The 144179-nt window shown below is 47.9% G+C and overlaps 5 protein-coding genes and 4 pseudogenes across 5 annotated transcripts; 4 read left to right on the top strand and 5 right to left on the bottom strand.

Moving 5' to 3' along the window:
* The first annotated feature begins 10962 nt into the window (after nt 1–10962).
* On the top strand, nt 10963–12285 carry LOC125534534 (peroxidase 66). The gene has a single exon (XM_048697731.2). The coding sequence runs from the start codon at nt 11051–11053 to the stop codon at nt 12077–12079; it is 1029 nt and encodes a 342-aa protein (XP_048553688.1). The 5' UTR covers nt 10963–11050; the 3' UTR covers nt 12080–12285.
* A 7395-nt stretch (nt 12286–19680) lies between these two features.
* On the bottom strand, nt 19681–21001 carry LOC125540342 (peroxidase 66 pseudogene; annotated as a pseudogene).
* A 20056-nt stretch (nt 21002–41057) lies between these two features.
* Nucleotides 41058–41605, bottom strand: LOC147987928 (putative B3 domain-containing protein Os03g0621600; annotated as a pseudogene).
* A 9140-nt stretch (nt 41606–50745) lies between these two features.
* Nucleotides 50746–52085, bottom strand: LOC125540343 (cationic peroxidase SPC4). The gene has a single exon (XM_048703953.2). It carries the CDS (start codon nt 51999–52001, stop codon nt 50976–50978), a length of 1026 nt encoding a protein of 341 aa, XP_048559910.1. The 5' UTR covers nt 52002–52085; the 3' UTR covers nt 50746–50975.
* An 11471-nt stretch (nt 52086–63556) lies between these two features.
* On the top strand, nt 63557–71276 carry LOC125538407 (peroxidase 66-like). Its single transcript, XM_087545511.1, has 4 exons — nt 63557–63850; nt 63939–64124; nt 64343–64578; nt 70937–71276. Exons 1-4 carry the CDS (start codon nt 63557–63559, stop codon nt 71274–71276), a joined length of 1056 nt encoding a protein of 351 aa, XP_087401637.1.
* Nucleotides 71277–77823: 6547 nt separating this feature from the next.
* On the bottom strand, nt 77824–78435 carry LOC147987927 (uncharacterized). The gene has a single exon (XM_087540476.1). The coding sequence runs from the start codon at nt 78433–78435 to the stop codon at nt 77824–77826; it is 612 nt and encodes a 203-aa protein (XP_087396602.1).
* Nucleotides 78436–87967: 9532 nt separating this feature from the next.
* Nucleotides 87968–88106, bottom strand: LOC147987926 (small nucleolar RNA Z247; annotated as a pseudogene).
* Nucleotides 88107–89654: 1548 nt separating this feature from the next.
* Nucleotides 89655–89984, top strand: LOC147987925 (uncharacterized; annotated as a pseudogene).
* A 21754-nt stretch (nt 89985–111738) lies between these two features.
* On the top strand, nt 111739–113080 carry LOC125534535 (cationic peroxidase SPC4). Its single transcript, XM_048697732.2, has one exon. It carries the CDS (start codon nt 111818–111820, stop codon nt 112841–112843), a length of 1026 nt encoding a protein of 341 aa, XP_048553689.1. The 5' UTR covers nt 111739–111817; the 3' UTR covers nt 112844–113080.
* Nucleotides 113081–144179: the final 31099 nt, after the last annotated feature.

Below are 144179 nucleotides of genomic sequence, written 5' to 3'. Positions count from 1 at the left end.
GCCGCCAATAAGTTTCCTATAACAATTTCTACACGTACGATTTCATGAGTCAAAGACCCTGCATATTTCGGAGTTGTTAACAATAATGCAAAGAAAAATAATTCTGGAAAATATTCTCAGAATGTGCACATCTCTGATTTGGGTTCAGAAGTACTTGCTTTGCACACAACAAAGAAAATTTGCTCCAAATAATATCAAATTTCTCCAAAAGAAAATAAACCTTTTAGCAGAAATAACTGATCTCTGTAAAAAAATGTATTACTTTACATGTCAATTATGAAAATTAGTAACCGCCAATGCTAAAAGAATTGGACTATAAGTTTGACTGAAAACAAGCAGTTGCTAGCGACTATATTTGACTGAAACACAAACGCCTAGTTGAATGATTCCTGGGCACAATTAGAAATTTGAATCATGTATTGTTTGCCATCCTAGACAACCCCATACTGTGTACCATTTATGATCACCGATAAACGACATATTTTGTAACATCACGGGCACATGTTATACAAATTCGTATGTTACTGCCAATGGTCTTGAAATCTATCCAACTACTCCACAGTAAGAACAATCTGCCCCATAGAATCAAACAGTTCAATCATTCATCGACACAATTTGATATATTTAGGACGCATCTATTGCAGGGGGGGAAGGGGAGTAATTCATGCGGACAACTAGGAATGCGACAGAGAGATAGTACCTTCCCAGCCACGGAGTTGGAAGGACAGAAGTCTGGCATGGCCTTCGGAACTTCAGATTCTGCATCGCTAGCAGAAGATTTCTCTCCATCTTGGCTTGAGGAAGGAGAAGCAATGTGGAGGAACACTCGCCGCCGTCTTCCTCCTCTGGCGATCTCTGATCTGGGGCGCACTCCAAGGGTAATGAACATAAGCTGTCCACGGACACCGCACGAGAGATTGAAGGCTTTGCCTGATCTGCGTAATTTCTCATGGCCATCTCCAAAGCACTTTTTCTTCCTGATAATGAGGTGCGGCGGTCGGGTATCTTGCCAAGTCGGACCCTACATATATTTGAGATGTTAACCGTAATTGGAATGAAAACAAATATGTCTAATATAGTCAAAATGTGCTGATCACTCTGACTTTGATGCAGAAGTAGTTGTAGTGTTTCGAATATTGTATGCATATATAGATATATGTAACAACCAATGCTCCAAAATAATTAACCGTGTTGCATCAATAGGTATGCTTCTCATAAAATTGTATTAGTGCACATGCCAATGCCTAAGCCATCGACAGTATAAATGCCTGAAAAAAGGCGGCAAAATTTGACTATAAAATATACTGTAACCAAGAGCTGATTTTATGATTCCTTGACACAAATCAAAAATTGGATCATATACTGCACCCCAAATATACATGTTTATGATCGCTGATCATAACGGGAGGTCTTGTATTATCAACCGACAACTCCTGAATAACAAAAATTCTGCTCCAAAATATACAAACTTTTGATAGCAATCAACTGAACACTATCAAAAAATTTCTCCTATTCATGTCAATGTCCAAAACAACACTGGCCTAGATGTCCACGTTCATTAATCCAATCCCAAAACTAGAAAGTGAACACGTCACTGACCGTTCTAATTTTGGGCTGCCCAGAATCCTCAAATCTTCATCACGCCAACAACTTTACTGAAAAACAGGACTAGTTTACTGAAAGTTGTATTCACAGCGGGGGGATCGATTGAGTTAGTACCTTTGAGGCCACGGAGTTGGAGTGCGCTGCGATTTAGACGGGGCCTCTCTGTGACTATCGGTGTTATCAATATCTGGGACATTGAAAAAAAATCTTCCATGGCCTCATGAACTTGAGATGCAAAACTTGAGGAAGGAGAATCGGTAACACCATATTTCCCTCCATCCCCGCACTCATCGTCCTCCTCCCCTTCCTCTAGCAATGCCACGATACTAGTCGGGGTCGGACCCTACGTATATTGGAGATGTTAACTGCAATTGAAATAAAAACAATTCTGTAATATATTGTCTGAATGTGCACTGTTTAAAAAGGTTCAGAAGTAGTTGCTTTCACTGTTTAAAAACACAATGATGATTTCAGAAAAGCCGGGTTGTGTATCATCATGTGTACACGGTCGGCAAGTGTTTTGAATACTGTATATGCATCCACTTCTGAGAAAAATAGCGGCAAGTGTTTCGAATGTTGTATGCTTCCACATGGCCTCCAAAATAATTAACCTTTTAGCATCAATAACTATTAGCTCTTAATTTTATCTTACTGTACATGTCAATGCCTTCATCAATTTGACTATATAAATGCCCAAAAAGCAAGCATCAAAATCTGACACCATGTTTTACTGAAACCAAAAGCCGAGTTACATGATTCCTTGACACAATTATAAAGTTGAATAATGTACTGTTTGCAAACGACATATTTATGATCAGTGGTAAGAACGGGAGATTTTGTAACATCATTTGAGTACTGGGCAGTAACAACAATCTGGTCCAAATAATCAGACTTTTGACAGCAAATAACTGAACACCACCAAAATTTTCGTACTCCATGATAAGATTGAAACTGACCATGCTTACATAATATTGGTACAAACTATTTTTCTTACAATACGACACCAACCTAGATGGGAACATTCATGTATACAAATACTAAATACTGAACATGCCAATGACCATGGTAATTTCGAGCATACAGAGTTTGATAGACCATGGTCAAGCCAACAACTTAAATGAAAAAAACGCCTAGTTCACTGAATGTGGCGCAACTCAACGAGGGTAGAAAGAATGGAATGAATTGACGAGGACAACCAGAAGTGCGAAGTAGATAGTACTATCTGGAGTGCGTTGCGATTAGATGAGGGCTCTCTGTGGCTGTCGATGTTGTCAATATCTGGGACGTAGGAAAAATCTTGCGTGGCCTCAGGAACTCGAGATCCAGAATCGGTAACACCATGTTTCTCAACATCTTGGCTTGAGGAAGGTGAATACCTCTGGAGATTTGGAGGAATGCACTCGTCGTCCTCCTCCTCCTCTAGCATATCATCCTCCTCCTTCTCTAGCAATCCCACATCTGGGAAGCCCTCGGGAGTGAACGGCTGGGAACAGAAGCTGCACATGGACACGACAAGATGGAGATCGAAGGATTTGACGGAGAAGACTTTGCAAGAAACAGAGGAGCTTATGAGAGGAGAAACCTGAACCGGAGATCCATGTGAATAACTCTGCACCAAGATCCATTGGTCAAATCAAGAAGAAATCTGTAGATCCGGGTGCTATGTGGATGGAGGGTCGATCTGATTCCCGGCGACGAGGCTGCGTCTGCAGGAGGGGGTTCACATTTCGAATTGTGTCTCGTTCGGGCGGATGTGGCAGCTGGGTCACGGGGTATGAGCACATCGCCCCATAGGCGAGTACGCGCTAGGTGCATGCGTAGGTAGTAGGTCGCCAGATACGATGGGACTGTATTTGTTCGGTATGCAGCCGAGAAAATATAAATCGCTATATTCAGGTGAGGTCATGTGGGGCAGGCTTGCGCCGATCCACATGAGAAGCGACGGCACTGATTGGCGCTGCGCGCGCAATCAGTTAGGTCGATGCATGCGTGCTTCTAGTGTTGGATCCTGTGATATTATTGTCCGGCCCCCCAACAGCCACAAAACCTACCCAAATATTCTACAGTACCATTCGCCACGTACGCACCATCTGACCTAGAACATGGATCGTGTCCACCACGCGCACGGTGCAGAGGCCAGCCACGCCACCAAACATTTCCCGCCATTTCCGGCAGCTTGTACGTACTGTACTCAATTTACGGGTCGACAATGGTAGCAGTGGCAGTATTATTCATATTGTCCGGCTATCACTCTGGCTGCCACACGCCTCGGCGCATGCCATGATCGATGCACTACGAAGTACCTTTCTTGTCTACCCTCGTACATACGTGTGCAGTACCTGTAATTCAACATGGTATCCTATCAACACGTACGTGTCTATTGCCCGCAAAAAAAGGCGTACTGTAGGTCTATTAATGTGCCCAAATTCCCGTATACTCCCTCCGTCCCAAAATTTTTATCTAAATACATCCGTATCTATACAAATCTAATATAAAGATTTTTAGACGAAGAGGGTTTTTTTTTTATGTGCACTAGTCGTAGTGGGTGCTCTGCTTCTGCATTAACAACAACGAAGGACGGGTATTTTGTTTTTCAGTGACTAGATTTTTTTTAAAACACAATGAAGACGAACACTCACATACATTCAACCCCTAGGAATGCATGCACACACTTATTTCTATGAGCATCTTTAAGAAACTGATCCAACGGTTGTTGAGGTTGGCGAAGTCATGATAAACGGCTCGCCATCGACTAGAATGTCGTCTCCCACTGAAAAAATGTTACGCTTTTAGAAGACATACGAATGTCAAACCCGTGTTTATTCCATGGTGGGTTAGGGTACAAGCATCCTCCTAACCATCCAACCACTGGTTGGTATTCTTCTAGAGACTAGCTTTAGTATGCGAGGTTCATGACATCTATTTTTCGGTTTTCCATAGGTTGATTCCCTAAATAAAAGTTCAAGAGTTTAGCTGATCAAACTTATTAACACATACACTAGGTGGTAACTAATTTAATCTTGATCTTGCTATTTCGTGGGTACTTGAGAACTTTCTTTCTGTAAGTCAATTCTCCTGCGTGTGTATCCGAGGCCGTGATAAGGGTGAATCAGAGCCGGTGACGACACACCATACACATTGCAGGAGGGATTGAGTCAAAGGCTTCATTGTTTGAGTGCATGAGCGCGGGAGGGGGGGGGGGGTTGACTGAGACCATAGAGAGCACAGAGGCATTTCCAGAGAGGTGGAGGCGAAGGCGGCGAGGCATGCGCGCAGCCCAGTCGGGTGGAGGTGGTGGCAAGGTGGCAACAGGCGGTTAGGCCGATGTTCCATCGGAAGGAAGCAAAAAATGTGCATGTAGCTTTTGACAAGAGCAATCCGAGTCCAATTGAGGGTTATGCACGACAGATCCTACTGTTGCGAAGGAATCGACTGACGCATAGAAGTATGAAAATGGCTTGATGTAAGTCGCCTAAAAAAATTTGGGTCAATCGATTCATGCGAGTCGTTGGATGCAAGATGGATGAGCAGATCATCTTCTTCAACCTCCAACCGCCCGCTGCTGCCGCCTGCAGCAAGCGGCACTACCGCGCTAGCCACGCCACCCCGCCCTCCCCACAACAGCCATGCTACCCCCCGGCCACAATCCATTTTCCCGACGAACTGCACTCCCATCCCCACCCCCAACACCCCTAATATAGATCATGGGGCACCCTACCCCCCCCCTCCCCGCCCCCGCCCGCCTAGATAATGAGGTAGCTTCTCCGGTGAGTGGCGACTGATTCTTCCTTCCCTACGCGGCTGCCTCCTTCCTATGAAAATTGACTGACCCGAATTTTATTTTCAGGCGAGATACGTCTTTTTTTAAATGGAACACACATGCATTCCTCTTACACATCATTGCTGGACAGATCGCCAGCTACAGTCTAGTACAAACTCTGGGAGATCCCCCAGCCAAGTGACACACTCATCAGAATTTAACCTAGCACCAAACGACGCTAAGCCATGTGCCACCAGATTACATGCTCGAGGGCAATTTACAACACATACATCAGCAAACCCTACATGTAGCTGATACTTAATCTCTCTAACAATGGACCCTAGTGTAGACAAGTCATATTCTTCAGAAGCTACAGCCTTCCTTAACTGAACTGAATCTGTTTCTAGCAATACTCTGTCACAGCCCATTTGGCTCGCAATATTTATAGCATATAACATCGCCATTGCTTCAGATTGGAAGGCATCAGCCATCTGTTCAAGTTTGCCTGCACCTGCAGCTAGAGCTTCACCCTTATCATTTCTAATAACAAAGCCCCAACCTCCATCATTGGTATTGCCATGAAAAGCTCCATCTGTATTGATCTTGAGAATTCCAGCAGGTGGTCTTGTCCATTTATGTTTTGGATGTTGAGCTAGCCTCTCCCCTTCATGTGCCTTCACAGCATTCAAAAAGTGGTAGCCAATAGAAGAGCAAATCTCACTAGATGATTTTAACTCATTCCCTTTATTTGCACTGTTTCTCTCATGCCACCAGCGCCAAAGTAATAAGCAAGTTTTTAACTTAATGTCCTCTCGCAATTTAAGGATTTTTCCTAAGAAGTTCAAAGCATTATCACAGGGAACTAGTTGCATCCTGACATGCTCAAGTTGAGGCATTCTCCACACTTGTTTTACTTTCTTGCACTTTACAAAACAGTGCCCCCCATCCTCATCCAATCTAAGGAACATAGGGCACCGAGTGTCAACTTTCATACCTCTGCTTTTTAGTTTTGTCCGAAGCGGTAAGCTATTTGTAGCTAGACGCCACAGGAAATGAAGCACCTTGTTTGGGAGGGGCGTCGACCATAGTTTTCGCCAATCAAATTCATCCTCTCCTTCAGCTGCACTTGAAGTAGAGGTTAGTCCCGAGCTAGACTCCCGGGCAGCACAGTCAATTGCAACTTGGTATGCAGATTTAACTGAAAATATACCTTTTTTATCATAGTGCCATGCCATGAAGTCCTCAATATGGTCTTGGACTGGGATCTGAAGTATAACTCTTGCATATTCCGGAATGAACATCTGCTTCACTAATTCTTCGTCCCACTTGTTCGTGATTGGATTAATTAGCTCACTGACTTTAGTTACCAAGTTATTACCCTTTTGGGTGATGACCCTTCTGGTGCTGCCTCTCGGAATCCATGGGTCTGACCATATATCAATGTTCTTACCGCTACCTACTCTCCATATGATTCCCTTCTTCAGCAGTTCAACGCCTTTTAGAATGCTTCGCCATACATAGGAGATGCCGCTTCTTGGCCTTGTTTGTATTATTGAACACTCTGGGTAGTATCTTGCTGAGAGCACCTGGGCACATAATGAGGTGGGATTTTGGAGCAGCCTCCATGCTTGCTTTGCTAGCATGGCCAGATTGAATGCATGTAAGTCCCTAAACCCCAAGCCTCCACTTCTTTTTGACCTAGTTAATCTCTCCCAGCTGACCCAATGCACTTTATTTTCCTTATCCATCTGGCTCCACCAATACCTATTAATCATGGTGCTTAGTTCTTCACATATGCCTTTAGTGAGATCAAAGCACGCCATGGTGTAAACAGGAATAGCTTGTGCTACGGCCTTTATGAGTATTTCTTTCCCTGCCTTCGAAAGTAGTTTCTCCTTCCACCCTTGAATCCTTCTCCATAATCTTTCCTTCACGTATTCGAACATCTTTACTTTTTCTTTGCCCACATACGTTGGAAGACCTAAATATTTTGATGAGAGGCCTTCCGACGTAATGTTTAGACAGCTCTTCATTTCTTCCTTCTGCCAAGGCCTTGTATTTTTACTGATCAAAATGGAAGACTTGTCCTTATTTATTATTTGTCCTGAGCAGCTCCCATATATGTTAATTATGCGTTCAACTTCTTGCGCACTGCTTGCATTAGCCTCCATTAGCAGCAAAGAATCATCTGCAAAGAGAAGGTGACTTACACTAGGAGCTCTTCTGCATATTTTGATTCATCTAATTGACTCTCTCATTTCAGCATTATGCAGCATGACAGAGAACCCTTCTGCGCAAATTAGAAATAAGTATGGGGAAAGTGGGTCACCCTGTCGAAGCCCTCTTTGAGGTGTGATTATTTCCGTAACAGCCCCATTCATTTTGATTCGGTATTTGACCGTGGAGATGCACTTCATTATCAAGTTGATCCACCCTCCGTCAAAACCCAGTCTATGCATCATCTCCTTTAAAAAGGGCCACTCGACGCGATCATATGCCTTGCTCATTTCTAGTTTTATTGCTGCATAACCCACCGAGCCCTTTCTTTTCCTCTGCAAGAAATGTGTTAGCTCATATGCCAGTAGTGAATTGTCAGATATAAGGCGCCCAGGCACGAAGGCACTCTGGTTAGGGGAGATAATGTTGGGGAGAATTACTTTAAGCCTATTTGTAATTACCTTTGAGACCAGCTTGTATACCACATTACATAGGCTTATTGGTATGAGATCATTAATCTTCATTGGATTGTTGTTCTTCGGGATTAAAACAATGAATGTGTCATTCCAACCCTCTGGCATGTCTACCCCTCTTAGAATATGAAGTGCTTCCTTGACCACCTGTTCTCCAACAGTTTGCCAAAACTTTTTGAAAAAAATAGCAGGCATTTCGTCGGGACCCGGCGCCTTAAGATCGCCGATGCAATTTAGTGCTGTTTTAACCTCTTCTTCCGTGTACTCAGCACACAGCCCATTGTTCATTTGCTCTGTCACCTTTACATCTACAGCCTGCATAATTTCCTCAATGTTTCTCCATATAATCTTGGAGGAAAAGATGTTAGAAAAATAGTTTGTAACATGTTCCTTGAGTGAGTCTTCCCCTTCAGCCCAACTCCCATCATTCCTCAGTAATTTTTGGATGGTGTTTCTCCTTTTCCTTTCCGAGGCAAAAGCATGGAAGAAAGACGTATTTCTATCCCCGTCTTGTAGCCATTTGACATGGGCACGTTGTCTCCCATGAGTGTCCTGTTGGTATTCAAGGTGATCCAATTTCTCTCTAAGGAAGTGCTCTCTTGAAACTTGGTCTTGATTAATATCCCCTCTTCTTACCTCCTCCAACTCTTTCTTTAGATCTTTTATTCTTTTTTGAAGATCTCCCAACACATTGGCGTCCCAGTTTTTCAAGTCCCCTGCAACCATGCTCAGCATACCTTGAATAGTAGTCTCCCCTCTCCGCTTTGCTTTGGCCCAGGCATTGTTTACAATGGCCTCACAATCTTCCTCCTGTAGCCATCTTGCCTCAAATCTGAAGTTGTGTGCCCTTCTTCTGAATTTTTGTGCCCCAACAACTCCTTTTATATGGATAGTCACTGGCCTGTGATCTGAATGACGTGGGTCGCCGTTCACCACTTTACAGTGTGGGAACCTTGCACACCAGCTTCTCGAGCCAACCGCTCTATCTAACCTTTCCTTGATGTACCGGCTAGCATCCAGCTATGGTTGCGCCAGGTGTACTTATCCCCTATAAAACCCAAATCCTTAAGACCACAATCAACAAGAGCCAATCTGAATCCCTCCATTTGACTTTGAGCTCTAGCTGGTCCTCCTTTTTTCTCGTGATTAAACAATATTTCATTAAAGTCGCCTGCACATAGCCATGGAAGATTCAGCTGTTGCTTAAGTATGCGCATGAGCCTCCAAGTTATTTCCCTTCTATCACTAGATGGTTCCCCATAAATGCCTGTGAAAAGCCATTTGAAACCATCCTTTTCTATTACTTCCGCATCAATATGATATCTTGAGTAGTTATGCAACTCCATCCTTATCTCTTTCTTCCAAAACAGAGCCAGTCCTCCACTTTTTCCTTCACAAGCTCTTACCACCATATTACTCATTCCTAACATCCACTTGAATTTCTCCATTCTCCTTCCATCCATCTTTGTTTCTGACAAGAATAGGATGTCGGGGTCCTCCCGCTTCTGAAGATCCAGAAGCCCGCGAACTGCCGGGCCATTCCCCAATCCCCGGCAGTTCCAAGCTACTATTTTCATTTTGATTCCCCAGGCCGTCCCTGCAGCCCAGCGTTTCCTGCATTCAATCGTGTGTTTCCTTCCTTTTCCCCTTGCACAACAACCTCACCATCACCTCCAAGTCTACCTCCATCATATCTGCATTTCTCTTCTTTAGTACAGTTTCAGGGGACTGATTTTGTTGTTGCTTCTCCTTATTTCTTTCACGCCGCTTAAAAGTGCCAAGCTTCAGACTTGTACCTGACCTGATTTCCTTAATTCTTTCCTTATTATGTTCATCTTCTCTCCTTTGACCTCTCTCCTTTTCTCCTTGGGTAATCTTCGTTGAAATTGTGCTAACTTTTGGCATTTCCTTTTCATGTATCCCCACACTAGGGTCCACAGGGTGTACAGTCTGTTTACATGGGCTAGGCTCCAAACTTTTATCCATAGTCTTCTCTGACTGCTTGTTTTCTTCGAACACCAACTCCCTGCCTTTCACAGCTACATGTGTATCATCTTGAGTTTTCTTTAGGGGCCTGGTGACTTCTTTCTCTTCTCCTCTTATTCCCAATTTGTCTTCGTTCATACCCGCTTCTGGCAGGCTCTTTCTCCATGATGGACGATCACTACCTTGTTTACTGCCCTTACTACCTGCACTGTATGTGTTCCAGAAGTCCCCCCAATCGCTTGAGCTTTTCAGGCGAGATATGTCTTGCTATTGTATAGAAGTATATCTATACCCCTATATAGTGCGCGAATAAGTTTGAAAGATGGTCATTGGATGAAGCCAATCCGACGATGCAGAGATGACAAATCAGATTTTGTCACATGTACAGTCTAGAAGACTCTATGGTTGAACTTAAGCATAATGCACAAATCTCAAAACACAAGCACTTCTACTTTGTTCTAGAATCTTTCGTATTATAATTGCCCAATTTGTTTTCTAGATGAATCGTCATTATTTGTTCTTACTTTATGCTTTACAACGCACAATTTCATGAATCTTAAAATAGACAAGTTTTTTTACAAAACTAATTGATTTTGAATAAGATGAACTATAGGAATTAAATGAACATCTACATCATGCATATATGACTCAAAACTTACATGCTATAATGTGGTATTTGTTTATAATTTAATTGCCAAATCTCATGTGTGCAACGCGGCGTGTACCTTAGTAGTTGTAGTAGGGATATTGTATACAGGGATAGGACAAACTAAAACTCAGCATGTGAGAGGCTGCTGCGAGCTACAGTCGCCTTCACGTACGCATCATTTTTTTCCTCCGTGACGCTGCCTTACTATATTCGGGGCACATGGCTAGTGCGTGACTCTGGTCAGTACGATCCAAACCAGTTCCGGTTATAAATGATGCCCACTACTCGACGTGAGGAAGACACAAGCCCACCACCATTGCACTCCAAAGCTTCAGCTCAAGCTCAAGCTCCACATCAACAATGGCGAGCAGCAGCTCAATGCTGGCCGTCCTAGCCACCCTGGCCCTGCTGCTCTCCCCAGCCGCCTCAGCCCTGTCGTCCACGCTGTCCCCGGACTTCCACGCGGAGACGTGCCCGCAGCTGGACGGCATCGTGCGCGCGGCGGTGCAGGCCGCCCTCACGAGCGAAATCGCCATCGCCGCTGGCCTCGTCCGCATCTACTTCCACGACTGCTTCCCGCAGGGCTGCGACGCCTCCATCCTCCTCAACTCCACCTCCGCCCGCGAGACGGCGCTGGGCCCCAACCTCAGCATCCAGCCGCGCGCCATGCAGCTCGTCGAATCCATCCGCTCCACGGCGCACGCCGCCTGCGGGCCCGTTGTCTCCTGCGCCGACATCACCCTGCTCGCCACCCGCGCCGCCGTCGTCGCCTCCGGGGGTCCCACCTTCCCCGTGCCCCTCGGCAACCTCGACAGCCCCGCCCCGGCGTCACAGGACAAGGTGTTCGACCTCCCGTCGCCGGCCACCGCCAGCGTCGCCGCTCTGGTGCAGTCCTTCGGCACCAGGGGACTCGGCGACGTGGCCGACCTCGTGGCGCTCTCGGGCGCGCACACCATTGGTCGGTCGCAGTGTGGGTCCTTCTCCGACCGGTCTCAGCGCGCCGACGACACCTTCTCGAGGAAGCTCGCCGCCAACTGCAGCAAGAACCCGGACCGTCTGCAGAACCTGGACGTGATCACCCCGGACCTGTTCGACAACGGGTACTACAAGGCGCTGGGGTTCAACCAGGGCGTGTTCACCTCCGACATGGCGCTGGTCAAGAACAAGACCACCGCGCCCATCGTGAAGCAGTTCGCCGCGAGCAAGGACGCCTTCTTCGCGCAGTTCGCCAAGTCGATGACCAAGCTCGCCAGCGTGCCCAAGCCGGCGGGCAACGTCGGGGAGATCCGCCGCTTCAGCTGCCTGAGGACCAACGCCCAGAGCATCGTCCTCATCGACACCGCCGTCGACGCTGTCGATGAGGAGGAGGGCTTCGCTGCTTCCGCATGATCGATCGTTCCTGCAGCCGACAGGCATGCAGTACCCCGCAGACCGCGCGTGACGTTAGCGTGTAGCGCACTGCTGTACTACTAGTGTGTTGTTCGTGTGTGGGTTTGAGGGTTTGTGTTGACTGTTTTTGTTGCGTTGGAGTAGTAATAATAAGACGACGCATGCGGCGGACTCATGCATGTCATCGAGAAATGTTTGTAGATTCTCATGCCGGTCTCACTGTTGAAATCTAGTACTCCCTCCGTCCCATAACATGAGAGCGTTGCGTTTTTAAAAATGTCAAAAACGTTTTTATATTATGAAACGGAGGGAGTAGCTCTTTATTTTGTACGTATATTTCATATAGTAGTATGTATTTTCATGTGTTCATCGATGCGGGAGTGATGAGAGCAGCACGTACGGCCAGTACCGAGCTGCTCCTCGCTATTTTGTTTTTTAATTTAGCTGCAAGTCAATCAACTGACTTTCGTTTTTGGGTTGGTCGGTTTTGAGTGAAGGAAGAAGAAGGCAAGGAAGGAGAAGGAATGGCTTCCCCGGAGAGAAGGAAGGGGCTCGCCGTCATCACCCCATTGTCTATCTTAGGAATCAAGGTGTGGCGGTGATGAATGGCGGTGCTGGGGGTGGCGGTGGGGCTTTACCGGATAAAAAAAAGTGGATGCAGGCGGGGCTAGAGGATGGCCGGGGGCGGCGGCATGCACGGTGGTGGGGAGAGGTTGTAGGGAGGGCGGGGCGGCGAGGCTGGTGCGGGAGCGCCGGCGGCCTGGCCAGTGGCAGCAGGGCGGCAGGGGAAGAAGATCTGTTTTCAAGAAAAAACGGTTGGAGGTAGAAGAGATAATCTGATGCGTTCGTTTTTTATCTAACGCTTCGTGTTGATTTGACTGACCCCAAATGAAATTTGGGTCGACTGCCCTGTAGCCATTCCCTTAGTTTTTTGGTGTGCAGTAGCCGAGATCGAGCAATCTTGAGTTTATATCACGCACTCATGTATCTGACTCGTGATATTTAAACGGAAATCAATCAATGTGCAGAAGAAGATGTCCGATCACGGGGCGTGTGAACAACTTGGCGGAATCGAGGAAAATGTCCGATCGCTGTCATGCGCCCCCTGTTTTCCTCTCGTTCTATTCTTACACAGGTATTTTTTCCAAATAAAAGGAAGGAAAAAAACAGAGCCTTTGAACATCCAAAGATGCACTGAGCACAAGGTCTTGTCTGCCTGCCGCTGCATTTGCATCAATCAAGCACATGAAGTTTTTTTTTTTTTTGGAAAACACTTGAGCACGTCAAGTTGTGGAGGTGCATGGTAAGCAAAACCGCAACACCGTCCCAGGAGCTGCCCCACGAAGCGAGCATATGCATGCTTTTTTTTTGAAACAAGGCAAAAGACTTGCCATTTTCATTGATAAAGAAGAGAGTTTAAGATAAGGATCCCAGTAAAGGGCAAATAAAAGTTCATCACTCTTGCGCCATTACAACACCCAAGTTTTTTGCTCCCGCCATCACCCATAATCGAACTTCCTCCTTAATGTTGCGCACTAGCATCCTGGTGGGGGTCGCCAAGTTGCGAAAGACTCTCGTCTTGCGCTCCTTTCAAAGTTCCCAAAAGACGAGCATCAAAAGGGAGGTCATCGCAGACCGCGAAGGGGCCCTCGATTGGACGATCCAAATCCACCAATCGTTAACTGAAGTAGCTGAGCTCCACTCCATAGGGTTGACCTCCTGAAGCCCCAACCACTGAACAATGTCGCACCACACCCTCACCGAAAAATGACAGTGGCAAAGAAGATGTGTGAAAGAGTCCCCGGTTTGCTTACAGAGTAGGCAAAGACGGCAATTTGGCCAACCAAGGCGCGCAAGTCTATTAGCAGTCCAAACTTGATCTTGCATCACAAGCCAGGCGAATAATTTGCATTGAATGATCCATCTCGCCCGTGTGACTCTATTTAAGCTCAGTAGCGTGGACCAGACCAATGCATGTGCGCTGGCTCAGCTTAAACAGAGTGCATGGTTAGCCGCCGGTGCATTGGTGCACGTACCCCCTACAAAACCAATACATGTACATGGTTCTTTTCTTTGTTAGAAAAAGAATACATGTACATCACCATGACTTTTGTGCAAGTGCCCTGAACCCTACTACGACTAGGAGTAGTCGCTGTACCGTACACTCTAAATTTTAGTAGTACTAGTAGCATCATCACCATGCATGTTACTCCATTTTATAAAATGTTTGTTTGCCAAAGCTGGTCCTCGACGAGAAAAGAAACAAATGCTGTTCTTGACAAGTCCAACAAGAACATCTTTGATGCATAGGGAGTGCCACGTACTACCAAATACATCGTCGAGGGCATCGATGGTGGCCACCGCGCATGCCTGCATCTGCATGGGACCAAACATCTCACTCAATTTTTACGGCAACTTGCACCAACTTTGCGGATCGTCATGGCACATACAAGTACAATATTACTCCAGTACTGTCACTTTCGGTGATCGAGTCAAGTGGTGCCCTACCATATCGTTCATGATCAACCCACCACCTTTAATTTTCCACTTTAGCTACTTGTAGGCTGCTTGAATTTTGAATTTGGGTCAGTCGATTTTCAGGCCGTTGATTTTTACTCTGAGACTCGTACTGCATTTTTTTCCGGCATGTGATATTTGTTGTATGGGCTTATTTTTGACTGACCCCATATTTCGGTCATTCGATTTGCTACTAGGCTGAAACCCAGTCTTTGTCTCTTCCTTTATTTATTTTCTGTTTTTTTCTATTTTTATGTGTTTTTGCTTTTGCCTTTTGTTTTTCTTTGTTAGTTGGTTTTTATTTTCCTTTTATGGGTATTTTAGGGATGTTGGATGAGTGTAAATGTATTCACATAAATTCTATGCAATATCTGCGAAAATTATACTATTATAATGTTTGTAGATTCTCATGCCGGCCGGTCTCATGGATGTCATCGAGAAATGTTTGTAGATTCTCATGCCGGCCGGTCTCACTTTTGAAATCTAGTTCATCGGTGCAGGAGCGATGAGATCAGCACGTACGGCCAGTACGGGGCTGTTGCTCGCTGTTTTATTTTTTTGGTGTGCAGTAACCGATCGAGCACTCGTGTACTCAAAATATTTTGATCTATTCATCAACAGTTAAGGCAGGAAAAAAACAATAGAAGTAAAAATTACCACCAAATCTATAGACCACCTAACGACGACTACGATCACTAGAACGAGTCGAAGGCGCACCACCGTCATCGCCCCTTCATTATTGGAGCCGGACAAACCTTGTTATAGTAGACAATAGGGAGGTCGTCGTGCTAAGCCCAAAAAAACCAGCGTGCCAGAACAACAGCGTCACCGATGAAGAGAAGAATAGATCGGAAGAGTTTAACTTGAAGACATAAGAACACATAGGAACAGAGACCAGATCCAAGTGGATGCACCGAAGACAAACACCGACCGAATCCCATGAGATCCGTTGGAGAAAAATCTCCACTCGCCCTCTAAAGATGCTAGACGCACCACCGGAACGGGTCTAGGCGGGGAAAATCTTATTCCAGTTTCAAGAAGCCGCTTCTGTTTCATCTTTTTGAACAGAATACAAACCCTAGACGAAGACGGAGATCCGCTGCGTGGGTTCCTGATCGCCCTCGCGCGAGCGTACCAGGCGGAGGACATGATAGAGATCATGTTAACGGATACGCACTCATGTACCTGACAATATGATTTTAATAATATGAGCCGTATGCATCATTCTGATGCAAAGGCTGGGGTAAACCCCTTTTCGAAAAAAAAAATGTACCTGACAATAACTCTCGTGATATATAAACGGAAATCAATCAAGGTGCAGAAGAAGATGTACTGTACCTGACTCCCCGTGCATGCGCGATCATGGGGCTGTGCTTTGAGCTTGGAAACAACTTGGCGGAATCGAGGAAAATGTCCGATCGCTGTCATGCGCCCCCTGTTTTTCTCTCGTTCTAATCTTACACAGGTATTTTTTTCCAAATAAAAGGAAGGAAAAAAACAGAGCCTTTGAACATCCAAAGATGCACTGAGCACAAGGTCTCGTCTGCCTGGCGCTGCATTTGCATCAATCAATCACAAAAGCACACCAAGTTTTTTTTTCTTTTTTCTTTTTGGAAAACACTTGAGCACATCAAGTTGTGGAGGTGCATGGGAAGCAAAACCGCAACACCGTCCCAGCTGCCACAGGAAGCGAGCATATGCATGCTCATCATCACAGTGAAGGATACAGCACGCCCGCGCGACTCTACTTAAGCTCAGTAGCGTGGACCAGACCCAGCCTACCTTACCTTAAACAGAGTGCACGGTTAGCCGCCGGTACACTAGTGCACGTACCCCTTACAAAACCAATACTACATGTACATGGTTTTTCTTTTGTTTGTTTGAAAACAAGGATACATGTACATCGCCATGACTTTTGTGCAAGTGCCACGACCAGGAGTAATCACTGTACTGTACACTCTAAATTTTAGTGGTAGTACTACGTACCTAGCATCATCACCATGCATGTTACTCCATTTTATAAAATGTTTGTTTGCCAAAGCTGGTCCTCGACGAGAAAAGAAGCAAAGGCTGTTCTTGACAAGTCCAACAGGAATATCTTTGATCTTCACCCCACCGAAGAGCTGTTGATGCATAGGGAATGCCACGTACCACTAAACAGATCATCGAGGGCATCGATCATGGCCACCACCCGGATGCCTGCATCCGCATGGGACCAAACATCTCCCTCCGTTTTTCCGGCAACTTGCAACAACTTTGCGGATCGTCATGGTACATACAAGTACAATATTACTCCACTAGTGTCACTTTCGGCGCTCGAGTCAAGTGGCTGCCTCGCGTCCTACCATGTCATATTGTCATTCATGATCGACCCATGACCTTTAATTTTTCCACTTTAGCTATTTGTAAGTTGTCTGAATTTAGAATTTTTGCTCTGACATTTGTATGCATTTTTTTTAAAACAAACTCCGAAGCTTTATTGCACCGTCTCAATGTTTACAGGGACAAAATCAAGTTCATTGGACTGACCTAACCAAACATGATCATCAATCCCTAAGGATAAAGTGTGCTTGGAGAGTTTGCGAGCCTCGAAGATCGAGCTTCTAAATTCATCACAATTATTACATATATCCAAAGCAGACTTGTGCTGCATTTATTTTTCTGGCATGTGATGTTTGTTGTGCTGGGCTTATTTTTGACTGACCCCATATTTCAGTCAGTCGATTTGCTACTGGGTTGAAGCCCTTTAACTGTACGATCCAGCCCTCATCTCTCCCTTTGTTTATTTTTCTATTTTTTTTCTTTCTCTATGTGTTTGGTTTTTATTTTTCTTTTATGGGTACTTTCGAGATGTTGGATGAGTGTAATGTATTCACATAAATACTATGCAATACTGTGAAACTTATACTATTATATGATTATTCCTTGCATTATAGCATACTACAAAAAGTGTAATTTTAGAGCCAAGTTGTGTGCAAGTTTCACGAAACTTTTTTCGTCATCTTTCTTCTTAAAATGCTAATACTTTTGCTACTGATTCATTGTTTTTATTCTAAACTATCTTGTTGTTTTTTATTTCTTTTGCTGGGCGTCCGTCTCCGTCGTGGTAAGTGACCGAAGGTACACTCACTGCAGGAGATGCTCCTCCTTGTCGGGCACTGACATCACGCAGCGGCGGCGGGCGGACTGCGCAGCCACGTCGGACGCGCCCCCGGCGGAACAGGCACTAGAACACACCGCTGCCCGCGCGGAGCCCGATGTGGAGGAGGCCGTCGGGCCGGCAACACCGATTGAGCTGCCCTCACAGATCCGCGTGCGGGGCTGGAAGGACCGGCACCGACGTCGTCGCTGTGGCGATGGGCGACAGGCAGCATTGCACTTGAACTGAAGCTGTTGCCCACATCAACCCGCGAGCGCTCCAGTGCGATATGGAGCGCCATCTCGTCCTCGTCTCTGAAGCTGCCGTCAGAGTGGCTGCCAATGCTGGACATGGTCGCCGACGCTTGGGGTTTGACGGATTGGACAAGAGAAGGGAGCGGAGTGAAATGAGCCTAGTGTTTGCTCCGGAGAGGGATTTTGTGGGTTCAGGGTGAGCCAGAGGTGGGCCAGGCAGACGCGCCCGGACGCACCCGGGCCGCGTCATATCCGTCCTAGATTTGGGCTGAATATCAGGGGTGCCGGTCAAGTCGGGCTTCGAGAGTGGTTTGGGGCGTCTGGTTGGATCTTTTTTTGCGGCTCATCAGCAAACAGATGTTTTGCGCGGGTGTTTGAGACGGATTTGAGAGATACGGCCGTCGATGCTCTTGGACAAGAACAAATGGTGTAACATGCATCGCTCAAATTTGTTCGTGAGTAACAACTTGACACGGAATTCGCAAAAAAAAAAAAAACAACTTGACACGAAGGTGCATGCATATCAGCATATGTATGCGTCGAGATCCTTGATATTATTCTGCTGTCGCCCAGCAGCTACGGAACCTAGTTATTACAGGTACTGTAGGCTGGGTCCTCTGCCCTCCCATGGACCCATCACCCTAGAAAAAGGACAAATATATCCATATCTAGCCTCCTGTTGTTGACAAGTCCAACGAAAACATCTTTGATCTCCATTCCATGCACCACAGCACACGATCGAGCTGATGATCCAGCCATCCAGGCAAGAGCTGGGCTGCAGATCAGTCCTCCTTACACGTGCCACCCACATAGTACTGATTTATCGATTATCCAGGACATAGATCGTGGTCGTGGGCATGAATGGCCACGACGCGCACGGTGGTTATGCAGCAAATTTGACAATTTTAATCTGTGAATGAAATCATTTCATAAAATGAACTGTCTTTAATTTTTTTTCACTCAAATGACCTTTTTAAGTGGCGTCCGACACGAAGGCGTCACACTACACTGTGTAGCGCCTGACTGATAGACGTTGCACACCTAACCAGCGTCGCACCCGTATTATTCAAAAAAATTATAGTGCAACCACTAGTGCAACGCCTAAAAGCTAGGCGCTATACTGTATAGTGTGGCGCCTAGCTCTTAGACTCTGCACATTGACTTAGTAATTTTTATGCAGTCCGGGGTGCGACGCTGATCAGGTGTGTAACGTCGGTCAGTTAGATGTTGCACGATATACTGTGACGCCTTAGTTTCGGGCGCCATTCAAAAAGTCAGTTCATTTTATGAAATGATTTCATCTATGGGTCAAAATTGTCAAATTTGTTATGCATGCATGCATCTCCCCCGGTTTCCGCCAACTTGCATCGTACTTTGCGGGTCTAGCTACGTTGGAGTTGGACCAGTACTAGCATCACTTTCAGCGATCGAGTCTGATACCCTGATCAAGTGGCTGCCTCACGCCCCTATCTATCAATCTCTGTCACGATCGACCCACCACCTTTGCTTTTCTTGTGTTTACCCTCACACACACGTACTAGTACCATTATCGCTATCAATACGTACATAGGTATCCAGATTAGTTGACGAAACAGATCGGGGTTCCAAAGTCTCCAAGCACGCAAGAGGATCCTTTGGTGCCCAAGAAGCAGAAAACACGTATGACATAGTTCATCAAGATGAGATGCAACGACGATCGAAACCTCTGTCTCTTTATTGCTACACACACCAACACTGCTGCACGCAAGAAAACGAAGCATGCCGAGAACTCAAACACGATTGGCGCTACGGCCTACGGCCATGCCGTGCATGCACGCTAACACAACGCACTGGTAGCTAGCCTGCCTGCCGACGACCATCTTACTCACGGTAGTACTTGACCGAACCATCAGATCAAGCGGAGGCGGAGAAGCCCTCCTCCTCCTCCTCACCGGCGGCGTCGACGGCAGCGTCGGCACGCTGGGCGTTGCTCCTGAAGCAGCTGAAGCGCCGGATCTCGCCCACGTTGCCGGCCGGCTTGGGCACCCTGGCGAGCTTCTCCATGGACCTGGCGAACTGCCCGAAGAAGGCGTCCTTGCTCTCGGCGAACCGCTTCACGATGGCCGCCGTCGTCTTGTTCTTGACCAGCGCCATGTCGGAGGTGAACACGCCCTGGTTGAACCCGAGCGCCTTGTAGTACGCGTTGTCGAACAGGTCCGGGGTGATCACGTCCAGGTTCTGCAGCCGCTCCGGGTGCTTGCTGCAGTTGGCCGCCAGCTTCCTTGAGAAGGTGTCGTCGGCGCGCTGGGACCGGTCTTCGAAGCTGCCGCACTGCGACCGGCCGATGGTGTGCGCGCCGGAGAGCGCCACGAGGTCGGCGACGTCGCCGAGGCCCCTGGTGGCGAAGGACTCCACCAGCGTCGCCACGCTGGCCGTTTTGGGCGCCGGGAGGTCGAACACCTTCTCCTGTGCCGCAGGGGCGAGGCTGTCGAGGTTCCCCTGCGGCACGTTGAACCAGGGCCCGCCGGAGATGACGATGATGTCGCGGGTGGCGAGCAGGGTGATGTCGGCGCAGGAGACGACGGGCCCGCAGACGGCGTGCGCCCGGGCGCGGATGGACTCGATGAGCTGCATGGCGCGCGGCTGGATGGTGAGGTTGGGGCCCAGCGCCGTCTCGCGGGCGGCGGTGTTGTTGAGGAGGATGGAGGCGTCGCAGCCCTGCGGGAAGCAGTCGTGGAAGTAGAGGCGGAGCAGGCCCGCCGCCACCGCCACCTCCTGCCGCAGCGCCGCCTCCACGGACGACCACACGATGCCGTCCAGCTGCGGGCACGACGCGGCGTGGAAGCCCGGGGAGGCGTCGCCGGTGAAGACGGGCAGGGATGTGGCCGGGGAGAGCAGCAGCGCGGCCACGGTGGCCACGGCGGCCAGTACTACTAGTGAGCTGCTCGCCATTTTTGGGGCTGAAGTGAAGCTCGAGCTTGAGGTGAAGCTAGCTTGAGTGGGGCTTGTGGCTTCCTCACGTCAAGCAGTGGGCGTCATTTATAACGGGAAGCAATCAACAAAACCGGGTGAGACGCAGAGCGCAGAAACAGCGGCACCAATCCGGCTTAGATCACGCACCAACCACACTCCATTGACCCCTTCCAACCATGTGTCTTGGTGTAATATAGAAATGGAAAGTTTTTCTAGAGAGAGCAAAAAAGATGAAGGCGGCTAAGCAGCAGCCTCTGGCTCACATGCACGGCGGCACATGCATGCACGGGCGATCACGTGGCGACCAACTGAGCATTGAATTCTCCTATCCCACTACACGTACCGTTATTTATTGCATCAAATTGGTGTATCCTTAGGCTTGATCAAGTGATTTCATGAAGCTAGTAAACTGAGTGAAAAAGGAAAACATCTCAGTTCCAATGTGGTCAGTACAGAAGCAGAGCGCGCCTACTGCTTCGAGGTCTTTGGAAAATTGGCCACATCAAGACATCAAACCATTAACAGTGCATCTCGCCATGACGCCATCGATCCCTTGTCTTCGTCAATTAATTTGGAGACGCACGTCTTGACGGCTATAACAGGTTGAACAGTACTACTCTCTCCGTTTCAAATTACTCGTTGCAGAACTGAATGTATCAAGAACAGAAAGTACCTTCGTTCCCAAATATAAGTTTCTTTTATAGATTTAAATACATATTATATATGAAGTAAAATTAGTGAATCTACGCTCTAAAATGCATTTATATACATCCGTACGTTCATATTGAAATCTCTAGAGTGTCTTATATTTAAAACCAGATGAAGTACAACCAGTGCGTGCATGTGAGGGTAAACGAGAAAGGTGCTGCGTCGATCATGACATGTGTATGGGCGTGAGGAAGGAAAGTGACAGTGCAACAATATTGTACTGCTAGCCGGGAAATGTTTGGTACAATGCATGCATGCGTTCGCATGGCTGCCCTACACAGCATGCGTGAGGCAGCCACGATCCATGTCCTACGTTTTAATTTATTTGACTTGTCAACAAAGAGGCTGATATTTTAAGGGTGCGAACATGGCACGTATAAGGAGGAGTCAAGGTGATGGGATGAAAGCGAACCAACCAATGGTTAAAATGTTTAGAAATGAGATGACATGTATCTCAAATCTTATGAGTAGGAATAGAAAACGAGATGTCATTTGATTGATACCAAAGGACTTTTTCTATTGAGTTTAGGCTCATTTTTATTTTCCTATGAAATGTGGAGGATAGGAACCAATCCTATATAGGAATAGAAATCTATTCCTATGAATCAAAGGGCTCTAAAAAAAATCCTATAAAAATCCTATCCTAAAATTCTTATGAAATTCCTCCAAACCAAAGGAAGCCTTAGTGGTACAGTGGTATTCCAGTTTATCAGGATTTAAATCCTAGACATGATATTGGTGTTTACATTATTTTATGTTTTATGTCAGTCTTTTAACGACGTTCGTTTCGTAGAAGAAAATGTTTCCGTCAACTGCGAGGCATCTGTGGTGCAATCCATCCGCTACAAGATGTTGAAGCGGCAAAAAAATGAGTTGAAGGCCAGCGGCGGAGCCAGGGGGGAGCAGGGGCCTGCCCCCCCCCCCCCCCCTAATAGTCGAACGATGCTATGTAATTAGTGATACGAACGCTCGTATTCCTTAGACTTATACGTTTCTGGCCCCCCCTATGTCACAGCGTGAATTTATAAAAAAGAGAAAAGGCCCATGTGAAGCCCACACTAGCGGCCAGGTTTCGCTCTAGTCCCATAGTCTCTCTGGGCTTTGCGTTCTCGCGTGATTAGCCTGTATGTAGATTAGGCTTATAAGAAAAACCTGTACGTGGCTTCGTCGCTGCCGTTCCGTGCCCTCGCCCGCCTGGCCACCTCTTTTCCCTGCCCTACTACTCCCAACTCTATTCATACGGCATAACTGCGACGGCTCAATGCAGGCTTGATTCCAACCAACGGAAACTAGCAAAGGACCCAAGGTTTAGCACATCAGCACATCAGGCCATTCATCTACAAATCTCAATTCTCATCTTGTATCATTGTTGAATATATACATCAGATTTTACTAGTTTACATGTTTTGGTAGTCTGATTTGTAATGCTATTATTCTATGAAGAATTCCTATCCTGTACATGTCCTAAAAATTAGTGTGACCGTGATGCAAATTATTTTGTATGAGTAATTATTTGTGTGCAAACTTTCCCCATGTCAAATCTATCCAATATAGCTAATTGTTATACGGCAAAGCAGCTATGAAGAGAAAAGCGGTGTCAAACACTGTTAACATTGATTCATTTTTTTAAGCTAGTTGCTTCAAGTTCTCTACTGAAATTGTTAATGAGGCTGATGTGCAAGTCACAAATCCGGTCCAATTGACACTCATGATCAGGATATGCCGGACATCGTGAAACTGGAGGCTTACTTGGGTTATGCATGATCACAAACGATGATTCTTTTTACAAAGCGTAAGTTCTCTTTCAGTGAAATTATTAATTTTTTGTCATCTTATTGCCAATTGTAAAGGCAAATTTGAACTCATACAACTGTATCAATGTTTTGTAGCGCGTAGCATATATTACAGTATGATGATTGTTATTTTTTGGTCTAGAAAAGTTTAGAAACTTGACTTGGCCCCCCTATACCAAAATCCTGGCTCCGTCCCTGTTGAAGGCGACGAACATGGAAGAGATGAAGGGGTTTAGGGTGCTCGGCTGTGGGACGCTCTTACTGCTTCCGTGAGAAAAGTCTTTGAAAACTTTGTCACATCAACATCAGGCCATTGAACGGTGCATCTCCCCATCTAGCCGTTAATTTCGTCGATTAATTAGGACACGTAGGACGTCTTGACAGCAAGGACAGGTCGAGTAGTACTAGTACTGCGTATGTGTGAGGCTAGTCAAGAAAGGTGGTGCGTCGATCGTGGCATGGGTAGAGACTTTTTATGGTACATGATGGGTAGTATTTAGTTGATCAAAGGGTCAATATGGGCCGACTCCGGATTTGACTCAAGGACAGATTGGTAATTCTTTGTTACGGGGATTAGTCATCTATATGCGTTTTGATATGCAAAGCTCCATCTCTTCCACGCCCGCGCTGCCCCCAGGTCCTCCGGCATCCAGACGCCGCCTACCCGCCTCAACTGGCAGTCGCCCACTCCTCGGCCGAATGCCCTCGCCTCCCGTGGTGCCCAAGGACGGGCACCCTGGACCAACTTCCCTGCCACAACCGGCAGCGCCCTCTATCTTCATTGACGTGTACATCAGAGCTCCGCAGGTTCTCCATCCCGTCTTCGCGTCTTGCTGCCCTCTGCTCCTCAACAATGCTAGCTAGCTGGTGTACGTAGGGGTGGACTAACGAGTAGCTCGGCTCGTTAAGATCGTACTCGTTAAGCTCATGCTCGTTAAGGCTCGGCTTGTTAAGCTTGTTAAGATTAACATGCAGAAAACCCTGCTCAGCTCGGATCATTTGAAGCTCGTTAAGCTCGTGAGCGCCCGCGAGCGCTCGTTAACATATTATAATGTGTTATGATATACAAGATGATTATGTAGTTGTGTTTTCAAGATGAAATATGGTGACTACAAAAAGAAATGCATTGATTTGTTGCCTCATACGTCGATTAGATTGAATTGATGGGCTGAGGTGCTACAAAAAGTTTGTCACATAAGATGAAATATGTATTTTACTAACAAGCTAAACGAGCTACTCCTGAAACTCGTTAACTCGTTCGTTAAGCTCGTTAATCTTAACGAGCTGAAATCAATGATTAGCTCTGTTCATTAAGAAGCGAGCTCCAAGCTTAACGAGCCAAACTATCGAACGCTCACTAAACTCGCGAGCTACGAGCTTTTGGTCCAGCCCTAGATGTACGCGCGTGTGTCTTCCTGCAGAATATATCCAGCAACTAGCTTTGGTGCACAGTCCAAGAGCACCAGCCAAGAGACGCATCAGACAAGCGACGTTGTGTGGAAGAGCTCGTCTGGCGAGCATCGTACATTCGAGACCAAGGCCAACAAGCACCTCCCGGCGGCCTGAGAACATGCATGGGGCGCGCGCCGGTGAAAGCGCGTACGGGCTGCCATTGGGAGGGGGGGCGTCCGGTGGATCATAGGTTGCGAGAATGATAGTATAAAAGAACGACATACGAGATCTGAATGCGGGATTAATATGACCGAACTATCCCAAAATACCCTTTATACCTTAATATACTGCCCAAATTCTGCAGTAGTATTGTGACATCTGAGCCATTAAATCATAGAAATAAAGGGTCTAAATTAATCTGATGTACCGTAAAAGGTCTTCATGGGTATGGGCATGAGGCAGCCAAAGTGATGGCAGAGAGTACTCCCTCCGTATAATAGTATATGATTGTTTTTGACACTTCACTAAGAATAGTATCAAGCAGCTACAATCATACTGTTACGTGCACGTTGCCGGAAATGGCGGGAAATGTTTGGTGCCATGCATGCGCGTGGCTGGTCACGATCCATGCATGCCCTACATGATCAATTCGTGCGTAGTGTACATGGCACCTGCAAGGAGATGAGATGAAAGATGGTTTGGGATGGATTTAGAAACCAGATTGTTCAAGTAAGGATGATGCGGCGGTGGCGGCATTCTTGTGGTGGACCTGTGTCCTCGGGTTACGCCGTTGCGACGGCGTTTGCTCTAGCACCGGCGTGGAGCTTTGAAGGTAGTGCTGGAGCGGATACAGATTGTGGTCTGCATCGATAACATTTGGAAGATGGTGGATCTGGGTTCGTGGTTCGTGGCAGGCATGTATGATTTCCTCCTCCAACGTCTTAGTTGAGTGGGGATGTCATATCTACAGTTCGACGGCGTGTCCGCGGTGCTGCCCCGGTCTGACTCGTTCAACGGCAATGGCCTCGCCTTTATTGGCCAGCCACCTTGGAGATCCGCAAAGCTGCATATCAGCGATGCAGCCGTGTTGAGCTTGGATGTGGAGGTGATCCGTCATTTTCTCCTTTGGTGGCTGCTATGGTGGTGTCAGAGGCAGGTGACAGGCGTTGGTGTCAAGCTCAGAAGATACTTCAGTCTTATTTGTAATTTTACTTCTTGACTGATGTTTCTGTGTGTAAAGGCTAGCGTTTTATCGTCTTTTTAGTTTTGTCAGGTCGGTATGTACATGGCTCATACTATGATCTTTATGATATAAATAAGACGGCAGTAGTACGTCTTTGATACTTGGACACATCAATCAAGCCACTAAACAGTGCATCTCGCCATCGATCCGTTAATTTCTTCATTTAACTTGGACACGTAGTACGTCTTGACAGCGATGAGTTATGAAAGGTAGTCAAGAAATGGTAAGGTTATCGCCGATGACAGGTTCAAATAGTACTACTACCGCGTATGTCTGAGGCTAGTCAAGAAAGGTAGTGCGTCGATCATGGCATGGGTATGGGCGTGAGGCAGCCAAAGTGACGAGGGACAATATTGTACTCCCTCCCTAAATATAAGTCTTTTTAATAAGGATTTCAATATAGACTACATGTGGAGTAAAAACGACAAAATATGTACTATGTATATAGTCCGTATTAAAATCTTTAAACATAATTATACTCCCTCCGTTTTTAAATATAAGTCTTTGTAGAGATTTCACTATGGGCTACATACGAAATAAAATGAATGAATCTACACTCTAACATGTATATATATATACACACACACACACACATCGGTACGTGGTTTATATTTGAATCTCTACAAGAACTTATGTACTCCCTCCATTTCTTTTTAGTTTGCATATAAGATTTGGCCAAAGTCAAGCTTTGTAAAATTTGATTAACTTTATTAAAAAAATTCAACATTTACAATATGAAATCAATATTTTCGATTGCAGCATGAAAAGTATTTTCATACTATATAGTTTTCATATTGTAGATTTTTATATTTTTTTAATATAAATTTAGTCAAATTTTGTGTAGTTTGACTTTGACCAAAACTTATACGCGGAGTATAAAGAAACGGAGGGAGTGTTTAGGAACGGAGGTAGTAGTATCTACAGTAGCAGCTAGAATCGTACCGCTACGTGCACGTTGCCGGAAATGGCGGGAAATGTTTGGTGCCATGCACGCGCGTACGTGGCTGGTCTGGAAACCGTGGAACGTGCACGCGGCGTGGCGGCCACGATCCATGCATGTCATAGTGTACGTGGCACCTGCAAGAAGCAGATCAGATGAAAGATGCTTTAATTTCTGCTACAACAAAGGATATGTCAAGAACAGGACAGATACCTATTTCTTTTCCCGGTGATCGGCCCGTCCATGTGAGGGCTACAGCGACGTACCCCGCCCACTGGTTTTGCTGGGCCCCGGGTACTTGACGCTAGAGCATCTACAACCGCGGACAACGAATCCGATTTCTCAAACAACCACGAATTTTGCTTCTTTGCATCCGAATTTATACTAGAAACCTTAGATTCATGTAAAAACATGTAAATAATAAAATTCACGTAGATCAAATAACTTATACTACTATTCTAATCCTCGTTTCGTTTTCAAAAAAAAAATTCCTCATCGAAGATGTCCACTATTTCTGTGCCTGGCTCCGGGTACATGGACCGCGACCACATCCCTGGCTCCAGCGGCTCCTCCGCGTGCATCTCCGCTTTGACCTCGCCGAAGTGCCCGTCAGTCGCCGCCTGTTCCTCCCGAATGAGCTGCGGTTTGCCTCCACATAGGCTCATCTCGGATGGACTCCAGGATGGTCTGCTGCTCCGCCATCTCGACCGCTTAGGCAATCATGAACTCCGCCTTCATGTCCTCCATGTTGAATCCCGGAGCTGGAGCCGGCATCAGCTACTATTCCTTCGGATCCGCCACCTCCATCGGAGCCGGCTGCTGCTCCTCTTCCTCCTCCGCCTCCTCCTGCTCCAATCCGGCGACTCCGGTGGCAAGCCGACCACGATGTGTGTGGCGCGCCTCGCCAGATCTCCTGCTTAATCTGGAACCGGCGCTTCGACGTGAGCATAGCATAGGTGGTCTTGTTTTGTTGAACCATGGCGAGGCCAGACGGTGTGGGAAGAGCGGCGGAGCGGAAGAGAGCTGTTGGATGGGTTCGGGCTGGCGGCGCAGAGTGGGAGGATGTGGATGTGGCTAAGGTTGGGGGACGCAGGCCGGCTTAAATAGCCGGATTTGGCCACAGGCGATGAGCCGGAGCAGCGCCACACGGCGTTGACACCTCCCAGGGGAGGAGACGTCCGTCAGACCGCCGGGTTTCCGAGCGATTCCGTGTGTGACCCAATCGTCAGTCCAGCATGACGGCGCGTCCGAACGCCCTCGTATCCGTTCCATGTTTGGGTTGAATATGAGGGGTGTCGGTCATCCCGGATGTCTGATGCCCGTTTAAAAAGTCTGTCTATATCGCATTTTTGTGACCGGTCAGTCACGGGTCGTCCGCCCGGGCGCGTGGAACGGGTTCAAGGTGACCAACTGTAGATTGTCTTATGCAGTTGTTGACTTGTTGGGCCACTGGCAATGACATCTCAGATCTCGACGCATGCATGCACCTTCACTCTTCTTTTTAGGAAAAACGGCACCTTCTCTCATTGAAAGCTAGTCGCTCGCAACTTTGATCGGTACCACATGGATGTCAATACTCATTTTTTTTAAATCACAACATTGCATGCTAATTGGCGAAACTAAAAGTTCCCATGTCGCTGGTGCAAGATCGTACTGGAAGAGACCTGCTACTTCCTGACGGTCAAAAAAGTCTCTGAAAAATAGGTCCATTATAAAGTGCATCTCCCCATCGATCCGTTTCCTCCAAATTTTTTTTACAAATCCGTTTCTTTTTTTTGACAAATCCGTTTCGTCAATTAATGTACCGAGAGCAATAACACGTTGAGTAGTAGTGTTTTTGCAGGGGACGTTGAGTAGTACTGTTGCGCATCAGCGTACGTGTGAGGATAAACCCAAGAAAAGTGAAGGTGGCGCGCCGATCATGACACAAGCGTGAGGCAGCCACTCGACTCATTCGCCGAAAGTGATCATGCACTAATATTATACTCTATCTGTAGCTGGAATAATATTTCTACTATGTAGCAGGTGCAAGTTGCCGGAGATGGAGGGAGATGTTGGAACGGGACGTGGTGCACCCGTGGTGGGCACACGACCAATCGATGTCCTGGATCAGCCGGTACGTACGTGGCACGTGCGAGGAGGAGGACTAAAGTTGCAGCAGCTCAGCTCACTGCGTCAAGCTTGTACTATGTGGTGGAGTGGGTACGAATGATAATATTTTTTAAAGATATGTTTTTATTGGACCTGTGAAAACAGTTTTAGGGCCAGTGTACGTACGCTACGCGCCCACAGTTTCAGTTTTGCAACTGCTTCCAAGTTAATTGCGAGTAGTAGCTTCTGCGCGTTAAGCCGTTAAGACAGCGTGCAAACATGCATGCATGTGAGTGCACGTATAACTTTCGCCGTACGACCAGCCATATGTAGATAACCATGCACGAATCCTATCTTCTCTTGCGGATCGGTCTTGCAAATGCAAATGGAGCCATGGAATGCACTTCGTGCCGGATGGGGCACAACACTGTACTGTAGAGTATGAAAAGCTGCACGAATCCGGGCTTAGATCACGCACTCATAATCACCAACCACTCCCTTGCTAACCATGTGTGTGTCGCCATTCGCCAATATAGAAGTGGAAAGATTGAGAAAAGAGGTGACTCCTGCACGGGTGATCACGTGCTGGACTCCTTTTGTGTGTTTGTCGTATGCCCATGTACCGTAGTTCTCGGAATTGCTCCCAGTGCTGTGGTTTTTTTTTTTAAATACACGATCAACCTTTTTTCATACACATTGTGTATTTTTTTATACATCAGAAACATTTTTCTATAAATACTTAACATTTGAAATGGTTCATTAAAAACTTTAAATGGTTGATTCACATTTTTAAATCCATGATCAATAGTTTTTTTCATACACATTGCATATTTCTTGTATACATGAACTTTTTCTATACAAATTTATTATTTTCAAATACTTTATTAACATTTTTAAACACATGATCAAAATTTTCATACACACTATATATATTTTATATACATGAGAAACCTTTTTTCTATACGAAGTGAACATTTTTCAAAAACAATGTAGAGTATTTTTGTAAGGAAAAACTTTGTTTTTGCCACACTAGTTTTTGTCAACTTTGCTTATGCCACTCTAGAATTTGACATCTCACTTTTGCCACCCTTAGCTTTTGACAATACATCACAAATGCCATTCCATGGCAAAAACGATAATTTTTTATTTCACTTTTGCCACTCTTAACTTTTGACATGTATCATAATTGCCACTCTAAAATTATCGTTTTTGCCACAGAATGGCAAAAGTGATATATTGTCAAAAGCTAAGAGTGGCAAAAGTGAAATGTCAAATTCTAGAGTGGCATAAGCAAAGTTGGCAAAAACTAGAGTGGCAAAAACAAAGTTTTCCCTTTTTGTAATATATATTTATAATACTAGAAGTATAAAAACAAGTAAAAACATAAAGCAAGAAATGAAAACCAAAAACATGCAAAAGAAAATGACGAGGCTATGGCCTCCAGCATGCTAAGCCGACCAAGTCTCGCGCTCACTCAGGGGAGGTTGCCCTACGTCTCGCTGTAAGCGACACATGGCAGACTCCCTATTGCTCTTTGTTTATGTTTTCTTGGCGTGGGCTGCGTTACCTCATTGAACTAGATAATGCCCGCGCGTTGCTGCTGGAACCATGTTAAAATAAATGCTTAAAAACAATTAAAACTGTTTAAAATACAATTGTAAAAGTGATCTTAGTTTAAATTTTAAAAAGATAAAAGATACAAAGTATGTGATTAGACGATGTATAAAAAGAGAAAACATTTTGAATTGAACATAATGTGACACTATCTTTTAACCAAAAAGTGGAACACAAACCATATAATTTTGCTTCAACCGCCAACATATATACCATTCATATCCACACAAAAATTAATGCAAAAAATTGAATTATGACTCACATGCATGACTTGATTCCCTGAAAAAAAACATGCATGATTTAATGAGATGGCATGGTTTGTATGGGTAGGTTAGTGCAAGAGTGTAACTTATAAGTACATGCATGACTTCTAATGTCACACGATTTTGATCGGACGGCGACAAATAATTCAGGTGATGTGGAAGCACGCATGTTAAGAGAAATCGACTAGTGGGGGCTAGCTAGATATAGTAGATAAGCTGGCTATAGGGTTGCGTTCTCGAGGAGTAGAAAACTACTCCCTCCATTCCTATATACAAGTCTTTTTAGACATTTCAAAATGGACTACAACATACGGATGTATGTAGATATATTTTAGAGTGTAGATTTACGCATTTTGCTCCGTATGTAGTCACTTGTTGGAATCTCTAAAAAGACTTATATTTAGGAACAGAGAGAGTAGAAAGCAACTAACTAAGAGCTATCCCTTGCCGCGTAGGGGGGGGGGGTCCTGCAAGGGTCACATTTGTGGCTTGGGTGGCTTGGGAGCGCATCAAGTGATGCGTCCAACCATTGTCATGTGTTGCATGCTGGGCACTCCCTCTGCGTTTAGTTTTTTTTTATTTTTTGCATGCATATTCCATATTTATATGTTTTTTTGTCTTTTTGATTTTCACAGGGTTTTTCTTAAGTTTTGAAGTTTTTCTGCGAAGCATAACCATGCTTCTCGAAAAATAATAATTTATTTTGCTATCACAAGAAACATATATTTGCTTCCGGTGAAAACACAGATTTGTGCTACCAAGAGAAAGCCAGACTCCCCCGGCGTCGCCTCGTATGTCGCCCACATCTGTCCTGCCCGCTACACCGCACTCCGAGAGGGATGCCACGCTGAGGACATTACCAGCCTCCCGCGCTGCGCCAAGCCAGCCCCTGCTCAAGCTATGCCCGTCTCCCATGCCGCCGTTGCTAGTCTCCCCAGCCAAGCTCCTTGAGTTTGAGTGCTCGCCCACGCCGCCTCTATTGGCCTCTGGACCCTGAAGGAAATATGCCCTAGAGGCAATAATAAAGTTATTATTTATTTTCTTATTTCATGATAAATGTTTATTATTCATGCTAGAATTGTATTATCCGGAAACATAATACTTGTGTGAATACATATACAAACTAAACGTCACTAGTATGCCTCTACTTGACTAGCTCATTAATCAAAGATGGTTATGTTTTCTAACCATAGACATGTGTTGTCATTTGATTAACGGGGTCACATTATTAGGAGAATGATGTGATTGACATGACCAATTCCATTAGCTTAGCACCCGATCGTTTAGTATGTTGCTATTGCTTTCTTCATGACTTATACATGTTCCTATGACTATGAGATTATGCAACTCCCGTTTGCTGGAGGAACACTTTGTGTGCTACCAAACGTCACAATGTAACTGGGTGATTATAAAGGAGCTCTACAGGTGTCTCCAAATGTACATATTGGGTTGGCGTATTTCGAGAGTAGGATTTGTCACTCCGATTGTCGGAGAGGTATCTCTGGACCCTCTCGGTAATGCACATCACATAAGCCTTGCAAGCATTGCAACTAATGAGTTAGTTGCGAGATGATGTATTATGAAACGAGTAAAGAGACTTTCCGGTAACGAGATTGAACTAGGTATTGAGATACCGACGATCAAATCTCGAGCAAGTAACATACCGATAACAAAGGGAACAACGTATGTTGTTATGCGGTCTGACCGATAAAGATCTTCGTAGAATATGTGGGAGCCAATATGAGCATCCAGGTTCCGCTATTGGTTATTGACCGGAGACGTGTCTCGATCATGTCTACATTGTTCTCGAACCCGTAGGGTCCGCACGCTTAAGGTTTCGATGACAGTTATATTATGAGTTTATGAGTTTTGATGTACCGAAGGAGTTCGGAGTCCCGGATGAGATCGGGGACATGACGAGGAGTCTCAAAATGGTCGAGACGTAAAGATCGATATATTGGACGATTATATTCGGACATCGAAAAGGTTCCGAGTGATTCGGGTATTTTCGGAGGTACCGGGGAGTTACGGGAATACGAGGAAGAAGCAATGGGCCTTAATGGGCCTTAGTGGGAAGGACCAGGAGGTGGCGCGCGCCCCTCCCAAGCCCAGTCCGAATTGGAAAAGGGGTTTGGGGCGCGGCCCCTCTCTCCCTTCCTTCCCCTCTTCCCCCCTTTCCCCCCTTCTCCTAGTTGGACTAGGAAAGGAGGAAACCTACTCCAACTAGGAGTAGGAATCCTACTCCCTGGCGCGCCTCCTCCTGGCCGGCCGCACCTCCCCCTGTTCCTTTATATACAGGGGCAGGGGGCACCCCTAGACACAAGTTGATCCACGTGATCATATTCTTAGCGGTGTGTGGTGCCCCCTTCCACCATAATCCTTGATAATATTGTAGCGGTGCTTAGGCGAAGCCCTGCGACGGTAGTACATCAAGATCGTCACCACGCCGTCGTGCTGACGGAACTCTTCCCCGACACTTTGCTGGATCGGAGTCCGGGGATCGTCATCGAGCTGAACGTGTGCTAGAACTCGGAGGTGCCGTAGTTTTGGTGCTTGATCGGTCGGGCCGTGAAGACGTACGACTACATCAACCGAGTTGTGCTAACGCTTCCGCTGTCGGTCTACAAGGGTACGTAGATCACACTCTCCCCTCTCGTTGCTATGCATCACCATGATCTTGCGTGTGCGTAGGAAATTTTTTGGAATTACTACGTTCCCCAACAGTGGCATCCGAGCCTAGATTTTATGTGTTGATGTTATTTGCACGAGTAGAACACAAGTGAGTTGTGGGCGATATAAGTCATACTGCTTACCAACATGTCATACTTTGGTTCGGCGGTATTGTTGGACGAAGCGGCCCGGACCGACACTACGCGTACGCTTACGCGAGACCAGTTCTCCCGACGTGCTTTGCACAAAGGTGGCTAGCGGGTGACAGTTTCTCCAACTTTAGTTGAACCGAGTGTGGCTACGCCCGGTCCTTGTGAAGGTTAAAACAACACCAACTTGACAAACTATCGTTGTGGTTTTGACGCGTAGGTAAGATTGGTTCTTGCTTAAGCCCGTAGCAGCCACGTAAAACTTGCAACAACAAAGTAGAGGACGTCTAACTTGTTTTTGCAGGGCATGTTGTGATGTGATATGGTCAAGACATGATGCTAAATTTTATTATATGAGATGATCATGTTTTGTAACCAAGTTATCGGCAACTGGCAGGAGCCATATGGTTGTCGCTTTATTGTATGCAATGCAATTGCACGATAATGCTTTACTTTATCACTAAGCGGTAGCGATAGTCGTGGAAGCATAAGATTGGCGAGACGACAACAATGCTACGATGGTGATCAAGGTGTCGCGCCGGTGACGATGGTGATCACGACGGTGCTTCGAAGATGGAGATCACAAGCACAAGATGATGATGGCCATATCATATCACTTATATTGATTGCATGTGATGTTTATCTTTTATGCATCTTATCTTGCTTTGATTGACGGTAGCATTTTAAGATGATCTCTCACTAATTATCAAGAAGTGTTCTCCTTGAGTATGCACCGTTGCGAAAGTTCTTCGTGCTGAGACACCACGTGATGATCGGGTGTGATAGGCTCTACGTTCAAATACAACGGGTGCAAAACAGTTGCACACGCGAAATACTCAGGTTATACTTGATGAGCCAAGCATATACAGACATGGCCTCGGAACACGAAGACCGAAAGGTCGAGCGTGAATCATATAGTAGATATGATCAACATAGTGATGTTCACCAATGAAACTACTCCATCTCACGTGATGATCGGACATGGTTTAGTTGATTTGGATCACGTGATCACTTAGAGGATTAGAGGGATGTCTATCTAAGTGGGAGTTCTTAAGTAATATGATTAATTGAACTTAAATTTATCATGAACTTAGTCATGGTAGTATTTTTGTAAATCATGTTGTAGATCAATAGCTCGCGTTGTTGCTTCCCTGTGTTTATTTTGATATGTTCCTAGAGAAAATTGTATTGAAAGATGTTAGTAGCAATGATGCGGATTGGATCCCCGATCTGAGGTTTATCCTCATTGCTGCACAGAAGAATTATGTCCTTGATGCACCGCTAGATGACAGACCTATTGCAGGAGCAGATGCAGACGTTATGAACATATGGCTAGCTCAATATGATGACTACTTGATAGTTTAGTGCACCATGCTTAATGGCTTAGAATCGGGACTTCAAAGACGTTTTGAACGTCATGGACCATATGAGATGTTCCAGGAGTTGAAGATAATATTTCAAGCAAATACCCGAGTTGAGAGATATGAAGTCTCCAACAAGTTCTATAGCTAAAAGATGGAGGAGAATCGCTCAACTAGTGAGCATGTGCTCAGATTGTCTGGGTACTACAATCGCTTGAATCAAGTGGGAGTTAATCTTCCAGATAAGATAGTGATTGACAGAATTCTCTAGTCACCATCACCAAGTTAGTAGAACTTTGTGATGAACTATAGTATGCAAGGGATGACGAAAATGACTCCCGAGCTTTTCATGATGATGAAATCGATGAAGGTAGAAATCAAGAAAAACATCAAGTGTTGATGGTTGACAAGACCACTAGTTTCAAGAAAAGGGCAAAGGGAAGAAGGGGAACTTCAAGAAGAACAGCAAGCAAGTTGCTGCTCAAGTGAAGAAGCCCAAGTCTAGTCCTAAGCCTGAGACTAAGTGTTTCTACTGCAAAGGGACTGGTCACTAGAAGCAGAACTACCCCAAGTGATTGGCGGATAAGAAGGATGGCAAAGTGAACATAAGTATATTTGATATACATGTTATTGATGTGTACTTTACTAGTGTTTATAGAAACCCCTCAGTATTAGATACTAGTTCAGTTGCTAAGATTAGTAACTCGAAACGGGAGTTGCAGAATAAACAGAGACTAGTTAAGGGTGAAGTGACAATGTGTGTTGGAAGTAGTTCCAAGATTGATATGATCATCATCGCACACTCCCTATACTTTCGGGATTAGTGTTCAACCTAAATAAGTGTTATTTGGTGTTTGCGTTGAGCATGAACATGATTTGATCATTTTTATTGTAATACAGTTATTCATTTAGGTAAGAGAATAAATTGTTGTTTTGCTTACATGAATAAAACCTTATCTGGTTACACACCCAATGAAAATGGTTCATTGGATCTCGATCGTAGTGATACACATATTCATAATATTGAAACCAAAAGATGCAAAGTTAATAATGATAGTGCAACTTATTTGTGGCACTGCTGTTTAGGTCATATTGGTGCAAAGCGCATGAAGAAACTCCATGCTGATGGGATTTTGGAATCACTTAATTATGAATCACTTGGTGTTTGCGAACCATGCCTTATGGGCAAGATGACTAAAGACTCCGTTCTCCGGAATAATGGAGCGAGCAACATATTTGTTGGAAATCATACATACTGATGTATGTAGTCCGATGAATATTAAAGCTCGCGACAAGTATCATTATTTTCTGACCTTCACAGATGATTTAAGCAGATATGAGTATATCTACTTGATGAAACATAAGTCTGAAAAGTTCAAAGTATTTCAGAGTGAAGTAGAAAATCATCATGACAAGAAAATAAAGTTTCTACGATCTGATCGCAGAGACGAATATTTGAGTTACGAGTTTAGTCTTCAATTAAAACAATGTGGAATAGTTTCACAAACTCATGCCACCTGGAACACCACAGCATAATGGTGTGTCCGAACGTCATAACCGTACTTTATTGGATATAGTACAATCTATGATGTTTCTTACCGATTTACCAATATCGTTTTGGGATCATGCATTAGAGACAGCTGCATTCACGTTAAAAAAAAGGGGCACCATCTAAGTCCGTTGAGACGACACAATCTGAACTATGGTTTGGCAAGAAACCAAAGTTGTCGTTTCTTAAAGTATGGGATTGTGATGCTTATATGAAAAAGTTTCATCTAGATAAGCTCAAACCCAAATCGGAGAAATATGTCTTCATAGGATACCCAAAGGAGACTGTTGGGTACACCTTCTATCACAGATCCGACGGCAAGACATTCGTTGCTAAGAATGGATCCTTCCTAGAGAAGGAGTTTCTCTTGAAAGAAGTGAGTGGAAGGAAAGTAGAAAACTTGATAAGGTAATTGTACCTTCTCCCTTATTGGAAAGTAGTTCATCACAGAAATCTGTTCTTGTGACTACTACACCAATTAGTGAGGAAGCTAATGATGATGATCATGTAACTTCAGATCAAGTTACTACCAAATCTCGTAGGTAAACTAGAGTGAGATCCGCACCAGAGTGGTACGGTAATCTTGTTTTGGAAGTCATGTTACTAGACCATGACGAACTTGCGAACTATGAGGAAGCGATGATGAGCCCAGATTCCGCAAAATGGCTTGAAGCCATGAAATCTGAGATGGGATCCATGTATGAGAACAAAGTATGGACTTTGGTTGACTTGCCCAATGATTGGCAAGCAATTGAGAATAAATGGATCTTCAAGAAGAAGACTGACGCTGACGGTAATATTACTGTCTACAAAGCTAGACTTGTCGAAAAATGTTTTTGACAAAGTTCAAGGTGTTGACTACGATGAAATTTTCTCACTCGTAGCGATGCTTAAGTCTGTCCAAATCATGTTAGCAATTGCCGCAATTTTATGAAATCTGGCAAATGGATAAACAAAAAACTACATTCCTTAATGGATTTAAAGAAGAGTTGTATATGATACAACCAGAAGGTTTTGTCAATTCTAAAGGTGCTAACAAAATATGCAAGCTCCAGCGATCCATCTATGGACTGGTGAAAGCATCTCGGAGTTGGAATATACGCTTTGATAAGTTGATCAAAGCATATAGTTTTATACAGACTTGCGGTGAAGCCTGTATTTACAAGAAAGTGAGTGGGAGCACTACAACATTTCTGATAAGTATATGTGTATGACATATTGTTGATTGGAAATAATGTAGAATTATTCTGCAAAGCATAAAGGAGTGTTTGAAAGGATTTTTTCAAAGAAAACCTCGGTGAAGCTGCTTACATATTGAGCATCAAGATCTATAGAGATAGATCAAGATGCTTGATAAGTTTTTTCAATGAGTACATACCTTGACAAGATTTTGAAGTAGTTCAAAATGGAACAGTCAAAGAAAGAATTCTTGCCTGTGTTACAAGGTGTGAAGTTGAGTAAAACTCAAAGCCCGACCATGACAGAAAATAGAATGAGAATGAAAGTCATTCATTATGCCTCGGCCATAGGTTCTATAAAGTATGCCATGCTGTGTACCAGACCTATTGTATACCCTACACTAATTTTGGCAAGGGAGTACAATAGTGATCTAGGAGTAGATCACTTGACAGCGGTCAAAATTATCCTTAGTGGAATAAGGATATGTTTCTCGATTATGGAGGTGACAAAAGGTTCGTCGTAAAAGGGTTACGTCGATACAAGTTTTGGCACTGATCCGAATGACTCTTAGTCTCAATCTGGATGCATATTGAAAATGGGAGCAATTAGCTAGAGTAGCTCCGTGTAGAGCATTGTTGACATAGAAATTTGCAAAATACATACGGATCTGAATATGGCAGACCCGTTGACTAAACTTCTCCCACAGGCAAAACATGATCACACCTTAGTACTCTTTGGGTGTTAATCACATAGCGATGTGAACTAGATTATTGACTCTAGTAACCCTTTGAGTGTTGGTCACATAATGATGTGAACTATTGGTGTTAAATCACATAGCAATGTGAACTAGATTATTGACTCTAGTGCAAGTGGGAGACTAAAGGAAATATGCCCTAGAGGCAATAATAAAGTTATTATTTATTTCCTTATTTCATGATAAATGTTTATTATTCATGCTAGAATTGTATTATCCGGAAACATAATACTTGTGTGAATACATAGACAAACTAAATGTCACTAGTATGCCTCTACTTGACTAGCTCATTAATCAAAGATGATTATGTTTCCTAACCATAGACATGTGTTGTCATTTGATTAACGGGATCACATTATTAGGAGAATGATGTGATTGACATGACCCATTCCATTAGCTTAGCACCCGATCGTTTAGTATGTTGCTATTGCTTTCTTCATGACTTATACATGTTCCTATGACTATGAGATTATGCAACTCCCGTTTGCTGGAGGAACACTTTGTGTGCTACCAAACGTCACAACGTAACTGGGTGATTATAAAGGAGCTCTACAGGTGTCTCCAAAGGTACATGTTGGGTTGGCGTATTTCGAGATTAGGATTTGTCACTCCGATTGTCGGAGAGGTATCTCTGGGCCCTCTCGGTAATGCACATCACATAAGCCTTGCAAGCATTGCAACTAATGAGTTAGTTGCGAGATGATGTATTATGAAACAAGTAAAGAGACTTGCCGGTAACGAGATTGAACTAGGTATTGAGATACCGACGATCGAATCTCGGGCAAGTAACATACCGATGACAAAGGGAACAACGTATGTTGTTATGCGGTCTGACCGATAAAGATCTTCGTAGAATATGTGGGAGCCAATATGAGCATCCAGGTTCCGCTATTGGTTATTGACCGGAGACGTGTCTCGATCATGTCTACATTGTTCTCGAACCCGTAGGGTCCGCACGCTTAAGGTTTCGATGACAGTTATATTATGAGTTTATGAGTTTTGATGTACCGAAGGAGTTCGGAGTCCCGGATGAGATTGGGGACATGACGAGGAGTCTCGAAATGGTCGAGACGTAAAGATCGATATATTGGACGATTATATTCGGACATCGGAAAGGTTCCGAGTGATTCGGGTATTTTCGGAGGTACCGGGGAGTTACGGGAATACGAGGAAGAAGCAATGGGCCTTAATGGGCCTTAGTGGGAAGGACCAGGAGGTGGCGCGCGCCCCTCCCAAGCCCAGTCCGAATTGGACAAGGGGTTTGGGGCGCGGCCCCTCTCTCCCTTCCTTCCCCTCTTCCCCCCTTTCCCCCTTCTCCTAGTTGGACTAGGAAAGGAGGAAACCTACTCCAACTAGGAGTAGGAATCCTACTCCCTGGCGCGCCTCCTCCTGGCCGGCCACACCTCCCCCCGTTCCTTTATATACGGGGGCAGGGGGCACCCCTAGACACAAGTTGATCCACGTGATCATATTCTTAGCCATGTGCGGTGCCCCCTTCCACCATAATCCTCGATAATATTGTAGTGGTGCTTAAGCGAAGCCCTGCGACGGTAGTACATCAAGATCGTCACCACGCCGTCGTGCTGACGGAACTCTTCCCCGACACTTTGCTGGATCGGAGTCCGGGGATCGTCATCGAGCTGAACGTGTGCTAGAACTCGGAGGTGCCGTAGTTTCGGTGCTTGATCGGTCGGGCCGTGAAGACGTACAACTACATCAACCGCGTTGTGCTAACGCTTCCGCTGTCGGTCTACAAGGGTACGTAGATCACACTCTCCCCTCTCGTTGCTATGCATCACCATGATCTTGCATGTGTGTAGGAATTTTTTTGAAATTACTACGTTCCCCAACAGACCCTTGCATCAAGCTCCTTCCTCGGGCCTCCGAGCTGCTGTTTCGGAGCCGCTGTTCGAGCCGCTCCAGCAGACACTTCTCCCATCGTCGGCATCGCCCCCCTCCCCCCAAGGCGGTCTGCTGGTTGCTACAAAACATTACGGGCGTGTTTGGTTGCCGTGTGCAACAGTGCATGCATCGCATACACTTCTGTACTCAGCCTGGTTATGCAAATGCAACCTCAAATTCACCATATGCATGTTGTTTGGTTGCCTGCATGCCCTCTTACCTGCATGGGTTGAACCACACTGCCTGGTGTTTGGTTGCCTGCATGTTAGTCCACAAACCCAAGGCATGGTGTTTGGTTGTATGCAAGGCCTGATGTGTGGTAACCTCTTTGGCTAGTTGGTGAGGTTACCACCACACTTCGGCAGCACACATCATAAGCACAACAGAGTATAAACAGAGCATCAACTAGCAAAATTCAGATATAAGCAGTACCACAGATATAACAGTTCAACGCATAAACCATCAACTAGCATAATTCAATAGTACGCTCGAAAGAGGTGGCCCGGCCCTACTCCTTGGCGGCGAAGGCGTCGTCGTGCTTCCTGCACTTGTTGACGACCTCAATGCCATCGTCGTCGAAGATGATGACCTTGAGATTGTCGGGAGTGAGGAGCTTGAACGTCGCCATGTAGCCGATCGTGATTTGATGAACGGCTGCGTAGGTGGCCCAACCCTGATTCAGGGTCACCCTGCCGTTCATCAGCTTGACCGTCACCTTCCAGCAGCAGTCGGTGTTGTTCCTGAGCTTGAACTCCGTCGGCACCGCGACGAAGTGCTTGGTGAAGTCCAGGGGCATGGGGATGCACTCAAACTTCGGTGCAAGGATGACCTTGCAGAAGTGAGTTGGGCCATCCTGCTGATGGTAGTGGCTGTAGTTGCGGCGCTTGTTGCTCGGGGCTCCTCCATGCCCTCGTTGTCGCCACCCTCAGGTGTCTTCGGGTCCTCCTCGGCGGTGGGCGGCAGCTCAACCTCGTCGGGCATTGGGTGAAGGGGCTGCTTGCCCTTGCTGTCAACAGCAGGGAGCACCTCTGTGCCCATCTCATTGTTATCCTCGATCTGCACACAAGTTATGGAGTCAGACATTGCACAGAGTTCATGGCTAATTCAAGAGCTTGTAGTTAAAACGGCATGACTGTCACTCTTCTCCTCCTCTCCATCCCCCTATATTTACTCACCCTGCCCTCCACTATTTACCCGCCCCCTCTCTTCTCTCACTGTCAACCTTCCTCCTCCCCATTGCCATGATCTCTAGCTCCAGCTCCAACGCCAACCCCTTCCCTTCGGGTATTGGCTGGAGGGCCTTCTTCCTCGGGTGGACGGCTGGTGACCGGACCAAGTTCGAGAACACCATAGAGGTGTGCTCGAACATTGGCTCCATGGCGGACATGCAGAGCCGTGGTTATGAAGGCCACTAAAGAAGAGCTGAAGACGCTGATTCCTGACCCAGCGAAGAGCGCGATGGCAGTTGACATCATTCGCTGGGCCATGAATCAGGTCGTCTCCGACGACCCTAAACGGAGGAACAAGTGGTGCAAGTACAAGACCTACTGGGCTCCTAATGACCGTCGTGCCGTAGTGTACTGGGAGACGACTATTGCGCCGCCGGCGGTCATCGGCGGGGAGCCTAAGGAGGAGGAAGAAGAGGCGGTGCACATGCCAGCTAGGGCGCCGGAGCCAGTCCGTCCTACCTGGCAGATCAACCTCGACTCCGCTGAGGACGACGCGGACGACCCGCCGGCCCGCACGGCGATGAAGAAGACGAAGGCCAGCGGCTCGACCAGCCGCTCCGCACGCCGGTGACGGCCGCCGCGGTCAACCGGTGTACGTTGTGTACCCCTTTCCCCCTATTCCCCTATCCCCCAATCCCGAAATCTACCTTATGCATTCTGATCTTGCATGTATGTACTCGTATGAACTGCTATGAACTAGTATGAACTACCCCTATGCTTATCTACCTCTATTCCCCATTCCCCTCCGCCGTGGATCGAATCTATCGTCGAGGATCGAATCTAGCGTGCATGTCGAAGAGAGAGGAGTGCTTACCGCCATTGATGGAGTCCGGTGGTCTTCTTCCTCTGCTCCGATCCGCCCCCGCCGGTGATGAAGTCCGGTGGTTTTCTTCCTCTGCTCTGATCCGCCGCCGCCGGTGAGAGTTGGGAGAGTGGGGAAGCGTGGGGAGAGGGAGCGGTGAGGGGCGGTGAGGCTAATAACTGCCGGTGCTTCAAGAAGCAACGCGACTTCTCGAGGGTGGCCGCACGCATGCAGCCGCACCCGCCCACGTGCACTGCTCGGGCCTGGCCCTGAAGAAACTGCCGATTCATGCGTTTCCAATGAGGCAGGCCCAGAGCTGCTTTAAACATTGTGCTATGCAGGCCCAATAATAAAACTAGGCAACCAAACAGCCCACACGCATCCCGTGCGCTCGATGCGGACAACCAAACTTGCCCTACATGAATACATGTTGTTGACCAGTACGGACGCACAACACACATACCACACACACGTATGGGGAGAGTGTGCGAGATGAGACACCCGTGACTGATCCTAGGGATCGATCTTAGGCGGGCCGGGTGGCCATTGCCAACCCCAATCATGGAGCGACGACTCATCCTCTTTTTGGCGGGGTTGTTTTCTGTTGTAACACGGGGCTGTTGAGTGCCACATGGTACGTGTCCGAACCCCGGCCAGCCCTCAAATATGATGGTTTCACTTACTACATGTCGAAATACGGCTAGATGTTCGTTTCTTTTTTGAGTGATCCCTCATCTAGTCATCCACGTGATGAGATACGAGGGGAGCGAGGACGTGAGACCATAGGCCATGTTTGGTTCATAAGTTTTAGGATTTTTTTAAGTCCCAACTTATAAGTCTCAAGTCCCTAAAAAGTCCATATCTGTTTTGTTTCTGGGACTTAACATGGACTAAAAGACCACATTACAACTATAAGTCCCTATAAGTCCCTCCTTGAGAGTCTTATTTCATAAGTCCCAAATCCCTACTGTAAGTCCCTATAAGTCCCTCTTGTTTGATTTAGAGGGTGCTTGGATACGTTTTAGTCCCATGACTAAAAGTAGTGGGACTAAAACTTGCTAGCCTCACCCATGCTTGGATCCAAATACTAAAGAGACTAAAATCAAATTATTGAGCATTTATTATCCTCCAAACCATCCAATCCAGAACTCGCATGTGTTAAAGTAGAGGAATTAAATGAGGAGAGAGAGGGCTAATACATATTTTAGTAGGTTTCCTATGACTAAAAGTTTTTAGCCTCAAGACTAGTCCTAGCCTCTTTTTAGTCAGGGGTGCTTGGAACTTTAGCCTCTAAAAGAGACTATTTTTAGTCAGACTAAAAATAGTCCCTTGGATCCAAGCACCCTTTTAGATGGGACTTATAGAGACTTTTTGAAGGCCCTAAACTAATAAGTCCATGGAAACAAACACCTTCATAATTTTGCTAGTGGACAATGTAGTATTGTACTGTAACAGTGTTACTATTGGTGCTGGGTTGGTAGCCGTTGCCTGTTGGGCGTTAATTTGGGCCATGATATAAGTGCTTGCATTTGCATGGACCATCAACTTTTGGTCGCAAGTCACAACTTATCTTTGGGCTGTGACGGGCGAAGTAGAAAGCAATTGCTATCCAGCGAGTCATGCATCAAGATTCATAGCTTCAAAAGTGCTACCGCCCACGGACCACGGTGTAACGTAGGAAGTACGTTGTGCACATGGCATGGGCAGAAAGCAAGGACCAAAGTTACTCGGTCGGGCTGCACGCGCTCGATGCTGTGGAAATAAATTCATCGCACGCATCATGAGTTAGCCGCAGTTCTGTGAAAATAACTTGTCTAAGGAGTTGGCCGCTCAGTTAATTTCCACGTGAAGCCCGCAGTGTCCGTTGCAGCTAGTCCAAGTGCTAGCTAATTAACCGCCGACCCACTCCGCACAAAAAAAAAAAACCGCCGACCCGCCTTTCATCAGTTTGAAGGGAGAAAAAAGGGGAGCATATGCTGGTCTGGGTGCTGTCGCCAAGTATATCTGCACGTGTAGATTCCTTGATGCGTGTACCTACGTTGGGCAATCAGTCCATCGAACCTCGACATGCATAGCCATCCGCCTCGTGCCATCCTACACATCATGACTCATATCACACACACACCCATGTGCTCATGCATGTTAGGCCAACTCCACCGCATGACCTTATTTTGTCCGGCCCCGTCCATTCAGAATAAAAAGAACAAATAAGGCGGCCCAGCGCGCGACGGCCCGGACCCATCTTCTCTGTTTTGTGTCTGGGCCGATCCATTTCGAGCGCAAACATGCGCTGGGTTTGGGTCGCGGCGGACAGCAAACGGACGTTTCGAACGTCCGCGTCGGAACCGCGTGGCAGGTGGCCACCTACCTCCCACCCGTCAACATCAATGCGCACGGGCGGGTGGCCCCACCTGTCATCTGCCCAGCAAAGGGTCGTCGTCCTTCTTAAATGGGAAGCTGTGGACCGGTCGTCGTCCACACTTCCCACTCCGGCCCCTATCCGCCCCCTCGAAAACCGACACCCTCGAAACCCTAGCCACTCCCCGTCCTCGACCTCGCCGGCCGACCGCAACCATGGAGCTTTGGAACTACGACCGCAAGGGGAAGCACGACCGGGAGGCCAGTCCTCCTCGGGACGCCGCCGCGGCTCCACCAAGAAGGAGGAGGCCGCATCACCGCCGCACTCCTCCAGTCGAGGCCCCGCGCCTGGCCCCTTCACCATTGCCTCTAGGGCCGCCGGCGAGCGTGACCGGCGGTACCTGGCCGTGGACGTGTGCTGACGGTACTAGGAGACGAGGACGCCGGTCCCGTGGAGCGACGTGCACCTCCCCAACAACTGGCACCTCTCCACGGACCGGGTCCCCATCCCGCCGGTGCCGGCGAGCGGCCGCGCGCGGCGCGATGAGATCGAGCGCCGCCGCCTCCTCCTCCCCGACGACCTCTACTACGACGAGAGGTACGCCCCCGACTCCGTCACGTGGGACATGTGGCTCCAGGACGAGCACGACGTGCGGCGCGCGTCCTACTTCGCCGGCACGGTGTCGGGGCCGCGGCGGCCACGTCAGGAGGTGCGCGGGGGTACACGGGTGCGCGGCCTCACGCCCACACCGTCGCTCCCCCGTCTCCGTCACCACCTCCACCTCCTCGCACGACAACAAAGGAGGAGGCCCGTCTCATGGCGCGTGTCATGGAGAACTCCATGCGCACGCACGACGAGCGCCAATTGGAGGGCCTGGAGGAGATGACGACCCTCTCTGCGGCCGGCGACGTCGCCATCCCCGAGTTGAAGATGGTGCCGAAGGAGGAGGTGGTGGAGGAGCCGCCGGTGGCCGCCTTCCACCTGGGCCTGGTGGGCCAGGGGTGGAGCTGGTCGTGCATGGCGGAGCAGATGGCGGTCGCCGTGGGGGGCAACTGGTGCCCCACGCCGCCACGGTCGCCAGAGCGGGACGCCTCGCTGCGGGAGAAGGTGGTGTAGGCACCGGCCACCTTCCAGCCCACCGCCCCGTGCACCGCGGACCGTAGGCCCACCTGTGGACGCCGCCGGACTACGTCGACCTCGTCAGCGACGACGACGACACCGGCGGCCACTGAAGACGGTGGCGGCGATGGCCACGGCATGGACGGGCGCGGCACGATTCTGCGGGCGGCATTTTTTTTATTTTGTTTTTATGTCAATTATGAAACTGGGCCGTTTAAGTGCGGCATGAAACTGGGCCGTTTTGTGGTCATAACCCAAAATATGATTTAAGTTTTTTTAACTGCGTTTATTTACCATTTTAGGTATTTTATTTAAGTTTTTTTGTTTTTTTATCATGTCCATCCCAGACATGATTTGGGGTGCGGCCGCGCATTGGGCGCACCCATGACCCAACGAATAGAGATGGACATGGGCGAACCCACTGCCGTCCCAAAGGGACAAAATCCGGCCCAACCGAACGTCCGTTTGAGGTCGTGCGGTGGAGTTGGCCTTACTCCCTCCATTTTTAAATACGTATAAGTCTTTTTAAACATTTTAAATGGACTACAACATATGAATATATGTAGACATATTTTAGAGTGTAGATTCATTCATTTTGCTCTGTATATAGTCCCTTATTGAAATCTTTAAAATAATAATTATACTTCATATTTAGAAACGGAGGGAGTACTATACAATAAAATGGATATCTTTCTTGCATTTCCATTTACTCGGCCTGTCGTTTCGTGTAGATAGATCTATCTATTGGACGGAGCAGCTTTGCTCTGTCACTATCGTATTATTCCCTCCGCCCATGAATAGTTGTATATATATAAAAATCTAGAATAGATTATAAAGTGGAGTAAAAAATATATTGAAAAGATGTAAGCCATCCTCTCTTGTCTATTTAATTACCGCACTCCCAATGAATTAAGTGCATGTAGTAAGTGAGAAAACCATGTACTGAACGTTATTGGTCTTGATTAGAGCATCTCCAACAGGCGCCGGTCGCGCTGCGCGCAAAAAACACATATGCCGCGCGTACATTGATTGGTTTGGCGCGGCGCGCGGCGCTGGCTCCAACGGCCGCGTTAAAATGCAGCGCGCGCGCGTCGCTCCAGCAGCGCGCCAAAATGCAGCGCGCGTGACTCGCTAGTGCATTGCATATGGCATTTTTCAACACAAAATAATGAACATTTTCAACACAATAGAAATTTCACACAAACAAGTTGATGAAGTTCATGCCCACAAGTTTAAAATCATGCTCACAAGTTCATCCAACCAAGTTCAAAATGCAAATCAAGTTCAATACACAAAGGAAAGACACATCATTCCTCGTCCTCGTCCTCGTCTTCGTCTTCGTCCTCGTCCTCTTCTTCGGAAGACGATTCTTCCGCCTCCGAAGATGAATCTTCCTCACTCTCCTCATCGCGCACCGCATCACATGAAGCTCCGACGGTGTTGGCAAGATTTTCAACGGCATCTTCATGGGAATGTGTGCGAGGAGGCTCATCGAAAGACATTCCGCCCATGGCGGCCGGAGGTGCATCCATGCCTCCCATGAGAGAAGCAAAACTCATGCCTCCCATCGTGGCCATAGCGTCGGGGGGTGCTCCAAAGCCAGCCATGCCTCCCATTGCACCTAAACCGCCCACGGTACCTCCGAAGCCACCCATGGCACCCATGGCGCCGAGGCCACCGCCACCCATGGCGCCGATGCCACCGCCACCCATGGCGTCGAGGCACCGCCACCCATTGCGCCGAGGCCACCGCCACCCATTGCGCCGAGGCCACCGCCACCCATTGCACGAACCATGGCTCTTTTTTGGATCAAGACTTCTTGTTGGGCAAGATTAACATACTCCTTTTGCGCCGCATTGAGATTAGTTGTGTCCAAGAAGAACAAGTGCTTCTCCCATTCCAACAATCTAGTTCCCTCCTCATTGCTCACCTTCCTCTCCTCCAAAGCCACCTTCCTCTCCTCGGCCGCCAACCTTCTCTCCTCGGCCGCGGCATCTTGGGTCCTTGCCATTTTTCTCCTCGTTGACTTCTTTTCTTGCCTTCACAATAGATTCCATAGCATTTTTGAGCTCATCATCTCCTTTCCTCTTCTTCTTTTCGGTTTTGTCTTTCTTGCACCCATTCGGCCGCTTTGGCTTCGAGTATGAAACCGAGTTGGGTGTGGGGCTTCTCTTGCCGTCATCACTTGATGCATCATCATCATCCAACTTAATTGTTCGCTTTCGTTTGTCGCTCAAATGAAAAACATCCAAATCTTCATGCTTTTTCCATTTCTCATCATCCTTCAACACTTCATAGCAATGAGGCAAAGTAAATACCCTTCCTTTCTTGATCTTCCCCTTCTTGGTTTTCCTCTCCGCTTCTTTGAACAAGTTTTGCGCAATGTTGTACTACATGAAAACAAAGCAAGTTAGCACCAACAACAAGCAAAACAAAGCAAGTTTAGCACCAACATGTAAGATGAAATGGCACTTACTCTATCATCCTCATTTGTGCCACTTGGGTTCAACTTGTCAACCGCCTTTTGACAGGCCGCCCACCTTTGACAATCCAAGTTGATTGTCGACCATCGGGACCTAAGTGATCGGTTGGAGCGGTCAATTCCACTCACGTTGCGAGCATCAAAGTGTTCCTTCATCCGGTTCCAATAAGCATCTCTACTTTGATCAGCTCCAACGGATGGATCCCTCGACACTTGCAACCAAGTATTGCATAGTAAGATGTCGTCGGTGTTGGTGTAATTGCCCGCTCTTCCTTTCGGTGCGTCGACAATGCCCTCACCCTCCTCGTCCACCTCGAACTCATGGTCTTCAAAATGCATGTCATTGGTTTGAGACCAATGCGAATTGTTGGAGTCAACACCCATCGTTGACATGTATGCATCATCATTGAGACTACAAATTTTTTTGCAGAATGCAAATAAGCTATCTATATGTGACGAATGCATTCAAAAAATAACCAAAAAATGAAAAGTTAGAATTTTTTACCTTGGAGGCATTTCGTCGAACATGTTGTGCGCGCCGGCCGCCGGCTCAACGAGTGAGCATGCCGGCGCTTCGGCAGCCGCCGGGCCCGTCGCACGCCCCGCAAGCTTCTTCCTCTTCGCCTTGGAGGTGCCGGAGCCGTCCGCCGCCTTGTTTTTCTTCGCCGATGTCTTGCCCTTGTTTGGCCGCGCCGCATTGGGGAGCTTTGAGGAGGAGGGGGCGGCGGCTCTGGCCGGCGCCGGCGCAACGCCACCCGCCGCCGAGGTCATCCGCGGCGGCATGAAGAGGCCGCGCGCGAGGCCGCTCGTCGGAGGAGCTCCGGCGGAGGCGAGGCCAACGCCACCCGGCCTAAGGTTTGTGGCGGCGGCGGCGGCGGGGGGAGGGGGGGTCGCGGCTATAGGACGGGGTGAGCGGGGTGCCGGCGCGTGCGTCCATGGGTACGGGTCGCCGGCGCCGGCGCACGCGAGGCTTTGGAGGGGGAGAAGAAGAGCGCAGCGCGAGCGTCGTGTGTGTCGCGCGCGGAAGCGGGCGTGGCAAATACACCGCGCGAGGTACTGCTTCCTAGCGCGCGCCCAACTGCTTATACCACGCACGCGGTTATTGCGCGCCCGCTGGAGCCATCCGCCGGGTTGCGCGCGCGCTAAAACAGGGGATTTTGCGGCGCGGCGCCTGTTTAGCGCGCCTGTTGGAGATGCTCTTACTACTTTCTCCGTTCCAAATTACTTATCGCAGAAATGGATGTATTTAAAACTAAAATAAATCTAGATACATTCATACCTTCGACAAGTAATTCGGAATGAAGGGAGTATCTGATTAGAGAAAAGCATTTTTTACTTTAAAATGCATTGAGAAGGTATAGGTTCATTTTTTATGGATAAATTTTGAATACCAAAGTATACTTATTTGTGGACGGAGGGAGTATGTATCTCAATTGCATGGTTTCTTGGGATGTTAGGACTCCATGCGCGCACTTAATTAATTATCGCTAAAGAAATCGAAAATTGTTTTTGGAGGCCGAGCTACATGAATGTCTACATTTGCAGTTTTCAAAATTCATCAAAATTTATATTTTCACTTTTCAAAAATTCTGGAAAATATAGAAATACATGGAGGCATAATGAACATGTGTGTAAATTTTCATGACGAAATACGTTGAAATGATGATTGTGCAAAAAAAAAAACTGAAACTTTTCAGCACGTGATACTATTCGTCTTCAAAGTCATAGACTTTGGTTTTTTTGTACTGGTGGTATTTCAACATATTTTTCATCCTAAATTTTTACACACATATACGTTTCATCCTTGTATTATCGCAAAAAGATTTTCAGATTTTGTTGAAATCGGGAAGTTTTATTTTTGTTTTTTTTAATTCTGGGCTCCGTGGAGCCTGGTCACCAAAACGCTTCACTCTAAAGAAGTTCTTTTCACTACCGCAATTAATATAGTTGTGGTACAATTAAGTTTAGTCTAAGTGGACTTTTGTAGAAAAAACACAAGTATCTACCTAAGAACCCAGAGAGCGTAATCTTTTCACCGGGGTTTACAATTTCAGTTAAGAAAAACTCTCGGACCTCGTCGAAATATGCCAACAATTGTTTCAGATTTTCATCTATTTAAATCCATTTATTTTTTTAATGAATGTTGTCCTAATTTAATTGGTTCGAAACTAGTTTGAATCTGGTCCCAAAATTCAAGGTTACAAATATTTCGGTACCCGCCGGGTGAAATTTCATTGAAATGTTGAACCTTGAGCAAGCAAGCACTCAGTGACTCCCTGATGAAGTCTCTTATTACACTACAGACTATCGAGCCAAAGCAGGCACACACACACGGGAGCAGAAATTAACAGCTGACATACACGAAGCCATGCACGTGCATGCTATCTAGCGCACGACTAGCAGGAAACGTACACAGGCTAATCAGTCGATCGACATCACGCAGAAGCCGCGAATCCCTCCTCCTCGACGGCGTCGACGACGGTGTCGATGGCGCGCCGGGCGTTGGGGCTGAAGCAGCTGCGGCGGATCTCGCCCACGTTCCCGCCGGGCCTCGGCGCGGTGGCGAGCTTGGCCATGGACTTGGCGAACTGCGCGAAGAAGGCGTCCTTGCTCTGCGCGAACTGCCTCACGATGGGCGCCGTGGTGCTGTCCTTGATGAGCGCCATGTCGGAGGTGAACACGCCCTGGCTGTTCACCAGCGCCTTGTAGTAGCCGTTGTCGAACAGGTCGGGGGTCACCACGTCCAGGTTCTGCAGCCGGGTCGGGGCCGCGCTGCAGTTCGCCGCCAGCCTCCGGGAGAAGGTGTCGTCCATGCGCTGAGCCCGGTCGCGGAAGAAGGGGCAGCCCGTCCTCCCGACGGTGTGGGCGCCGGAGAGCGCCACCAGGTCGGCAAGGTCGCGGAGGCCCTTGGCGCTGAAGGCGCGCGCGAGGGCGGAGACGCTGGCGGTGGCCGGCGACGGGAGGGCGTTGACGGCGTTCTGTGACGCCGGGGCGAGGCTGTCGAACTGGCCCTGCGGCACGGTGTAGTTGGGCCCGCCGGAGAGCACGACGGCGTCGCGGGTGGCCAGCGCCGAGATGTCGGCACAGGACACGGTGGCGCCGCAGGCCGCGTGCACCTTGGCGCGGATGTCCTCCACCAGCTGCAGCGCCCGCGGCTGCAGCGTGGTGTTGGGCCCCATGGCCTGCTCCGTGCCGCTGCCCTTGAGGTAGACGGACGCGTCGCAGCCCTGCGGGAAGCAGTCGTGGAAGAAGATGCGGAGGAGGCCGGCGGCGAGCGCCACCTCGCGCTGGAGCGCCGCCTGCACGGAGGACAGCACGATGCTCTCCAGCTGCGGGCACGTCGCCGAGTGGAAGCCGGCGCTGTCCAGAGGGGCGGACAGCGCCGGGGAGAGCAGAACGGCGACGGTAAGGAAGGCCAGAACCAGTGCGCCTGCGCCGCCGCTGCTGCTCGCCATCGCCATAGTTGGTGCGGTGCGGTGGGTGTGGACTGTGGAGTAAGCTAGCTAGCTAAGGCTAGGCGTGTGGCTTGCTCAAGTCTAGCGAAACGGCCGTTATTTATAAGCTAAACGGGACACAACCAAGTGGAGATATTTGTCCAATTAATCCTAGCATGGATCACACCAAGAATACTCAAAGGAAGTTAAAGATAAGCATGACAGTGAGATGTAGGACATAGTTGGGCTTCATTTCTTTAAGATGGCTCTGCTCTAGTATGTTGAAGATTCAAATTTGTTAGTACATGCAAACCATTCAGAAAAAGAAAAATCGTGTTTGTAGCATACATTTTGCTAGCTGTCGGCAATGTCGAAAAGCGACGTTGAATATTGCGATGGTGCAATTATTAAGTTTGTTTTTCATTTCAAAACAATTTATATGAGCCAATGCGTATATGGTACTGAAACGTGGGGTGGTACGTGTCCATCAAGAAGGTTTATCCAGATGGTTGCTAAGCTCTTTCTTCTTCAAAGACAATATTGCCCACGCTATACTAAAATCTAAACTCTCTCTGCTTGACAAGTTGATAGAGCCGACACCTAACATGTCAATATATTCGTTGTGGTAATCTATAGTGGCACGCGTTTCGCAAGAAGGTTGCTAAAGTCCTTTGTTCAATGATAATATTCTCCACCGATCTGTACTGAAATCACATGATATACAATAGTAGTTTTTATCCCAAACCGTAGGCATGTATGTACGCTGGTCAAAGTACAGTCATTGCATTGCAAGTGGGAAAGGGCACGCCTCCACACTTTTTTTTTTGAAAAGGAGAATGTACCCTCGACCTCTGCATCTGGATGAAGCATGCAGTCATATTATTAATTATTCACAAAAACCATACAAGACGATACATCAATAAGCCCAACACCGTTGCTACTCCTATCCCTTGATGAAGGCGTGTCTAATGTTCGGGCCTAATACCAAATAGACATCGCACCAAAGTCTAACACCTAAAGCCGGGCTCCCATCTAAGCCACTACCTGTATTGGGTCCCACACCGGTCTGGCACACTTCCAGTGAGCACCGCACGCTGTAAGGGCCGTCACCTCCATCTTCCCTCGGTCCATCCTCAGAGCAGAACGGATGCACCGACCTTGCCAGGCCTCTCTGTCATCAACGCCACCATGACGCCAAACAACTTCCTCCTATGCGAGTCCATCTCCGCGCATCAGACGCCGAGTCTCCACAACGCCACACCACCGAGAACCGCCACCATCAATGTGGAAGACGAAGCACCGCTCCACCAGAGACACCATCCTTCGATCCCTCGAGCCCGTGTGCACCTCCAAGAATGACGCCCCCAAGGGGGGAAACGACACCAGATAGCCGCCGTCATCCAATCTACTGATTTTGGGTTCCCCCGGAGGTAGCAGAGAGTGAACTTGAACTTCTCCACGGCGATGCCTTCAGAAAGGGAACGACGTAGACAGCATCGCCATCACAGACCTTGGCAATAGCCAATAGCAGGTTTTCACCCATAATCAGATCGAAGACCTCCATCTCTCATGCACGTGTCGTCGCCATCCCTGCCGGGATCTCACCAGCACACCCCAACACCAACCCCCCTACGGTCCAAGGACTGCGCCTTCAGGAAGGGGAACGACACCGTAGCGCCGCCGTCGTCCCCAAGCAGGACCAAGGGTTTCCCCTAGATGCAGGGAAGGGTGGGTGGGGGTTGAGAAACCTCAACGAAGACTCCAAGGAGTGGATCGGCGCCGTGGCATCATCGTCGTTGTGGCCGCCATTGCCGGCCAAGGGTTTCCCCCGGTCCCAAGAGCCCTACCATCCAATCACGGCCCACCACCCGGATCCGTCGAGCAAGGCCACACCGAAGCCCAGATCAAGCCGGATAAGGTGAAGGAGATGAAGCTGGCGCTGGTCGATCCAGATCTGGAGACCGGACGACGGAAATCACGACCGCCATGAGCTCCCACAACCGGGTCCTCGCCGCCCTCGCAAGCCGAGGAAGACCGGCCACACACCCGCAGCCACCCTCCGTCGCATGGAAGGTGCCACCCACCTTGACCGGGGCCGCCACCCCGACACACCAGGCTCTCCTGCGCGAGGCAGCAGGAACCGGCCCCACCGCCACCTTCCTCGACGCCGCGCGGGCTTGACAGCAGCTATCTCTTGTGGTGGCGAGATCTGGAGGGAGGGGAAAGGGGGCTGGCGGCGCTCTAGGGTTGGGGCCGCCGCGGGGGCGGGGAAGGGCACGCCTCCACACTGGTTTAGAGAAAAGAAAAAATTATGAGCCACGTACGAATCGATCTGATTGAACAAATTGGCGAATATGCCATGATTCCGGCCCGGGTTCTTGGGCTATGTATCAATCTCTGGGCGGGTATCATATATTGTGTGCTAGTAACGTGTTCCATGTCTTCCTGAATAATTAAGGGCAATGCATGCTTTGTGATCCTGCATTGCATCGGTGTACTTTTCTGTTAGCTTGTGCTGATCAAGTGGGTGAGTTCTAATACGGGATCGGTCGGTCGGTCTTAAGTAGTATTGTTAATATATAACTGCTTGACTAAACCATGTATAGGTCTTCCCCTCTCGAACTGCAAGTAGGTGCCATATGCCAGGCAGCTTCTGAAGAGAAAAGATAGCAATTGTCTTACACCCTCGGATCCATATATCAATTGTCACTAATTTAGTGCAATGTTATATTAAATCAGCGATAATTAATATAGATCGGAGAGAGTAATAAATAAATAGTTTAAATCCAGCATCCGTTTCGTTTGACAGGAAAAAAAGGAGAAAACAGGCATGCAGTAGTAGCGTGGAACAAAGTGCTGGCATTGTTTTAACGTCCCACATTTTTTCAGATTTTTTCGAAACTTTAAAACATGATTTCCACAAAGTCTTTTGGATGTTGGTTTTTGTATGATAATCTCCCAAACTATACTGAGCGTGGTACTATACTAAAGTAGGAAGCACGTGTAAAAAGATACCCCCTCCATTTCTAAATATGAACTCTTTTAGAGGTTTCAATATAGATTTTACATGAAGCAAAATGAGTGAATCTGCACTCTAAATCTCTCTATACATTCATATATAGTTCGTATTGAAATCTCACAAAGGTCATATATTTAAAATGAAGGGAGTACCCTCAAGGAGACGATAGATCGGTGAGGAGTGAGGAGACCACACGACACAAGAGGTGGCCGGCCATGGCTGGCTAGCTCGATGGTGAAAGTAGGAGTATCTTGTCATACATGTATGGAAAGTGAGTGCATGCATGCTGGGATCAAGGAAACGTGCATAAAGTCACGTACGGACGCACGTTGCACCCCCAGACTTTTTCGTGCATGACTAGCAGCGTGCCCGTGCCTATAAAGCTGACAAGCCGACACTCACAAATGGGTTGAAATACATCGGTCTGATGCCGCCTCAACTTTGGGGCGCGGCCCTAGGCTTGTCGTACCGCGGCGCAATGACAAGGAGGTAAGAGCGTCTACAATTGGACTATAAATCCGACCTCTCAAACACTTATAATTATCGGTCATGCCTCAAACAATACATTCAACATTCAGATATCTTAAATTAGAAATTTCAAATTCGTATTATTACATGCAACGTAAAAGCGATCTTTAAATGTAGCTCATCTGACTCTGCCGTGCCCATGTCCGGCGGCCGGCTCCACTCCCCAGAGTGTTGGTCTGGTCGCCGGCTAGGTAGAGTAGGCCATGGGGCACGAGCCGGCTCACGAGACTTAAGGTGCCGCCGTCTCCCATGCTATACTCTTTCCCGTCAGAGCCCGGAACCCGTTGGGTGTCGATGGACGTCAGATCGATGATGAATCCGTCCTGCAAATGAGCCGGCCACATTACCACGACACGGTTGTGGTGCCTGAACTGCTGCACTATACGAGGCGCCGAAGAGTGCGACTCCGCCTTGCCGCCGTCCACTGCCGCGAGATCTGCCGCTGCCCCCCGCGTCCGCGGCCTCGCACGGCGGGCCGCCGTGCCATGTTTTCGTCGGATGACGGCCATGGTGCGTCCATGGCCTTGGAGCGCCAACGGAGGGGTTGAGCGTTCACCACTGCGTTTGGACGCCACACGGACCGGTGAGACAGCGACGTCACACCTAGCGTCATATCCATGCGCCATTTGGGTGGACGCAATGAATTCCTGAAGGAAGGAGTCCGAGCACTGCCGTGCACGGGCCTCCTCCTGGGAGCTGCGGAGCGCAAGACGAACGGCCATGTCCTCCTCGGGGTCATGTGGTATGATCGCTGGTTTTTTGAGTCGAGGACGGATCGCTAGTTTGTGTGGTCATCCTAACTATGCTGAATTTGTATTTTTTTTGCTTCCCAGTTTATATTGATTCTAAAATGTGCCGATATTTGATATAGGAATATTTATATTTTAAGCATTTTACAAATATCCACTGTGTGTTGGGAAATTGGTTGTCTTATGTTTTAAAGATGTTTACCATGTATTAAAAAAATCCTTCCTACATAAAAAAAATCCTTCCTATATAAAAAAAATCCTTCCTTTAGTTAAAAAAATGTTCATCATATAACTTAAGAAATATTACGATGTATGAAAAAGTTTTCATCATGTATTAGAAAATAGTGAGCCCTATGTTTAAAAAAATGTTTATAGTGTATTTTGCAAATATTCATCTTGTACAAAAATTATTATCTTGTAATTATAAAAATGTTCATTGTGTGTTTAAAAATATACATATTTTATTGTAAAAACTATTATGTATTAAAAAACCATGTGTATCATAAAACATTCATCATCTGTTTAAGGAAAGTTCGTTTTTATTGAAAACAAATGTGCATATATATTGGAAAAAATGATATTGTGTTTATAAAATGTTAATCATGTATCAAACAAATGTTTTTCATGTATTAAAAATGTTTGTATAGTTTGGAAGAAATGATTATATCTATCTAAGAAATAAACTTGGAAAAAAGGAAGGTTGTAAAATACAGGGACGAAGACAAAAACCAAAACAAAAAGAGGAAAGGAACAGAAAAAGCCTAAGAAAAAACACCCAAAATGAAAAACCGTAGCCAAAATGTAAAAGGAAAACAAAGTAAAAATCGCATAAAATAATCCAAAGAAATTTGCCCCGTTACTCCCTTACTAGGCCGGCACACTTAGGGCTGCGCTGAGGCGAGCACTGACTGTAACTCACAATAAGTGAGGTGTAGCTTTTGTGGTTTCAACTGAGTGCTCCTTCTACATATAGAGACTATTAACAGGGGTTTTTAGTTCAAATAGAGAATAGCTACTAAAACGCCCAAACAGGGTCCTACAGGAAAAAACAGTTGCGCAAAAATATATTCAAATATTATTAAAAATGTTGATAAGTTTTTGTAAAAATATAAAATATTAAAAAATGTCTTAGAAACGTTGAAACTTTTATATAAACGTTCACATATTTCAAAAATATTCATGGATTTATAAAATGTGTCCATGAATAATAAAAAAAATGTCAGGCAAATACTGCTTGTGTGTTATAAAATAGTTAATACTTAAAAAACTGGAAAATGAAAAACAAAAAAAGAAGGAAAGGAACAAAAAAAGGAAAATAGGAAACCAGCAATAAAAGTTCAGAAGAAAACCGGTAGAAACGTGCGCCCGAATTTGAGCTAGGTCCATATTCACCAAATGACTTCATCTCAACTCGTCTTTCCACCGGCCGTAGTTGTTGCAATACAACTACCAAATGACTGCATCTCACCTTCAACCTTCCAGCTGGCAGCTATAGTTGCTCCTTTTAGCTGGAGCCGTTGGAGCTGCAACAGTGAAAATTGCAGTCCAAACAAACACGACCTAATTAAATATTTGGTTGAGTTGAGGTGCTTCTTTTGCTATTGGAAGCATCTACAGCCGGACTCCTCAAACGTCCCTATACGTCCGGGGGGACGGCCTAGTCGGTGAACGGTCAAGAAATCACGACTTAGCCACACCACTCATATCGGTCCTATATGTCCGCTCAAACCGGCACTCCTCTTATCGTGCCCATATCTAGGGTTGATATGGGGAGGCCCACAGGCGCTCGGGTTTGCCCTCCATGTCGGATCCGGACCAAGCCCTAGAGAGTCCACTCCACTCCTCCCCCAAGCTCCTGCCTGGCAATCTTTGGCCTTCTTCGACATGGCAGGCAGTGGATCCGACTTCGAAATCTCCTGATCTATAGATTGGGACCTCATCCCTTGCGGCGACGAGGAGGAGTTCGTTGTCGGGTTGGCACTCCGCCGTTCTCGGGAGGAAATGCTAACTCCATAGTTGGAGTCGCTCCGACGCGAATCCATTGTATATTTGCAAATGGCGCTTGGATCTAGCGGCACTGATGGCTCAAGCCGCATGAACGCGGCCTCACCTTGACGCGACAAACCCTTCCGTGGCGCCTTGTCGCTGTGGTTTCGGGGTCCGACTTAGATATCAATGCAGCAAGCGCTACGGCCCAATTGGTTTGGAGGACCAGTGTGCCCACTGTACGAGGAACAAGGCGCAACAGCCCTAGAGGCTGAGGCCGGGGAGGCGGAGTCGCATGCGCCTTCGGCAACAACAAGGAAGCCCTCCGTGCTCGCATCCTCGAGAAGCGGCACAGGATGACAACACGTGCCATTCAGCCAGTCCTGAGATTTTCTAGGCCCTGGGCAAAAATATTTTTCAGGCAAGGGGGCCCCTAATACAAGAGCCAAAATAGTAAACAATATTTGAATGGCAATATGGTGGGATGTCAAACCTTCAGGCAAGCCCGTAACAACATTTTTTGCAGAGTGCATGTGTACGCACCAAGGTTCAATGTGAATTATCCAGGGCGTGTATGAGCCTTAGCGCATAACTAAATTGTCCACGAGTTCGCTACAAAAGAGCGATCTGACCGTATCGTTCGCGTGGGCTGCATGTAACTGCTACTACGACTCGGCCTTTGGATGGTTGATGAATAGGCATCACAGGCCTACCTTGGGGGCCTCCCGGGGTGCCCCCCCCCCCTCCCCCCCTCCCCGTCCCCTTCAGTGCCGGGCCTGGCGTCATTGCAAGGGAGCAAAGTCGGGCAGGCTGTGCCATGGTTGAAAAGGCACCCAAAGAGGAGAAGGAAGAAGCTGGTGACAGATCGGGCAACTTTGGTGGTGAGCAAATCCGATTCGATCCACTTTGCGTCTTTGAAGGCTACTTCCATGACAAAGACGACAAGGCCAAGAACAAGGGCAAGGACAAGGACATGCAGGAAAATATATGGTGCACCGAAGTTTGTGGTGCTACCGATACACCGAACTCACGTTGTGCTTTTAAAATGTTCAAGAAATTCTGAAAATAAAATTTAGCACACTCACACAACATTAATGTAGATAGTCACAAAATTTCAAGTCAAAATTCGAAGCATAACTCTAAAAACAAAAATGACAAATTCAACACTGAATAGTACTACATACCATAACTTGGGCTTTTGATTGCCCACTATCACACTGATATTAAATTTGTCATTTTTGTATTTCAAAACATATTTCAAAATTTTATACGAAATATTAGAAAATTATATGTTGATATTGTGTTAACATGTTAGATTTTTTAATATATTTTTTTAAATATTGTATGGTATCCAGTGCCTTGGATATATTCCCAAGATCTGTGGGTCAGTCAAAGCTAATATACGGAGCAGATAAAAACAAACTAAACTATATTATTGTTAAATGAAGCTGCTGATGGTAGCTTTGCCTAGCCCTGCCATGTGTCCCGTCTGCATGCACGTTTTCCCATGCATGCACCTACCCAAATATTCCACCGAAAATGCTAGACCTATGAAAGAGGATACGTAAGGTTACGAGACGTTCCAAACTAATCTTAAACATCTCCCCCTGATTTTTAGGGGGTGGGCCCCTCATCCCCTAAACGCCAATCTAATTCTGCCACGTTGACTGGTACGGAAACTTAAGTAGATCTTTTATGTAGGTGTAGCATTGCTCATATTCCACCCACCGACAGACTTGCATGCAAGCCTGCATGTAAAACAATGGAGATGGCCATATATGGGGCAATGTGCATGGACGCCGTACGCAGCTCCATGTTCGGTCCGGCCACGTACACATGTTGATAATTGGCGCCAGCATCTGTAGCAGTACTAGCGGGGTGCGGCGTAGATTTACTAGTATTGATGGCACTATCAAAACGTCTATTGGAATTGATAGGTCACCCGCACAACGTTTACGAGTTGGAAGATCTTGAGGAAGCTCACTATTCTTATATTAGTAAGATGTCAACGAATGTAAGAAGAGTGTACAAGATCGACTTCTCATTATGGAATATGAAGAAGTATACTCTTCAGAAAGTTGTGTTAAGCTATGTAGATGGGTTGAGTAGCATGGAAGAAGCGCTGATCGGAATGTTGTTAAACAACCCCTTTTACTATCAGGATAAAGGGTGGGATGCGTCATGGGAGTATGTCCCAGAGATAGGAGAAATCTCTCGGGTGCTATTTCACGTTTACTTGAGGGCGCAATTTGACTCGAAGATATGGAAGGCATATCCAGGAGTTAGTTACTCACGGTTGGGTAGCGAAGTGATTATAGTAATCAAGGATGAAACATATATCGATCTGGAATCATTGTTAGAAGATGTAGGTATTCCTGGGAAAATCGACTATCTCGATGAGGAGAATAGTACAACCCCTTGTCTGGTTTGTACCCCACATGAAAGAAAAGTCATCGTTTTAGCGGATGGGTGTATTGAAGTGGAGAACAACGAGGATTATCTGTGATAGAAGGCTTCGTTACAATCCTAGCTATGCCATAGGGGTAAATAGCAATGTCGCACGTGTTTTTGCTGTTGTTAGATCCACGACATAGATCTAAAAGATGGCTCCACATGCACAGAGGGTGGTATACCACTTCGTAAATAGAAGAAAGAATGGGAAGATTTGAGACGAACCACATTTCCAAGAGATTGATGTCTACTCCGTGTCCTGTAACCTCGAATCTAGTGGAAAAAGAAAAAGCTTGTTCCACTTCAACGCTGTTATCTGCATCGGGCGATACTCCTTCAACGAGAGTGAGTCGCTTAACACGGAACCACTTTCAGAAGCTTTATTGAGTTCGAGTTTTGATAGTTGCGAAGATCCGAGTTCGGCTACTTACGAAGAAGGGGAGACTACCCTATTCCTACCCCCACAGACAGACTAGCTAAGCGTGGTAGTTGAGTGAACAGGCTATCAAGAGATTTATGCCCTCTATCTGATAGTGGTAAATAGAAGCCGTAGGAATTTCCCCATCTATATACATTCGAACCGCTCTTCGTCATATTTCACTCTTCTAGAGGATAAAATACAACGATTTACTCACCCTATTCAAACAGTACCTAAACATGGAAGAGAGAGTCGACGATGCCTTCCCGTCAACATCCTGCAGCAATCGGCATAACGTCAAACAAGTGTTGTCGATTTGGCAGCGCTCGCTCGTAGGAAGCAAAAACGATCGCGTGCCTCATCCTTTGTCATGACTCTATTCCTAGGTCAAGGGCAAAACGAACCCTATGAGGACATAAGCACAAACCGACTTACCTGGGAGTGTATAAAACCGGGCCCCCGTTTTACACCATAACTCGAGTACCCGATAAATGGAAGGGATAACCTTCCTATGTCAGATGGAGTGTATAGATGACGAATATTGAACATCATAACCACGAATAGGAATGAAACGGCAATAGCTCCTATATGAACTACTGGGGAGATCATAGCGGAGAAGTCGAGACCTAACAAAATAAGTAAACCAGAAGTGTCGCAAAAGACTAGGATGGGAAACAAAACGGAATGTACCGGATTTTTAGCACGTACAACCATCAAACCAGAGACCAAAGCAGGGCTCGACAAAACAGAAAGTATCATGGTACGTCGTCCTCCCTTGAAATGGAACTTGAATGCTGGAGCAAGAAGACGCATTCAAGTCGATCTATTACAACCAGAGCGGTTGTTCGTATTTCATTTTCTTCTTCCAAGCCGACGCTCTTCTTATAAAAGAAAGCACTCATTGAATTACTTACTGAATCTCGTCTTTCTCTCGGCGCCGAGAATTTTTTACGTGTCCGGGTCGATCAGAGGTTCGGCTTGCTTCTCCCCCACCCTCGCCTATGAAATGGATAATCCTTGCTGCCATAGCAGCAGGATTTTAAGGGCTTCTGTTGAAGCGGAATAGGAGGAAGCCATGCATTCTTTCAAGAATCTCCAACCCCCCCCCCCCCCTTTACCTTCTCTTTCTATTCTATAAAAAGGCGAACATCTAATCTAGGCCCGGTCGCCTTTCTATGAAGGCAAGCAGCCCAGCCCCCTTGTTGAAATTTGGATATTAAGGAAGCCGTATTTCGCAATAGCAGCTCCGAGAAGCTGGGCTTAGGGTGCGCCTCCTGCGGTCGTTTCAGTGACTCAATTGGCTGGCTTCCCTCAGCTCAGACTGGTGTCGCCACCTCTCCCAGGACCGGAATGATTATCCCCGCCCGATGGGTCTACATTCATCCCTGAATGTCGTCGGGTACTCTTCACTTCCCCGCCATTCTTGTAACCGTCACCTGTAATCCGCGCAGGTGTGTCCGCACCCCCTAGAGTGGACGAGAAAGGAAGGATTTTTTCTCGGAGCAACCACCCCAGGTTCCAGACCCAGGAGTTCACTTTCCCGTATGAGCATTCAGTACATATATAAGTCAGTGGAAGAGTCAAAGGGTCACCACTACTGAGGATCTCCCCCCTTATCTTAGAAGGGTCGTCTGAGGGTTCGCCGCGGTTCATTGCTGTGCTTACACACTAGGCTACCCTTCTCCGAAAGCTCCGCGGGACCACCTATCACTAGTCTTCGGCCGGAGGGGTTTATTGCACAAAAAGGCCGGGACGCGGGCTCCCGCAGAGGAAAGCCCAACGAATGTCAGATGCAAAGCCCCGCACCTCATTAAGATCATATTGGCATACTCTCCTAAAAAAAAAGAGCAGACCCCATTGAAGACGGGAGTGAGGTACAACAAGGCCATTTCCGTCCACCTTCTCACGGAGCCGTACGTGGACGTTACCGCTCATACAGCTCCCAGCCAGCAAGCAGTTAGCTTTCCTCTAGAAGTCATGGAAGTGTGGATAAATCGACAGAAGGTTTTTATTTCTTAAAAAATCGCCCTAACCGTCCTAAATATGGACGGAGAGCGGTCTCGAGTTTTTCGGGGTCCTCGAGATCGCATTTTAGGTCGAGTAGAGACGCTAGGGAGTCTGTGGGCTTCCCTTGGCATTTCAAGATGGCCTCTATCGTCTTTTCGAGAGCCTCCCGTTTGCCCGTCAAGGGGCATTTGACATCCAGAGACAAAAGCAGTCCCACACGAAACTGGGAATTTTCCCCAATGGAAACACAATGGTAGGACATCCTAAGGTAATTTTTGAAATGGGACATCCTAAGGTAGTGAAGGACTGAAGGTGGTAGTTCACTCAGCTATAAATAACGGCCGGCGTCTCCGTGGAGAAGCACTCACACTCCATCACTCACAACATAAACAAGTCACAGAGCTAGCTAGGGTAAAGGAACGTAATGGCATGGAAGGCATCGATGTTGGCCATGCTGGGCTTGGTTGCCGCGCTGCTGTCGTATCCGACAGCCCTGTCCATGGCGGAGGCGTCGTTGATCTCCATGCCAACGGAAGATGTTCACCGTGGTCATGCTCCGGTAGTGTTCCTAGCAGAAAGCCTCACCCCGGACTACTACGCCGACTCTTGCCCGGATGTGCGGGGCCTTGTGCGCTCCGCCGTGGGCGAAGCGCTCCAGAAGGATATCGCCCTCGCCGCCGGGCTCATCCGCCTCTTCTACCACGACTGCTTCCCTCAGGTGCACATACATACGTATATCTCAGCAAGTAATTAATGATATCTTGAACGAACAAGTTACAAGTATGTGTCCTGAGACGGATTCACAGGGCTGCGATGCGTCCATCCTTCTGGCGGGAGCAGAGAGTGAGCTACAGATGTGGCCGAACAGGTTTCTGCAGCGGGCTGCCGTGCAGCTCATCGAGGACATCCGCATCAAGGTGCACCATGCCTGCGGGCCCGTTGTCTCTTGCGCCGATATCATGGCGCTCGCAACCCATGATGCCGTACTCAAGGTAAACTGCACGATTTAACCATGTAAATACCATTATACATCGATATCATAATAGTATTTTTTTGGTGTAGTTGGCTACCATAAAACATCCTACATTTTCTTACAGAGCAAGTAGTAAAAATGATTAGAAAAGTATCTATATCTATTTAACTATTTTGATGTCGAGTGAGCTACGGTCTATCTGAATAACTATCTGCATGCATGCATGTATGTACGTAGTCCGGGGGCCAATCCTACCTCGTACCGCTCGGTCGCCTCGACAGCCTGGAACCCGCCCCACTGAGCACCGTCAGTGAGCTCCCGCTCCCCACCTTCAACATCTCCCAGCTCATCGAGGCCTTCGAGAGCCGCAGCCTCGACGTGACTGACCTCGTAGCGCTCTCCGGCGCGCACACCATCGGAGGGGCTCACTGCACCTCCTATGCCGACTGCTTTGCCGGAGAGGCCAACTCCAACTAAAATTCTGAAATTATCTTGGCCCATTCATGCACACATATGAGTGGAGTGAGTGAGGCTAAAGTTTAGTCCCACATTGAAAGTTGAGAGAGAGTTGCACCTTTTTATAAGGTGAACTCTTCTACCACTTGTATAAGCATGAGAAGAGGAGACCTACACGCGCGCTCCTCCTCCTCCACGCCTCATCACGACGCGCCGCGGGTTGCGGGATTGAGCCGAGCCGAGGACAGAGCTATGCACGTTGTCTATATTTTTGCTGCATGGGAAAATTAATGAGTCATTAATTAATAATTAACGGACACGTTAATTACTGAACCGTTTCCGATTCTTTTGGATCGTGACGACTCAGACGTGAGGTTTACTCCCACGACCTACCCGGCCCGCAATATATAGTCAGGCAGACGTCTACCCTAGCCGCCGCTTCGTATGATTTCTCATCACCATTCCAGATCATTGCGCCGTCAAGCTAGTCTTCTCCATCCCTCCTTTCGGTGTGCACCGCGAGAAGGGACATCAGGCCTCCGGAACCCCGCCTCTCGTTATCCTGTACGGGAGAGGGGCGATCAGGTTTTTGGGGAGCGCACTCGCGCGACTGCTAGCAGCGACGACTTCGCGAATGACGACTTCTTCCCCGACCTTGGAAACCTCATCCTCAACGACATGGGCGACAACATCAACGCCGGCGGTGCTGCACCCGCTGCACCGTATGTGATTCTATCCTTCCTGTTCGAGATCGTGGTAGAATTCATGTTTCTAGTATGTGCCCTAGATGTGATATGTTCATCTGCTATGCTAGTTCGCATGATTAGTTTAATCTCTGCTGCTGTGGTCATGATTTATATTCTGTTTATTCGGATTAAATCTCGTAGTAATTTGCTCATATTTCCAACAATCCAAAAACCTGATTATAGGCAATTTACTCCGAGTGGTTTTGCTGCGCATCTGAAACCGCCTGCCTTTAAGGGGGCGCAATATAAGAGGTGGCGCACGAGAGCAGTCCACTGGTTTCAGACCATGGGCTGCTATGATGCCACCAAGGGCAAGCCTGAGGGCGATCTTAATCCAGCACAGCTGGAAGCTTTTGAGAAAATCGATACCGTCTTTAAAGGCGCTCTTCTGAGTGTTCTTGATGACTCCATTGTGGATTCGTATATGTCGTTTGACAACGGCAAGGACATGTGGGCTGCGCTCGAGGCCAAGTTTGGTGCCTCGGACGCCAGCAGCGAGTTGTACGTCATGGAGCAATTCTATGACTACAAGATGACTGATGAGTGCCCTGTTGTACAGCAGGCTCATGAGATACAGTCGCTCGCAAAAGAATTTGAGTACTTCAAGTGTGTGTTACCGGACAAATTTGTTGCCGGAGGCATCATTGCCAAGCTTCCACCTTCGTGGAACAATTTTGCTACTTCACTGAAACACAAGAGACAGGAGTTTTCCGTTGCGGATCTCATTGGTACTCTTGATGTTAAAGAGAAGGCGAGAGCAAAGGACACACGTGCTCGAGTTGCTGAGGGAGGTTCTAGTGCCCACATGGTACAGAAGAAGAACTCCCAGCCCAACAAGCACAAAAACAATAAGAACAAAACTCAGGGCAAAGGCAAGTTTGATACAAAGAACAAGCCATCACATTCTACCAATTTCAAGAAGAATTCTCATAAGAAGGGGAAGGGACTTTGCCATGTCTGCGGTGATCCTAATCACTGGGCTCCAAAGTGTCCTAACCGCTTTGAGGAGCGCGAACATGAGAAGAGCGGCAAGTCCGCTAATGTTGTCATCGGTGATACTGATATGAAGGAATCAGGGTACGGTATTTTTCCTATCATCCTTTCAGTATTTTAATCCCCTGATTGATTAATTGACACCGGTGCCAATGTACATGTTTGTGCTGACGCCTCCATGTTTTCTTCTTACCAGGCAACAGGGACTTCACCCGTGCTGATGGGGAACGGGTCACATGCCATCGTTCAAGGTGTTGGTACGGTCGATCTGAAGTTTACTTCGGGGAAGACTGTGCGTCTGAAGAACGTTCATCATGTGTCGTCCATCAATAAAAATCTCGTTAGCGGTTCCCGTTTATGTTGAGATGGTTTTAAGTTGGTTTTCGAATCCAATAAAGTTGTAATTTCTAAGTGTGGACAATTTGTTGGAAAAGTCTATGAGTGCGGAGGCTTGTTCCGCCTATCTTTGTCAGATATTTGCACTAAAGTTATTAATAATGTTTGCCACAATAATGAGTCTGATATTTGGCATTCACGACTCTGTCATATTAACTTTGGTTGCAAGACGCGGTTAGCCAATAGGAATTTAATTCCGAAAATCTCTACTGTCAAAGGCTTCAAGTGCCAAGTATGTGTGCAAGCTAAGCAACCTCGCAAGTCCCATAAGACTGCAGAGGCAAGAGACTTGGCGCCACTAGAGCTTATACATTCTGATCTTTGTGAGATGAATGGCGTGTTGACAAAAGATGGAAAGAGATACTTCATGACGTTGATTGATGACTCCACTAGATATTGTTATGTGTATCTTCTGAAATCAAAAGATGAGGCTTTGTTTCTTTAAAAACTATAAAGCTGAAGCAGAGAACCAACTTGATCGAAAAATTAAACGGCTTAGGTCCGATCGTGGTGGAGAGTATTTTTCCAATGAATTTGATCTGTTTTGTGCGGAACATGGTATAATCCATGAGAGGACGCCTCCCTACTTACCCTAGTCAAATGGGGTAGCCGAAAGAAAGAACCGAACTCTAACTGATATGGTTAACACCATGTTAGACACTTCGGGTCTATCCAAGGAATGGTGGGGGGAGGCACTAATGACTGCGTGTCATGTCCTAAACCGAGTTCCCACAAAGCATAAGACCATGACTCCATTTGAGGAATGGGAAAGGAAAAGGTTGAAACTCTCTTACCTACGTACTTGGGGTTGTTTGGCGAAAGTCAATATACCAATTTTCAAGAAGCGCAAGCTTGGACCAAAAACCGTGGATTGTGTTCTTCTGGGCTATGCTTTTCATAGCATCGGCTATAGATTTCTGATAATAAAATCTAAGGTATCCGACATGCATGTTGGTACAATTATGGAATCAAATGATGCAACTTTCTTTGAGGACATATTTCCTATGAAGGATATGTCGAGTTTATCAAATCAGGAGATACCTACTCCATCTAGTGAGAAATTCACTGTAATTCCTGAACCCACCACTGCGATGGAACACGTTGAGAATCCTGTTAAGGGTAACAATGGAACTCCAGAGAGGAGTAAGAGACAGAGGACTGCAAAGTCTTTTGGTGATGATTTCATTGTGTACCTCGTGGATGACACACCCAGGACTATTTCAGAAGCCTATGTATCTCCTGATGCTGACTACTGGAAGGAAGCTGTACGTAGCGAGATGGATTCCATCTTAGCTAACGGTACCTGGGAGATCACTGACCGTCCATATGGGTGCAAACCTGTAGGATGTAAGTGGGTGTTCAAGAAGAAGCTTAGACCTGATGGTACGATTGAAAAGTATAAGGCAAGCTTGTGGCCAAGGGTTATACCCAGAAAGAAGGTGAAGACTTCTTTGATACTTACTCACCCGTGGCTAGACTGACCACAATTCGGGTGCTACTATCACTGGCTGCCTCACATGGTCTTCTCGTTCATCAAATGGACGTTAAGACGGCTTTCCTTAATGGAGAGTTGAAGGAGGAAATTTACATGGATCAGCCAGATGGTTTTGTAGTACCTGATCAGGAAGGAAAGGTGTGCAAGTTATTAAAGTCTTTATATGGCCTTAAACAAGCTCCTAAGGAGTGGCATGAGAAGTTCGAAAGAACATTAACTGCTGCCGGCTTTGTAGTAAACGATGGTGACAAGTGTGTGTACTATCGCTATGGTGGGGGCGAAGGAGTTATTCTTTATCTGTATGTCGATGACATATTGATCTTTGGAACCAAACTTGATTTAATCAAGGAGGTTAAGGATTTCTTATCTCGCTGTTTTGAGATGAAGGATCTAGGAATAGCTGATGTTATCTTAAACATCAAGCTGTTGAGAGATGAGAATGGTGGGATCACACTGCTTCAGTCTCATTATGTGGAAAAGGTCTTGAGTCGTTTTGGGTATAGCGACTGCACGCCTTCTCCAACTCCATATGATGCTCGTGTGTTGCTTCGAAAGAATCGACGGATTGCTAGAGATCAACTGAGGTATTCTCAGATTATTGGCTCGCTTACGTATTTGACGAGTGCCACGAGGCCTGACATCTCTTTTGCTGTGAGCAAATTGATTCGGTTTGTGTCAAAACCGGGAGATGATCATTGGCATGCGTTTGAGAGAGTTATGCGCTATTTGAAAGGCATCGCGAGCTATGGGATTCACTACACCGGGTATCCAAGGGTACTGGATGGTTATAGTGACTCAAACTGGATATCTGATGCTGACGAGATTAAGGCCACAAGTGGTTATGTTTTTACACTTGGTGGTGGCGCTGTTTCCTGGAAGTCTTGCAAGCAGACCATCTTAACGAGGTCAACTATGGAAGCAGAACTCACAGCATTAGACACTGCCACTGTTGAAGCAGAGTGGCTTCGTGAACTCTTGATGGACTTACCTATGGTTGAAAAACCAATACCCCATATCCTGATAAACTGTAATAATCAAACTGTGATCGTCAAGATAAACAGTTCTACAATATGAAGTCCTCAAGGCATGTGAAGAGGAGACTAAAATCTGTCAGAAAATTGAGGAACTCCGGAGTTATTACGTTGGATTATATTCAAACATCGAAAAACTTGGCAGATCCCTTCACAAAAGGTCTATCACGTAATGTGATAGATAATGCATCGATGGAGATGGGTTTGAGACCCACCGCATGAGTTGTCCATAGTGGTAACCCACTCTATGTGATCAGAGATCCCGTGAAGTAGAAGTGGGAGACAAGCTGTTGGTCAGCTGGGAGGAGAGTATCCCTATATTAATTATCCCACTCCGTAAAGATGCAATACTCTCCTGATCTGCATGGCAGGTTGATAATTATCTTAATGTGTTCCAAGTGGCTTATTCGGGTAAGCAGAGATGTTGTCCTGCAGAACATCTTCTGAGAAACACACCTATATGAATTTGACTGTCAACGTCGCAGTATGTGAGAATTGGGTGTTCTCTAATAAATTCATGAAAGGCTCTGGAGTATGACGTATACGCTCCACCCGCGGGGAAGCCTTGCGGCAGCCCAGTATCGGTCAAGAATTTGTGTGAAACTAGTTTCACAGAAAACTTGTAGTTCAAGGCATAGTCCACTATTCAAGTTGTGATTTAGTGTAGCATAAATTTTTAAGTGGAAGTTCAACTTCACAGACTCCACTAAGCACCGATATATAAAACAATGTTTTGGAACTAAATGATGAGATGTGCCAATGAGACTTTGTGGGGGATTGTTGAAATTTTGCTAGTAGGCCTTTGGCCCAAAGCCGAACTAAAATTCTAAAATTCTCTTGGCCCATTCATGCACACATGTGAGTGGAGTGAGTGAGGCTAAAGTTTAGTCCCATATTGGAAGTTGAGAGAGAGTTGCACCTCTTTATAAGGTGAGCTCTTCTACCACTTGTATGAGCATGAGAAGAGGGGACCTACACGCGCGCTCCTCCTCCTCGCTCGCCTCGCCACGCCATGCCTCGTCACGACGTGACGCGACGCGACGCGGGATTGAGCCGAGCCGAGGACAGAGCTATGCACGTTGTCTATATTTTTGCTGCATGGGAAAATTAATGAGTCATTAATTAATAATTAACGGACGCGTTAATTACTGAACCGTTTCCGATTCTTTTGGATCGTGACGACTCGGACGTGGGGTTTACTCCCACGACCTACCCGGCCCGCAATATATAGTCAGGCAGACGTCTACCCTAGCTGCCGCTTCGTATGGTTTCTCATCACCGTTCCAGATCATTGCGCCGCCAAGCTAGCCTTCTCCATCCCTCCTTTCGGCGTGCATCGCGAAAAGGGACAGCAGGCCTCCGGAACCCCGCCTCTCGTGATCCTGTACGGGAGAGGGGCGATCAGGTTTTTGGGGAGCGCACTCGCGCGACTGCTGGCAGCGACGATTTCGCGAACGACGACTTCTTCCCCGACCTCGGCAACCTCATCCTCGACGACATGGGCGACAACATCAACGCCGGTGGTGCTGCACCCGCTGCACCGTATGTGATTCTATCCTTTCTGTTCGAGATCGTGGTAGAATTCATGTTTCTAGTATGTGCCCTAGATGTGATATGTTCATCTGCTATGCTAGTTCGCATGATTAGTTTAATCTCTGTTGTTGTGGTCATGATTTATATTCTGTTTATTTGAATTAAATCTCATAGTAATTTGCTCATATTTCCAACAGCTCCTGCACAACTGCACCACTGGCGACATAAGAGACAAGCAGGACCTCGACGTGACAACCCCGAACAAGTTCGACGACAAGTACTTTGGCAACCTGGAAGCGGGGAAGGGGGTGCTCAAGTCCGACATGCAGCTCCTCCATCACCCCCGCGCCATGGAGCTCGTCAAAGGCATCGCGGAAAACCAGTGGTGGTTCTGGAACCAGTTCGACACCTCCATCAGGAAGCTGGGGAAGCTGCAGGGGCCCCAAGGAAACGCCGGTGAGGTCCGCACCATCAGCTGCTCCGTGCCTAACCACAAGAGCAGAAACGTCGGTGAGGTCTGACCAGCTTGCGAGTTGGTCTAGATTATACTATCATATAGATGCATCGATCGTACGTTCACCGAAAGTTGTTTGTGTAATAAGGTCTAGCTTGTTGCTAGCTACGTACAGTACTACTATACTACTATGTACTATGTATGTACGTACGTACATTGTATCCATGTTGTTTACTATCATTGTTCGTATGCGTACTTGGTTATTTCCATCGTCTGATAAGATGCATGGATCTAATAATAACGGGTGTTTATTCTATCCAGACTCTTTTTTTTTCTTGAAAATTATTATATCAAGACTTTGTTGTGTGCAACAAGACATGAAGCTGACACCGCAGGCATTGCAGAGCATGATCAAAACACAAGATGTGGCAATTTCATGTCAAAACACATAATACGCAAGAAAATATTTGCTAAGTCATAGAACATATGTAAGGTATAATAATTAAGATCACCGTGTCATATAGCTGATATGGGTTTCTATTGTTCTCATATCTCTTTTCTCCTCCACAAGAAAAGCTTTTCTCATCCCGTCGGCGCCGCTGCCGGTCCGCCCCATCTCCCATGGTCTCTAGGCCATGGAGGTGTGGAGGATCTCGGCCCCTCGCTGGCAGGAGGGACCCTGGTCTCGTTCTTGTTAGGTTCAACATCTTGGTAGGGACTGTGTGGTGGTGGCGATATCCCTTAGTAGGAATAATGCCTCCTGCGTTTTATCCCCGTTCCGATGGTGCGCCTAGTATCGTCGGAGTGCGTGTGGACGTGTGTCTTTGTCGAATCTCGCAGAATTCGGCCGGTGCTGGTCTTCGATGGATCTGGTTGGATCCGGTGTTCGTTCGTCTTCGCTTGGGTGTTTACAGCTTTGATCCTTCTTATCTACGAATTTCTTCACGACGATGGATGCTACTCTGGTGCGCTGGTCCTATGGGGCCTTAGCACGACGACTTCCTGACTATGTACTACAAAAAGGTTTGCCCAGCTCCGGTGAGGGAGGGGCGATGACGGCAGCTTGCTCCAGTTCTTGTAGTCGTTGCTAGGTGGTCCATGGACATGATTGTAATTTCTATTACCTCTGTTGTTCTTTATACTGTCATGATTGAAGATGAATAGATTGGAAGTTTCTCGCAAAAAAAAGACTACAGTGTCATAATAGTTACACATGCCACCAATAATGCTATAGCATAAGAAGCTGATGGATGTTCAACAACTCCATTATCTAATTTTCTTTTTAAAAGGCATTATATTGTCTGCTATTTGCTTATTTTCCCATTGCTATCAACTAGAAATCTGTAATGTATCAAAATTTGTATGAGTTAAACAATGTTGGTTTATTATTGTCGGTGAGGACAATTAGCCACAAAGCCTCCGCTTTGCTCTCACAAGGGCGACTCAGGCAGCGTCTTGAAACCTAGCCGCCACCACCCCTCATCCTGGCCCATCTCCCCCTCGCCGCCGCTGGGTGAATGTGCAACCGACGCTGGCGGTGGGGCCCTGCTCGTGGTGGAGAGGCTCTAGGTAGGTGCAGTGGTGTCCATATACAACTGCGGCGCTGGATTGACGGAGTTGGGGTTGCGATGAATGGCCGATGTTGACTCTGGGATTCCTCGCACAGTGCCACCCAGATTTGGTGCCCATGGTGGCTCGGGTTGGCTAGAGCTCCTGTGTGCTCTTGACGATGAGGGCATGGAAAATGACCGCTTGAATGTACTCCTTCGTTTCAAAATATAGTGCGCTAACACTTCTCGAGGTTCAACTTTGATCATAAATTTAACCAACGAGACCGACCGCGGTGGAAGCAAAAATTATATAATTGAAAACTTTTTTCGAATATGAATTCACTGGTATAATTTTTGCTCCCGCCGCAGTCTGTCTCGTTGGTTAAATTTATGGTCAAAGTTGAAGCGCGGAAACTGAGGATGCACTATACTTTGAAACGGAGGGAGAACAAAACAGAGGACATCGTGTCAATGTATTTCACGCCGGTGCCCCATGGGTATCATTTACTTCTCGAAGGCGTTGTCGGAAAGTTTTTCTCCCCTATCATGTATCTCTTTGGCCCTCGGTCAGTGGCTTGCGCTTGGTGGTGGAGTCTAGTTTCGTTTAGGGGTTGCTTGTGTTTGTCATTGGGTTTTTGGCATGGTTGTCCTCTATTCAACCTTTCTGGTTTTTCGGTCTAGTCTCCTTATAAACTAGATCTCTCTCTTGTCCTTAATGAAATTGCAGAAGCACCCAACCCTCTAATAGGGATCTGTAAAGGAAAATTTCAAATTTCAGAAACTAGAAATGTTTTCACTTTAGCTATACTTTAGTTGCCTGAAAAAACAACTAGAGTCAGTCAATTGCTTTCCCCCAAACTGTGCACACATGTACAATACGACATGCATGCAACATGCAGCCAGCATGTGCAGGACGGGTGACGGGCTGCCGAGATAATTAGTGACGTGTTAGTCGAGAGTAGTTGAGATCAATCCAGCAAGCTCGTTTTAGTTTGAATTTAAAGACATTTTGATGAATTTTCTCTATCGTATCAATGTAGGAATGCGTTTCTACGGCTACTTTATTTTTTCTTCTCTATTTCTGTTTTTCTTTGTGTGTGTGTGTGTGCGCACGCGCGCGCGTGCACGCACGCGCACATGCGTGTTGAGGGAGATGACACCACCAATATAAGATGCAATTTATTTTTATATGTTGAGAGAGAATTAATCTCTAACTTTGCTGTTTTTTATTTTAACATGGAGTATAACTCGCATGTATTCATAGAAAATATTTTGGTGTTAGGTGAGAGTAAATTTATACGTATGAGTATAATATAATATATGTGTAAATTATACTAGAGTATGAAGATTTCACTATTATATGTACATTTTTTCATACTATAAAATTTGTTATTCCTATGCAAATTGTGTGCAACTTTTTGTATTTATTTTTATTTTCTTTCTTTACAAGGTAACCCCTAATTACCAATCCTTCTTAGAAAGTGCCTTTAAAAAAATCCTCCTAAATATACATGCAAATACTATATAATATATGTGTATATTATATTAGAGTCCGAAAATTGCACTATTATATGCTTATTCTTATATTACAATTTACAAAAGGTGTGATTTCAATGCAAAGTTGTGTGCAAGTTTGTTAAGTTTTTTTTATTTTATTTCAATCTATAAGTTAAAACCAATGCCACTATTTCATTTCTTACTTAGAAAACATCATTTTTTACTAAGTTTTAGTTTTTATTTCATTTCATCTTAAAATATCTTTTTTTGCAAAAAATCAATATTGCATGTTTATTCTTGCATAATATAAATAAATACAATTTGTGTGCAATTATTGTCATTATTTGTTTTAGTTTCATTTTTCTTTCCTTTTAAAGGGTAATAACAATGCCATTAATTTGTTTTTTCTTAGCAAACTTCATTATTTTGATTTTGTTTGGTTTTTATTTTATTTTATTTATTCTTTAACTCATATCGGTGGCATTAATTTGTTCATTCTTGAGAAACTTCTATTTGTGCAAAACAAGTCACTATTATATACTAATTCTGGCATATTATAAAAAAACACAATTTCTGTATAAATTGCGTGCAAATTGTGTCTTTATTTATTTAAAAAAAATATTTTTTTTCTTAAAAGGTAATACTGTGGCCACTAATTCATTCTTCATTAGAAAACTTCTTTATTTTCATTTTGTTCTAGTTTTTCATTATCTTTGTTTGGCATGGTTAATACCAATGCCACTAATTCATCCATTTTTTTAGAATACTTAAGTTTTGCAAAAATTTCTCTATTATATGCTTGTTCATGCATATTGTAATAAATTGTAATTTCTGTGTATATTGTGCGCAAATTTATCATAATTTTGTTTTTACTATGTTCTTTCTTCTTTAAGGATAATATCATTCCAGTAATTCATTCTTCCTTAGAAAACTTAATTTTTTATTTTTAGTTTTTTTATCATTAGTGCTCGTCTAAAATACGTCTGAGCCAAAATTTAGTGCAAGTCAATTTTGATTTTGCTGCACATTCATTTTTCCGTTGGATAGTGAGAAATCAACTTACACAGAATCAAAATCCAGGCAACTTATATGTATTTCATAAAAAAATCCTTCATATCTTTTTTTTGTTGCTTAGTCAAATTTTTATTAAATTTAAATATAATTTCATTTTATTCTTAATATGGATCGAAGTTTCAGATTAAAAATATTTCGGTAAACCACCAAAATTTCATTAAAATCTATTACGGATCTCCTAGTGGACTTCTCCGACGATGAAGCGTAGTTAGGTTAGCGTGATTTGTGTAGTACGTAAGTTTTCTTGTGCATGATTTGTCTGGATCTAGAGGATTGAATATGAGATACTCACATGCATAGCATCAAGTATGAGGTGTAATCAGTCAGTGTTCGTGGGTGTTTGAGGAGTCGGATTTGCCAAGCCGGGCGGGTTGTAGACGCTCTAACAGGTTCGATTGTAACTGCTGTGTATGTGTGAGGATAGACCAAAGAAAAGTAAAAGTGGCGTACCCATGCTCTAACAGGTTCGATTGTACGACTGCTGTGTATGCAGCCACTTGACTCACTTCGCCCAAAGTGATAATGCAACATTATTGTACTCTATGTGTCTATAGCTAGAATAATGCTATTTCTACTATATGTATGCCACTAGGTAGGTGCGAGTTGGCAGAGATGGAGGCAGATGTTGGAACGGGACGTACGATCATGTCCTTGAAGGTGCTGCTCAGCTCACATCACCAACTCGAGGTGCAAACAGGTCAGGAAGGACCAGCACGTATGCTACACGTCCACAGTTTTGCGACTGACTCCGTCATAGTAGGTGCGGCGCGTTAGCACAATGATTTCGCGGGTCTCGACGCAGGCGCAGTATGATGCATGATCTTGACCTAGTTACTACGTACGTGCAGCTAGATGTTGTAGAAAAACATGCATGCATGAGTCTTATCCTCTCTCGTGACATGCATGTGTATCAAACCGGACGGGGCACAGCACACTGTAGAGTGCGAAAAGCTGCACGGATCCGGACCTAGATCACGCATTCAATTCGCCAACTACTCCCGTCCTAAGAACATCTTCGGTCGTGCCCCCAACAGCCCCAGACTTCTTTTTTGGCATTGGCGCCCAAAAACGACGCAGTTGCGCCCTAAAAGCCTAGTTTTTGTCGGTTAGAGCCAAAACCGACGTCGGTGGATCCAGACCGAATCCGGCACGCTGAGGCACCCAGAAACACCGGGACGATCGTTTTGGCGCGAAAGAACAGCGGGCCTGCCGAGTCAGCGACCTGCGCCTCATCGTCCTCACGTTGCCTCGGTTTTCCGCGAGGAATTAATGCCAAGGCTGCCGCCGGTCAGCCTTCCATTGATTTCTCACGAGCGGCGACGCACCCCCTCCCCGCCACGCGTACACACGACGCCACCCCTCGGCCTCTATATAAAGCAACACCTTCCTCACCGGTGGACACACCCGCCTGCAGCCCCACTCTCCCCGTGCACAGCCACCGCCGACGAGCCCTCTTTCCTCTCCCTCCCTGTTCACAGCCGCCGTAGACGACGGGCGAAAGGTTCCCCGGCGATGGGGCGGCGGCGAATGGCTTCGGCCGTCGCTCTCTGCACGAGTGGGAAGCCCAGCTCCTGCACGAAGCCAACTACCCGGCGCCTCCCGACATGCGCGCGCCGGGGCGGTGGAGGCTCAGCGCCGGGGGCGTCCCCGTTCCCCCACTGTCCAACGTCACGCGCCCGGACTACTTCCGCGCCGAGATCCGGAGGAGCAGCGGACCCTCCCGGAGTACGCCGCCGGCAACCACGAGGCGTGGGCGGCGTACTTCGAACGCTGGCAGGTGGAGCGGATAGCCTCCACCAACAACACGCCGATGGTGCGGGGGACCAAAAACAGCGACGGCCGCCGCGTGTGGTGGGGCGCCCCGGCCGCACGCTCCACGCCGTCCTTGAGCACCTTGAGGGCGGCAACGAGCCTCCACTGACGTACCCGGCAGCCCCGGTCCCCCGACGGAGTTGCGGCCAATTGATGCCGAGGAGGACCGGCTCGTCTTCCTCCTCCTCCCACTCTTTTGGGTCGCCGGCGCTCTTCAGCGTCAAGGCCGAGCCCGCGGAAATGCCGCTCGGCCGACGCACCCGCAGCACCGGCATCCTCATCAACGAGAACGGGCGTGCCTCCTCCTCGGCTCCTCCCCAGGCGACGATTTTCCGAGCCCCTGGAGCCAACGGCTGGAGATGCTCTAAGAGCAACTCTAGTAGACCCCGCAAAAATACGACCCGCAAAACGCGTTTGCGGGTTCACGAAAATCGCTTTTGCGGGTCAAAAACATATGCGTCCGAGCAGAACCTGTATCTAAACCTGCATAATTTGAAAAACTTCTTTCGCAAGGGAAATTGCGCAAACACAGTTCATCACACATACTACATTGTGCATCGCATACTACATAGTTCATCAAACTACAAGCATAGTTATACTACATACCACGTTAAACTAGTACTAGGGGGTAACGGCGGCGAGGTCGCGACAACCGGACGATGCTGTGGAGGAGCCGGACGCTCACTCGTCCTCGCCGGAGCTGCAGAGATCGATGAACTTCTCCGCCTGCTCCGCGCGGATGCGGCGCCACTCCTCGGCCTTCTCCTTGGCGGTGAGGTTGGCGGCGACCGCCTGCCGCCACTCGAGGGCTTCGAGCTCCTCGGCGTGGCGTCGGCGCTCCTCCTCCTCGTGCACGCTCCGCTCGGCGATGGCGGCGGCGACGGCATCGAACTCCACGACGAAGTCCTCGGGCCCGACGACTCCGCGGCGGCCGAGCGGAGCGGGGTCCTCGGGCTCCTCCTTCACCGGCACGAAAGGGAACGGCGCCGGCGGCGCCGGCTCCTCCTCCTCGTTCGACCACTCTCTCTTCACGGAGAGGAAGCCCGCGGCGGCGGCGGAGGAGGATCCAGCGTACGAAGACCGCGCGGAGGAGAACGACGCGCGCCGGCGGTCGTACTCCACCGTCTGGCGGCGGTCGAAGCTCGCCTGCGGCGAAAGCCCGCGGTTCGTCGACCTCCGCGCGCCGCGCTTCCTCGCGCCGTCGGACCGGACGCGCCGCTCGCGCTCCGGATCCCTCTCACGGCCGGATCGGCTGCCGGAGCCGCGTCCGGAGCTCCACATTCGCCCCGACATGGCGGCTGGAGGCGGGGCGGAGGGTCGCCGGCGGCGAGAAATTGAGAGGGGAGAAAGGAGAATTGGGTGGCTCGCGGCGGCGGGGGATAGGGTTTGGACCCGCAAAAGGGTCGCGGAACCGCACTTATAGTGCTCGGGGCATGCGGTTTGCAGGTGCGGTAAAAGTTTTTGCGGGCTGGGCGAGTATGCGGGCTCTGTTCTGGCTGCAAAATTGGCCCAAATCCGTATACTCGTCAAAATTTTTGCTGACCGAGTGTTATGCGAGGTCTGCTAGAGATGCTCTAACCATGTGTAGGAGTATGTCCCGAATATAAAAGTGGAAAAAGTTGAGAAAAAGAGGACTCATGCACTCCATCACGTGGTGGACTACTTTCGTTTGCTTGTCGTATGCTCATGTACTTCGTTTCTTTTTATTCCGCGTATAAAATTAGATTAAAGTCAAACTACAAAAATTTGATCAAATTTATATAAAAAAATATGAACATCTATAATACTAAAACTATATAGTATGAAAATACATTTCATGTTGCATCTGATAATATTAATTTCATATTATGAATCATGATAACTTTTTAATATAAAGTTAGTCAAATTTTACAAAGGTTGACTTTGATCAAACCTTATATGTAAACTAAAAAAAATGAAGAAAGTACTTTCCTACCACTTGCTCCCACTGTTATGCGTTCGTGTATTGGAAGTGCTGTGCACACGATCTGTGCATCCACGATCCACACACGACACGATTTGGGCCACAGAGATTTACAAAACGAGGCAACCAAGGATGTGATGCGTTGTGGTGTGCAGATCGTGCATGAATTTATCGTTGTGTAGCAGTGCTGTGTACGTATTGTGGCCGTGGCGGTGAGAGAATATATGCTTACTATCAAGTCAGTATATCAATTGATATATGGCGGGTGAATCAACCTGCGGTTGAGTTGGTTAGGTGGACAGTGATATCCCTAACCCACCAGGGTTCAAATTCTGGTGCTCGCATTATTTCTGGATTTATTTCAGGATTTCCGGCGATGTGCTTTCAGTGGGAGAAGACGTTCCCATCGACGACGAGGCGCCTACGGTGACTTCGTAAATCCCAAGATGATATGCCGGTTCAGTCTCTCGGAGGTACTCATAGGGATAGGGTGTACGTGTGTGCGTTCATAGGGGTGAGTGTATGCGCGTGTATATGAGCGCTTGTGTCTGTACTGATGCTAAAAAAAATTAATATATGGCCGAGAAATACGAAGGAGAACCTGCTCACGCCACCTTCCTAAATCTCACCATTCAAGGTTCATCAAAAGCCGTCAGTAACTAGTATCTTTCTGAATTTTTTTCTTGTATAATTACAAAGCCAACTCGTATATCATTGGTATATCGCATTTAAGTGGGTCGTGCTCACATCAGCATTAAATAATGAATCCTGGCTTCCTCCACTTGTCTAGAATCTCCTACCAACCTACCACGATCAAGAGCTAATTAACTGCATCGTAGCCAACCGACATGCATATATTCCTACAGTTAGCGCCTAATCACCCTCTCTTGATTAATAGCAGATTAACTACTGAATAGCCAGATTAACAACATAGCATCGTATGCAAATGCTAATTAGTTGCCTCGTTTTTCTCCAATTAAGGATCAGACGGCTAATTAATCCAAAATACGTTCACTTAATTTTTAAACCGATATTTTCTAAGCCAAATACTTGCACTAATTAATCGCTTCATTTTTGCTCCACTTAAGGATCATATGACTAATACATCTAAAATACTTCCACGTCATCTTTTGAACCAAAACATTTTTGAGCCGAAATACATGCACAACTCCTTTTTGCTCTAATTAAGGATATGACGACTAATACATCTGAAGTACTCCCTCCGGTCCTTTTTAGTTTGCATATAAGTTTTGTCCGAAGTCAAAGTATCTCTATTTTGACCGAACTTATAGAAAAAAATATCAACATTCACAATAGCAAAACATTATTGTCAGATTCATTATGAAATGTAGTTTCTTAGTATATATATTTGGTCTTGTAGATGTTGATATTTTTTAATATAAATTTGGTCAAACTTTGTAGAGTTTGACTTGACACAAATCTAATACGCGGAGTAAAAAGGACCGGACGGAGTACCTTCACTTTGTTTTTTGAACAGAGACATTTTGAGCCAAAATACTTGCACTAGTTAATTGCCTCATTTTTAATCTAATCAAGAATTAGGTGACTGGCTCTGCTGCATTGTCGCCCCGGTACCCAATGGCGCCCGGCCCTTATCAAATAGGAGCGGGCTCCATCCTCGCCGCATATGTGCACCCGCCTCAAGTACTACCTCGGCAATGGTGTGTGGTCCAACGCCTCCTCCTCGTCGCTTAGGGGCTCGAAACGCCTCACTACCGTGGCGCAGCGCCACGCGCGGCACACAACGTCCTTCGCTTAGACACAGGCGCGGACCCAGGACAAAAATGACCCGGGGTTCTATCTCTATCACATATATGTCGATATCAAGTAATTATATAGATAAAAGTAACACACTTATAACAATATAATATACCAAGAATACAATATAACGTTGAATATGCTTACCAGAGATCCAAAATAAAGAGTTTCACTTGAAATATTAGTTGATAGTAGGAAATTAAACATTGAAGAAGAACCAAAGTGTCCAGATTATGAATAAAGTATAACCGATGACCACAAGAAAATGCAACACTAGATCTTGATTGCCGACAATTCAAAAGAAACAAAACCAATTAGTAGCATATTAATAACAATTGTGCAATAAATAGTCCGATAAACCAAGGGATAGACAATATGTTTTCTTGTCTCCATTTTTTGAGAGAGCTCACAAATATTACTTAAACTAGAGGAGCGATCATCTGCTCGGACACAACAATGTCAAGATGAAGGTTTTGTCTAAGGTCCCTGAGTTCTCCATCATCAAAATCTTTTGGATAAATTTAGCAAGACTCATCAAATGCACTATGTTGAAATCACAAAATAATTCATTTGGGCTCAAAGTCGCCGAGCGAACAAGCAGTTCAGAATTTTTCTCCATGAAGCTATTATCAAGTTCTTGGAGCAACTAATCAATAGCATCATTAAAACAATCCACTTAAGAATAAGTACGAGGTTGAGAAGGCCCATTGGCCAAATATTTCCTTCTTACCAAATCTTGCTGATTTGGATGGTACTCATCAATGCTTCTCCTTTTACCTCGATCAAATTTAGTTTCTTTTTCCCAATTGATCTCTTCTTCAGCTTGAAATGAACTCCTTGTATTATTGGCAGAACTCCATATCTGGAGGCATCATTTTGTCCATGTGGTGATGGTGGGGCCGGGACATCAATCTGTTCATGCGGTGAGGCATTACTTTGTCCTTCTGATGGTGGCGGGACAGAGACATCATTCTGATTATGTTCGTGTGACGGACCAACATTTTCATCTTGCACTGAGGTTCTCCTCTTTTTTAGAAACTTTCCATAAACCGAGCTTCACCTGAAATTTGTAATTTATTCAGATAATTATAAAATTTGCAAGGAAGAAAAGAACCATGAATCATGTGTACACAGAATACTTGAATGTAACATAAAAATTACTTGATATTGTGTTGGCGTCCTAGAGTGTTGCAATATTGGTCTCCACTCGGTGCACAATTATTTAAAGTAGTCCAATTATCCAATACAATCAAAATCTCTAGCCTTATTCAGTAGCCCTAATTCCCTAGGGTTAGAGAAAAAAAATCAATAATTAGAACCGGATATGCAATCGAGGCTGAGGCACACCGCATTGGGTTTGGGGACTGATGTGGCCTACCTGTTCCTTCTTTTCTTCACTGATTCGATGACTTGCCGTGCTATGGTAATAGGCGGCGAGTACGGCATACGGGGGGATACGAACGAAAGCGAAAGGTCAAGGGCTCAAGGCACAAAGCGCAGCGTGGAGCAGACGAACAGAAAAGCACGCATCGATCAATTGATCGATCAATCTACTGCACGCATCGATCTACAAGTTGGACTGGGCCTTCGTCACGCGCCTGGCTGCACTTGCGTTTGTGCTGGGTGGAGCCTGGTTGTACGAGTGTCCCCCTAGAAAAATTAGGGGTGACCCAGTGTACGTGGGCTCTATAGTTATAAGGTAAGACATTCTTTTACCCGGTGTCCTGTGCTACCTGCTGGCACAATGTGGGCTCGCCCCTGCGACATAGGTGCCGCTGGCATGGGTCATCGTTGGCCCAGAGTTTGCGGAGGGCATGGCCCTTGGATATGCCCAAGACCACCAAGGAGACCCATGCCCATTGCTAACGCCAGATCAGTCGGGACCACTTCCTGACTGGAGTCGCCAAGTCGGAGCGTGAGCTCCGTGTCAAGGTGGACACCCGACGTCTCAAGACGGAGAAGAAGGCATGAAGCTTGTGGCGTGAGCACGACGTCGCAGCCTGGGACAGATGTTGTGGTGGTTGGGAAAGCTTCCGCAACCACCGACGACGGCTGCGATGGCGATCGCAGTGGCCCCGGAGGCTATTCCTACAAGGTCACGGCCCCCCTACTTATAGTATAGTATAGTTTAGTTTTGGTTCATTTTAAGTAGTTTGGATGTAAAACATATCAAACTAATTAAACTTTATCAATTTTATATGTTATATATCAAGCTAATTTAAATTTAATATAAATTGCGGGTTTGAATTGGCAGAATTTTAGAGGACAACACTGAATGCCCTCTGACCGGCCTGTCATATCCAGCCTTTGAGAAACGCCGGTGAAGATGCCCTTAGTTGTTCGATCGATCAACCCCTCATCTTGTATCCGGGAGACTTGGTTCTTCCCGACTGATCATCTTCGATGGTAAAAACCTACTTGAAAGATGAAATGGCATGAGATGAGATCGATGTATTTCACCCCGTTTGGGAGTGTCGCTGTCAGCTTTATACGCGCCAGCACGCTGCTGTTTTTTTCTCTTGCCAGGCACGGAAAAGCATAGATAGGATGCAGCGTGTGTCCGTACGTGTCTTTATGCACGTTTGCTTGATCCCAGCATGCACCAACTTTCCATGCATGCATGATAAGATACTCCTACTTTCTCCATCGAGCTTTTTTTTAACCGGACTTTACTCTTTTCCATTGCAAATGAATGGAAATACAACCGGATCCAGAGAATATTGTCACGAGGAGGGAAAGAAATAGAGCGAGTTAGAGCACTGGGAGGAAACCCACTGCTATTCGCTCGTAGTTAAAACGAATGTTATGAGGCGAAAATCTGGCAGCACATAAAGTTCAAAAGCACCTAAACGACCCGTAGACCGACCAAAAGACACAGTATATCCTACGAAGATGTATCCCCAGGGAGTACTTTCCCCCCTGCATCAGAAGCATGAAGAAGCGCATCCATCATGTTCCTTGCAGCACTTTCTTGATCGAGCTAGACAGTGGTCGACCACCTCACGTCTCGTGTGCCGTCCTCATTCGTCTCCGTCACTTCCTAGAGCATCTTTCTATGAGGAAGCGTAGAACCCTTTGTCTCGGGCCGCAGTATATATATATGGCCAATGCCTTGATGTACACGTTTTAGAGTTTGATCATAGATCGTGATCCTCTCAAGAGGTTACAGGAGATAAGGGAGAGAAGAAGAGATAGACAGGGATAAGTTAAACCACTTTCCTATCCCTATACAACTTATATTCTAACACTCCCCCTCAATCTAAACCCTATTTGCCAAGGTTGAGATTGTACTTGAAATCATCTAACCTCCTCATCGTAAGAGGCTTTGTGAATCCATCAGCAATTTGATCACTTGTTGGAATGAACCTTATATCAAGTAGTTTGCGCGTCACTCTTTCTCTGACAAAGTGAAAGTCAACTTCAATATGTTTTGTCCGTGCATGAAAAACAGGATTGGCTGAAAGATAGGTTGCACCAATGTTATCACACCATAATCTTGCAGCCTGTGGAACTTTAATTCCAAGTTCATGTAACAATGTCTGAATCCACATTACTTCAGCTGTTGCATTAGCCAAAGCTTTATACTCAGCCTCAGTGCTTGATCTTGAGACTGTTGCCTGTTTTCTTGCACTCCATGACACAAGGTTTGTTCCCAGAAATACAGCAAAACCACCTGTTGACCTTCTATCATCAGCACACCCTGCCCAATCTGCATCCGAGTAAGCTGACACAAGCATAGATGAAGACTTGACAATCTGAAGACCAAGTCCCTCTGTAAACTTGAGATACCTCAAAATTCTTTTGACTGCTGTCCAATGAGAAGTAGTAGGAGCATGAAAGTATTGACATACTTTGTTAACAGAATATGAAATATCAGGACGTGTAAGAGTCAAGTACTGTAATGCACCTACAATGCTTCTATAATTTGTTGTATCATCTGACCCAAGTGCTTCTCCACTTTCAACATTAAGCTTTTCTGAAGTAGAGATAGGTGTACTGACTGGCTTACACTTTTCCATACCTACCCTTCTGAGAATATCAGTGGTATATTTTTGCTGTGTAAGAAGTATGCCATCCTTTACCTTCTTGACCTCAATTCCAAGAAAGTAATGTAGATCTCCTAAGTCTTTAAGAGCAATTTCCAGCTTTAAATCCTTAAGCAGACAGGTTGTGGCATCTGGGCTTGAACTTGCAACAATTATATCATCAACATAGACAAGAACAAATATAGTAATATTGTTCTTATGATAAAAGAATAACGAGGTATCTGCCTTTGACGCTGTAAACCCAAGTTTTTGTAACTGTGTACTTAGCCTTGAGTACCAGGCTCTTGGGGCCTGTTTTAAGCCATACAATGCTTTGTCCAACTTACAGACATAATGTGGTGTATTTTTGTTTTCATATCCTGGTGGCTGCCGCATGAACACTTCTTCCTCGAGAACACCATGAAGAAACGCGTTCTGAACGTCTAGCTATCGTAGACTCCAACCTCTGGAAATAGCAATAGACAACACAAGTCGAATAGTAGCTGATTTAATAACAGGGCTAAAGGTATCCTCATAATCTATGCCAAACCTTTGTTTAAACCCTTTTGCAACTAGTCTAGCTTTGTATCTGTCTATGCTTCCATCAGCCTTTTTCTTAATTTTATATACCCATTTGCAATCAATCACATTGGCATCTCTCTTTGGTGGAACTAACCGCCAGGTTTTGTTTTGAATGAGTGCATCATATTCAACATCCATAGCCTTCTTCCAATCCTTGTGTGCAAGAGCATCATGCAAATTTGTTGGTTCACCGATACTTGTGAGAAAAGCACGCTTAAGTTTATCATACCTGATTGTACCATCTGAATACTTCTTTTCCTTGACAATACCTGACCGAGACCGTGTATGACGGAGGGGAACCGGTGTTTCTGCAGGTCTGGCCGCAGAAGATCCTGAAAATTCTGGTTCTGCAGCAGAGGTGTCGTCCACAGAAAATCCGGCCGGATCCTCATCAGCAGGCGGCGGCGCGCTCTCCCCCTCGCCAGCAGCATCGGGAGTCGTGGCACGGGGCGAATCGCTCCCATGCAGATTGGTGGGGTGGGCGCCTGAGGAGCTGTCGGCCACCCGGTCGGTTGCCGCAGGCTCCACACCTGGGGAGCGGTCGGCCACCCGGTCGGTTGCCGCGGGAGACGCGAGGCGATCCTCCTGGGATCCCGCGTCCATCAGTCTGCGGCGCGAATCCGCCTCGGATCGCGCGGCCGCCTCGGATCGCGCAGCTGCAGGCGAATCAGCCTGGGATCCCGTGCCAGATCTTGTCTTGGCTGTATCTGGACACATAAAATAACGCCCTGTTGCTGCACAATCAACACCAGATTCAAAATTTTTTATGGAATTTTCCACATGGTCAATTCTAATTAATTCACCCCCATGATCAGAAGAAGACAGAGGATCGGAAAGAAGAGAGATTTCAGCACGCAAAAGAGCTCCGGCATTAGGATGAAGTTTGGCAAATGGAAACAATGTTTCATCAAAGATAACATCATGAGAAATATAGATACGGCCTGATGAGATTTCTAGACATTTGTATCCTTTGTGAAGATTACTATAGCCAAGAAACACACATTGTGTAGATCTGAACTCAAGTTTATGATGATTGTAGGGACGCAAATTTGGGTAGCAAGCACACCCAAAATTTTTGAGAGAACTATAGTCAGGTTTTTGATGAAACAAACGTTCCAAAGGAGTGGTGTTGCCAATGACACGACTAGGCAGACGATTGATGAGATAAGTAGCCGTGATAAAAGCCTCATCCCAATATTTGAGTGGCATTGATGCATGAGCTAAAAGAGACAAACCAACTTCCACAATATGACGATGTTTTCGTTCAGCTGAACCGTTCTGTTGATGTGCATGGGGGCAAGAAACATGATGAATAATGCCAATGCTCCGAAAGAAAGAGTTGAATTTCTCATACTCTCCTCCCCATTCACTTTGGACTGCAAGAATTTTTCGATCAAATTGTCTTTCAACAAGTTTTTGGAACTCTTGAAAAACAGAGAAGACTTCAGACTTGAATTTAAGCAAATATATCCACGTGAATTTGCTATACTGACATAGTATTTCTTTCTACCAAAAGAATCTTTTGCATGACCCCATACATCACTGAAGATAAGCTCTAAAGGAGCATGAGACACACTATTTGACAATGGATAAGGAAGTTGGTGACTCTTTGCACATTGACAAGCTTCACAAACCGACTCACTTTCCGAACTACGTGACAATGAAAGATTGCCTTTATTGACTACTTGCTTGACTATATTTAAAGAAGGATGCCCTAATCTTTGGTGCCACTTGGCTAAGGAGGGCTTGATAGAAGAATGAACTTTATGATGATGCTTTCGATCAAAGACTCTTGATGTGATGGGGTATAATCCTCCAATGCATCTACCGTGATGGATGAGCTCCCTCGTTGCCCGATCCTTTATGAAAAAATAGGTAGGATGAGTTTCAAAGAAAACATTATTGTCGGAGGTTAAGCGAGACATGGAAGCTAGATTTTTATCGGCTTGTGGAACATGAAGGACATCTTTAAGGACAAGATCACGTTTGAGACTAGGGGAATTAATAGAAGATTGACCAATGTGAAGAATGTCCATACCTCCACCGCTTGCGGTGTGAATCTGATCATTGCCGTGATATCTCTCTCGGAGAGCAAGCTTCTCTAGCTCGTTTGTGACATGATCAGTAGCTCCATAATCAGCATACCATACCGTGTTACCATCAGCTCCGCCGTGCTCCCGTATGGCTGCAGCAGCGTGTCGTGCATCGGGCACGAAGTCCTCATCATACCGGTGCCAGCAGTCAATGACTTCATGGCCCGGTTTCTTGCATAGCTGACATCTAGGGCGACGACTGTTGTTGTTGTAGCCACCGCCGCGATCACCGCCGCCACGGTCACCACCACCAGAGCGAGCCTGGCCCTGGTTACCACCGCGCCCGCCGCCGTTGCTGTTCCCGCGTCCACGCCCTTGCTGTCCACGCCCACGGCCACGTCCGCGGGAGGCAGCGTTGACAGACGATTGGCGCAAGTTTCCTCCTTGGAGCATGCTGAGGCGGGCGTCAAAGCTCAGGAGCTGACTATACAGCTCCTGAACCGTAACAGGTTCGACCTGCGCAGCCAGAGCCGAGATCACGGGGTTGTAGTCGATGTCGAGGCCGGCTATGACATGGGAGATGATCTCGGCATCTCCGAGCGGTGCACCGGCGCAGGCAACTTCATCTGTAAGGGTTTTAATTTTCCCAAGATATTCTGCCATGGTTAGATTACCTTTCTGCAGATTGGTGAGCGCCATCCTCGTGTTGATCTTCTGGGCTTGTGTTTGCGCAGCGAACATGGCATGGATGGAGTTCCACACCTCGGCCGGCGTCTGGAGCATGGCAACTTGGGCAAGGACCTCTCGAGACAGAGACCCCATGAGATACCCTTGGAGCTGTTGTTGCTGCGCAAACCAGATCGACCTGGCGACGTTGAAGACCTGCTCTTCCTTCTCATCGTTGGTAACGGTGATGGTGGCAGGGGGCGCCGGACTTGCGGCATCGAGGAAGTGCTCCATCTGTGCCCCCTTGATCTGGGGTAGCACAACAGCCTTCCAGAGGAGGAAGTTCGTCCTCGTGAGCTTCTCTGATGGAGGCGGACCGAGAGAGGGCGAGCTGCTATGGGTAGATGATGATGCGAAGGTGGAAGACGCGGACAGGGTTGACAAAGTGCTCATGGTGGATGCGGGCGTGGTGGATGCAGCGGTGGACGGCGCGGTGCCTGCCATGGTTACCTCTCTCTCGATCTTGGTTCCTCTCTGTTTTCTCGATCAACTAGATCGATTCCTTCTCGAGGGCTAGACGTACGAGAGGAAGGGCTCTGATACCATATGAGGAAGCGTAGAACCCTTTGTCTCGGGCCGCAGTATATATATATGGCCAATGCCTTGATGTACACGTTTTAGAGTTTGATCATAGATCGTGATCCTCTCAAGAGGTTACAGGAGATAAGGGAGAGAAGAAGAGATAGACAGGGATAAGTTAAACCACTTTCCTATCCTATACAACTTATATTCTAACACTTTCAACACTGTTACACGTGTACTGCCTGTTACTCGTGATAAAAATAAATTGCGAAGAATGTTAATCCTGATAAGAGCGTCTATAGCCGAGCGCCCCAAACCCGCTTATACGTTTGGGATGGCTGCCCGGTCATGATTTTTCGACCCAGATGGCCCTCTCAAACGGGCCTCAAACGCCCGAGCTGACCGGCACCCTCATATCCAGTCCAAATATGGGGCGAATATGAGAACGCACGGCACGCCCACCATGTAGGACTGACGAATGGGTCCCACGTGAACTCGCGCGAAAACCCGACGGTCCAACGGATGCCTCCTCCTTCACCGTGGTGTGTACGCCGTTTCAGCTTGCCCCTGAGAGCAAATACGCCTATTTAACCCGGACAACGTCCCGCAACCCTATCCCATCCACCATCTCCTTTCCGCGCCACCAGCCCGAGCCCATCCACCTCCTCCCTCTCCCCTCCGGCGCTTTTCCCACACTCCGATGCTCTGCCCACGCTCCGGCGCTCCGCCATGGTCCTGAGCAAGATCACCTACTACGCAATGCTCATGCCGCAGCGCCGGTATGGGATCCAGCAGGAGATCCGGGCGAGACAAGCCGCGCGCGCCACCCGCATCGCTGTCGGGCCGCCTCTGGACTTGCCGGAGCTGGAGAATGAGGATGAGCAGGAAGAGGAGCTGGCTCCGATGGAGGTGGAGGAGGCGGAGCAGCCGGAGCAGGAGCTGCCGGGCGTCAACATGGAGTAGGCAGAGGCGGAGTTTACCGTCGCCCAATCAGAGGAGATGGCGGAGCAGCAGGCTATCCTGGAGTCCTTGCAGGATGAGGCCTATGTGAAGGCAAACCGGGCGTTCCTCCGACAGGAGCAGACGGCGTCCGATGCGCTCTTCGCCGAACTCGACGCGGAGATAGAGGAGGAGGAGGCCGGAGTGGAGGCCCCGGAGGAGCCGGAGCTGCAGCTACCACCCATGCTACCGGAGCCGGGCACGAAGATCGTCGACATCTCCGACAATCAGTAGCTAGATGATCGATGTAGTATGTCGGTTTATTTTGTTTGCATGTCCTTTTATGAATTTAAGAATCTAATATGAGATGTCCCGATGCAAGTACTAAAATTTAAGGTGTACATAGTCACTGCTCGCGGACACGCCCGGACGCTTCCGCGGACGTTGTTTGAGGGGCCATATTTAACATATTCGACTATAGATGCCCGCCGGGATAACCTAACATCGAACGGTGCCAGCATATGATGTACGTGTGTCATCTGTGTGCCCGGTCTACCCTTTGTTGCCAAGCGAAATGAAAGCGAGATTCAACTAATTAAGTACTTCCGTTTCAAAATAAGAACTTGGATATCACCATCATATCCACTCACACTGCTTGGAAAAATGCATGTCATGTCCACTACTTTGCCCCCTTTCAGTGTGAAGGCGCGCCTCCGGTGCATTTACAAATAGTACTATAAACCTACTTGCAGTTGCAGAACAGTTTTTTATTTATTTTATAAAGAATGTTTTGATTAATTCATATTGTAGGATCGAGTGAATACAGAGTATTATGAGCGACATCTTGTCTCTGTATATTTAAGATGCACACAATCAAAGCTACCAGTTTGACATAATAAAAAAGGCATTTCCCAACATTAATTATATTTATATTAGACCAAAACTATACCTATGTCGATGTAGGTAGTAGGCCGATTCGAAGATTATGTTGTCACCCATGTCAGTAAAGCCTCTCTGACCATTCGCTCTAATCACATGCACACCGCCTGGAATAACGGCAGGTAGATTTTTGGAGATTAGCTTTCTACTCCCTCCTTCCATCTATATAGGGCCTAATGCGTTTTTCAAGGCTAACTTTGACCAAATGTTAGAGCAACAATATATGACATGCAATTTACACAAAGCATGTCCTCAAATTCGTATGTGAAAGGAGATTTCAATGATATAATTTTTACATTATGCATGTCATGTACTATTAATCTTGTCAATAGTCAAAAGCCGTTTTGAAAAACGCATTAGGCCCTATATAGATGGAAGGAGGGAGTAGTCTAGTCAAATCAACTAACAAACATAACGTACAAAAGAATTATTAACGTAACCATAGCTTATCAAAACACTAATACTAATGAGGACCGACCGACCCCATATTAGAGGTTATCCACTTGATCATCACAAACTAAACAGATAAGGATAAGAAGCAATGCATGATTACAAAGCATGCATGAGTGCAAATCATGCATGCCCTTAATTAGTTAGGACAAAATAGGATGGGACACATTACTATAATTAACATAATGAAGGTATAGAGGGGCTTTTTTTTTAACACGGTAAAGACGTAGGCGTTCATGCATATGCACGCTTACCCTTCTGAATGTGCGCATGCATGTCCTATTCTTATGAGAGCTTCGAGAAACTGAGCCGGTACATCATCTTGAGATTGACGAAGTCGTCACAAAAGCCTTCATAGTCAGCATAAACGTCTCCTCCTAAACACATGTGCGCGGAAAACCTGAAATAAAATCAGAAAAATGCGATCACTAATGCCAAGACTAGGAGTTGAACCCGGGTGGGTTGGTTGTGTCACAAGGAACTTAACCATATGAGTTGCACTCACTTCGTCCGGGTTTATAATTACAAAAATCAATTTTGAGGTCGAAAATTAATGCACTTTCACAGTGAAACCGACTTCTCTATACAATTTTCGAAACTTGAGGACTCGAGACAGCATATAATTTGCAGTGTCAAGGAAATACCAAGAACCAAAGTCCCTTCCTAGTAACTACCTTGTTCAGGACAAAACCCGAAAGGCGGAATCCACTGATAGTGTATTAGAGCCTGATACATCGCCCAACAACCGCGGCCGGAATCATGGCATATTCGCCAATTTGTTCAATCAGATCGATGCATACGTGGCTTATCCATTCTTTCTCTAAACCAGTGTGAAGGCGTGCCCTTCACCCACTTGCAATGCAGCGACCGTGTAGTTTGACCAGCATACATACGTATGATTTGGGCAAAAACTACTTTATATTATGAGTTTTCAGGCGAGAGTGGAGAATATTTATGATTCAACAAAAGACTTTAGGAACCTTCCTGGGAGACGCGTACCGCTCTAGATTACCACAACGATTTTTATTTTGAAGATACCACAACGAATATATTGACATGTTATTTTTTTTTCTTTTTTGCGGACAATAATGAGATGTTAGTTGTTAGCTCTATCAACTGGTCAAGTAGAGAGACTTGATATTCTTTTTGTTTTTGGCGGGGAAGAGAGAGTTGAGATCTTAGTTTTTTTTTTAGAAAAAAGAGGATGACCCCCGGCCTTTGCCTCTAGGCGATGCATACAACCACTTTATTAATTATTTTCAGAAAACCTTACAAAGCCATACAACAGTAAGACTAAAACTACCGTCTAAGCAACAAACTGTCGCTACACCTATCCAGTTGATGAAGGGGCGCATATAGCCTGAGCCTAATACCAAACAGACATCGCAGCCAAGCCTAACATCTAAGACCTGAGACCCCAACGTAGCCACTTGCCGACTTTGGGGCACACACTGGTCCGGCGTGCTCTCAGAGGCCGCCGTCGCCAACTGCCACCGCTCCATCTTCAGAACTGTATTGATGCATCAACCTTACTCGGTGTAGCTATCGTCGACGCCACGACGGCGCCCAACGACACCTCCTCCCTGCGCGCAAACAACTGAGCACGTCGCGGTCGCCACAGATACACCTCAGCGCCATGCTGCAAAGTACCACCAGCCAACACAACTTGAAGTCCATGGAAAATCTGTCATGCGTAGCATCTGCCGACCAGACATAACAAATCGTAGCACCTGCCGGTCAGGCATGACTTGACATCTCCACTGAAGCTCCGTGCATGACGAAGCCGCTCCACCTCCTGCCTTCGACTTCCAGCACTGCTCCACAAATGATGCTTCCAAGAGAGAAACGACACCGCAATGCCGCCATCGTCCGATCTGGAACACCAGATCCTAGGGTTTCCCTCAGAGCAGCACGAGTGGGTCGATAGTAGTTACACGACGATGCCTTCATCAAGGTAACGGCGTAGAACGCCGCCATCGCCTGCCGTCGGCTCGGTTTTCACCAGCAACCATGTCTCCTGAAAGTGCAACTATCCCTAGGTGGTTTTGGTAATTCATAACAACATATAGCTCATTGAGCTAATGCTATTTCAAGATGATTATTTCAGGAAAGCTCAATGATTGGCATGGCATGAATGTGAAAGTGGAACCCTCAAAATGCTAAAGACAAAGGATTGGCTCAAGCTCAAAAGCTCAAGACTCTTCATTTTATATTTTAGTGATCCAAGATCACATTGAGTCCATAGGAAAAGCCAATACTATCAAGGAGGGATGATGTGTTGCTTAATGAGCCTCTTGCTTCATGTGCTTAGTGATATGCTCCAAAACCCTCAACTACTTTCCCATATCCACATATGACCTAAACCCTAAGCCAAACTCGGTCCTACCGATTCTTCCTATCCGGCGCCACCGAGTTTTCACTTGTCATTAGCCACTGCCAAACCCTAGCAATTCGGTTCTACCGATAAGGATCTCGGTCTCACTGAGATGGGGTTGCAAACTCTCTGTTTCCCTTTCGTAACTTTTCGGTCCCACCGAAAGAGCGAATCGGTCCCACCGAGATTGCAATGTAAACTCAGTGTTTCCCCTTTGTAACTTTTCGGTCTCACCGAGTTCCACTCGGTCTCACCGAAAGAGCAAATCGGTCCCATAGAGTTTGCCTGACCAACTCTCTGGTTAGCTAATTACCAAATTCGGTCTCACCGAGTTTGTGTAATCGGTCTCACCGAGATTACGTTATGCCCAAACCCCAACCATATCGGTCCTACCGAGTTGCATGTCAGTCCCACCGAAAATCTCTAACGGTCACTAGGTTTACATTTTCGGTCCGACCGAGTTTATTGATTCGGTCCCACCGAGATTGGAAAACTGTGTAACGGTTGGATTTTGTGTGGAGGCTATATATACCCCTCCACCTTCTTCTCATTCGAGGAGAGAGCAATCAGAACACACACACCATTCCAACTCATATGTTATGAGAGAGAACCACCTACTCATGTGTTGAGACCAAGACATTCCATTCCTACCATATGAATCTTGATCTCTAGCCTTCCCAAGTTGCTTTCCACTCAAATCTTCTTTTCACCAAATCCAAATCCTATGAGAGAGAGTTGAGTGTTGGGGAGACTATCATTTGAAGCACAAGAGCAAGGAGTTCATTACCTACACACCATTTGTTACTTCTTGGAGAGTGGTGTCTCCTAGATTGGCTAGGTGTCACTTGGGAGCCTCCGACAAGATTGTGGAGTTGAACCAAGGAGTTTGTAAGGGCAAGGAGATCGCCTACTTCGTGAAGATCTACCGCTAGTGAGGCAAGTCCTGTGTGGGCGATGGCCATGGTGGGATAGACAAGGTTGCTTCTTCGTGGACCCTTTGTGGGTGGTTGCTTCTTCGTGGACCCTTCGTGGGTGGAGCCCTGTGTGGACTCGCGCAACTGTTACCCTTGGGTGGAGCCCTGTGTGGACTCGCGCAACCGTTACCCTTCGTGGGTTGAAGTCTCCATCAACGTGGATGTAGGATAGCACCACCTATCCGAACCATGGGAAAAACATCCGTGTCTCCAATTGCGTTTGAATTCTCCAAACCCTTCCCTTTACATTCTTGCAAGTTGCATGCTTTACTTTCCGTTGCCTATATACTCTTTGCATGCTTGCTTGAATTATGTGGTGATTGCTTGACTTGTCCTAAATTAGCTAAAATCTGCCAAGAACTAAAATTGGGAAAAGGTTAAGTTTTTATTTGGTCAAGTAGTCTAATCACCCCCCCTCTAGACATACTTTCGATCCTACAAGTGGTATCAGAGCTTTGGTCTCCATTTGCTTTGATCTCCATAGCTTTTGGTGGTCATAGCCTTGGTTTCACAACCTAGGAGAGTATGGAGTCTAGCGAGGGAAATTATCACAGTAGAGGTCCTTACTTTGATGGTACTAATTTTGCTAGTTGGAAGCATAAAATGAAAATGCATATTCTTGGACATAACCCCGCCGTTTGGGCTATTGTGTGTGTTGGTTTGCAAGGTGACTTCTTTGATGGGAGAGAACCGAACCGTGAAGCTACCATGGATGAGTTGAAGATGTTGCAATACAATGCTCAAGCTTGTGATATTCTCTTCAACGGATTGTGCCCCAAAGAATTCAACAAAATCAGCTGCCTTGAGAATGCGAAGGAAATTTGGGACACTTTGATTGATATGCACGAAGGTACCGACTCCGTCAAGGAATCCAAGTTGGATGTGCTTTAAAGCCAACTTGACAAGTTCAAGATGAAGGATGGTGAAGGTGTCGCTGAAATGTACTCTAGGCTTGCTCTCATCACAAATGAGATTGCCGGCTTAGGAAGTGAAGAGATGACCGATAAATTCATCATCAAGAAGATTCTAAGAGCCTTGGATGAAAAATATGATACCGTGTGCACATTGATCCAAATGATGCCCAATTACAAAGATCTCAAGCCAACGGAGGTGATTGGAAGAATTGTTGCTCATGAGATGTCACTTAAGGATAAAGATGAACTTCACAACAAATCAAGTGGTGCCTATAAAGCCTCATGTGAAGCCCCTACATTATCAAGTGAGAAACAAGACTTCAATGAAGAATTGAGCTTAATGGTGAAGAACTTCAACAAGTTCTACAAGAGTAGAAGCAAAGATAGAAGCTCCAAGTCAAGGTCCTACAATGACAAAAGATCTTCTAGTCGAGAGCGAAACTGCTACAATTGTGGAAGACCCGGACACTATTTCAATGAGTGTACGGCTCCCTACAAGAGAAGAGAAGATTCTCCAAAAAGAAGAAGAAAAGGATCACCACCAAGAGAGAGAAGGAGTAGAGATGATCGTTATGAACGAAGATACTCACGGAGAAGCAAGGATTCGGAAAGGAAGGAAAAATCATCAAGAAGCTACACCAGACGAAGACATCAAGCTCATGTTGGTGAATGGGTATCCGGCTCCGACTCCGACAGCCACTCCGAGAGAAGTTATTACTCCGGCTCTGAAGATACTCAAGATGAAGGTGTTGCCGGTCTAGCACTTGTGTCAACCAACTCCTACGACATATTTGACTCACCAAATGAAGGAATTGGAAGATGCTTCATGGCCAAAGGTCCTAAGGTAACACACCCCGAGTATGTTGATTTCAATAGTGATGAAGATGACTTGTTAGGTGATGATTTGCTTGGTGACAACTCTAGTGATGAATACTATGATGAAATGTCAATTAAACATGCTAATCAAGATAAAATGAATGACAATGATAAGGAGAAGATTGAGGCCCTAACTAAAGAACTAAACACTCTTAAGTTAGCTCATGAAACCATCTTCGAAGATCATCGAGAACTTTTAAGAGCTCATGAGAAATTACGCTTTGAAAAGCTCAATCTTTAGCAAGAGCATGAGTTCTTAAAAGCAATCAATGATGATCTCCGCAAGAAAAGTTCTTCTTACATTGCCAAGCGTTTACTCTTATCCACTTACATGCCTCAAGTCAAGTCTAGTAACAAGAAAGATTCTTCCTCTAGCAATAACAATGATCATGCTAAATCCAATATTGTTGCTTCTAGTAGTTCTCTTGATTCCACTAATGATTCTCTTAGCCAAGTTACACTTGAGCAAGAAAATAGCTTATTGAAGGGAATTATAGAGAAAGGAGTGTACAAAAGCCTTGCCGGGAGTAAGCAATTCAAGGAAATCGTGCGCAAGCAAGGAATGCACCGGAAGAATCAAGGTGTTGGTTTTGAACGAAAGTTCAATGCCAATGGAGTTGAGTGGGAAGAAGATCAATACCCCAAGACAAAGTTTGTCCCCCAACAAGAGAAGTATACTTCTTTCAAGGGGACACAAGCTCAAGATGATCTTCCACCACAAGACTACAAGCAAGAAGGCAAGGACAAGCTTCAAGAGGAAATTGATGCATTTGAAGAAGCTCCAAAGACCTTAGTCAAGTGGATTCCCAAGACTACTTCAAGTTCCACTTCATCAAGTATGACTACAACTCCAAGGATTCCCATCAAGATGGTGTGGATCCAAAAGAAGAAGAACTAGAGAGTTCTTGAGGGTGACTCCGCCAACATACTTCACTCTTATCATTTTGGCAAGAACAAGTGCAATCAACTTCCACATCTTGCACTAGTTCAAGGAGTCACAAACCCTCTTGTTGGTAAGACAAGGGACAAGGTAACCTAAAAGTTTTCATGGACATCATCTTTTGTGCGCATCACTCTATGTCTATGGATATCCCTGTTTGTTCCTTGTGGGACTAACCCATGTAGGTATTGAAAGTGCAATTCACTCAAATGGATAGCTCCAAGAGATCTACATCAACATTGAGCATCCACATCTTCAATATCTACATGAAGTCATCATCGACAAAACCCAAGGCTAGTTCATCCCTCTTAGGGGGGATATCACATCTAGGGGGAGCTTTACTCTAAGACTTGAGCTAAAGCAACTCTAAAGATGTGAACAAAACAATGCTTTATGTAAAAGTGGTAACCCCACTTGAGCTTAAACGATGAGTATGACCTATGATCAAGTGTTCTCATTTGACTCCTAAGTCAATATACTCATATATAGATGACCTAGTCATCGCAAATTGCTTGATAGATGCTAGAATTGGTTCTGCATGCCTTGCCACATATTTCATTTGCCATCTTATTGTGTGAGCATGCTGGTTGCATATTTTACTCATTCGAGGACATCCACTTGTTGTTTTGATTGTTTGGTTTTATCGTCTTTTGCCAAGTGGATGGACAAGAATGCCTAAGAACCCCCTCTAGCTATCTATGCTTTTCTTGTCTCAAACTCTATTCATGCTGCATCACAAAATTTGATCAAGTCAGATTCGAACCATTCTGTGTGAGGAGCGCTCGGAGTCCCCAATTCGTCATAGACTTAAACTTCCAAAACCTCTTTATGATTCTCGGTCTGACCGATACTCCACCTTCGGTCCTACCGAGATCATTAAGTTGATCTAGGTTTTCGATCTCGGTGCAACTGATTTGAACCTTTCGGTCACACCGAGTTTCAGTAACTGCTTGCAGTTATGAATCTCGGTGCCACCGAGTTGTTCCACTCGGTCACACTGACAGGGTCGGGCTATATATAGTCACGGGCAAAATTTTGGAAATTTCTCCGAACCCCTTCGCCCGCGCGATAGCCTGCTCTGCCCTCGTGGTCTCCGGATCATCTTCTCGCCGCCAACAGCCTCCAGTCGCTGGTCTCCGTCGCCGTCAACGGGAATTCTGCCCCGCCGTTGCCGCCGTAGCAAGTCTCCGCCGAACTAGGGTATGGACTTGATCACAGTGCTATTCCCCGTCCAATCCCTAGCACATTGTGTTCTTAATGATTATTGCCACGATTGAAACACTCCTATCCAGTCAAAACACCCGTAGATTAGGTTTGATTCGAAAATTTTAGGTTTAGGTTTCCGCCGAAACCATCTCGGACCCACCGAGTTGAAAAACTCGGTCCCACCGATTTGGCTCTTGCCATTGCACAAGTGAGACTCGGTCTGACCGAGAATTACTTATCGGTGTGACCGATTTTTGAACTCAATGAAACCCTAGCAGTCTCGGTGCCACCGAACTATGACTCGGTCCTACCGAGTTCACTAGTTTAGGATCCAAAACTGCTTCGGTATCACCGAGTTTGAAAATCGGTAGATCCGAGATGATTTCAGTGGGAAACTAAAACTAAGTTTTTGGATCATTCTTTTGCAAAAATCTCTGCATTTTGTGATGCTCATCTTTTCTATCTCATCTACAATCTATTCACAGGGTCAGCAGTCAGTTTGCAGCATGTCTGATCAAAGTGATAGCCGAAATATGTCAGAGCAGCAAGTGGTGATGAGTGAGGGCACTAGTCCCTCCAGTTCATCTGATGAAGGCAGCAGGAGCACTCCTAGCAATTTGCCAAAGGCTGCCATGAGACAAAGGAAGAAGAGGACTTCAGATTCCGAAGAAGAGGACTATGTGGCAGAGGAAGAGGCCACTTCCAAGAGAGTTGAGCCAGCTCAAGGCACTAAGCCTGGTCTGAAAATCAAAAGGCCAGCAGGCAGGCAGCCAATGTCAAAGGCCAGAATGTCAACTGAGAAGCCCATAGAGCTAGTTGCAGCTGAGGGCAAGAAAAGGAAGGAAAGGGTGAAGAAGACTGTGGCTAGAGTGCTTGGCAAAGCTTCCATCATGGAAGAAGAAGAGGAAGAAGAGGTAGCTGCACCAGCGCCCAAGGCACCCAAGCTAATGGGAGATGCCATAAAATCAGGGGGAGCTGCTTCCAAGGCCAAGTCAGCTCCAAAGCCAAAGCCTAAGAGAAATACAAGGAGCATTCCTGCAGCTGAGAAGAACAAGGCCCCAGTGCCTGAGACTGTTGCTGAAGAAGAGGAAGATAATGTCCTGAGAAAGCTAAAGCCCAAGATCCCAGACCACAGCGATGCTCATCCTGTGGCTGAGGATATGAAGCTCAGGAGAGATTCAGGGCTGAGGAAATGGAGAGAAGCAGACCCATATGCTTCAAGGAGAAGGACAGCAGTGGACTACATGTTTCACACCAAGGAGCAGCAGGATTTCTATGAGACTATTTTGCTAGATAAGAAGCCAATTGTCTGTGACATGAGATGGGTTGACTGGACCTACATGAGGGAGAATGAGGAACACTACCCAGGAGTATATGACAGCTTTAATGCTTGTGGAGTAGCTGATTTTGTTGGGCAGAAGCTCACAAAGTGGAACGAGGAACTGATCATGCAATTCTACTCCACGGCACACTTTTATCCAGATGGGAGGATCACATGGATGTCTGAGGGTACAAGGTACCAATCCACAGTTGCTGAGTGGGCACAGATCATTAATGCCCCAGAGGAGCAAGATGATGACTTGGATATCTATGCCAAGAAGAAGATGAACCATAACTCCATGTCCAATATGTACAAGGAAATTTCTAATGAAGCTCTTGACACCTTCAAATTTGGGTCTGTGCATTACCTTCTATCAGGACTGCCTACGATCAATTGGATACTAAGGCACACCTTACTGCCCAAGTCTGGAGATCACAAGATGATCAGAGGCCATGCTATCAACTTGCTACATGTGTTTGATGTGCCTCAGAAGTTCAAGGTGATGAGCCTCATAGTGGAAACAATCAAGAGGACTGCAGCAGATCAGAAGAGGAGCTACGGATATGCCCCTCAAATTCAGGAGCTCATCAACTCCAAGATGGGCACGGGCATATATCTATTGGACAAGGAACACCTGCCCATCCGTCCAGATTTCGAGGACAATCAAGTTGTCATGACTGAGAACGAGCCATCATCTGCCCAAGCATACGCGAAGAAGGAGAAGGCGAGGAAGGAGAAAGCTGCCAAGATGCCTACTCAAGAGGAGGCATCTGAGTATTTCTTGAAGACTAAACAAGAGCAGCTTGGTTACTTGATTGCATCCACGCTGAGGATTGAGCAAAGTCTGGCCACCCTAACTCAGAATCAGCAGAGCCTAGAGAGAATCATGGAACAAAAGTTCTATGACCTGGATGTCAAGGTAACGGAAGTTCAGTCTGCAGTGGAGCAGCTCCAGGAGGACATGCAGGAGAGGAGAGGCAGGACTACCACTCATGCCTTTGCCAGAGTGCCACGAGGCCCGAGGTCATCTGCCGTGCCAGTTGCTGACACAAGAGCCACCACCTTAGCACCAGCCACAGCCTCAGTTCCACCAGCTCCAACATCTACTTCAACTCCAACTCCAGCGACTACTTCAGCATCTACCGAAGCCTTCGTCCTTGGAGTGATCCGGACTCCACCACCACCTGAAGATCAAGCCTGAGCGTCGATTTAGCACTATGAATTTTCTAGGAACTTTTTGGTAACTTGTTGCCAAAGGGGGAGAAGATGTATAGATCATAGGCTTCGAGAGAGAGAGAGTGTTGCTTTTCTCTCTCGCTTTATTTGGTGGTTTTTCGAACTTGTTTGCTTTTGAGTGCTTGAGATACTACGTCATTATTTGTGAGACATTGATGATCATGTGTTTGATCATAAGCTACACTTAATGCTTGCTTAGTACTATTATCCTATCTATCTTGTGTGATCATTCGCTTTTCTTGGTGATGAGTGCATGTATTTCATTCTTTTCATTTTGAGCGCTCCACCAAGATGTATGTGACATGGAAGAGTAACCCATGACTCTAACTCTTTGTGCATTTGCAGTCCAAAGCAAATTTTAAATATGCACAAATTTAGGGGGAGCTCTTACTTATCACATACTTCTCAAAGCGACGATATATTTCATGCTTACTATCATTTGTCGAAGCTTTGATCTATATGTTGTCATCAATTACCAAAAAGGGGGAGATTGAAAGTGCAACTATCCCTAGGTGGTTTTGGTAATTCATAACAACATATAGCTCATTGAGCTAATGCTATTCCAAGATGATTATTTCAGGAAAGCTCAATGATTGGCATGGCATGAATGTGAAAGTGGAACCCTCAAAATGCTAAGGACAAAGGATTGGCTCAAGCTCAAAAGCTCAAGACTCTTCATTTTATATTTTAGTGATCCAAGATCACATTGAGTCCATAGGAAAAGCCAATACTATCAAGGAGGGATGAGGTGTTGCTTAATGAGCCTCTTGCTTCATGTGCTTAGTGATATGCTCCCAAACCCTCAACTACTTTCCCATATCCACATATGACCTAAACCCTAAGCCAAACTCGGTCCTACCGATTCTTCCTATCCGGCGCCACCGAGTTTTCACTTGTCATTAGCCACTGCCAAACCCTAGCAATTCGGTTCTACCGATAAGGATCTTGGTCTCACCGAGATGGGGTTGCAAACTATCTGTTTCCCTTTCGTAACTTTTCGGTCCCACCGAAAGAGCGAATCAGTCCCACCGAGATTGCAATGTAAACTCAGTGTTTCCCCTTTGTAACTTTTCGGTCTCACCGAGTTCCACTTGGTCTCACCGAAAGAGAAAATCGGTCCCACCGAGTTTGCCTGACCAACTCTCTGGTTAGCTAATTACCAAATTCGGTCTCGCCGAGTTTGTGTAATCGGTATCACCGAGATTACGTTATGCCCAAACCCTAACCATATCGGTCCTACCGAGTTGCATGTCAGTCCCACCGAAAATCTCTAACGGTCACTAGGTTTACATTTTTGGTCCGACCGAGTTTATTGATTCGGTCCCACCAAGATTGGAAAACTGTGTAACGGTTGGATTTTGTGTGGAGGCTATATATACCCCTCCACCTTCTTCTCATTCGAGGAGAGAGCAATCAGAACACACACACCATTCCAACTCATATGTTCTGAGAGAGAACCACCTACTCATGTGTTGAGACCAAGACATTCCATTCCTACCATATGAATCTTGATCTCTAGCCTTCCCAAGTTGCTTTCCACTCAAATCTTCTTTCCACCAAATCCAAATCCTATGAGAGAGAGTTGAGTGTTGGGGAGACTATCATTTGAAGTACAAGAGCATGGAGTTCATTACCTACACACCATTTGTTACTTCTTGGAGAGTGGTGTCTCCTAGATTGGCTAGGTGTCACTTGGGAGCCTCCGACAAGATTGTGGAGTTGAACCAAGGAGTTTGTAAGGGCAAGGAGATCGCCTACTTCGTGAAGATCTACCGCTAGTGAGGCAAGTCCTGTGTGGGCGATGGCCATGGTGGGATAGACAAGGTTGCTTCTTCGTGGACCCTTTGTGGGTGGTTGCTTCTTCATGGACCCTTCGTGGGTGGAGCCCTGTGTGGACTCGCGCAACCGTTACCCTTGGAGCCCTGTGTGGACTCGCGCAACCGTTACCCTTCGTGGGTTGAAGTCTCCATCAACGTGGATGTAGGATAGCACCACCTATCCGAACCACGGGAAAAACATCCGTGTCTCCAATTGCGTTTGAATTCTCCAAACCCTTCCCTTTACATTCTTGGAAGTTGCATGCTTTACTTTCCGCTGCCTATATACTCTTTGCATGCTTGCTTGAATTATGTCGTGATTGCTTGACTTGTCCTAAATTAGCTAAAATCTGCCAAGAACTAAAATTGGGAAAAGATTAAGTTTTTATTTGGTCAAGTAGTCTAATCACCCCCCTCTAGACATACTTTCGATCCTACATCTCCCCAACTCGCAACTGGAACTAGATGATGGATCTCGAGATCCGATCACCAAGCCTCTGGCTGGCCACCGCCGACAAAGAAGATGACCACCACCACTGGCTACACCGGCCAGAACAGATCTGCCATGGGTGCCGCCAAGCAGTCCATACCAGGCCCTCGAGGCCGCCGCCGATCTAAAGCCAGATGACATGCGGTTGAAGACCGCATTGCGCTGCCGTCCGATCCAGGCCAGCCGCTGCAGCAGCCGCCCGTGGCCCAAGGCAGGGCCGACCGCCGCCGTCGTCGAAGCCAACGTCGTCGCTTCTAGATTGGCCGCACCTCCACACATGTTGGGGCCCCGCCACCCCTGAGACGCAGGAGGGAGGAAGAGCCCCCGCCACCGCCGTCGATGTCCTCCGGTGGCGGCGGGAGGAAGGGAGGAAGATGGGCTAGGCCCCGGCGGCGGCTAGGGTTGGGGAGCCACTCGAGTCGCCCGAGCGGGGGGCGACACGGGGGTGGTGTTCCGTCTATCTAACATTAAGTTGGGAATATTATCATTGAGGAAGAAAGACTTTAGCAACCTTCTGGATAAACCTTCTTGATAGACACGGACCACCCTACAGAGTAAAATGCAACAACCGACCGCATTGAGGGAGAGGAACGTGTCTGCAGAAAACACATATCTACAATTTTCAAACTAATAACATCCTGTCGACGGTAAACTTTAATGATCTGCGGGTGATTACTGAGATCCTTCAACTCTTCGGCCAAGCCTCGGGGGTTCCGTATCATCCTGCAGAAGAGTTCCACTACCTGCATTAGATGTGAGGAGGAAGTGGCTTTCTCGGTAGGGGAGCACTTCCAATGTCAACAGAAATCCTTCCCAATTACGTATCTCGGGCTGCCTCTCTTTCTGTCTTGAGGTTGAGGAGGTAGGACATCATGCCCCTGGTGGACAAGTATTCCAACAAGATCAAATGTTGGAAGCCAAAGTTACTGTCGGCAGCGGGAAGACTTACGCTCGTCAACTCGGTGCTCATGGCTCTACCGATCCACTTCATGGCAGTTTTGCCTCTTCCAATATGGGCCATCAAAATTATCAACAGGAGATGTCGACGTTTCCTATGTAAGGGCGAGGAGGCCATCAGTGGTGGCCACTGCTTGCTGCCATGGGCACAAGTGTGTTCACCCATGGACTACGGTGGGCTTGGAGTTCTTAACCTCATGTGGTTCGGATGGGCTCTCCGATGCCGGTGGTCATGGATGAAATGGGACGAGCACCCCAGGCCGTGGCATTTACTGCCAGACACTACTGAGAAAGCAGTCTCGGTGATGTTCAATGTGGCCTCGGCGATTTCAATAGGAGTGGAGATGGGGCTTCTGCGAGGTTCTGAACAGATAATTGGCTCGCTCAATTGTTGCAACAGCGCCAGCTCTGTTCTCATTTGTCAAAGACTCCGGCTGCTCGGTTCGGGAAGCTCTTCATAATCAATCCTGGATAAGGCTGGTCATAATGGTAGTATCACAGCTAGTATCATGCATGCCAACTAGACAATTTTGGTGAGGTGTCATAGAATTAAATAAAGAAAGAGAAGGTTGAGTATCATATCATGATACTGTATCATAATAAATGCTATGCTACTATGTGTCATGCATGGCAATAAATAAAATACTACATGATACTAATATATGATATTATGCATTAGGGAGATAGTATCATACACTAGTATCACATGCATGATACTAGTATATGATACTCCCAATTACAACCAGCCTAAGGGATATCTCGGGTGGTGTCTTGGCCCTTGTGCAATATTTGTCAGTTTGGGATTTAGAGCATCTCCAGCCGTTGGCCCGCCAGGGGGCGCCTAAAATCGCCCCTGGGCGTGAGCCGGCGCAAAAAATCCGCCTGGGGCCGAGTTGGTCCCCAGCCGTCGGCCCCAGGACCGTCCCCAGGCGCGTTCAAAAAAATTTAAAAATATAGCACACTTCAAAGTTCGTCATATATTACATTAAAAAAGCGGGTTTTTATTACATAATATATATAATTAAAAAAAGAACTAGCTAAAAGCGGAGTAGTCGCCGTCGTCGCCGCCGTCGTCGTCGTCGTCCGGCTTCTCCTCCTTGACGCGGCCGTCCCTGGTGGACCCCTGACCGGCATCACCTATGTGGGCTGGTGGCGGCGGTGTGGCGTCATTGTCGCTGTCCTCGATGATGACGATTCCTCCTTCGTCGCGGCCCCGGCGGCGCTGTGCGAATCGCCGCAGGGCGGCGCACTGGCGCTCCCTCGCGATCTTCAGGGAGTCCGCGCGCGCCCATTCTAGGGCCGCGTCGTCGTCGATCTCGACGTCGCCGCCGTGCTCCGTATTCACCGCGGGGAGGCCCGGCTCCGTCTTCACCGGCGCCAGGCCTGGCTCCGTCTTGGGCTTGACGAAGCGCGGAGCAGGCGACGAGGGGGCGCGCCGGCCGAGCGGCGTTGCGAGTGCGCCGGCCGAGCGGCGTCTCCGCCGCGGGCTCGGCCTTGACGCTGAGCGCCGGACGAGTGTGAGGAAGAGCGGGAGGAGGAGGAAGAAGAGGAGGCGCCGAACCTCCTGGGCAACCATTGCCCGTCGCGTCGGCGGTGAGCCGTGGCCGTGGCGGCCGCCCTCGCCGGGGGGTATGCCAACGGCGGGTCGTTGCCACCCTCGAGGTACGTCAGAACGCCCTCGAGGTACGTCAGAACGCCCTTGAGGGTGCGGCCGGGGACACCCCACCACAGGCGGCGTCCGTCGTTGTTCTTCGGTCCGGGCACCACCGGCGCGCCGTTGGTGGACGCCATCCTCTGCTGCTGTCGGCGTTGGAAGTACGCCGTCCACGCCGGTATGTTGTCGGCGGCGTACTCGGGGAGGGCGAGCTGGGCGTCGGTGAGGGAGGCGCGCACGACGTCGACCTCGTCGGCGAATTAGCCCGGTTTCGCCACGGCGTCGGGCAACGAGGGAATGGGCACTCCCCCGTTGCTGAGTCTCCACCCCGTTGGCCCGGTGCGCATGTCCGGCGGCGCCGGGATGTTCGCCTGGAACAGGAGGCAAGACTCCTGTTCGCGGAGCGAGCGGCGGCCGAAGCCGTTGGCCGCGGCCTCATCTCCGGGGAATCGCTCGGCCATCGGGAGAGGGAGGGAGGGAGAGGGAGTGCTCTGCGGCGGCGCTCGGGAGAGGGAGGGCTCGGCGGCTGCGCTCGGGAGAGGTAGAGGGCGGACTAGGGCTGGTGTGGCTGGTGTGGCCAGAGGCGAGGGAGGCCACCGGCTTATATAGCGGCGCCGCCCCGTGTGTACGCGTGCGAGGGAGGGGAGGCGTCGGCGCGCCGCCTCGTGATGCGCCGCCTGTGAGGAATCAATGGTAAGGCTGACCGGCGGCAGCCTTGCCATTGATTCCCCGCGGGAAACCGAGGTGTTCGGGAAAAAAGACGCGCGGTGTCGCTGACGCGGCGGGCCCATGGCTCTTTCGCGCCAAAACCGCTCGCCCCGGCGCCCCCGAGCGCCCCCAGCGCGTCGGGTTCGGCCTGGGTCCGCCGGCGCTAAATTCGGCCCAGGCCAGCAGAAATCGGGCTCCTGGGGCGCGACTGAGCCGATTTTTTTTGCGCCGGCGCGAAAAAAACGCCTGGGAAGGTCTTTTTGGAGGCGCGGCTGGAGATGCTCTTAGCCACCGATACAGGCCTGCTGGATCAGGCCTGCTGGAAGCTTACTAAGGAGCAAGAGTTCTCGGTCGGTAGTGCGTACAAGATGATGTTCAAGCCTAATATTCGATTTGCTTGCAACAAGCCAATCTGGAGATCCAAAGCACCACCACGGTGCAAGTTTTTTATGTGGTTGGTCGTCCATGGCAAGTGTGTAATGGAAGATAACCTTGCGTGCAGATGTTGGCCAGCGAACCCATCCTTCCCCCTTTATCTGTCAGAGCCTGAAGATTGCACACACCTCTTCATTCACTATCGATTCTCCAGCAGCTGTGGTGTATGTTCAAGTCTTCGACCGGGCCGCAATTCGTTACACCGGATGATTCTGACGGCTGCACAGAGGAGTGGTGGCTGCGTGCGAGGGCCGGTATACCCAAGCCGATGCGCAGAAACTTCGACACCGTGACAATTCTGATGCATTGGAGGCCGTGGAAGAAGAGGAACTCCAGAGTTTTCGATCAGGTGGCGAGCAGTGCTGAAAGAGTTTTAGATTTGTTACGAGAAGACCTAGCGGTGTGGCGTTTAGTGGGCTACATCGCTGACCTAGGCTACTAGCGAGCTTACTTTCTGCCGCGTTTAGGGCCGGCTCATTGTAATTTGGGGTGTGTCAAACTCTGGTTTCCAGTTCTAGTTCGCCTAGACTGCTAACCGCCATGTATTTCTTCTTTTTCCTGTCTAATAAAGATCGGCCGCTGGCCCTTTGATATAGTAGAGCCTGATACATAGCCCAACAACCGCGGCTGGAATCATGGCATATTAGCGAATTTGTTCAGTCAGATCGATACGTATGTGGCTTATCCATTCTTTCTCTAAACCCAGTGTGAAGGCGTGCCCTTCACCCACTTGCAATGCAACGACCGTGTAGTTTGACCAGCATACATACGTATGGTTTGGGACAAAAACTACTGTATATTATGAGTTTTCAGGCGAATAGTGGAGAATATTATGATTGAACAAAGGACTTTAGCAACCTGCCTGGGAGACGCGTACCGCTCTAGAGTACCACAACGATTTTTATTTTGAAGGTACCACAACGAATATATTGACATGTTACTTTTTTCTTTTTTGCAGATAATAATGAGATGTTAGTTGTCTGCTCTATCATCTGGTCAAGTAGAGAGACTTGAAATTCTTTTTGTTTTTGGCGGCGAAGAGAGGGTTGAGATGTTAGTAAAGTGGAGAATATTATCATTGAGGAAGAAAGACTTTAGCAACCTTCTGGATAAACATTCTTGATAGACACGTACCACCCTATAGTATTACAAGAGTAAAATGCAACAACTCACCACATTGAGGGACATATGTGCAGAAAACACGGATCTACAAATTTATGACTGATAACATCCTGTCTTTTTTTTTGAACCGGGTATAACCCCTTTCCATTACTTTGACATAAAGGAAATACAAAGTTTTCCACACTACAGTCACTAAGGAGACAAGAAAGGGGAAAGCGAGTTCAACGCATCCTTGGGAAACCCACTGCAAGCACTCGTCATCGAGCAGCTTACCGTGGGGTGAAAACCCAAGGACACCCAAACATAAACTAGTCCTAAACGGTAATATCCAGCAAGGTTTTACTACATCAAAAGGGCTCACGCAGGAGCAATATGAAAACGCTCACACAGGAGCAGCATGATCACAGACCAAGACCAAGGCGAAAGACCAAAACGAAATTAACATGACCCAGCTCAGGCAACGATCCTCTCCCTCAGTCCTGTGCCATCTCGCCTGAAGTCGCGCAGATCCTCATCATGTTTGATGCGCTGGCTCTTAGCATTTTAGCTTCTCTCTCCATCGCCTCCCGGCCCGTTCCAGTCATCATCCCTGCCCAATAAGAGATGAAGCCACAAGCAGAATAAATCACAGCAAAAAGAGTCTTTAATTTTTTCTGTTCAAAGGTGGCTTGGTTTCGGCAATTCCATATAGCCCAGCACACGGCTGCAAGCACAAATGTGTAAAACTTCCCCCCATCAGGAAGGAAAACATAGCACCACGAAAAATATTGCCATATATTGTTCGGACAAGTGTCCGTACCCAAAACACAACCCACCGTCCTCCAGACCACCCTGGCCACAGGACACATGAAAAACAGATGCTTTGAGGTCTCTCTGTTCCAACAGAAGGAACATTTGGGGTTGCCAACCCATCGTCTTTCAAAGGGATTTTCGCCTGCCAGATCCACCTATAGTTACTACCTGCTATGTTTCTCTCCAGGTAGTCATAAACCAACCTGGTTGTAAATTTATTCTTCTTGCCCAGGTTCCAAACCACTTGATCAGGTTCATCCGACAACGCCCAGGAGTTAACAGTGTTATTGAGTTCATTCCACTGATCTAACAATGCTGCATGAAGCTGTCTCCGGAAGAAGTCATCCCCCACACCATTTCTAAACTTTTTCACCGTGATCACCTGCTTATTACAAATGCTATACAGCATAGGGTATTTCTGCGCCATAGGGAGCTCGTCATGCAAGGAATCCTTCCACACCCTGGCAAGATTTCCCGAATTCATAACCACTTTACGACCGGCTAAATAATATTCTTTTACTTTCATAATAGCCTTCGAGATAGGGGAATCACTAAATTTGCTTTTGACCGATGTTACCGTATCTTTTTCAGGTATTTCGCTCGGATCACTTCTTGCCACAGCCCTTGTTGTGTTTCCAGTTTCCACCACCACTTGGTGAGAAGACTGATGTTCTACTTTCGGAGGTCTTTCACCCCCGGTTCTCCCTTGTTCTTAGATCTACATATCCTGGTCCATTTGACCAGGTGATATCTCTTGCGACCCTCATGTTCTTGCCAGAAGAAGCGCTTACGGTGCTTGTCCAGTTTTTCAATGATCATCTTAGGTAGGAGAAACATGGACATATAAAAGTAGATGATGCTAGTAAGGGAGGAGTTCAGAAGGATAAACCTTCCTCCTGATGAGGCCGCATTGCCTATCCAGGACTCGCAGCAGTGCAGGAATCTTTCATCAGCAAAGTTCCAGTGCAGGCTACGAAGGGTCGAATAGCTGACTGGCACGCCCAAATATTTCATTGGGAAATGACCAATCTGACAATTAAACAGGTCTGCATAGAAGGCTAGCGTATCATCATCCCCTCCAACACATAGGATTTCGCATTTTAGGAAATTAATTTTAAGCCCTGACATGAGTTCAAAGATATAAAGCAACAACTTCAGGTTAATAGCAGCTTTCTTATCGTGCTCCAAGCAAATGACAGTGTCATCTGCATATTGGAGGATGGCTACCCCATCTTTGATAAGGTCCGAAGCCAATCCAGTAAGAAGTTTTTCTTTCTGTGCATTGCGGATCATTTTTGACAGTGTCTCGACTGCCAGGTTGAAGAGAAAGGGGAGTTGGGGTCTCCTTGACGCACCCCCTTTTGGCTTTGGAAATAGGGGCATTTTTCATTATTCAGTTTGACACTGACAGTGCCGTTGTAAAGAATATTTTTAATCCAGCCACACCATGTTGTACCAAAACCTCGATCTCGATGACACTCTAGTACGAATTCCCAATCGATATTGTCATAGGCTTTTCAAAGTCTAATTTCAGCACCACTCCAACTTTTTTTTTCTGGTGTGTATGATGTAGAACTTCATGCAACGTAACGATACCATCCATGATGTTCCTGTGCTTAATGAAAGCATTTTGATGTTTGCTAATCAACTTATCAGCAAAAAGCGCCACCCGGTTATCCAAAACCTTGGTGATAAGATTATAAGGACATCTTAGGAGACATATGGGGCAGTACTGTTGTGTTTTCTTTGCCCCTTTCATCTTTGGAATAAGTGTAATCACCCCATAGTTCAGGCGGGCTATGTCAAGATTGTTCGAATGAAAAGCTTCGAACAAGCGCATGATGTCACTCTTGACAAACTCCCAACAATGCATATAAAACTCTGCTGGAATGTTATCCGGCCCTGGTGCACGGTTACATCCCATCCCAAACAACGCTTTTTTCACTTCTTCTTCTGTGAATTCGCTCGTGAGTGGGATATTATCCTCCTCATTGAGTTTTTCTTCTTCAGACCAGGTTTCACGGGATAAGTGGAACATCTTGCCCCTAGCCGGGCCAAACAGTTCCTTGTAATAGGAGGTTGCATGTTCTAGCAGGTTTTTCGTTCCCTCAATGGTCACCTCCCCCGCTGAGAACGAGTGAATAGTATTTTTCCTCTTCCTACCATTTGCAATCCTGTGATAGAAAGCTGTGTTATTATCTCCTTTGAGCAGTCATCGCTCATTGAATGTTCTAACCAAAACAGCTCTTCCATAACAAGAAGGTCGTTTAGCTCTACACACAAGGAGGTCCTCTCTTCATAAATTTCTGGATCAAGGGGACCACTTTCTTCCAACCTCTCAATCTTGTCTACCGTAAACTTTTTGCGTAAACCACTAATTGGTGGATTACAATGTGTTAGGCATACTTATGACAGTGGGTCCTGCTTTTCACTAACATGGCATAACAACCATATGAATTGGCATATATATAAAAGTTGATCACATATGGAGAACAAAATTGGATCCTTCGCCAATATCAAATGTCACTTTCCCGAAAAAGGTAATTTCAAAATTCACTTTTTTTAAGAAACACAGTACAAATTCACTTGTTGTCATGCAAAGCAACCAAAATTTGTAGAAACATGCATTTGTTTTGGATTGTTGCCATGTAATTACTTTGAATCTTCAAATACTAGAGCAGAGCCGTCTTAAAGAAAGAAAGCCCAACTATGTTCTACATCTCACTGTCATGCTTATCTTTGACTTCCTTTCAGTATTCTTGGCGTGATCCATGCTAGGATTATTTGGACAAATATCTCCACTTGGTTGTTTCCCGCTTAGCTTATAAATAACGGCCATTTTCGCTAGACTTGAGCAAGCCACACGCCTAGCCTTAGCTAGCTAGCTTACTCCACAGTCCACACCCACGCACCTGACCAACTATGGCGATGGCGAGCAGCAGCGGCGGCGCAGGCTCACTGGTTCTGGCCTTCGTTACCGTCGCCGTTCTGCTCTCCCCAGCCCTGTCCGCCCGTCTGGACGGCACCGGCTTCCACTCGGCGACGTGCCCGCAGCTGGAGAGCATCGTGCGGTCCTCCGTGCAGGCGGCGCTCCAGCGTGAGGTGGCGCTCGCCGCCGGCCTGCTCCGCATCTTCTTCCACGACTGCTTCCCACAGGGCTGCGACGCGTCCGTGTACCTCAAGGGCAGCGGCACGGAGCAGGCCATGGGGCCCAACACCACGCTGCAGCCGCGCGCGCTGCAGCTCGTGGAGGACATCCGCGCCAAGGTGCACGCGGCGTGCGGCGCCACCGTGTCGTGCGCCGACATCTCGGCGCTCGCCACCCGCGACGCCGTCGTGCTCTCCGGCGGCCCCAACTACACCGTGCCGCAGGGCCAGTTCGACAGCCTCGCCCCTGCGTCGGCGAACGTCGTCAACGGCCTCCCGTCGCCGGCAACCGCCAGCGTCACCACCCTCGCCCGCGCCTTCAGCGCCAAGGGCCTCCGCGACCTCGCCGACCTGGTGGCGCTCTCCGGCGCCCACACCGTCGGGAGGACGGGCTGCCCGTTCTTCGCCGACCGGGCCCAGCGCATGGACGACACCTTCTCCCGGAGGCTGGCGGCCAACTGCAGCGCCCCCTCGCCCCGGCCACAGAACCTGGACGTGGTGACCCCCGACCTGTTCGACAACGGGTACTACAGGGCGCTGGTGAACAGCCAGGGCGTGTTCACCTCCGACATGGCGCTCATCAAGGACCGCACCACGGCGCCCATCGTGAGGCAGTTCGCGCAGAGCAAGGACGCCTTCTTCGCGCAGTTCGCCAAGTCCATGGCCAAGCTCGCCACCGCGCCGAGGCCCGGCGGGAACGTCGGCGAGATCCGCCGCAGCTGCTTCAGCCGCAACGCCCGGCGCGCCATCGACACCATCGTCGACGCCGGCGAGGAGGAGGGATTCGCGGCTTCTGCCTGATGTCGATCGACAGATTAGCGTGTCTGCGTTTGCTGCTGGTCGTGCGCTAGATAGCATGCACGTGCGTACCAACGTGCATGGCTTCGTGTATGTCGGATGTTAATTTCTGCTTGCGCGTGTGTGTTCCTGCTTTGGCTCTGTAGTGTAATAAGAGACTTCATCAGCGAGTGACCAGGTGCTTGCTTGCTCATGGTTCAACATTTCAATGAAATTTCACCGAAATATTTGTGACTGTAACCTGGAAATTTTGGACCAGAATCAAACTAGTTTCACACAAATTTGAAATTAAGAAAAAATACTAGCATCTACAGTATCAAACTAGCTTCACACCAAAATGCATAAAGTCTTGATCGCAAAAAAAAAACATAAAGTCTTAACACCCCATGAAACCATGATTGTGTTGTCACCCGCAAAAAAAAACATGGTTGTGTCTTGTGCAAGTGGTGCACATCGTCATCACATGCCCGGCGTAAGTCGACCAGAATCGAAAGAGATGGACACGCCAGCCAGAGCCTTGGTTTCTCAAGTCTAAACAGAATGGTCGGAGAGATTGTGTAGTTTTTTTTTTGCGACGATGACAAATCATCATTTGCAATCTTATTCATCAATGGTGACCGGTTGACAATATTGATGTCATTCAAAGATTCAGGCATTCCAAAAAAAGCATGCCAAATCCAAGTCTCTTGATCGGCCACTGCTTCAAGGATTATAGTGGAACCTTTTTTTGGCCATGGAATTGTCCATGCCATGGCTTTGGACAATTCTTGCAACTCCAATGCATGCAATATATAGAGCCAAGCATATCTGGGAAGTCGTGAGCTTTGTTCATCTTCAATAGCCTTGCGGCGTCTTCACCATTGGGAGATCTCAAATACTCTTGGCCAAACACTTGCACAATTCCGACTGCGAAGCGCTTGACTCACATGATGGTTTGGCTCTCACCCATAGCCAAGTGATCATCAACTAGATCAGCCGGGATACCGTATGCCAACATACACAAAGCGGCTGTCACCTTCTGAAAGGTGCTATGCCCGAGCTCTCCGGCGGCTTTCCTCCTTTACTGAAAAAACCGGTCTGGCTCGCTAGTTTCTCGGCAATGCGCCTGAACAACTCGGTGCTCATCCTAAACCGGCGACGAAAGTACGACTCCGGATATGTGGGATTCTCCATGAAATAGTGCCTTATCAATCTATTATGGGCATCGATCCTATCCCTCCAAATTTTCTGCCAACCCATAACCGAACCACCATGCTTCTCGGTTTTTTATTGATGTGCATAGCTAGGATCATTGCAAGATCCTCCTCATCTTCTATATCAAATTCTTCTTCAGAAGAATCATACGACGAACTCATCTACAATGTGAATACTAGGCTATAAAAACTACAATCAACATGCATCAAATTCATGAAGTTTGAGCAATACATACCTTGCGGGCGCCGAGCGGCAGCAAGCGGCTGCACGCTGTTTGTCGAAGGACCGCCGCGCGCGAGGGGCGGCGGTGACTACAGAGAGGCGGAGGAAGCCGCTGCGGCGCGGGGATAGGCCGGGAAAGCACTGGAACGGTCGCCGGCGGCGTCACGGATGGATGGGGTAGGTGGAGTTGCGAGTGAGTGCTCGAGAGTCCAGCGCGCGGGAGCGGGCGCAGCAAATAAATGGCGCGCGATGGCGTTTCAGCCCGCGCGCTGAACTACATATGTCGCGCGTGCGATTTTTGCGCCTTCGCTGGAACGTCCGGAGCGGTAGCGTGCGTAAAAAACACTGATTTTACAGCGCAACACTTATATAACGCGGCTGTTGAAGATGCTCTAAGCGATGGATACCAAGCAGTATTAGTAACGTGCACGAGCACATGGTCTGTGCGTGTGTGGCGGACGGCTATATGCTGCCTATGCATGTCGTCGAGGTTGATGGATGGATGGATAAAAGCATCAAGGAATCTACACGTGCAAGAAGATGGATATGCTCACCTTTTTCTCTCTTCAAACTGATGAACGGACTGATGAACGGCGGGTCGGTGGTTAATTAGCTAGTATCACTTGGACTACTCAATTCACGTGGAAATTAACTGAGCGGCCAACTCCTAGACAAGTTATTTTCACAGAACTGCGGCCAACTCATTTCACAGCATGCAGTGCGTGCAGCCCGACCGAGTAAATTGGGTGGCCACAAGACAGACTTTCGTCCTTGCTTTCTGCCCATGCCATGTGGGCAACGTACTCCTACGTTACTCCGTAGGCGGTAGCACTTTTGGCCATGAATCTTGATGCGTGATTCAGCAAAATTTCGTGTTTTCACTCTTTTGAAGAAATTGTTCAAGATCTGACCCTAATTTATAAAAATTTCAAAATCTGATCCTTTTCCTAGCTACCATCAAGGGACATGACGGTAAGGCATAACAGCCTACCGTCGAGGTCCCTGGCGGTAGGGTTGCACGCCCTATCACAAAAAAAAAGTTTCAGACACAGTGCATGTGCGCACCAACCGTCGGGCACCTTGACGGTAAGGTTACACATGCTACCGCCATCCCCTGTGGCGGTAGGGACGCGTTGCGCTGACGTGGTCAAATTTCTTACCGCCAGGGGTCTTGGCGGTAGGCTGCTATATCCTACCGCCATACCCCCTGGCGGTAGGACAAGGGTTAGATCTTATTTTTTTTTAAACTTGGGTCAGATCTCAAACAACTTTTTTAAAAGGGTCAAAACATGAAATTTAGCCTTCAGTGGATAAAAAAACTTTCTTTTTTGCCCATATCACAACCCAAAGATAAGTTGTGACTTGTGACTAAAAGTTGATAGTCCATGCAAGCATTGCGTCGATGGAGATCCATCACGTATATCATTGCCCAAATTAACGCCCAACGGCAAAATTTCGTGTTTTGACCCTTTTAGCATAGAAATTCGAGATCTGGCCCCTGTTTCATTTTTTTTTTGAAATCCGACCCTTTTGCTACCGCCACAGGGCTCAACAGTAGGTCAGGCAACCTACCGCCAGGGGTACTGGCGGTAGCATAAACGGCCCACAGCCGTCACCTAACGGCCAGCACACCACCCTACCGCCACAGACCTTGGCGGTAGGTTATGGGACCCTACCGCTGCGCCCCCTGGCGGTAGGATCCTGAGGGTTTTGTGTTGCAAACTTGCTGTAACCGAAAACCACAGATCCCTGGCAGTAGGTGGTGATATCCTACCGCCAGGGGGCTTGGTGGTAGGGTCATGTGGTTTTGCATATTTGCAAGGTTTAGTGATTGTTTCTTTTGTAAAGTTTTATCATAGCAAAGAATATAGTATAATATATATATTTAAAAACCTTAAATATGTTGAGCTCACACAATATAACATGTATCACACTCGAGTAGTTTCACATAGTTTCACAACTAGCAAAATATGAGCTCACATATTAATAAAGGTTCCACATAGCAAATATCAAATGGTTCCGCATAGTTTCACAAATAGCAAATTTGTCCACATAGTTTGACAACCCCAACTAACGCAAGTAGTTTCGCAAAGCCAACAAACGGTTCAACAAGACCGCAATTACTTGCTTCTTCCCCTCTTGGAGGTATGGTCATCGTTCTTCTTAGAACGAGTCCCATCAGGCTTCTTCTTGTGCCCTCCTCAAGGAATCGGTTTCTGGAATGGGGATGGACTCTGCCAATCCTTCTTTGGTTGATTCCTCTTCGGAAGTTGAGATGGTTGAGTTGGTGGAGGTCTGTAATCTTCATCGTATTCCTCATCCCCATTGCTCTTCTCATCCTCTTCTTTTTCATGGGCCTCCTCCTCCTCCTCGTCCTCGTCCTTGTCCTCTCCCTCCTCCTCCTCCTCCTCGCCAACCAACCTAGACGACGAGACAGCATGGCTCAATGAAGCGATGTTACCTTGTGTAACTACAAGATCATGAGCTTCAACCAAGCCAGCACACCCAAGCAAGCCTACCAGCTTGCGACAACGCTTCACGAACTTCTGCAGTTACAATGAAACAAGGACATAATATCGATCAGATTTATGATTGCAAATGAACAAGAACATAGGGTATTTCTAGGCGGCTGAAATGTTGCCTTCATCATCTCCCTCATGCTGTTCTCGGAATCTCCGTTCCCGGGGGCACAACCTAGTGCATCCGAGCCATCAAAGATGCATCTGTTCAGCTCGCCGGACTGTGAAGGCATAAGTGAGTCACATTGATGAATAAAATGAACGACATACAACCGCCGGTTCAAGACAGAAGAACACAACTTACCACTCTGTTGACCAGGGATGCAAACTCCCTAAATCCACTCATGTCTCTGATGCTGGCCTCGTAGGCCTCTTCCTCGGGGACACCCATCTCCAGCTCCGCGATATCTTCTGTTATCTTGAGACAAAGGTGATGCTTCTGGCCATCATCATACCACCTCATGTGTTGGGCGTACTCATCCCAGTCAGTCACTCGCCTCTCCCCATCTTTACGCCACCTGCGCCGGTTCCACTCCATCACAAAAGATTTATGCTGCTCTCCCTAGTCTGTGATCAACTGATTTTTCTGCTGGTTGAACCTACAAGGCATAAACAACACAAAACATCATAAGAAGGTCAAACACAAACGAAATCATGGTAACGGAGAACAATGCACTCACAAGTGGAGTTCATGGCCACCGGTATCGTTCGGCATGCCCGGTGGTGTATGCTGGTAGATCCCAAACTGCCTGGCCACACGGTGTGCAAGTGCAACTCGACGGCGTACACACATATCATGGGCACCATGCACTGCCAAAGACCGTTGTCCTCCTCACACAGCACGTTCAGCTCGACCCCCCAATCTCGGGCATGATACAACCACCAGTTTACCTATTACTCAAACATTTGTATGTTCCCAATGAAAGTGGCATCAAAGAGAAAGGTGAGCTAGTACATGTACCTACGAAACCGTCAAAGCTTCCATCTCGTTGGTGAAGGACTTGTACGAAGCCTTGGATGTGCCCATGTAGAGACCCACAATGTCCCACTCGTAAGCTACGTTCGGGTGTCGAGTATAGTCGCCATCTTCTCCATACACATCCCATGGATGTATTCGTAACTTCTTCGGACGCCCCACCGGCAGTCGCTCCCACATCCAAATGAAGAGGGCCCACACAAATCCACCCATACTAGAAGTAACTTCCATCCTCTGGGTTGCATCGTCAAGCTACAAAACAACAGTTGATGATCAGATATAACAATATCATCGAGCATACATTCATAAAAAGCAATGACATGCTCTCTTACTGAGCGGTATAGGTAGGCGAGAGAGGCGGTCCCCCAACTGTACCCCGCATCCCAGTCAGCAAAGAAGAAGAGATACGACCAGAGGGCAGAGTTCCCGGAGCAGTCTGGAAACACGACCTCTGTGAGAAGGTACCAAAGGTAGGCCCTCTCGTACTGCTCCACCACACCCTGATCGGCATTTACCAGGCATTTTTTCCGGTTCTTCGGGTGCCAGGGCAGCGATACACCGGATGTCCGGTTATCCTTAGCGTCGGGGCAGTCGCCGATGAGGGTGGTAACCCTCTGCTGCTAGTTGGTCCTCACCACTCACCCGGTGAGTGCATGACCCTCGATCGGTAGGGCCGTGATCATCCCCCAATCCTGGAGGGTCACCACTGAGGGAATCCTGGATTAGGGGGTCTCCGGACAGCCGGACTATCTCCATTGGCCGGACTATTAGACTATGAAGATACAAGATTGAAGACTTCGTCTCGTGTCCGGATGGGACTCTACTTGGCGTGGAAGGCAAGCTAGGCAATACGTATATGGATATCTCCTCCTTTGTAACCGACCTTGTGTAACCCTAACCCTCTTCGGTGTCTATATAAACCGAAGGGTTTTAGTCCGTCGGACAACAATCACAACATACAAGCATACCATAGGCTAGCTTCTAGGGTTTAGCCTCTCTGATCTCGTGGTAGATCTACTCTTCTAACACCCATATCATCAATATTAATCAATCAAGACGTTGGGTTTTACCTCCATCAAGAGGGCCCGAACCTGGGTAAAACTTCGTGTCCCTTGCCTCCTGTTACCATCCGCCTAGACGCACAGTTCGGGACCCCCTACCCGAGATCCGCCGGTTTTGACACCGACATTGGTGCTTTCATTGAGAGTTCTGCTGTGCCGTCGCCACCAGGAAGGATGTCTCGTCCCGTCTTTAAAGACGGCACTATCGCTGAGGGAGCTCTGGCTATCGGCCAAACTCTCCGGCTAGGTGGTTTTCTTATGACCGCCTGTTCGGCCGCTGCGCCGACGGTGACTTCTCGGGTCATCAAAAGCAATCTTCATGTCAACTCGGAACTCGCCGAGCAGTTAGATCCAATGGAGCTCTCTTCCCTGAACGAGCTCTTGGATCGCATCGCCGCCCTGGGAGTCGCTACAGACTATGATCAGGTTGGGCCTAAACCCCATCTGAGAGAAATTAACTCTTCCCAGGTCACCCATCACGTTGCAGTGGTGGAAGAATATTGCGGCAACCCTTCATCCATCTTAAGGACTAGCTACGTCCGGATTCCCGATCCCTCCAAGCCGGATACCCGCGGAGGGGAGGATGTCACTCAAAGCCTGAACCCAGAATCAGGCAGCGGGCTAGATTTACCGGAAAACATCCAAGAATCCAAACTTTCGAGTTCAGAAACTCCTTGGCCACTGAGCCTCAGATTGGGTGAGGATTCGGATTCAATTCCATCCACCCACCCAAACATACGCGATCTATCCCAAATTAGGCAAGAGCCTGAAGAAACAGTACACCATTACTGGGTCAGATTCCTCCTGGTCAAGAACAGGATAAAGGACTGCCGCAAGGAACACACAATTTCATTCTTTTGCAATAATTGCACGGACAAGGGAATCCTCAACGCCATAAGTCATCGTAAAATTACACGCTTTGCTGACTTGGTGTCCATAGTACGAAAGTACTGTGCGATGGAAAGCGCCTGGAAAACCGAAATAAAATTTTGGGATAATCCGGCCCTAAATACAAACCCAGTCTGAAATAAAAGGGTGCACTATCACAATACACCTGGGTTAACTACCAAAAAGCAAAAGCCCTCTACGGGGCAAGGAACCGTACTGGAGGGATGGCTCAACGGACCCTGCAAAATTCATAGTACAACGGATGCGATACCAACGCGCAGCCTTAGAGCATGCTGGATACTCCGGCAGGTAGCCAAAAGTGATGAGGATCTACTCCTCCCAAAAACCACAGAGCACCACCCCGAGGACAACAATACGGTCTTAACGGTCTTTGAGACCTTCGCGTCAAATAATAGACGGAAGCGAACACTCCGCAGCACGTCCAAAATCTTCCACATAGCAGAAACAAATCCTTGGAGCGACACGACTATTACCTTCAATGCCAGTGACGAACCTAAATTCCGAACAGCCCGAGTACCAGCCGCACTGGTCCTCAGTCCAATTGTGGACGGCTTTCGACTCACCAAGGTACTCATGGACGGTGACAGCGGATTAAACCTCATCTATGAGGAAACTCTTCAAAAGATGGAAATAGACTGGAGCCACATTAAGCAAAGCAGCACAATCTTTAGAGGAATCATCCACAGTCGGGAAGCACGCTGCGCTGGAAAAATCACACTAGACGTGGTATTCGGCACGACGGATAATTACATGTCCGAAGAAATTACATTCCAAGTGGCCCCGTTCAGCAGCGGATACCATGCTCTATTAGGGCGGGAGGCGTTTACAATCTTCCAAGCCATACCCCATTACGGGTACATGAAGCTCAAAATGCCCGGGACCAACGGAATCATCACTCTTGTTAGTGATCCGGACATAGCACTCCGCGCCGAAAATAAGACAGCAGCACTGGCCCTTGAGGCACCATCCGAAGCCCTAGCGGCCGAAGAACTAACTGCGTTGCGCTCCACGGTGAACAGGGACGACGTGATACTCGATAAAAGATCCAAGTCCACCTCCTTTAAGCCGGCAGACGAAATAGTCAAATTCCAAGTCCATCCAATGGACCCTACAAAAACAGCTTCCATCGGGGCACAATTAAACCCTGATGTCGACGCCGCACTGCGAGAGTTCCTACGCGAGAACTGGGACATTTTTGCCTGGCACCCTTCAGACATGCCAGGAATCCCACGCAGGCTGGCTGAACACAGCCTAAATATCCTAAAAGGATTCAAGCCAGTCAAGCAGGCTCTTCGACATTTCTCCGAACCTAAAATACAAGCCATGGGAGAGGAACTAGCCAAGCTATAGGAGGCCGGATTCATCAGAGACATAAAACATCCGGACTGGCTAGCAAACCTGGTGATGGTGCCAAAGAAGGACAAATCCTGGCGCTTGTGCGTCGATTTGAAGGACCTTAACAAGGCCTGCCCAAAGGATCCCTTCCCCCTCCCCCGCATCGATCAAATCATCGATGCTACCGCAGGACACGATTCATTGTGTTTCCTCAACGCATACTCCGGCTACCATCAAATCAAAATGGCAGAGCCAGACCAAGCCGTAATGGCATTCATCACACCATACGGCCCATTCTGCTTCAACACAATGCCCTTCGGGCTAAAAAACGCCGGTGCAACATATCAGCGCATGATTCAGACATGCCTGGCAAACCAGATCGGCAAAACAGTGGAGGCATACATGGATGACGTGGTTGTTAAAACCAAGCATGTCGAAACTCTAGTAGACGACTTGAGGCTCACATTCGACAACCTCCGAACATATGACATCAAGCTCAATCCGGAAAAATGCGTTTTCGGCGTACCAGCAGGAAAGCTCCTGGGATTCATTGTCTCCAGTAGAGGTATTGAAGCTAATCCGGCCAAAATTCGAGCGTTGTCACAGTTGGCTACCCCAATAGACCTCAAACAAATACAAAAATTAACTGGATGTGTGGCGGCTCTAAGCCGCTTTATCTCCCGCTTGGGAGAAAAGGCATTACCCCTTTATCGCCTCCTACGGCGCACCGAACACTTCGAGTGGACGGACGCCGCCACGGTCGGACTCAACGAAATAAAGGCCATATTGGCAACAAACCCAGTCCTGGCTGCGCCAAACATTGGCGAACCAATGCTATTATACATTGCGGCAACTCATCAAGTAGTAAGCGCAGTGCTTGTCGTCGAGCGAGAAATGGACGGACACAAATTTCCCCTTCAAAAGACGGTTTACTACGTGTCCACTATCCTTACTCCATGCAAATCACGGTACCCGCATTATCAAAAGATAGCGTATGCGGTATTCATGGCATCCCGGAAGCTGCGACACTACTTTCAAGAGTGTTCGATAACGGTAGCCTCGGAAGTACCACTTAACGATATTATAAACAACCGCGATGCGACGGGCAGAATTGCCAAATGGGCCATTGAGCTCCTCCTGTTCGACATAACTTACAAGCCACGGCGAGCTATTAAATCGCATGTTTTTGCGTCGCTGAATGGACGAAAGCCGAACTCCCTAAAAAGTATGACACATATTCAAACTGGATCATGCACTTCGATGGCTCCAAAATGTTGGCTGGTCTGGGGGCTGGCGTCATTTTGACATCCCCAACAGGAGACACCGTTCAATACGTACCGCAGATAATGTATACGGACTCCAACAACGCAGCCGAATATGAGGCCCTTCTACATGGTCTCCGGATGGCAGTATCCATGGGCATTCAACACCTAGAGGTGCGTGGGGATTCAAACCTCGTGATATCCCAAATAAATGGAGACTTTGATGCCAAGGATCCAAAAATGGCTGCTTATCGCAATGTCGTCCTAAAAATGTCAGCTCGGTTCGAGGGGCTCGAATTTCACCATGTGGCTCGGGGAAACAATCAGGCAGCGGATATCCTCGCCCGCATTGGCGCAAAACGCGACGCGGTCCCTCCCAACGTTTTTCTGGAAAGGTTTTTCAAGCCATCCGTAGCATGGGAAGGGGACAGCGGTAACAACAGTCCGTACCCGGCCAAAATACCCGATACCGAACTCTCTGACACAATCGGAGGCTCCACCACCGAAATAACACAATCAGCCCACGAAATAATGGTCATTATTGCCCCGTGGACAGAACCATTCCCGGCCTACCTAATTAGACAGGAACTTCCGGAGGACCAAAATGAGGCACGCTGCATAGTGCGGCGATCCAAAGCCTACAGGGTCCACGAGGGAGAATTGTACAAAAAAAGCGCTACCGGAGTCCTTCAAAGGTGCATGTCCGAAGAGGAAGGGCGGAATCTTTTGGCAGAAATTCACGCCGGACTTGGCGGCCATCACGCCGCAGCCCGGGCTCTTGTAAGCAAGACCTTCCGCACAGGATTTTATTGGCCAACGGCCCGGGCAGATGCACAGGACTTGGTCCAACGCTGCACCGGTTGCCAGCTCTTTGCAAATCAAAGCCACATGCCACCCACCGCCCTCCAAACAATCCCCATTACATGGCCCTTCGCGGTCTGGGGGCTTGACATGGTCGGACCCCTTAAAGGGGGAACCCACAAGAAAAAATACTTATTGGTCATGGTGGATAAATTCACCAAATGGATAGAGGCTAAACCGGTAAAAACAGCCGAATCCGGACCGGTGATAGATTTCATATCCGGGGTTGTACACCATTACGACGTCCCCCACAGCATCATCACTGATAACGACAAGAACTTCATGGCCGACGAGGTAAAACTCTGGTGCAGCAAAATGGGCATCAAGCTCGATTACGCTTTAGTCTATCACCCACAAACCAACGGTCAAGTCGAACGAGCAAATGGTCTTATAATGAGCGGCATTAAACCCCGATTAGTGCGCTCCTTAACAGAGTCCGATACGCACTGGGTAGAGGAGCTCGACTCCGTACTCTGGAGACTGCGGACCACGCTGATGAACACATGAACCTAGGGTAGGGACACAGACCTGACCAAAGAGTCCTACCCTAGGACATCCCTAGGAGAAGTCACCTTTCAATCGACTTAGAGGTATCCCACTCGACGGACTCAAGACACTCGACCAGAAAGCTATCACTCGACCATGAAGCCAACCACTCGACCGCCAGGAGACCTACAATCACTCCGCAGGCAAACGGTCAGTTGTTAAGTAGTCTTCATGGTCGTCATAGCACTTTATTAGGGGCGTTACCAGTAACGCCCAACCTTAAATGTACCTTAAACCCTGCGTCACTGAGGGCAGGAGGGGGCCGGCAAACTCTATATAAGCTACCCCCCTCCTCAGTATGAAGGGTTCGCACCCCCTGTTATTCACACGCCAGTAATCCAATCGACCGCCTCCGGGCACCGAGACGTAGGGTTGTTACTTCCTCCGCGAAGGGCCTGAACTCGTACATCTTGGTGTGTTTACAACTTCCCAATAGCTGAGATCTAGCCTCTCCATACTTAGCCCCCTACATCACTGTTAGAGTTAGTACCACGACAGTTGGCGCCCACCGTGGGGCAGGAATCTTAGCGCCTGATTGGGGAAGTTGCGGTTTTTCCGATCCCTTTGATCATGGTTTCGTGCGGAGTTTTGGCGGAGGGCCGTGAGATCCGTCTCGGCGCGCTCACGTTCATCGCCGATGACTCTGCCTGGCTTCAAGAGGCGCCACTCGACGTCGACGCGCTCCCCGTCCGCGGTGCGACGCATTTCCGCGCGTTCGTTCGTGGCGTCCTCCTGCGGCAGCCGTCGACCCAGTATCGGTCGGCCCCCGTATCGTCTCCCCGCTCTGTCTCCCACCGGCGCAAGCGCTCCGGTCGGTCAAGACTTCAGAGGTGGGTGAGGCATGCCGTGGTTCGCCAGTCGGCCACCCCGCAAGTCGCGGCAATCGAGCCCGACGAATCCCTCTGCGGCCTGTTCGACCTGTCGACTGGCTCCGCGGAGACGCATCCGAGTGCGACAGCAGCGACCCAGCGGCTGAGATCCTGGCGGTCGATGGAACGCACAGTCCTCCCGGTTTCCCTCGCGCTGATGGAGGCGCGGGTGGGGGCGGCCCGTCGCATCCCCACGATGAGTATCTCCCCGAACCTCTCACGTCATCACAGCGAGAGGAGCTTCGCCGCCGGAACACGGACGCCCTCCGCACCCCTATCATCGGAGAGTCCCCCGAGGCCCGGGCCTTAGAGGACGCGCGTTTGGCTAATTTGGCCGAGCGCACTTGACTGGAGAATCTCCAGCGAGCACTCGACGAGCGAGCGCGTCAGCGGGCTCCCGAGTCTAGTCGATGCTAGCTCTTCCCACCGACGCGGGTATATCGAACCCCAGTTCAGAATTTGGCCGCTGCGGCCCGTATAGCAGAATCAATTCAGCCCTCCCAGTCGGAGGCTGGCAGGGGCTTGTTACAGATCAGAGCGTTGCTCCGGGTGGCGGGAAACCATAATTCCGTTGTTTCTCAGTCGCGGAACAGGATCCACAGTCGATCCGTTGCAACCGATACAGTCCAGTTGGCTCACAGCCCGCGGTCGCCCCCGAGGCGTGAAGGACGTGGCGACCGGCATGATCAGTACAGAAGGAACAAGCAGTATGATCACCGATCCGATCGTGATGATCGACGTCGAGTGCCAACCCCTCCCCCGAGGAGCGGGTCATATGCGCCTCGACCTCGAGATGACAGGCGCCCTCATAGCGTTGGGCAGAGGGTTCCCGTCGACCCCAGGGACCCAGGCTTTGACGCGAGATCTGTCCTCGGTTCAAGGCTTGGTTGACAGGAACAGGGCTCATCGGGAAGGCCAGAACAGAGATACGCCCGCCAGCAGCAGAGTACATGCTTCAGGGCCAGAGTGTTTCAGTCGAGCCATCAGAGCCGCAGTGATTCCTCCCAATTTCAGGCTGGCGACTGGAATCAGCAAGTTCACCGGTGAATCTAAGCCTGACACTTGGCTCGAAGATTACCGAGTGGCTGTAAAGATTGGCGGTGGCAATGATGAGGTGGCCATGAAGCATTTACCTCTCATGTTAGAGGGCTCAGCCAGAGCATGGCTAAATCAGTTGGCACCCAGCAGCATTTACACTTGGGAGGATCTCTCCAGAGTGTTTATCACAACTTTTGAAGGAACATGCAAGCGACCTGCAGGCCTTACAGAGTTGCGGTCTTGCGTGCAGAAGCCGAATGAAACCCTGAGGGAATACATCCAGAGGTGGATCACACTGCATCACTCGGTTGAGAATGTGCCAGACCATCAAGCAGTCTGTGCCTTCAAGGAAGGCGTTAAATACAGAGAGTTGAATCTGAAGTTCGGTCGAACTGGAGAGATGTCTCTGAATCGGATGATGGAGATTGCCACCAAGTACACTAATGGTGAAGACGAGGACCGACTCCGGAGTGGCAAGCACAAGGCAGTCGCCCAAGAAACCGGAGGAAATTCCAGTCGGAAACAAAAGCGGAAGGCCGAGCCAGCCACTCCTGGGGAGGCCCTGGCCGTAGCCCAGGGAAACTTCAAGGGAAAACCCAAGGGCACCTGGAAGCCCAAGAAAGTCAAGGATCAGGATGGAAACGATGTTTTGGACCTGCCGTGTCACATCCACACCAAGAAAGATGAAGAGGGTAATTTTATTTACCCAAAGCATACCACTCGACAGTGCCGGCTCCTAATCCAGCAGTTTCAAGGCAAACAGTCCAAGGATAAGGAAAAATAGTCAGACACAGTCGAGGACAAGGAAGATAGCGACAACGGATACCCCCAAATCAATTCCACCCTGATGATTTTTGCTGATGTCGAAAGCAAAAGTCGACTGAAGGTCATCAACCGTGAGGTGAATATGGTTGCTCCGGCAACACCCAGTTATCTGAAGTGGTCTCAGACTGCCATCACGTTCGACCAGTCTGATCACCCTACACACATTGCCACCCCTGGGAGGCAAGCGTTGGTGGTCGATCCAATTGTCGAAGGCACTCGACTGACCAAAGTCTTGATGGATGGTGGCAATGGCCTGAACATACTGTACGCCGAAACTTTGAAAGGAATGGGCATTCCGATGTCCAGACTGAGTACTAGTAACATGAGCTTCCACGGAGTCATTCCTGGCAAGAAAGCCGAATCACTCGGCCAGATTGCTCTTGATGTGGTTTTCGGTGATTCAAAGAATTACCGCAAGGAAAAGTTGACATTCGAGGTTGTGGACTTCCAAAGTGCTTATCATGCCATTTTGGGCAGGCCAGCTTACGCACGCTTCATGGCTCGACCATGTTACGTATACCTCAAACTGAAGATGCCTGGCCTAAAGGGGTAATCACTGTTGCAGGCAATCAGAAGAAGGCAGAAGAGTGCTTTCAGAAAGGCTCAAAGATTGCAGATGCTCAGATGGCAGTGGTCGAGCTGCAAGAGTACCAAAAGACTGCCGATCCGAGTGAATTGCTACGGGCCAAGAAGCCTGCTTCAGAGTCAGCTTTTCAGTCGTCCGGTGAAACAAAGACAGCTCACATTCACCCGACCGACCCCGACGCTGCTCCGACTCACATCTCAACGACGCTCGACTCCAAATAGGGAGAAGCGCTCATCCAGTTCCTCCGTGAGAACTGGGACGTCTTCGCATGGAAGCCTTCTGACATGCCTTGAGTTCCCAGGGGGCTGGCTGAGCACCGTCTGCGAGTCGACCCGAAGTTCAAGCCCGTCCGCCGTCCAGAAGAGGAAAGCCATTGGCGAGGAGGTGGCTCGGCTCTTAGCAGCAGAGTTCATCCGAGAGATTTACCACTCCGAGTGGCTCGCCAATGTCGTCATGGTCCCCAAGAAGGACAAGACACTTCGCATGTGCATTGATTTCAAACATATCAATCGGGCCTGCCCGAAAGATCATTTCCCTCTCCCCGCATCGACCAGATAGTGGACTCGACCGCGGGATGTGAGCGTTTGTCTTTTCTAGATGCTTATTCAGGGTACCATCAGATCCGTCTATATGGACCTGACGAGATCAAAACGGCTTTCATCACCCCATTTGGGTGCTTCTGTTATGTCACCATGCCCTTCGGCCTCAAGAATGCTGGAGCCACGTTCATGAGGATGATTCAGAAGTGTTTGCTCACTCAGATCAGTCGGAACGTAGAAGCATACATGGATGATATTGTGGTTAAGTCACGGAAAGGTTCCGACCTACTGACTGACCTTGCTGAAACCTTTGCTAACCTCAGGAGATATGATATCAAGCTCAATCCATCAAAGTGCACATTCGGAGTTCCATGTGGAAAGTTCCTCGGTTTTCTCGTTTCTGAACGAGGAATCGACACTAACCCCGAGAAAGTTGGGACCATACTCCGAATGAAGCGCCCCGTGCGTATACACGATGTCCAGAAGCTTACAGGTTGCTTGGCCGCTCTAAGTCGATTCATTTCTCGACTCGGTGAGAAAGAGTTGCCTCTTTACCGACTGATGAAGAAGTTTGACAAGTTCGAGTGGACTCCAGAAGCTGACGCAGCGTTTGCAGAGCTCAAAGCTCTGCTCTCCACCCAGCCGGTGCTTGCTGCCCCAATCAGCAAAGAGCCTCTGCTGCTGTACATTGCGGCCACGGGACAAGTTGTCAGTACAGTACTCACGGTCGAGCGAGAAGAAGAAGGAAAGGCCTTCAGAGTTCAGCGCCCAGTCTATTATCTGTCTGAAGTTTTGACCCCTTCAAAACAAAGATACCCTCACTACCAGAAGCTTGTATATGGGATTTACATGACCACGAAGAAGGTTGCACATTACTTCTCTGACCACTCCATTACAGTCGTCAGCGACGCCCCACTGTCAGAGATTCTGCACAACAGAGATGCAACTGGTCGAGTGGCCAAGTGGGCGATTGAACTCCTTTCCTTAGATATCAAGTTTGAAGCAAAGAAGGCTATCAAGTCCCAAGCAATCGCAGATTTCATCGCCGAGTGGATTGAACAGCAACTTCCGACTCAAGTTCACTCGGAGCACTGGACCATGTCCTTCGATGGATCTAAGATGCTGAATGGTTCCAGTGCTGGGGTAGTTCTAGTCTCCCCCCGAGGAGATAAGCTCAGATATGTTCTCCAGATTCACTTCGATTCCTCCAATAATGAAGCAGAGTATGAAGCACTTTTGTATGGGTTGTGCATGGCCATTTCACTCGGCGTCCGTCGCCTCATGGTCTATGGCAACTCAGATTTGGTGGTGAATCAAGTGATGAAGGAGTGGGACGTCAGAAGTCCGGCCATGACTGGTTATTGCAATGCAGTGAGAAAGCTAGAAAAGAAATTCGAGGGATTAGAGCTTCATCACATCCCCCGACTGAAAAATCAAGCAGCTGATGATCTGGCAAAGATAGGCTCCAAGAGAGAAGCCATTCCCAGCAATGTGTTTTTGGAGCACATCCGCTCGCCGTCAGTCCAGGAGGATCCTTTCACAGAAGAAGCCCCACAACCGAAAAGTGCCACAGATCCGACTGAAGTCGAAGTTCCTGCTGTGGTCGACCTAATCATGGAAGTCTTGGCAATCACTCCCGACTGGACGATACCGTACATCGCGTATATCCTAAGGAAAGAGCTCCCAGAGGATGAGGAAGAGGCTCGACAGATCGTCCGCCGATCCAAGGCCTTCACAGTCATAAAGGGGCAGTTGTATAGAGAAAGCGTGACTGGAATCGGTCAGAAGTGCATAACACCAGAAGAAGGTCGGATAATCCTTGACGATATCCACTCGGGGACCTGTGGCCACCATGCGTCCTCTCGGACCATTGTGGCTAAAGCATACCGAGCGGGATTTTACTGGCCTAGAGCAAATGAGATGGCGAAAGAGATAGTCGACAAGTGTGGAGGCTGCCAGTTCTACTCCAACATGTCACACAAGCCTGCATCAGCCCTGAAGACCATTCCACTCATCTGGCCCTTTGCTGTCTGGGGACTGGACATGGTTGGTCCACTGAGAACAGGCAGGAGCGGATTCACGCATGTGCTTGTGGCAGTCGACAAGTTCACCAAATGGATTGAAGCCAAGCCCATCAAAAATCTTGATGCTAGCACTGCTATCGGTTTCATCAGAGAGTTGATATTCAGGTATGGGGTCCCGCGTAGCATCATCACTGACAATGGGTCAAACTTTGATTCAGACAAGTTCAGAGCTTTTTGCGCCTCTCAAGGCACACGAGTCGACTACGCGTCGGTCGCGCATCCTCAGTCGAATGGACAAGCTGAAAGAGCAAATGGTCTGATTCTCAAAGGACTGAAGCCTCGGCTGATGCGTGATCTCAAGCACGCGGCAGGTGCTTGGGTCGACGAGCTTCCGTCAGTTCTGTGGGGATTGAGGACCATCCCTAACCGGTCGACTAGAAGAACTCCATTCTTTCTGGTTTATGGAGCCGAAGCGGTTCTGCCAAGTGATCTTCTTCACAACGCGCCCCGAGTCGAGCTTTACACCGAAGATGAAGCAGAACAGGCCCGGCAAGACGCAGTCGACCTCCTAGAAGAAGAGAGGGAGATGGCCATGATCAGATCGACCATCTATCAGCAAGACTTGCGTCGATTCCACGCCCGGAATGTGAAGAGTCGAGCCTTCCAAGAAGGAGATTTGGTCCTCCGAGTGGATCAACAGAAACCACACAAGCTTGCTCCTACTTGGGAAGGCCCCTTCATCATTACCAGAGTCCTTCACAATGGAGCATATCACCTCTACAATGTTGATCACCAGATCGACGAGCCACGAGCTTGGAATGCGGAACTACTCCGCCCCTTTTACACTTGAGTTCTCCCTTGGCAGAGATGTAATAACAAAAATTTCTGCAGATCATTTTTATCAAAGGCAAGAGTGTTCCAATAATTGTTGTCACTTTTTACATACGAAATCCCCCAGTGGGTGACTTAGCTGTGAATCCGTTTCGCCTAAGTTTGAAAAAAAAATCCTACCGAGTGGAGAGCAAACCTCCCACTCGGGGGCTTAGCTGCAGTCCAGGACACGCCTAAGTTCTCCCACTAAGAGACTTAGCTGCAGTCAGTGCTCGCCTAAGTATTTAAAAAATCCTACCGAGTGGAGAGCAAACCTCCCACTCGGGGGCTTAGCTGCAGTCCAGGACTCGCCTAAGTTCTCCCACTAAGAGACTTAGCTGCAGTCAGTGCTCGCCTAAGTATTTAAAAATCCCACCGAGTGGAGAGCAAACTTCTCACTCGGGGACTTAGCTGCAGCCCAGTGCTCGCCTAAGTGTTCAAAAAATCCCTCCGAGTGGAGAGCAAACCTCCCACTCGGGGGCTTAGCTGCAGCCCAGGGCTCGCCTAAGTTCTCCCACTAAGAGACTTAGCTGCAGTCAGTGCTTGCCTAAGTGTTTAAAAATCCTACCGAGTGGGGAGCAAACCTCCCACTCGGGGGTTTAGCTGCAGCCCAGGACTCGCCTAAGTTCTCCCACTAAGAGACTTAGCTGCAGTCAGTGCTCGCCTAAGTGTTTAAAAATCCTACCGAGTGGGGAGCAAACCTCCCACTCGGGGGCTTAGCTGCAGTCCAGGACTCGCCTAAGTTCTCCCACTAAGAGACTTAGCTGCAGTTAGTGCTCGCCTAAGTGTTTAAAAATCCTACCGAGTGGAGAGCAAACCTCCCACTCGGGGGCTTAGCTGCAGTCCAGGACTCGCCTAAGTTCTCCCACTAAGAGACTTAGCTGCAGTCAGTGCTCGCCTAAGTGTTTAAAAATCCTACCGAGTGGAGAGCAAACCTCCCACTCGGGGGCTTAGCTGCAGTCCAGGACTCGCCTAAGTTCTCTCACTAAGAGACTTAGCTGCAGTCAGTGCTCGCCTAAGTGTTTAAAAATCCTACCGAGTGGAGAGCAAACCTCCCACTCGGGGGCTTAGCTGCAGCACGACGCTCGCCTAAGTACAGGACACAGCCCAATTCGCGAATCGACCGCTACCTTCTCCCTCGGAGCTGCGTCGCAAATACAAGATTATTCCGAGTGAAGATCCAGTTCCACTCGAGGAATCAAACTGTGAAGATATCCAACGAGAAATCTAGTTCAGAAAAAGCCTAAAAGGTCCCAGACCTCAAAGTACTCGAGCCCTCGGCTTGGCAGAGTTTAAACGGTTACAAATTCGCTCGGCATTCCGAGGTAAATTCAAAGTTTTTTACTCCTCAGGAGGAGGACTAGAAGGGGCGACGAACTCATCCAAGTCGATCCCGTCGGCAATACGGGTGGCAGCGGCGATGAAAGTCTCCATGAAGTCTTGAAAGCTGTGCTTCCTAGTATTGGCAACTTGGATGGCCGCCAGCTTTTCTTCTCGCGCCTCCTTGCAATGGACGCGGACGAGAGACAGAGCGACTTCAGCACCACATCTAGCAGAAGATTTCTTCCATTCCGCCACTCGACCTGGGACTTCGTTAAGTCGAGCCATCAGAGACTCGAGGTCGTTCTGAAGCGTCGTCCCAGGCCAGAGTGATGTGTCGATCCGCGACATCGCCACTTTCAGCCGAGCCAGATAGTCAACGACGCTGGCAGTACGAGACTCCAGACGGAGCACGTTCATTGCAGCCTCGTCCTTCACAAGAGAGTTAATAGGGTCCAAGCTTGGCTCCACTCAACTGGTCTCCTCTTCAAAATTCTGGCAAAGTTCTGCATACACGATCCAAGGATAAGTCAATTTTCATAGACTGAGTCGACACAAAAACCAGTCGGAACTGAATGTGCACCTTCAAGCTTAAGGTACAACTTCTTGGCGAGGCTCCCCAAGTAGCTCTCCAGGTCGTCCCTCCTGCGAGCGATGCCTTCCAGCTTCTCGCTCAGGGTGAGGTTCTCTTCTTCCAACGTGAACACTCCCTGTTGGCTTCATTCAGAGCGGTCTTCAGCTTGGTATTCTCTTCTTCTAAGTGGTCGACCGAAGCCAGCTTCTGTGCGGCCAGAGCGGTCTTGTCATCATCCTCCTTACGGGCAACAGCCAAGTCCTGATCCTTCTTCGCCAGAGCTTTGTTCAGTTTTTCTGCGAAGAAATGATGATTGAATCAGAAATAACAAAAGGGTACTCAAGCCCAAAGACTAACCAATCGACAAAGCCGTCTTACCTGCGGCGCCGTCTCTGACCTTCTGCAGCTCTGTTCTGGCCAGCTCCAGATCAAGGTTCAGTTGAATCTTCTGCTTCTCCAACTCAGTATAGCGAGCTACGAGTTCGCAGGATTTCTGTAAAAGCAAAATCAGTCGACAGACGTCCAAGATAAGTTGCTTCCGAGTAACTAAGAGAAAATGACGACGTTTCTAAGACCACAGCCGAATCAAAAATATTCGACAGTAGTCTCGGGGACTACACCCAGTGAGTGCACTCAGCGTGCCCCCACTGGTTCGACCAAAAAAAGAGAGAGAAAAAGTCGACTGCCCGCAGTCGACCGGATACAGTTCCACTCGACCTAGCCCGACCAGACCGAGTGAAGAAATACAGCTACAGCAAACACAATGAAAAGACTACAGTCGACTGCCAGCAGTCCACCGTAGTCTCGGGGACTACACCTAGTGGGTGCACTTAGCGTACCCCCACTCGTCCAAGGATTGGCAGACACACCCAGAGGGTGTACAGATACAAAAGATCTTCGGAAAAGAGACTCTTCAAACAACATATCATAACAGACCAAGTGTTGAGTCGACTGACCTGGACGTTGCTCTGAAGAGCCGAACTCGCGTCATAGGCGGCTTGGCTGGCCTCCCGAGCCATCTTCACTTGCTCCATCATGATCCCCGCCTGGCGTATAGCCTCCTTTGCAGCAGCCGCTTGGTCCTCAGGGACGGGGTATGCGGCAAAAAGTGAAGACGGGTCCGCAGTCGACGACGAGGGCCGCGCACTCGCCAGGGGAACGGCGAAGGTCACAGAAGCCCGAGCGGTGTCACCACCATCCCGAGCCACGGCCTCGGACGCCGGAGCGGATTGGGAGGTCTTGTCAGCCGACGCCCTCTTGTGCCTCCTCACTCTCAACGGACCGTTGTCGTCGTCATCCGGGAGGTCGATAACATGAGGAGGGGCTGCAAAGGAAAAGTTCAATCGACCAGAGTTGCAGTAAATGATCGGTCGACTCAATACAAAACGTCAGTAATCGTACCAGGGTTGGAGGTAGCAGCATCCTCCATCTCCTGGTCGTCACCCTTGGCGGAGACCTCAGAAGTAGCAGCACTGCAAAACTCGAAAGTCAATCGGTTAGCTCAATGAATCGACCAAGGATCTGTCCATGGTCGACGAAGGGAAACAAGTCTTATTATTACCCAGAAATGGTAGGGACAGCTATCTTCATCTTGGGTAGAGCCTTGGGCGGCTTGGACAGCGTCGTGCGTGGGAGCTTGGGGACTTTCCCAGTCGGCGTAGGAGAAGAGGTCCGAGGGCGTTTCGACGACTGCCCAACAGAAGCAGTCGCCTTGCCACGTTCCCGCGTTGGGTCGTGTGTGTGCTTGGACCGCCCCTCTAGGCGAGGGGGTTCGGCCTCCTCCTCCTCCTCTTCGCTGGAGTCGACATTGTCGTCTCCCTCTCCTTCACCGTCGGACTCCCACTCGCCTTGGTCGTCCCCGCTCTCACCTCCGCTCGCCTCCCCTTCCTCAGTTGGCCCCTGAGCCCCGTTGGGCGTCGAGTACATCTCGGTGGTCGCCTGGAAAACAATAGACAAGACGAAAGTCAATCGACCAACTCAAAGAAGACCAATGCAGGAAACAAGATTTCAGTCGGGAGCATTTTCAGTCGGAATGCAAAGAACAAGACGTACCTGGTCCACTTCATACGAGTTGTCGAGTGGAGTAACCCTCCTGGCTCCGCGGGGGTTGTCTTTGTTCCTCGTGATGCTCGACAGCCACCCCTCCAGCATCTCGTCGGTGACCTCCTCCGGGTGGATCCGAGTGGTGTCATCAAGACCAGAATACAACCACATCGGGTGGTCACGGGCCTGGAGCGGTTGGATGCGCCTCTGAAGGAAGACCTCCAGTAGGTCCATCCCAGTCACACCCTCACGGCCAAGCTCGACCACTCGACCGGCCAGCACTTTGACTTGGGCCCTTTCCTCCGGCGTCACTTTCAGAGAAGCGGGTTTTTCAGCTCGGTCGAGGGAGAAAGGAGGAAGACCAGTCGACTGTCCTGGGGTCGCCTGGTCCTGACAGTAGAACCAGGTCGACTGCCAACCACGGACCGACTCCGGGAAAGTAATGGATGGAAAACAGCTCTTCCCCCTCGCCTGGATCGCCAAGCCCCCGCACAACTGGATCACCTGCGTCCTCTCGTCACTTGACTTAGCCTTCTTGACCGATTGAGAACGGCAAGTAAAGATGTGTTTGAAAAGTCCCCAATGGGGGCGGCAACCCAAGAAAGCCTCACACATGGAAATGAAAGCGGCAAGGTAGACAATGGAGTTGGGGGTGAAGTGGTGGAGCTGCGCTCCGAAGAAGTTCAAGAAGCTCCGGAAAAAAGGATGGGGCGGCAGAGAAAACCCTCGTTCGATGTGGGTGGCTAGGAGCACGCACTCACCGTCACGGGGCTGAGGCTCGATCTCTCCCCCCCGGAAGACGCGCAGCTTGGTGAGGAATGACTCCCCCCTTGACCATGTCGTCAAGATCCTCTTGCCGGAGCACCGACGGCATCCAGTCGCCCTGGATCCAACCTTTGGGCAGAGCGGTCCTAGAGGAAGATCCGCCCCGGGCTGACCTCTTCCCTTTCCCTGCCGTCGCCGCCTTCTTCGCACGCTCCAGGGCGGAGGTCTTGCTCTTCGTCATCGTCGCCGGTGAAGTCTCGCACGGGCCTGCTGCGCTGGGGCGGGAACGGAGGTGGCGGAAGGACTTGCGAAGGGGGAGAGGCGGAAGAAAGGAGGAGAAGAGAGCGCACTGCTTGGAAACCCCGAGCCGGCGATTTATAAGGGACCACTTCCGAGTGGCTGACTGGTAGGCCCAAGCTATCCAGTCAAATCCCGCAGCAGACGCGCGTGCAGTATGTGGCGAAAAAGGCGACGCGGGGATCGAGGAACTTCCGCTTTATCGCTTCCGATTACTGCGGCCGCTCCCGTCCCGCGCGCTTCCCAAAATCCGAATCCCGCGACATCCGCGGGCCACAAAACAACTTGTCAAAATAGAAGACCCCGATCGCGCCGGCGCTCGGTATGTCACAAACAAAGAAATTCACTTGACGAAAGGCCTGGAATGGATCAAGGCGACTGAAAAAGGTTGGCAACGTCATCCGTGACGATTGACCCAAAACGAGGCGCTCACGTAGCCCGAAGAACCAGTCGGAAAGATCTCCAACTCTTTCCCCACTCTAACCTCGATCCATTCGGGGGCTAATGATGAAGACATGTACCTAGGGTAGGGACACGGACCTGACCAAAGAGTCCTACCCTAGGACATCCCTAGGAGAAGTCACCTTTCAATCGACTTAGAGGTATCCCACTCGACAGACTCAAGACACTCGACCAGAAAGCTATCACTCGACCATGAAGTCAACCACTCGACCGCCAGGAGACCTACAATCACTCTGCAGGCAAACGGTCAGCTGTTAAGTAGTCTTCATGGTCATCATAGCACTTTACTAGGGGCGTTACCAGTAATGCCCAACCTTAAATGTACCTTAAACCCTACGTCACTGAGGGCAGGAGGGGGCCGGCGAACTCTATATAAGCCACCCCCCTCCTCAGTATGAAGGGTTCGCACCCCCTGTTATTCACACGCCAGTAATCCAATCGACCGCCTCCGGGCACCGAGACGTAGGGCTGTTACTTCCTCCGCGAAGGGCCTGAACTCGTACATCTTGGTGTGTTTACAACTTCCCAATAGCTGAGATCTAGCCTCTCCATACTTACCCCCTACATCACTGTCAGAGTTAGTACCACGACACACGCCGAATCGTAGTACCGGATATAGACCATTTTTTATGGTGTACGGCGCAGAGGCAGTCCTGTCCTGTGACATAATTCATGACTCACCTCGAGTGCGCATGTACGGAAAAAGAGAAGCTGAGCTCGATCGGCAGGACGGTCTGGACACATTAGAGGAAGAGCGCGACGTAGCCAAAGCCCGTTCTGCATTTTACCAGTAGCAGGCTCGCAGATACCAAAGCAGAGAAGTACGAGCCAAAACTTATAACGTTGGCGAACTTCTACGGCTGCTGGATAATAAAAAGAACAAGCTCGAGCCCAAATGGGAAGGTCCCTTCATTATCGACCAACTTCTGACCGGTGGAGCGTACCGACTGCGGGATGCATCGACCAGTCGACTCGAGCCGAACCCATGGAACGCAGCCAGGCTCCGAAGATTCTACGCCTAGCTCCGGACTTTATGTTAGTCCCCTCCCTTCGTCCATTTTCTATGTATGCATCATTTGTCTTGTTTCCCTTTCTTTCTTTTTATTTCCCTAGGCCTTCAAGGATCACCTTGTGCCTCACTCATACATCATAGATGCGCTAGCCGCACTCTTCATACCTGGGGGCTTCTCTCACAGAAGCTTAAATTATTTACCTGGGCCCAACGCCCAACACATGTGTTATATTTCCGCATGTACCTTTTTTCACCATTATATGCATCGATATGACTAAAGTTTTGGCCAAGCTGTGTTGCCTGGCTCTTGTATTTATGCCCTACATTCCTGTTAATTCGGCTAGGGCATAAGGGGAGCACCTCTGCGATTGTTACCGCCGGGTCAGCCGGACGTGTACCTCAGACTGGGTGAAGCCGAATGCTAGCGTTCTTAAGAGAATATTCGGTCGGTGAACAAAAGATGACTTTTATTTATTATCCATATCTGCCCCCAGACATTTTCACTGCGCTTCTTGTCGCAGTCCGGACATGCACTTTAGGGAATGCCTACCCAGGGAAAGGAATCCTTAACGGAACTATTCTCTCTGGAAGATGTTTCTTACTACCCATGTAATATAACATAACTAGTTGGGCACTTGTCTGATAAAGCACTAATGACCCCTACGCCTGGTCTCCACGCATGCCTCGGTTCTTATATAACCGAGAGGGTATTCGGATACACTCCAGACTGTCGGGTCCCGAGGTTGAAGTGAGAAGGTCCGCCACGACAAACGATCTACAATCCGGCTAGAAGACATCATATATGTCACTTTAAAATTACATAGTCAATTTGACTGGTTGAATTCCTCTTCAATGCCCTCCAATAGGCTGTCTAGTCTATAGTCCTGTTGGGAATACTTTGCGGCCAATTCTACTTGGTCGTACACTAAATTCATAGGGATCTCCTTGCCATCAGGCCCCACAGGTCCGACTTCGGCCATGTGGTTTGGGTCAGCCTTCGTGTACCGTGTCTTCACCATTGCCCAAGCTTCCCTGGCGCCCTGACGGCAGGCCGATATCTTCCATAATCGGAAACGCCGCCGTGCTCCCTTCAGCTTTTCTGCAAGCTCTCCAAGGCCTTCGGGTATGGAGACGGACGGCCACAAGGCCTGGGCAACGCCTTGCATCACCTGCCGAACTCGTTCGTGCAACTATGCGAGCTTGGGAAGAAGATCACCCGTTGAACTAGGCATCTCCTCGGAAGGACGACCTGTTAGCATACCTACAGACATAACTCTGTCAGCCAGCTTCCTTGCCGAAGTCTTTTTCAAAGTTCGTTCAAGCACTTACTAAATATGCCGCGTCGAAGCCGCCGATTCTCCTTAACAGAGTCCGACAGTTGGGCACGAACATCTTTTAGTTCCACGCCCAGCTTGGTGTTGGCATCTTGGAGATCATTCTTCTCCTGCCTCACCCTTGTAAGCACGCTCTCACCGGCCTTCAGCTGGCGTATGAGCTGTTGCTTATCCGGATTCACTCCAGCGTCATCTGCAATTTTATCATCAGATCTGCATATAAAGCCGCACTCTAATATGATACTTATCATTTGACGGATATGTTACCAGAGGGGGTCTCTTTGGGCTCCCCTACTGCGGCCATTGCGGCCTGGAGTTGGGCTTTGCACTCTTCCAGCTCCTGGGACAGTTGAGTATTCTTTTCTGTAAGAACCAACATAACAAATGATCCTTAAATCAGTTATCCTAACTGTTTCAAGTCTCAGGGGCTACTGATATATATAATCATCAAATTTTCTCACCCGTATCTCTTTTACATACTGCTCCATGGCTCTGGCTAGACCATTTTGAGCGACACGGAGGTGCGCGTCTCTCGAGTTGAAGGCATCCAATGCCTCTTGGGAGAAACAAGCGTCACGAAGAATAGTCCGGCGACGCATGTGGTTCATGGCACTTTCCACCTCGGAATGGGTGGCGGACAGTCTATCTGTATCCTCTGTCGGAGGAGCACACGGCGCACGCCTTGTAATCGTTCCCACCTCTGAGTCCGGCCTTGGAGCCTGGCTTGTGGAGGCACGATTGGTAGCCTCTCCGGGCATAGTCCGGCGAGCGCTCTTTTTTCTGAAAAGAAGGCATGGGCGTTAATATGCCTCTGTAACTAATGTCTTGCAATAAAGACGGCGCGCCATACCGCTGTGCCGGTGCCTCAATCCGGACTGCGGATCTTTTCAGCCTGCCAGGCCTAGCGGCCCCTTGTTGGCTAGTTGCCACAGGCTCGGCCTTCTGCCCCGAGGACCTCCCCTGCAAGACACGGCTGTTATACGGCAATAAAAAAAGAGAGAGCACAAGGACGGATCCCTTTTTAAGTGCTGGGACTTCGGTCTCAGTCACCTGTGAGGCTGGAACTAGCCCAAGGTAATCGACCGTAATGGCCACCAAGGTATTGTCATTACTCCCTTGGTAAAAAAAACCCCATCGATCAGCTCCACGGATATGTCCGGATCCTCCTAGGAGGCCGGGTCAAGGGACCGTCCAGGGTCCTCCGGCTGTGGAGGAGGGCTGTTTATCTCCTTTACTGCCTGGCGCAGCTCCTGTGATGAAATCGCCAGAATGAATACTTAAACTACGGGAATACGAAACGGATGGGCGAGAAAAAGTCTCCGCTTACCTAGCTCGGAGGATTGTACATAGAGAATCCGCCCTGCGGGTTGACACGGAGGAATTCCTCCTCTTCTCCCTTGTACAAAGTGGACAAGATCTTTATTAGATCAGCAGCCGATCCCGGCCCTTTGCGGCCGTGGCGGGTGGCGTCATCCTCCCCGTTGAAATCCCACATGGGGTGGCCTCTATACTGGAGCGGCTGCACCCCCCGCATAATGCATATAGCCATGACCTCGATCATGGTCAATCCGGATCGAGCTAAAGAGCTTATCCGGCTCATCAGATAAAGAATGTCCCGGTCGTCTTCCTCCAGGGGCCTCCGTGGACGCCAGCTCCGGCGCTTCTTCAAAGGGGCGTTGTCAAACTCAGGAAGGCCGATCCGAATAGGGTCCGGAAGGGGGACATCTTCTATATAAAACCATTCTGAAGGCCATTCTTCGGACGTCTTCTTCGGGGTCCCGGATAGGTATCCGGTCCCAGCAATACGCCACACTTCGGCTCCGCCCACTTGATATATTGATCCCTTCTAGAACGGGGCACAAGGCAGAACAACTTCTTCCACAGAGCGAAATGAGCCTCACAACCCAAAAATAACTCGCAAAGGGCTACGAATCCCATGATATCCAGCAGGGACGCAGGCGTAAGGTTGTGCAGCTGGAGGCCATAGAACTCCAGAAGCCCCGGGAGAAACGAATGAATTGGGAATCGAAGCCCTCTTACCAGATAAGGGACACGGCATACCCGCTCTCCCTTGGAGGGATTGGGACGGCTCTCCGCTTGCTCTCCGCCATTATAGGTGGCAAACCCGGCTCGAACCGGGACCAGGTACGCTGGGGGAAGAAATCCCTTGGACTGAAGCATCACCAATTTGCTGTGCGGGATGGAACATCTTTCCTAATCTCCAGGCTTGGAACTAGGGGTGCGAGAGGAGGAGCTGCGTCGACCGACCATGGTGGAATGGATCTCTGTCGGGTACGCTCCGATGAAGACTCGGCAAGGGAGGATGATGTGATTTGGATCTGTATCCTCGTCTTTTTAAATAGGCGGCTCATTTACATAGCTAGGGGGGTAAATGTGAAAACACCCTGGCTCTTCACATTCGCTCGACACGTGGAAAGTGGTCATTATTGGATGTAGAAGCCAAGGAGTACAAACCGTCACAAGGAACCGAACATTATTTCGACAGGTACACAGAATTTGGAGAAGGAACCCGCCTTGCAATGCCGAAGACAACTGCGCGCCGGACTCATCGTCATTGAAGCCTGGTTCAGGGACTACTGAGGGAGTCATGGATTAGGGGGTCTCCGGACAGCAGGACTATCTCCATTAGCCGGACTGTTAGACTATGAAGATACAAGATTGAAGACTTCGTCTCGTGTCCGGATGGGACTCTACTTGGCGTGGAAGGCAAGCTAGGCAATACGTATATGGATATCTCCTCCTTTGTAACCGACCTTGTGTAACCCTAACCCTCTCCGGTGTCTATATAAACCGAAGAGTTTTAGTCCGTAGGACAACAATCACAACATACAATCATACCATAGGCTAGCTTCTAGGGTTTAGCCTCTCTGATCTCGTGGTAGATCTACTCTTGTAACACCCATATCATCAATATTAATCAAGCGGGATGTAGGGTTTTACCTCCATCAAGAGGGCCCGAACCTGGGTAAAACTTCGTGTCCCTTGCCTGCTGTTACCATCCGCCTAGACGCACAGTTCGGGACCCCCTACCCGAGATCCGCCGGTTTTCACACCGACAACCACCATCATCTCCGCGCATGGCACATGGAAACTATGCCTGTCGGGTCGCCACCGGTCAATCAAAGCCATGAGAGCTGCGTGGATGAGCGTCGATGGCTGACGCTTGAACTGCAGGATGAAACCAAGCAGTCGGGCTCTCCTGAAGTACGGCGTGTAGTGCTCGTCGTACTCCATCTTCATGGCATTCGAGTGACCCCTCATGCGCAGTGGCAGGAGCATCTGTCAAAAAGTGGATGCCAAAAGTTAGTAATTTATTTTTATCAATCCGAAAACTTTGGTTCAATATTTCGATCGTAGTACTTACCACTTCATTCTCTATGAAACGGGCACGATGACCCTTATCTAACGTGTAGTTGAGCATGGAGTACTGGTTGCCCATGTTGTCCGAAAGAGGTGCCCGCCTAAATAAAATTTCATAAACATAAGCATTATAAGCATAAGCATAAATACAAAATGAAACATGGTTGATTCATTCGTACAACATTTATATATTTGTTCATACAACATTCATATATAACATCCACATGCATCATATATAAAAACAAAATCCTCCCCTCCAACATGCATCATATCATCATTTTTTTTAAAACAAAAGGAGTTATAAACTAGATTCATCTTGAAGGTTCAACATTTTTTCTCCAACAACAACCACTACTTGCATCATATAACATCCACATGCATCATATATCAAAATAAATTGCTCCCCTCCAACATGCATCATATCATCATTTTTTTAACGAAATAAGTTATGAACTAGGGTTCATCTTGAGGGGTTCACTGTTTTTACTCCAACAAAATCCACTACTTGCATCATATAACATCCACATGCATCCTATATCAAAATAAATATATCCAATATTCATCATCTCATCAATTTTTTAACACAAATAATTATCAACTAGGTTCATCTTGAGGGTTCAATATTTTTTTCTCCAACTACATCCACTACTTGCATCATAGTATATCAACATGCATCATAGTATCACAACAAATTCCTCCAACATGCATCATATCAAAACAAAATATCCTTCAACAAAAAAATGAACTAGGGTTCATCTTCACACAACCATACCAACTAGTGACTAGAGTTCATCTCTAACACAATATAACATCTAGAATCAACCTAAATCACCCCTAGGGTTGAAAAAAAGTTAAATCTAGTTCAAAAAAGGGGAGTGATTTGAATCAAATAATGCGACGAATTGGGAGCTATTTGACTAAAACTAATTGGAGGGATCGGAGGAGCTTACTTTTATCTTTTCGGAGCCATCTTGATCTGCAAAAATGGTGAAGAAACGAAGAAGATCCTAGGGGGGAGTGGAGGATATGAGAGAGGGGCGAGAGGAAGACCTCCTCTGTTCTTGGACATCTGGGTGTGGGGGGGAGAAGTGGGTGGGGCAGGTGGCCGCTCCGTATAACTTCCCACACCCTACCGCCCCTGGCGGTAGGATCAGACAGCCTACCACCCTGCGGCGGTAGGGTGCGACGGAGGGGGCACGGCGGCAGTTTGTGTGCTGGCGTGCACTACTAGGGAAAATTTTATAGGCAGCCGCTTACTAGTAGCGCGGGTTTATACCCCTCGCTACTGCTACTTACTAGTAGCGCGAGTTTTTACCCCTCGCTACTACTAAGTTGCTAGTAGTAGCGCGGGTTTTTACCCCTCGCTACTACTAAGCGGTCTCTACCATGCCCCCCGGGACATGCCATAGTAGTAGCGAGGGGTATAAACCCGCGCAACAACTAAGTTGATAGTAGTAGTGAGGGCTATAAACCCATGCTGCCACTAACTACATGGTTTTTGAATAGCCCTGAAATCCCCATCTCCTCCCCCCAAATCCTTCCTCTCCCCCGTCACTCTCCCCCCTCTTTCTCCGTAGGCTCTCACATGGACCTCCTACGCATGCGCGCCTCCTCCTCCATGGCGCCAAAAGAGGTCGCCGCCTCACGCCACCGGCGTCACGGAGCTCGCCGGTCATCCCCGCAACTCCATGGCACCACGCCGGAGCACCTCACCACCGGCGACCAACCCCGCTGCTACCTCCATCTCCTTCCTCTCTCCCTTGTTTTTCTTTTTCTCTCTATCCCTCTAGTTTGACTCACCCTCCCATGTCCTTGCCCATGCAGGTCGTCACCATGAACGACCAGGAGCTCGCTGCCTTGGCTGCAAAGAGGAGCCCCACGCCGCCACCTTGCTCGGCCATGGATCTGGGCCCTCTGCAGCAGCCTGCGTTGGATCTAGTCTGCCGCTTCCCTTCCGCAGCTCCGGCGACCCCTAGCATCGCTGGATCTAACCATTGCTGCCATTGACAGCACGCACGGCATCGAGAATTTGTTTTTGTTTTCTGAAATTAATAGTAGTAGCACGGGTGGCACCCACACTATTACTAAGTTACCTGTAGCGCCTTAGTAGTAGCGCGGGCACCCACGCTACTACTAGATATTTAACCCACGCTACTACTAGGCTTTTTTCTAGTAGTGGTTGATTAGCCGCCGAGCCCCCTGGCGGTAGGAAAGAGTCAGATCTCATTTTTTTTTTGAAAAGGGGTCAGATCTCGAATTGTATGCTAAAAGAGTCAAAACACAAAATTTTGCCACGTCCAATAGGCAAGTACTACGGTACTATTTTACCAACTAGCAAAACGGTGGGCTGAACGTCCTCGCTCCCCCTCTTCATATCTCATGATCTCATCACGTGGATGACTAGTCTAGATGAGCGATCACCCACAAAAAAGCAACAATCTTTATCTTATCTTACCTAATATTAAAGTGAGGATTGTTTCTTCAGTTTTTTTGGTTATGATGGGACCCAAATAAA

The sequence above is a fragment of the Triticum urartu genome, chromosome 2A, assembly GCF_056163025.1.
Source record: "Triticum urartu cultivar PI428250 chromosome 2A, HENAU_Tu73, whole genome shotgun sequence".
In the NCBI taxonomy this organism is placed as follows: Eukaryota; Viridiplantae; Streptophyta; class Magnoliopsida; order Poales; family Poaceae; genus Triticum; species Triticum urartu.
The sequence above is the reverse complement of the archived record's forward strand: the minus strand, read 5'-3'. Positions and strand labels throughout refer to the sequence as shown.

Bases quoted from the DNA above. Each gene is read 5' to 3' on its own strand.
- LOC125534534 (XM_048697731.2), top strand. From the start codon at position 11,051: ATGGCGAGCAGCAGCTCAATGCTGGCCGTCCTAGCCACCCTGGCCCTG.
- LOC147987927 (XM_087540476.1), bottom strand. From the start codon at position 78,435: ATGTCGGGGCGAATGTGGAGCTCCGGACGCGGCTCCGGCAGCCGATCC.
- LOC125534535 (XM_048697732.2), top strand. From the start codon at position 111,818: ATGGCGATGGCGAGCAGCAGCGGCGGCGCAGGCTCACTGGTTCTGGCC.
- LOC125540343 (XM_048703953.2), bottom strand. From the start codon at position 52,001: ATGGCGATGGCGAGCAGCAGCGGCGGCGCAGGCGCACTGGTTCTGGCC.
- LOC125538407 (XM_087545511.1), top strand. From the start codon at position 63,557: ATGGCATGGAAGGCATCGATGTTGGCCATGCTGGGCTTGGTTGCCGCG. The intron at 64,125-64,342 runs GTAAACTGCACG...GTATGTACGTAG, and splicing joins CCCATGATGCCGTACTCAAG to TCCGGGGGCCAATCCTACCT. The intron at 64,579-70,936 runs CTAAAATTCTGA...CATAGTAATTTG, and splicing joins GCCGGAGAGGCCAACTCCAA to CTCATATTTCCAACAGCTCC.